General features: G+C 39.0%; 3 protein-coding genes across 8 annotated transcripts; all 3 read right to left on the bottom strand.

Annotated features, from left to right (window-relative positions):
* Positions 1 to 12,207: 12,207 nt before the first annotated feature.
* TINAG (tubulointerstitial nephritis antigen) lies at positions 12,208 to 58,657 on the bottom strand. Of its 6 annotated transcripts, XM_037393082.1 has the most exons (11): positions 58,174 to 58,656; positions 53,615 to 53,678; positions 52,523 to 52,612; positions 50,813 to 50,927; positions 44,231 to 44,354; positions 41,912 to 42,062; positions 31,669 to 31,849; positions 31,164 to 31,209; positions 26,033 to 26,138; positions 13,750 to 13,795; positions 12,208 to 12,683 (listed from the first exon to the last, which is right to left on the bottom strand). In XM_037393082.1, exons 1-11 carry the CDS (start codon positions 58,541 to 58,543, stop codon positions 12,573 to 12,575), a joined length of 1,404 nt encoding a protein of 467 aa, XP_037248979.1. In that variant the 5' UTR covers positions 58,544 to 58,656; the 3' UTR covers positions 12,208 to 12,572. The 6 variants fall into 6 exon arrangements, with proteins under 6 accessions (XP_037248979.1, XP_037248982.1, XP_037248983.1 ...); XM_037393085.1 differs by lacking the exon at positions 26,033 to 26,138; XM_037393086.1 differs by lacking the exons at positions 12,208 to 12,683; positions 13,750 to 13,795 and adding an exon at positions 14,843 to 14,876 and having other exon boundaries at positions 58,174 to 58,657.
* A 5,692-nt stretch (positions 58,658 to 64,349) lies between these two features.
* Positions 64,350 to 127,652, bottom strand: LOC119150106 (muscular LMNA interacting protein). The gene is made up of 10 exons (XM_037392323.1): positions 127,648 to 127,652; positions 113,924 to 113,989; positions 113,759 to 113,842; positions 113,606 to 113,665; positions 111,821 to 111,865; positions 107,498 to 107,542; positions 94,082 to 94,207; positions 74,672 to 74,725; positions 66,578 to 66,612; positions 64,350 to 64,472 (listed from the first exon to the last, which is right to left on the bottom strand). Exons 3-9 carry the CDS (start codon positions 113,840 to 113,842, stop codon positions 66,586 to 66,588), a joined length of 441 nt encoding a protein of 146 aa, XP_037248220.1. The 5' UTR covers positions 113,924 to 113,989; positions 127,648 to 127,652; the 3' UTR covers positions 64,350 to 64,472; positions 66,578 to 66,585.
* A 110-nt stretch (positions 127,653 to 127,762) lies between these two features.
* On the bottom strand, positions 127,763 to 136,323 carry LOC119150429 (muscular LMNA-interacting protein-like). Its single transcript, XM_037392964.1, has 3 exons — positions 136,081 to 136,323; positions 128,586 to 130,202; positions 127,763 to 127,891 (listed from the first exon to the last, which is right to left on the bottom strand). The coding sequence occupies exons 1-3, from the start codon at positions 136,321 to 136,323 to the stop codon at positions 127,763 to 127,765; spliced, it is 1,989 nt and encodes a 662-aa protein (XP_037248861.1).
* Between the last annotated feature and the right edge of the window lie 7,856 nt (positions 136,324 to 144,179).

Below are 144,179 nucleotides of genomic sequence, written 5' to 3'. Positions count from 1 at the left end.
CACACACAAAAAAATGCCCAACCTTTTTAGTTTATTTATAATTACATCAGTCTCTTGATTCTTTGATGTCTGACTTACAATTATTTAGCTGTAGGACTTAGCAAGACACTTTTGCTAAAGAATGCAATGGGTGAATGCTGCTTTTATTTTGAAACACGACATTGATTCTTGTGTTCCCTTTAATACTGGACTGAGTGCAAGCTACAGTCAAGCTAAATAAAGCCCAGCAATCCAGTGCCATATTAAACGATGCACATTTAAAAAAACTAATGAATGAGATTACTTCATTCTTTCAGTTCCATTCAGCTCATACAGAACTACAGCCAGCTTGGAGAAACTGCTAATGAAACTTACTGCCTTTCTAAAAATAGAAATCCCAGCTTGAAATCTAATGCCTGTGCCTCTGTGGAGTCTAAAGAGAATGGAAATGTAGCTATAAGTAATTTTTTGAAAGATCACTGCTTTACAATGTTTGCAGATATTCAATAAGCCTATATCAGCCCTTTTGAAGGACTCTCTATACCTTCCTATGATACGGAGCTTTATCTGTTGAAGAAAAAAAAAGAAAGTTAAGTCCCTATGTCCTGTTACCATTGAGGGAATTGTGTGTGTGGCATTTAACATAAGAAGTGGCAAAGGGAACAAAGTGCTACACTAGGTTCAGAAAATATTAATATTTTTTTTAACTTAATACAATTAATTTTGTAGGAAGTTTCATTTCACCTGGAAAACTAAATCTTCAGTGAAAACATTTTTTTTCCTGAATGGTTATAATCTTAAACAATTTACTTTTGCTTCAGGCTCATGTAATGAATTAGTCCAACCTCTTAGATCTCAATCAGGACTTTATGAATTGTTATGGATTCTGCACACAGGTTCATCCTCTCTCCCAGCCTCATGCAGCTTAGATGAACATACACTTCATGTGTGTTGGAATCCACCCAAGTGCTTCTGAGGACAAGAATTTGTGAAAGCAGGCATGATTCATACTTTCAAGAAGTATGTATCTGGCCAGTAAAGAGCACTAGTAGAGGTGGAAGAATTTAAGACATGCATTTACTATGCCTAGCAAAATCAAAGTAGGAATAAAGAGAAAGTGTGTGCTCTGTGTGCAGCTGGTAAACAGGGATGATATATAAGGGGTTGTAGAAATGCCTCCATGTGTTTCGGTGCACAATACTGTTCAAAGCATTGGTCACATTTCCTGTACTATCCCTCATTTTAACCAGTCCTACACACACACACACCCCTGAACACAAAACACATAGTTACCTGCCATCTTCTGCAGTGACCCCCCTTGATCTGGTGGATCTGGGAGGTCTGGGAAGTGAACTCACCTAGCTGACCTTGGGGCAAACCTGTGTAAGTTTCCACCATTAATACAAGAATCTATTTCTAAGTTCATACACAAAATTGTGTACCTCTAAGTTTAATTCAGGTGCTTAATTATAAGCTGGGAATAATCAATTTGTTCAGACAGAAAGAAAGCACAGTGTAAAGTATGAAGTAAGGAAAATGAGCAGTACCACATGGTAATTCTAGTGGATGAAGGACTGCATGACTTTATCAGACAGAATCTCTTACTTCCTTATTCTAGGCACTATTTTTTGTGCCTTTTAGAAAACAAAGGCTCTCTTTAAGACAAATGAAATATTGATTTTAAGTTCTAGCTAGATCCCATTAAGATGCTCTTTTAAGTCACACTGTGTCTGCAATGAGTGGCGTTTTACGAACATAAATCAGTTTAATACCCATAAGTGGGCTTTTCATAAGCACCCAGAAATAATTCACCCCACTCCCCTGTGCATCAATAGAACTTGACTTGCAGCTTTCTTAAGCACTTTCAAAAAACCTTACCTGCACATGTGGTATTGTGTGTATCAATGATGACTAAGTCACATCACAGACAGCCTGGTTTTGTTTTTGAATACAGCAGCAATAGAAACAGCATTAGAAAATATAGAAAAATAGGAAAAAAAAGACAATTGATAACTCACAGAGCATTTCTCTGTGTGTAGAAAGCAGATGGTTTGAAAGTACATTTGAATAAAGAAAGAACTTCTGACTAGTGTGATACGTTGTCTGGGATGCCTCTGGGTGTGTTAGCTCTGTGTACACCGCCAGATGCACCATCCCTCAAACTCCAGAATGAACTTTTACACAACAGACATGGAGCCTAGCTCATAGAATCATATAATCATGGAATCATAGAATCATAGAGTGGTCTGGGCTGGAAGGGACCTTAAAGATCATCTAGTTCCACCACATACACACACCCTGCCACGATCATTGTAAAACACATAAAATAGGGGGGCAACACCTCAAAGAGGGGCAGGTCATCCTGGCTCTGGCACTGAGCAAAGGCAGCGCTTCATGCTGCTCTGGGTGAATGTCAGCCCTGGAAGCAAAATATCAGACAGAAACCGCTGATTCATTGCGCACCTCACTCTATGAACCGTCCAATGCTTTACTGCATCTCCGGCAATTCTGTCCAGTTACCAAATCCTGGGAAGGGAGGGGGGAGTGAATGAGAGAGAGTTGGGCAGGTCATCCTGGGGCAGGCAGACCAATACCCAGAGAAGCCTACTTAGCTTAACGAGGCGGGGAAACCCATATGGACTGCAGTGGGGCAGAATTTGTTTGGGGAGGATTTCTTTAGAAGTAATTTAACAGACTATATCCGACAGTGTATCAGGTTTTTCCCGTAGACAAAAGTAGTACTCTCTACAGTATTTTTTTACCTGCTACCAGTAAAAAACACATTCAATAGTGACCTTAGGCAAAGATTGTAGATTTCTTACATACAAATAACCACTGATCAGCAGAACTGAAAGGTTAAGCAGACACTAAAGGACGTCTCTTCAGTGAGGAGTCAGGAACAATTTTATTTTTCAGCAATTACAATTTGACATTACTTGTGTCATATTTTTATAGTGGTAGGTACTTTGTTTTCTTAGGAGTTGCATTGTAATTGAAAAATAGTACATACCTATGGAAATTTGCTAAATTTTGGTCTATTAGAAATAAATTATAAAGGCAAAGAAGGTTCTCCCCCCATCCCCAAAAGGCATAAACAAAGGCATTAACTTCCTTGATCATATAAATACTCACACACATCTTTAAAGCATTCCACTGGAGATAGTTTTCACACATGTAGATGTACACAGGCCTACAAAGGCTGTTACACCTGGTTCTGATACAGTTTGACCCCTCTGAATAAAGACAACTACTGTTGCCCAGACTGGCACTGCTCTAAGGCCATGTCTTGGCAGCATCCTGAATGCTTCCACAGGCAATGCAACTGAATCCCTTCAGAACAATGTGAGCATTGAGCAAAAGTGTTTCAAGGGCTTGAAGAAAGAGAGAGACTTTCAAAATAAATAAAAAGAAAAAGCAATGCTTTTTCCCAGTTCAGCTAAGTCTGCAGAGAGGCCATCAGTCAAATTAAAATGTAGGCAGAGAATAATCTTTGTGCACACTCAGTATGCCAACATTGTTCCTCTGGGTTTCTTTGTGCATTTGCAGGGGTGGGAAGAAGCTGGTGAATAAAATAAATCAGTGCAAATCACTCCCGTTGCAACACCACAAGGGTTCAGATCTTTGTATTCAAGAACACACATGAAAAAAGAGTATTGCATGATTTCTTTCCCCTTTGCCTCCTATTCTTCTGTGTGAAAGAGAGCATCACCAGTGATACTGAAGCATGTGGTGCTTTTGCAGATGTGTCCCTGTGGTAAGAAATGGTAAAGTTCTTGGCCTCTGGCTACAGATTAATTCATGTATAATGAGTCTTTTTTAAAAAAAGATATTACAGGAAGAAGTGTTTATACAGTCCTATCTTTTCTAGTCAGTGTTCTCACCAAAGTAAATTCACCTCTTCTCTACAGGTACCTTCATGGTCTTTAGACTAACTGATCAACCTGCCTTTTTTTAAATAATAATAATTGTTTAAAATAATACTAAAATAATAGTTTTATTCTCTTTCCTGAAATTTATCCAGTTCTGAATTACCTGTCATTGGGATTTAGCTCTCATTCAGAACAGCTCCAGACCCAAGACAGTGCTATGAAGAAAAAAGTGCTCACTTTGTTTATCCAGACACAGGGATCCATGCATCCACAGGTGCACATATGTACTGTAGCTATTGTCATGCCAGTTAGTGTAATCCCTGTTTGTTTTCTGCAGCACATCCCAAACAGCCTTTAGCTCTCCCTGGAGCTGAGCTTTTGCATGTGAAAACTTAGTGTTTCTCACACAGAGGAAATTGTAAGTAGCCTTAAAAGCCACACATGCACAATACTGTCCTGGGGCATCAATCTGAACTATACAAGAATTTTGCTTTCCCAACATCAGCATGGACTTTCAGGCTTAAACTGAAGGCTTTTCTTCACATCTTTACCTAAGTGTGCCCAGTTTGTCAAGAATTTATCTTCCAGTGACTAATAGTTACCTTTTTTTTAGGGTGAGTCCCTGCTGGAAAAAAGCCTCAGCTGTTGAAGCCATATATTGAGTGAGCAGAGTACCCCAGCAAGGACTGAGCATGATTGCCATGCACAGAAGGGAAGCTGACAGAGACTCAGGCTAGAAGAAGACTGGAACAAAATCAGACTGATAAGTGATACCAAAACTGCTGTTATGCACGTTTATATTCTTCCCCTATCTGCTCTTTCCACTTGGGTGGTCTGTTCATGAAGAAAATTCAGTACCCAGGAATTACATTAAGTTTCTTGTTCTGCTCTCCTGAAGTAAATTCCAGCAGCCTTTCTGAAACACCATGGAAACTTATGGGAGCACACATTGTTTGAAATTTATTTCTTGAACTGAAACTTATTTCAAGCATACACAGCTGGCTTGTCTGCAACCTTATTTAAATCTCTGTTTCACTGTCCCAAACATTAGCATGTCAGTAATGACAAAGGTAATACAGAAATGCAAACGTATTAAGAGGCAACATACTATGAGGAGGCAGAGAAGCGTCAGAACAGTGAATGAAAATCCACATTAAAACTAACCAATTACTGAAATGCCATCTGTTCATTCAAACTTAATTAAAAAGCAAGAAGTTTTCTTGTTTAAGGGAATAATTAATTCTTCAGGGTTTGGAAAAATGAGTGATTAGTTGTAAGTTTTCTATCTCACCTTTTTTATTGGATGAATCATTATGCAGTTACTTACCTTGAAAATAATGGGTGGGCAGCCTCCCCCATGGTACTCTAGTATTTTTGCCTGTAGCAGTGTTGTATTAAATTTGGAAGGCCCTATTCACTGGACATCAAACACCCTTTTTGGGTTTTGGGGGGTTTTTGTTTGTTTGTTTGGGTTTTAATCCTGATGCCCTCCTTCAGTGCAGCTGTGTTAATCTCCTGCCACAGTTCATTTTGGTTTTGGACAGTTTTTCAATAAGGAAATCAGAGTTAAACGGGTATGAGTTCCAAGCCAGGCTGGGTGAAGTAGCATTATTACAAGATGATGTGCAATACACCTTCCAGTAGAAACCTACTCTGGCTTTGGGCTTTCTCAAAGCTTGGACCAGACTGGCTGAAAAATCTGTATGGCCTTAATTTTTGCTTTAGAGTGAGCTAAAACCTAGCAAAACTTGCTGAGTTTTCTTTCCAAGACAAAAGTACAATTAGTTTTCACTTCCAGCCCTGGTGGAAAACAGAAAGAATTATTAAACCACTTTTCCCCTTCCCTCTCCTTCTACCCTTTTTGCCTTTCTCCTAAAGTGAAAACTTCAGCAATTTGGCTTCTGTTGAGATCGCACACTTTTAATACAGTTTTCCACAGGCTGTGGATCATGCCAGCTAGTAGTACAGAGTACTTTTTAAAAACTGCTTGTGTAGTGTAAACAAGAAGGCATATGTAGGTTCTAAAACCTTGATTGTCCAGTTTCTCTCCTTGCAAGTTTCTTGATGAACAAAAGCCCTGTTGGCAAATGTGTGCCATCTTAATGAGAACAGTGTTACCACTATATTCAATAGCAATATTACAAATTAATTTGGACCATCAGCTGAGCCCTTCACACTATAACAGTACAGCACACTAGGGCTAAATATATGTCTTTTATACATAAGTTTTCTAGAAATTTTTCTTTGATAAAACATTGTGCTGTGTGTCATGATTCGATAGATGTATAACCATACATCTGGTTATAAAACTGGTGGTTTTATGCTGCTTTTGCTGCAGAGAAAAAGAGGATAGTCTTCAGTGTTTCACAATGGAAATGCGGTTATGTTGAGATTAAGGCAGTAGTTTAAATTCATGAGTTCCTATCTATGTGATTATATGGTTGTCACTGTTGGCACAGCTGAGTGAAACCTCCAGATAACCCTAAAATGTTTCATACACAGCCTGAGGCAGTCTATGGCTTCAAGAGCCCCCCAAGACTTTAAAACACTGACGATTTCAGTGGTGAGCAGCGTCTGACCTCCTGCCTCAGGCTTCTCCCTCAGCTGCCTTCTCCAGGAACAGCTTTGCCTGGTGCCACTCCACAATCAAGATTTCCAGACACAGCAATAAAATGTTATAGATAAAGTAATAACATTCACTGATTTAAGTAATATGATATGCATGTTTGACAGCTACACTGTTGTAAAGAACAGTGAAAATTGATTTCTTTCATTGCATTCATTCTGCCTTTAATAAGCCCTAACAGCAAGTTGCTGCTGCACAAAGCAGAGGTTCCTGCTACACAGCCCTCACTCATTGACCTCTCCAACCTCCTCAGCTCTGACTGACTGCTGAACAACACATGGGACCAGAAGTTAAAGACCAAGAAAAATTCAGCAGCTGGGATTCCCCACACTGAGTCTGTCCATACATGGTAACTGGATATGGGCATATCTTGGCTGAAGGGACATAGGAGTGCTTCAGAACAAAGCAGTGTTGCTTACAACTTGCTGTAAACTCAGGCAAAGGCTCAGGCTCTATCCTGCTAAAGGCTTAGTCCTTGTGGCGAGGAATGGGAACAAAGATGTAAACCAGTTTTTGTATAGGAAGCAGTTACCAAATGGTAGGTGCCCCTGTGCAAGCTCCTGTAACGTCTCCAGTAAAACACTGAACTGAAAGGATTTACAAGAAAATCTCCCTCTGTCTCTGGTTGCTAGAAGCATAGCTCCTTTTCTTCAGGCTTGCTTTCAGTCTAGCAGCTTTCCTTGATCCCTGGAACCACAGGAAAATAGTCTTTAGTCACCTTGTCATTCCTCCCAGGCAGGGCTTGTCTAGTCCTTGTTCCAGATGCAAGTTCCTTATGTCCCTTGGATTTCTCTTTCCACTTGCCTTAGGTTGCATTCCCCCAAAACACATTGTTATACTAAGCTACACATAAAGCTGTGCAGCTTTGAGTTCCAGTGCTAGCTGCCAGCTTGAAGCCCAAAAGCCTCCCTAAGGTTAGCATGCCCAGGGGATGCTCTCCTAGAAGGACCTTACTCTGAGCATCTAGGGCAAAGCCACCACCCGAAGAAAAGAAACTTCTTTTTTGCCTAACCACATCCTCCTAGGGAAAGACACAGACAGAAAACAGCAGACAGGCAAAACATGAGCCACGTATTATGTCCTCCAACTAAAGGCAGGGTAGCAGCAACACAGTGTCAGTATAGGGGCTTCTTAGTCCTCTGAAGATGACATGAGGATGTCCATACACCTTCTTCCCCTGAAGTGTTTAAATACCACACTGGCAAAACCCTTCCCTCTGCTCCAACCTCATTTTGCAGCCTGGATCCCTTCAGCTCTTTGTTCTCAAGCAATTGTGCTCGTTAGGTGAGATGTTCAAATGCTTCTCTTTTCTCAATTAATTTTAGCAGGAGTATGCATATGCTGTGCTTTAAGGCTATTATATGGCTGTATAAAAGCATTTTCTTCATGCACAATTCTGAAATAGTGACATAAAATGAGAATCCCTATTACGGTGTCATAGATTTAACCCCAAAGTGCAACTAAGGCCTAACACTGCCACTCACTCACTCCCTTCGCAGTGGGACAGGGGAGAGAATGGGAAGAGTAAAAGTGAGAAAACTCATGGCTTGAGATAAAGACAGTTTAACAGGGAAAGCAAAAGCCACACACGCAAGCAAAGCAAAACAAGGAATTCATTCACCACTTCCCAGGGGCAGGCAGGTGTTCAGCCCTCTCCAGGAAAGCAGGGCTCCAGCTTGCATAACAGTTACTTGGGAAGACAAATTCCTCCCCTTCTTTCTTCTTCCCCCAGCTTAACATGCTGAGCATGACATCACATGGTATGGGATAGCCCTTTGGTCAGCTGGGGTCAGCTGTCCGGCTGTGTCTCATCACAGCTGCTTGTGCACCCCCAGCCTGCTCACTGGTGGGGTGAGAAGCAGAAAAGGCCTCAACTTTGCCGAAGCGCTGCTCAGCAGTAAGTAAAACAGCTCTGTGTTATCAACCCTATTTCCAGCACAAACCCAAACGTAGCCCCATACTAGCTCCTATGAAGAAAATTAACTGTATTTCAGCCAAACCCAGCACATATGCAATTACCGTAAATTTTTCAGATTCACCTAATGATGATGGACAAACTCTAGAGCTGGGGAAACTGGGTCTTGCCAACTTGCGCGCAGTGATTGCCAGTGAGATAGGAAAGTTCTGTGCTTCTCAACCCCACCAAAAATCTCTGACTGGAAGCCTGTGTAAGGGCAGCTCCCTGGTCCTCCCGTCTCTGTATGACTCAGACCCCTCAGCAGAGCAATTGCCTTCAAGAATTCAATGCTTTCTGGGCACCCTTATGCAAACAAAATGATTCACTCACAGAACGTTACCAGGCTTGATAGCAGTTTCTATGGAATAGAAAGCTAATCTTTAGGGTGTGATTTGCTATCATTTAGCAGATGGGTGATGTTTCTATAACAATAGGATGGAAAAAAGGGCAACAATAGTGTGAAAATAGCTGGATTCCTTTATTGGCTTGTTAGCTGTTCTAATTTTAAAATGCATTTCCACTTAAAGCCATCTCAAAGGGCATTAACAGTGTTATCTGTTAGATCAGGTCAGAAACATTTAGGGTTTGATTGTGGGAAAGCCCTGAAAGATGCTCAATTAAATTGGAAAAGGAGCCTGTTCTACTCAGTTAATATTGGGAAAATTCAAACTCTCCCGAAGTCCATAGATATTTCTGTTCAGAGTTCTATCTCAAACTGCTCCTAAATATATAGGAATTTACACAGGGAGTTTTCCATTAGTTATGAATACCATCACGTCCCAGGTCCCAAGACATACAATCTTCTAGACATTTCTACATCCAGTTGTAAAGTTTCACAGTTAGACCAAAAACTAATCAAAACACCACATAATACGTTGTTAACAAGAAATACTGTAATGTGTAATCTGAGAGGGAATTTGTTACCATCCTGGTTTTATGGGAAAGAAAACTTACACCACATCACAAACACAAAGTCTATTCCTGCATCGCCTTCCCTTCCTAGCACCACTCCTTTTTGCAGTTCTCACAGACCAGTAGCAATACTAGTGATTTAAAGTTGACAAGCTCTATTGAATTAACCCGAGCTACATATTGTTCTTTTTTATTCATATGGGGAAAAGGCTCCAGGCTAGATGATATTTTTAGTCCAAGCTAGTAAGCATGGCTGAGCATTAGTGGTGGAGAGGCCAAAAAGAAAGAGAGAAATGAAACAGGTGGCATCTTAATGAAGAGCAAGTTTACTCCTGCTCCCGTGTCCTGGTTTCAGCTGGGACAGAGTTAATTTTCTTCTTAGTACCTGGTGCAGTGCTGTGGTTTGGATTTGGTGTGAGAACAACGTTGATAACACACGGATGGGTTTGGTTGTTGCTAAGTAATGTTCATACTAAGTCAAGGGCTTTTTAGTTTCCCAGGCCTTGCAAACGAGCAGGTGGGAGGGGTACAGGGAAATGGGAGGGGACACAACCGGGTCAGCCAACCTGAATTAGCCACAGAGGTATCCCTTATCATGGGACGTCATGCCTGGTATATAAACTGGGGAGGGATGGCCAGGGAATAGTTGCTTGGGATTGGCTGGGCATTGGCCAGCAGGTAGTGAGCTGTTGTATTTTGCATCACTTGTTTTCTTTTCTCCCTTCCCTCTGGATTTCATTCCTCTCCCCTTCTACTTTCTTTTCATTATAACTGTTATTATTATTATTCTCATTAGGTTTATTTCAGTTATTAAATTGTTATTATGTTAAGCCTTGAGTTTTATGTTCTTTTCCATTTCTTCTCACTCTCCCTCTGGGGGAGGCTCAGTCAGTAGAGCATGAGACTCTTAATCTCGGGGTCATGGATTCAAGCTCTGTGTTGGGCACCAAAAATGGCTGCGTGCTCTAACTCCAGCTGGCCACCAAGCACCATGCAGCTGCTTACTCACTCCCCCCAACCCCACCCCCAAGGGATGTGGCATTTCCAGACAGCAGCTTTATGATACTGAGGGAGTGTGGAGAGTGTGCTGAGCACATAGATTGCTTGGAGCACCAAAGGTCAATCCCGGAAGGTAGGTAGAGCAGTATTACTTTGCAACCCATTGAATTTATTTGACATAGCTGGATTTGTTTCACTTGTATATGGTGTTTTGTTCAAGCCAAGTTGTCAATTCAATTAGGTAAAGTTCTATAAGTGTAGTTTTGATTTTTCTCGTCACTGAAGAAATTTAATGTAACAGCCCAGATACTTGAAAAATCTTGCATGCAAATCAGGAGTAGCAACAACCACTTAGAAAAGTAAGAGCTACAGCAGTGCAAACAATCTTGAAGTTGAATGAGGAAAAAAAAAAAAAAAAACCAACTCAGAGTTGACTAGATATGTTTCTACAGTATCATTCACTTCAGAGGTAAATTTTACTCTTCTGAAATCTTGGTATTTATGGAATCAATAGATATCAAGAGATTGGGAAGTAGCTGTGCAGATGGCTCTGTACGCTTTCATCTCAAGTACTGGTTTAGCTCACTAAACATAGAAAAGTTACTTCTTGTCTCAAAAGCGCTTAGGCATTCTGGAATTGCTTGTGTTACAATTTGCTATAAATTTTAAGTGATAAAGATTTTTTTGTGTCTAAATTCCCTTTATTGTATGATACTACAGGCCACAGAAGAGTTTGTGTGCAGCAGTATGACACTAACATTTTAATAACCCTTTCAGAAGTGATGCAGCATAAATTGTGGCCCGAGTTTAAGAGACATTATTTCAGTAGCAAGGACATCTGTTGCATACCACTGCCATGAGAAGTTCTTGAAGGAAAAGTTATTTTTCCTTTGCTGATGACATTGGAAGTCCTTAATTTTCTAGAAAGAATGAAGCATAGTCTATTAAAGATGTCGAAAGTGTTACTGGAGATTTTTTGTTCACTGGAAATTCATGGTAGCTTTTTATCCCCACCTATTTAACATGCCAGAGTTGGGGTTTTTCGTAGATAATTTTATGACTGATGATTTTTGTTGGTATCTGGCCTTTGGATTAATTCAAACTAAAAGGGTTAGAAAGTAGTTAACTTCTTTTTATACCCATAGTTGCAATATCTGTATTTTAATTAACAAATCAGCCAAACACTCCTCAAGCCTGTCAAAATTTGTAGCAATACTGATAGGAGGAGGTGCATGCTGTGAGCTTTTTCTTCAGACGGAGGCAGCCATGGAAGCATTGGCAGTGAAGGAGTTGCTGGGTGTCTTGTCTGCACTAATGATCCTGCTGGCCAACACTGTGAACTGTGCCTGGACTACAGATATGTCAGTGGAGACAGAGTATCTTTTCCATTTTTATCCATTGAAAAAAGGCTTTTGGGAATGGTCGCACATGACTGTTCCCAGGTTAAACAGTGAGTGGAAGGCAAGTAGTTCAAGAATTGGTCTAGTCTAGACTTAATTGAGAAGAAATCGCATTTTCTTATTTGTTTTCCTTTTATTAAAGTTGTACATTTTTAATTGTGGTTGTGGGAACAGGAGTATGCTGTTTCACTGCAAGTAATTTTTGTATTACTCTAAATGCATCAACTTTCTGGGATCTAGTAGTAAAAAAATAATTTCCTGGAAAAGATAATGATACATAGATACAATTTATCTAAGCTAGGATAGAAAATAATTATTCTGCAACAGTATCAGAAGTCTACTTATATTTCATTTCAATTTTTTATCCAGTATGGCCATGAGCTGTCTCAGCTAGTTCTGTGTGAGAGAACAAAACATTTCTAAAGCAATTTGTGACCACAATATATATTGTAAAGAGATTATTACTAACAATGAACTATGTAACTCCATTTATTTCAGGCATTGTTGAATCAACCTTTAGTAATACAACAAAATAGTGGTGACATGTAAATAACAGAGGAGGGAACTTTCTGCTCTGTGAGACACCAAGGTTTCCAGTAGTCTTGGATAGAAATTGCTACTAGTATAAAGGAGTGTTTGTACCAGGTGAGATGTGAGAGTGTTGTGATAGCTGCAGTGTAATCAAGTCAGGAAGCCCTAATGAGCTGTAACAGAAAGACAGGTAACTTCAGAGAAGACACTTTTATTTCTCTAGAAAGACTCAATATGCAATAATGGAAAGAATAGATGCATAGAGCGTGGTACAATACAATTAGAATAGAAGGCTATGGCTATCCCAAAGTAGCTAAAATCAGCTTCTCAATATCACACTCATTTTGTCCACGTAGAATCCTAAAATAACCATTTTCTCCCCAAGATTTTCCCCAGGAATTTGCAGCAATCTAAAGGGGGGGGGGGGGGAAGGGAAAAAAAATAAAAACAATTTTAATTTTAAAGTGGTATGTAAAAATGCAAGATGTAAAATGCAAAATGAATCTTTTGTGTTAGTTTCCTTTTTAAGAAACAGATTTTCTCAGATTTGGTATCAGAATGCATCTTTTTCTGATCTCTAATAATTTGTTCCTTTTTATTTTGATCAAAAATTCAGTTCCAAAACCAGGGTTACTAAAAATTGAATACCATCTCTACAAGACAGTTTGATAAACTGAAGCAGAAATCATTAGATAATTCAGCTATTGTCTGGAGAAAGTGGTCATTGAAACAACAATGCTCAAAATTCCAATTACAACTAATCTGTTGAAGAGAGACCCAATGTACGAAAAAGCTGACTTTTAATAAATTAGGTTTCATTCAGGTAGCTATTGACATATCGAGCAATTTAGTTTCTAATGAAGTCAGAATTTTTGCCCTAGATGTCAGTGAAACTACCTACCATCAGCTATGTAAACTTCAAATTACCTTCTGCTGAACACAGGAATAATGAGGTGAGCCGTTAATCATAATAAAGGTGATAAAATCTGACTTATTCTAAATGGCTGAAAGCCAGTGTTTAATATTTTTTTTTCCCTGATAGCTAGGTAGCATTTGCCAATGCTGTTTAAACAGATAGCTTGTGTTTTCCAAATGTTTTAACAAATAATATTGATTACTTTTATTGAGTCTCATTTGCAGGCATCAAAAAGAATGGAGTCTTCATGGGAAACCTGAACAACATTTGAGAATTTGAATAAGATTTGAGACAGAAAAGACAGTGTAGGAAAAAACACAGATATAGGTGGGAGATCAGATGAAACAGGCTTTGAAACTGAGGTAGATGGTGCTGTAGTTCAAGGGCCAGTATGATAAATGTTGCTAGAAGGGGAACAGAATTATGCAGGAGACCTTAAGGTGAAGGGAAGAAATAGGAACAGAGAGAGTGAAGGACAGTAAAGATGTTGGTTTTCAATAATCTGTGTTGTAGAGATTTTTTTCTTCTGCCTCAAAATACAGTGCTAAGGATTCACTTACCCAGAACTTCTGTTTCTTCCCTTTTTTGTCAGCCAGTGCTCCCCATCTGTTACAAGAGATGGCACTAGTGAGACCTTTGATGCACACGTTCACATTTTGTGGCTTTAAACAAGCAACCAGAAATGAAAAGATTCTTAGTTGGCCTAACACTAGTATCAGAACAAAGCAAGAGTGACAGACATCTCAATGTTTAAATAACAAACTCTGATGATTAAAATGAAGATAAGTATCCTTCTAGCCACAAGCCAAATTGCCATTAAGGACTACAAAAGCTTATGTCAAATGTAGTTTTAGTTTGTCACTGCAAAAACCTGTTTTCATTGACAAAAGCTCTCCTTTGCAGAGCTTGCCAGCTGAGCTGAACTGTGTAGGAGTATTGAAATTAATGTGAACCTCTTTCTTCAATTCAGCTGAAGATCCCTAGGAACATTTTTTGTTAAAGATCTCATCCAACACCTTTACAAAAATAGCTGGTGCTTTGGGACTGAAAATGTTCCCAGCGTTTCTCAGCTCAAATGAAATTGCTGACAACCTAATCTGTTTTACTGCACAGTGCGGGGGGATGACCTGTAAACTTACTTCACGTTTCTTTAATACCTTTGAGGATGTGCTAAATGTTGTGGTAATATCCATGAACACACATGAGACACTGTCCCCACCTGCCAGGTGATAGGGCTTTCATAATTGTGTAGTTGTAGCTGAACTGTACAGTGCTCCGTGTTGTTAATCCTCACTCTCTCTCTATATATATATACATATACACACACACACATATATATAGGGCAGAAGTTCCAAGGCTGTCATCTGGATGTAGCCCAATGAGCAAAAGCTGCACTGCACACTAGGTATATCACTAGGTATATATGATACTGATTGTTTAAAGAGTTCTGTGTTGTTTTTCATTTATACAATGAAAGCTTGTCTAGTTACTACTCACAGGTTGTGGTGCTCGGGTGTTTATAAAAGGGCACAAATAAGCAGAAAACCAAAGATGTAAACTTCTATAGGTTTTTTTCACAGTATAAAGTTAATCCTAGAATATACATACTGCCATTGAGAGGGCGTTTATTGGTGTGTATCCCACCAATGCCACATGTTTAAGCTGTATTTACAATGTTCCATTCACTCTGAAAGGCAAGCAGCAAAAATATGAGAAGTCCCACACTGCAAATAGGGAAATTAGGATTTTTGTGTCATCTTTGTAAAAAATTTGAAAAGCCACAGTGGCATCAGTCTCATTGGTTAACAGTGGACTCTAATATACATTGAATACCTGCACTTCCAGCCAAAGAAAAGAAAAAGCAAAACAAACTGGTAACTAGCAGAAAGGTGAAGTCTGGTTACAGTCGCAAGCATATAATTGTAGCTACAACTCATTAAATGCAAGGAATCATAAAAAGAATATTGGTCATAATGACCACTGAATGTAATTGTTGTTTTTTTAAAAGGCCCTATAATGCTTTTTCCTTGAATTACCATGTGAAATTTCAGGGACTATTAATAATCTTTGCCTTTTCTTTGCCAGATATATTTCAGATACAATCTGTCATGATTGTAAATTAAAAAAAAAAAAAGATAAAACAGGCTATCTGATTTCATATCAGATTCAGATTTACTTCTTTCCTTGTGATCATTTTACTAAAAAAAATTACATCAGCTGCAGTGTGAAAGTCCAATATTCACATGAGTCTTAGAGACAAAGAAAATTGCCTTGAATTTATATTAATCTATTCCTACATTCAGTACTACACATTATCTCTCCCACTTGTTTGAGCAGGATGATGACCAGTTCCCACAGACTTACATTTCTGTAATTAAATATTTCTCTAACACTTGTTATTTTCTAAAAAAAAGTTAACTTCTAGTTTCATACCTTGATAGGAATTTATGGATTCTCAGACACGTTTCTAAATGGAAGTAAACCTAGAAACCAAAATGGAACTGGATTCTTTTTTATTCTTGACTATAACATATCCATGAATTTGATTTCCCAGGTTTTGTTCCATCCAAGTCACAAAAATAGAGGTGCTTGATGTATGTATTTTATCGTACAGTTTAGAAAGAAAAGCTGCTTACTTAGTAATCCATGCCCCTAGACATTCATTCAAATACTCTGAATTAAAATATATTGAAGTATACAGGGGTGCAGCAAGCAGGTCAAGAAAAGTGACTAATACTTTATATTCAGGACCTGCCATTCTGTGTCCAGAACACTGTGCCCAGTTTAGGGCTTCCTCATACAGGAAAGACATTAACAGGCTGAAACAAAACCAGCAGGAGTCCACTGAGATGCTTGGGATCTGGAGTACGTGATGTACCAGGAAAGGCTGAGGGAGCTGGCTTTGCTCAGCTCTCAGGAGAGGTAGTTCAGGGGAGGTCTGCTTGTTGTCTCGTGCTATACAAAGGGCAGATATAGAGAAGATAGAGCAAATTCCTGATATGTGCGCAGCCAATGGTCAGAGTTTTCAGCACGGGGAATTGCAGCTGGACATAAGGAAAAAAGGGTTTTACAAGAGTGTTTAGGTACTGCTGAACTGAGTGGTTGTGGACTATTTGTCCTCAGAGGTATCTAAAACTCAACCTGAGAAGCTCTATGAACCTTAAATATGAAGATGGCTCTGCTTAGAGCTGGGGAATTAAACTAGATGACCTTCAGAGATCCCTCCTAAGCTAAAGTATTCAATGACCTAATCAACTTGATCTAAAATGGCCCTGCCAATTTAGGGTGAGGAGAGTTGGGCCAAACAACTTCCAGCCTCAAGTAGTCCACAGCTCTATGAATTACTAAATTTTGTATTCAATGTATAGATTTTCTGTAATGGTTAAATTACTGAACAGTTAAAAAGCTAAGTAAAGATTGTGATGGGGCAAGTGATTTTGCCAGGTTTTTTTAATGGCTGCAGTGTAAAGAGCAGATAAGGTTGATTTACTGTTTACTGATCCAAACCAGTCTTGGGGTTGGTGTGTGAATCAGAAGCAGGACAGCAGGAAATGTGGAATGGACTGTCATCTCCATAGGTGCTGATCTTTACTGGCAGCAACTGTGGCACGAGGTCCTAGGTCTATTTACCAAGCCTTTCCTAAAACATGGCATAGTTTGTTCAGGCTTATTCCAAAGACTGGCTGAGATTCACCAGTTCTCATTTCTCCCAGGCTAACACTCTTCTCAGTCTGAAAAAGCGCTCAGCTGTAATGGAAACAGCTGTTGTTTTTTCAACCACATTCTATATACATTGTTCAATGATGCAGTGTTTGTAGCCACATGCCAGTTTGATTTGACATCTTGCCTCTGGGAATAATGAACGCCAGCTCCATCAAGAGCATTTCTGGGATTTTCTTGCCTTATTCATACTAATATACCTTCTAAAGAGGAAGTAATTCTTTCAAAAACTTGTAAGTGAAAGTGTTCTTGCAGTAGTGTTTTTAGAAAAGGAGAACATATTTTTTAAAATAGATTCCTGTTTTGTAAAAGGGATTTCTCAGCATAAGTATTGCATTTGACCTTTGCAATTTCTTTTTCCCTTTTCCTGCCTATAATGAAAACTACTTTAGCCTTACTGATAGAAAAAATTAATTCTGCATTGTATCCCTTAGTTACAACCTATCAAATGTATTATAGCATCCAAGCACAGTTTCTGCTTTAAGCTTAATTTAAGTTTAGATTCCTCAGAGAAAACAAATCTTTAAATATCTTTCCTGTTGCTAAACCAGGCACCTGAGGGTTGTTTTTCTGAGTTATAAAGAAATAAATGATATAAATGAATAATATTAAATTCATCTTGAATTTTAACTACCATTTTGCTTGCTCCTTGAAATATGAACAAAGACTGACTGAGAAGAATTTGTTAAAATGGTCAGATAATAGTAATCTGAAAATAAATTCAGAGGAAATGTTAACCTTCTAAAACTCTTAGTCATCCCCTAGGCTGAATGGAAACTGGATGGCATCTTATTTCAACAATTTAAAAAACAGTCTTGTTCCAATGGAGTTTGTGTCCTGTATGTTTTCCTACATAGACAGGACCCTGTACAAATATCTTTTCCTGAATCTGGGTAATCTTTGAGATGTAACTTCTTTACTTATTTCATATTTAAAATAGACATTAGTTGCAAAAGTTTGTTCATTAATAAATTTAGAAAGAGCCCTCATGGAAGACACAATGGGAGTAAAAAGCAACCTGGTATGTTATTGATAACTGTGGTCAGTGCTAGCATTCCAGATCACATTTTCTCTGCAGAGTAGCAGCTCAGAGAAACTGTTGATGTGTCCCTCAAAATCTTCAGAACCAAAATTGAAAAAAAATTGAGTAATTTCAAATATAATCCTGAAGGAGCTAAATAAGCAATTGGGGTTTAGAAGTGAAGCCCATGCCACCCACTTTTGCCCCATAAAAGTGAAAGATCTGTACAGATTCTGAAAAGTACCAGTAGTACAAGGATATTATCAATCAATGCAAATTTTTGCTTTGGGTATCCTCTGGAAAAATAGATTACATAATAGTTTCTTTACACTATTTTCAAAATGTAGTTAATACATTGTACTACTGTTTTACTGCTTTCTTCTGAGATTTAAGCAGTACATTAACATTAAGGATAATAGTGCCAATGTCAGCATTGGAATCTAGCTTTTTCCTCACAGTAAAACACTGTGGGATTTAGCTCAAGATTAAGAAATCTAAATGTATGTGTCCCACAGTAGCATACAGAGTATTGGGATCCATTCACTTGCCTAAATGCAGGTGTCTAGGGCTATTTCAGATGCCTTAGAGTGCCTGAGACATCCATGTTTCTGGCTGACATGACAGAGGACCTATGAGATATCCACATCCTTTTGGAGACACAGCCAGGTGGGAAGCTCTTCCCACTGCTGGTAGCACCAAATATTTGTGTGGGGACCACTAATGGATCCATGAGCAGTTGTATCTGAGTTGCTCTGCAGTCTCTACTGACTTTACTGACTAGATTATTATTTCTGTGATGACAATTTGGATGTCTAGCACATCACACCTGTCTGAATCTTAAATTGAATCCTAGCGTAATGAATTGCCTACTGAAGCATGAGATAGGCAAAGGAGAAGACTGGAAATTATTAGGAAATACACAGTGAATAAAGTGTCAGAGTAGGAATCAGCAGATAATAGTATCGTTTCCAGAATTACACAACTGTAACACATCACTTCAGAAGAAATGATGAGGAAGATTAAGACATTACTGACTGAAGGACTTGGATTCTGTCCAACTTAAACCATCAGGCATAAAATTAAAGAGTTTAGAGAACAGGGTAAAATTATGGTAATAAGCAACATGGAAATTACAGTTCTGATACATATTGGTTTGTCACAACATAGCACAAAATCATAGATGCTACAGTTTGGTTGAACAAAATTAAACCAGGAATTTATTGCACTGAAAAGGTTGTTAAACTAATCTGGGATGCATTTTATGTCCCCTCATGGCTTGGAGCAAGAGCTGGTCTAGGGACCAACAGATCGGAAGGGTAAATGACACTTCAGTTAATTTTCCCTGTAAAACAGCTGTGGCTTGGAGTCTTCACCATGGAATAGAATCCTTTTGTGCCAGGCATTGTGAGTGAAAATGATTTAGTAGTAGAGCAAATCCTCCTGCCATTATCTGCTTTTACAAAGTAGTCTTTAAAGAAAAGAAATGGAAATCTATTCATGAATCTGAGATGCATCAATATTTTGACTATAAATTAAAATCAATGGGAATTAATAAATGATTGTCACTCCTTCATAAAAGACTATGACACTTCCAGAGCTGTCAGTTGATACCATTCCTTTAATACAGTCAATGTTGTATCTTCTCCTGCAGTTGTTTTTCTTTCTATGACAGTTCTTGTTCCTGAGATCCTGTAGCTCATGCAGCCAAGGTATTAATTACCTAAAGTAGACCTATCAAAACTATGTGTTGCTAACTAATGACATCTCAACCTTGTTGAAAGTAATCAGAGATTTCCAGTGTCTCCAGGGAAGCCGAGGCCTTGGAAGCTAGTAGATGTGATAGTGAGCAGCAAGTCAGGCATGGACTCTGCTTCATGTTAACAGAAAGAAAACCTGAGCAGCTGGGATTAAAAGCAGGCAAGATCGTGCATGTTTTGGGTAAAGAATTATACACTGTATGACTGGAACACTACGCTAAATCCGGTAGGTCACAGCTAGGAATAAAAAAGCAACAGAAAAGGGTATTCGTGTGACAAATTGAGAAAAGTAGTAGTCAATATGTATAGACACTAAAGACCTAAATGTGTGTAGGGCTCAAACGTCAAGCAGAAAGAGAAAATTGTGTCATACCTTTGGCTATAGATAGTATAGGGGGAAGAAGTCCAGGAAAGAAAATACCAAGAAAAAATACCCCAGCAGTGAAGTAGTTTAACTCCCAGTGGAATTAGTTCCCAAGTGGAAATGAGAAAGACTTATAAGTGAGTTGACACATTCTTGGACGACATCCATTCAATATTACATTTTCTGGAAGATGACCAAAATAATCTAATAGCACTCTTTTGTCTCTTGCTTTTGTGATTATTCCAGCTTGATATTTACTCCAAATTAATGACATTTCAAAAGCAAACAGATGCTAGACCTCATTACTCACAGAGACAGGGAATCTATTAGCATTATTTTTACAACTCTTTAGACCACTAATGTCCCCGCATTTGCTATTTTTAGTAAAAGCTTTCAACCTTACCCTCTCCAAAATTTCCATTTTTATTAAGAGAAAAAGAAAAGATTTTAAGTAATCATTAAGGAGAAGGTCTACCTATTAATTAGCAAAACATACTTTTAAAAAGGGAGGTTTCTTCTGTCTGAAAAAATATTCTGTTAGAAATACAACACTTAGTTTCTCCCAAAGAAACCATCATGACCTTCAATCAAAAATAAACTTGAATAAAAAGAAGTAATTTCTCCAAATTGCATTCAGTCCCCTTCAGGAGAAAAAGTAAGCAAGGTATTTCCATTTAGTCAACGGAAACCACCTCCAGCTGACTCTGCAACAAGAATTCTGCTGCTCCTTCAGATAAACGGATGAGTACTTGAGTGCTTCCATAAAAGGATTTTTGTAATTTTGTGTCCAGTTTTGTATAGTAGAGGCACCTGAGCTGTCCTTTTCAATAATAACTTTCCCTTAATATTAACTCTGTAGGAGTAAGCCCTGAATGCACAACACTTCCCGACAGTTAAAAAACTAGAATATGCAGATTGCTTCAGTATTCTTCCACAGAATGGAAATTGGTTCTGTTTGAACATTTCCTAGTTTCTTTTTTGCTGTAACAGTACAATGAAGGTGAACTTTACAAGTCTGAAGAAAATTTTCAGAAAAAAACATAGATGTCAGTAATGAAATATCATTAAATAAAACCATAAACCAGCTAGAAATACAACTTAACACAATAAAAAGGGTTATCAGCAGTGGCTTCAAAACTGAGGTGTTTTGTAGGAGAACAAAAACTAGATTCCAGCATGCTTACATTTGGCTTTGTAGGTAAAATGCTTTTGACAGCAAATACAACAAAGACATCTGAAGAGTGTGCTAAATAATATTATACAAACTGACTCCTTAAGACTGAAGAAATCAACTAAAAAGTAAGGCTTTAAAAGTAAAGAAGAATGACGGGTGTCAGATCTCAAGCTATTAATTCCTGCAGATCTGTTGATGTTAGTGGAAGTCAGTGCTTTGCTTTAACCGGGCAGTTAAACTGTTTACTGAACACCATTCTCTAGGAATCAGCATTCTCCATCATATCTCCAACTTCTGCCATTTGAAAATTTGTATCTAGAACAGACTCCTTACATACATACTGACAGTCCTCATCTACCAATAAAATATACACAAACAGAAAAACAATATTAAATAATTCTTGCCAATTTTTTGCCAATCATTTCAACTCACAGTTGCGTTTTCTGATTTATAGTTTGTAGGTTGAATGTTGGATTCACTGACATCACTGGCAAAACTCCCAGATTTACAGGAATAAAGCTAAGTTTTGTCTCTGGTTGGTTGGTTGGTTGGTTTGCAATAGCTGCTCCCTGTCTTTCTAGAGTGGGGGTGCATTCAAGATAGGATTGTGTCACATCCTATCCTCACAAACAGAAACAATGAATTTGTTAAAAAGCAGCAAGCATAGAGGATGCACAAAAGAAATATACATATTCTGGTTTTAAGGTTTTGGTCTTCACTCATAGTGTGCTTTGTCCATTTTTTTCCTAAATTTCTTGGGTTTTTAAATATTTTCATTTCTGTTAATTTCTGCATTCACAAGGATCTTAAGGTCAAATAAGATAACCAGAAAACCTTATATAACCTCCAATACAACCACAACATAAACTTAGAATTGAATATTGCAGTTGGAAGGGGCCTACAATGATCAGCTAGTCCAGCTGCCTGACCAATTCAGGGCTGAACAAAAGGTAAAGCATATTGTTAAGGGCATTGTCCAAATGCCTCTTAAACACTGACAGGCTTGGGGCATCAACCACCTCTCTAGGAAGCCTGTTCCAGTGTCTGACCAACTTCTCGGTAAAGTGATGCTTCCTGATGTCCAGTGTAAATGTCCTCTGGTGCAGCTTTGAACTATTCCCATGCATCCTTCTAGATGCCAGGGAGAAGAGCTCTGTACCTCCCTCTCTACATCCCCTTGTCAAGAAGCTGCAGAGAGCAATGAGAGTCACCCTTCACCCTCATTTTCTCCAAACTAGACAAACCCAGAGCTCTTAGTCACTCCTCACAGGACATTCCTTCCAGCTCTGTCACCAGCTTTGTTGCCCTCCTGTGGATGCATTCGAGGACCTTCACATCCTTCTGATGTGAAGGGCCCAGAACTGCACACACTATTCAAGGTGAGACCACACCAATGTTGGACACATCTGGATAAGCACCGTTTGAACAGCTGATCCTATCATGTTAGACACACCCTAGGTATGGCCTCTTGGCTGCCAGGGCACATAAATATTGGGATTTCTGCAGTTATACATTTAATCTGATATTTCTGACCCTTTCCATCCCTGAAAAAAATGCCAGTGATCAAACAAGAGTTGGTGTCCAAATCTATTCAATCCAACTTTAGGGAACCAAGACACATGGATTAGGAAAAGGACCACTCTCTACTATCAAGACAGGAATACCTTCTGAAGATAACACATCCCATCTAAGTACTGACCACAGTCTGTGCTAACAAACTGGACTCATTTCTCTCTCTAATACTATGTTTTCTACATAAGAATTGCGATTTTGTTGTCACCACACTGGCCAAACAAATGATGAAATCTCTCGGGCAAAAATATTGTCTTCCCATATACTATATATACACAGCAACAGGATACAAAGATTACTCAGTCCCTGTCACCTTCACCTCATTTATTTTAATATCAAAGTTCTGTTTTTGTAAAAGGCTCACAGCACATCCTTCTCCAGACAAAAACAGAGGGGGACAGAAATACATGTGATCTGAAACTCTTCATCTCCCTTTCTTCCCTGGACTTGGTCATATAACTGTCATAACGCCACCAGACAAAAAAAACGTGTAACTATTGCAGGTTATGTCCTATTCTTAATGCTGTAACACAAAATCCTAGTACATTTCAAAGACTAGGATTTTCATCTTCTCAGTTAGACAAAAGTTTAGTTTTTCATCCTTTATTAATAAGAAGGTTGTTAGGGTCACTGACCAGTGTTCTCTGCGAGACAAAACTTAGAATATAGGTGCCGGAATTTGCAACTATGGTTTTGTCTGGACTTTTTAGCATGAGAGATGAGTCAAATTATCAGTGATTCAATAGCTAAATCATTCCTACAAATCTACCATAAAAAATTGTATGGGAGACAGTCTCACAGATTTAACTGCATGAACCATCTGACACTGTGTCTCTTTTCCCCGTGATCTTCTAATGTATTTCTCTCTGCTGTAAAATATTTTTGGGTGCTGTTTAACTTTTAAACTATAATATCTGATGCTGATTGTCTGAAAATAATAAAGTAGATTATTTTCCCCCATGAAAGAAAAAATGAACTCAACTCAGGGTTTCTTTAGTCAGGAAGAAAAAAAATTGGGTCATGACTTTTGGCAGTTTAAGATGTTGCTTGGTTGTTGTAATTCTGAGTCCAAGCTTGAGTGATGGCAAGACTTGGAAGGTATTTGAAGACAGTGTCTTCAAAGCCAAAACCTGAAATATCATGAACAGCAGTCACTGGTATCTTTTTTAAGCTTTTGGACTTCACACAGGTGAGTCATTTAATTGTGTATTGCATTTCAGAGTGCTGTTGCTCTGTCTGGCTATCACCTCCACACTAAAACACAAGTTTCTTGCCTCACATGTCAGTTTTGTCCCCATTAGCATGGCTTTTTGTGTTAAGTAACATTTAACCAGTATTTGTTTGGGGCATAGATGTTTCAATGCCATTTAATCTGCTGCACTATCGAATCTGAAGTTTCCACTGAATCATTGATAAAAATAGAGGGAAAATGTGTTTCCAGTTAACATACATCTCTCAAAGTCCTCTTATGAAAACCCTTTGTCATTCTGAGCACCTGCCAAACATCTAAAAATCTATCTTATTCATTAAATAGTATCAAATACTTTTTTAAAAAAACATTCTTGTCCTCTTCAAGCCATAAGATGACAGTCCATAGGTTTGATTGTAGCCAAAGGCTTGGGCTTTTATGGTCTTTCTGAATTTCTCACTGTCAGGGGATCAGCAGATATAGCCTTTTGAGTGAAGGTAGGAATCAGATATTGTAGCTTGTCACTGATACTGAAACAATGCAGAGGAAAGAGTCTGAGAGAAGATTTGTCTGAACAGGCTGCAAACATTAATGAGGGATATTTTACTTCACTATGCCTAACTGTGAAGAGAGATGTATTTGAACTAGAACCATAGCTGTCTAAGCCAATGTACTTCCCCTACACTGAATAAACTTCGGCATCTTTATATTGTTAACAAATCTGCCTCATGTTTTCTTTATGTATGGACACTACATTTCTTTTCTGTCATCTTTTCCTAGGTGGAAATAAGAAAGCCAAAGGAATAGAAGGAAAAGATTAAAAGAAAACATGCACCAATTTTACAGACAATCTGCTATAGAATAGGCTTGACTGTTCAGCAAGTCTAGCTTAAATGTATAGACCTGAGAGATAAATCTGCTACCAAGTTCATGTTTGATGTGAATCCAGTCTACTTTTATTAAGAGATCTCGATATAAAGATGAGTTTCACATGGAAATGATTTTTCAGTCATTTGTGTCCTTAAAATAACAGTGCAGCTGAAAAAGTGAAAATTACCAAACTGACCAATTTGTCTTCCTTAGTCCAACTTGCCATTTGCAGTTTAATTGTGCCTCTTTAGCTTATTTTCATTCAGGTGTCATTAAGAGCTGTAATTGTATGTGCATATACACACAGATCCATGTATAAGTATGTGTACACATACACAAACATACATATGCAAGACATTCTGAAGATACTACCTTACTATAAATATTATGTACCAGTCAGACGGTCATTTTTGTTTTTAAGGTATTTTATGATGACATTACAATTGGGATTCCTCTAGTATAACTCAGACATTTTAATGTTAGCTATGTAAGTCTGATGTTACCCTACCGGTTATATATACCTTGCATATTCCTTCCATGTCAAAGAACAAAGCCCTGTGGTGCATTCTGTAATTTGAGTGTATGTATTATTAGATACTTGCCATCTTAATGTAGTGGCACTGGTCTATGTTTGAAGAGAAATCCACTAGTGTATCATACACACTCTTCTGCAGCAGTTTCAGTTCTGAGTGTGTATTCCTTATGTATCACAAACAAAAGCAGCATCCCAGCAGCAGTTAATTTCTGCTTGGGGCACAGAAAGCCAGACTGCTGTGCCAGTAAGCTGTGCTTCTTAATTAGGAGGCCACTGTCAATTTTTATGTTTTCATTTGCATTCTGTTCATAACATGTTTGAAGGAAATTATGTCAGTTTTGTTCACAACTTGACATGTATTTGTGAATACTCAAAAACCATTTTATTCTATAAACCCGTATATTTTAAGTTTTAGAGCAAATGTTAGAGTAGATTAAAAGATGACAGTTTCTATACCCATTTCGGATGTTCTCTAAGATTCTTAGATAGATATATGAAAACGAAACAACAACCACTTTATGTTGGGAGCTAACAGTGCTCCACTTCTGACACTGAAACCTTTGGGCTCCAAATTGGTCATTGACATTTTACCTCATTCATGACTGGCAGAAGAAAAGGGTAAAAGAATGTGCTTTACTCACCCAAGGATTTTGACTGAATGAGTTTTCCATTTAGATCCTGCTTTCTGGGTACGTCTATAGATTCCCTCTTTGTAAAGGAAAAAATCTTCATACACTTTCATTATAGCTAAAAAACAATAGGAAAAATCAGCACAGTCAGCAAATATTGCTTCTGTTCTTGTTTGCTCCTTGTGTTTTACCAATAATATTTTTGTTGTCTCTTGGACCGTATAAGTGTGCTTCATAATTACACTTGAATTCACTAATTGCTCAGAAGTCCCTGATGTGAGTGAACCAAAGGAAATATTCCAATAGAGTTCTCTCAAAGGTCTCTTGACAAGTTAATTGGGTTTCTCTGTCATAAAAACTCCCTAACATGGACTTCTTCCAATACAGTAAGAAGAAATATTGCCTGGTGTAGGCTTACATAAGTTTTCTCAATTACAATGAAATTCAATTCAATAAATAAATCTCCTCAAGATTCATGTATAAAATGCTCTGTTCTGACAAGCATCTGCATATTCAAGAAAAGCATTTAACAGACAATGTACATCCTGTGAAATATGGTGGAGTGATACATATGCCTTTTTCCAAAACTCAGATAGAGTTCATTAAGTACACAGTCCACTCCTTGTGGAAAACTAGATTGTTTATATTTGTTAATTTTTACTTTCAGCTAAAAGGCGGGGGGTGGGGGGGGTGGGTAGGGGTGGGGAAGGCATTGTGTGAATAAAAAAAAAGGCCAAGGAGATGATGAACTGGAAATTTTGTGCAAGGAAATGAAGACTACAATATGCATTTTATGACTATTCATTATTTCCTGTGAATATAAATCTCTTTAAAAAAAAAAATAAAATGTTTTGGGTTTCTTTTCCACATTTTTTCTACCACCTTAATACCATTTGCTTTACTATATGATAGGCTACCAGATCCAGAGAAATGAAAATACTTTCTAGGTCTACATTACCTTCAGATTCCAGTGAATCAGACGCATTAAATACAAGCTTAACTCCAACTTACTTTTACCCTATGATTTTGATGGTCTTAGACTGCTACACTACTTGGAACATAAGAATTAGTGAAATCCAGTTTCCTAAAGTCTTGCACCTTGGGAGTCCCATAAAATACAAGTTTCAGTGACCACTTGTATGTTGTTGGAGCATTTATAACATATGCGCCTGATATAGATCTGTGGTATCCAGTCAGGTTAGCTCATGTTGCAGTATTTTCTGTCGGGCACACTTTCCAATTTCTTTCTCCTACCTGAATATCTTCATAAACTTGACAGAAATTAACTTTACAACCTCTTGATCTCTACCATACTTGGCTGAAAACAGAAAACATTCACAAATTTTAGGGGATGAAAGAGAACAGCTCAAAACATGGGCAAATGAGCCCATTTGCCCAGGAAATCTGTCTAAAAATATACTTTGCTAATGAGGTCACTCACATAAAAAATGTATGCTGATAGCAGTGCATGGGGAATAAGCAGCCATGATGCTACATAAGGGGCAGGTCTGGGGAGAGCTATATCAGTTAAATCAGAAAAAATGTAAATGTTTTGAATTAATAATGCTACAGCTTCTGCCGAGCTGCCTGCAGAACCAGAGCTCTCACATATTGACAGCAACAGACCAAGTGGAAAATCACATAAACTTTTTTCTTGACTTCTAGCTGCAAGCTCAGGACTCCATTACAGCTCCCTGCATAGGCTGCCTCCCTCCCTCTGCCCCCAGGCTTACCAGTGTACAGAGCCAGGAGTTTAACTCCTGCGGATGTCCCTGTACCACTATGTAAAATACCAGCTGTTGAGGTTTCTGAGCTGCAGAGGAGCCTGTGGAGGGAAAGCTTTAAAGCAGTGCAAAGGAACAGAAAGGGAAAAGAAGACTTCCATTGGCATTAGTCCGGGTGAGAGCGTCAAAGAAGTGAAAGGGATGAGTCATTCCAAAAATTACTGTAGAGGCTTCCCTGGATCTTGTTTTGATACCGTGGCCAAAGGGAGGCAAAGAAACAGGGCTGAGTGTAAGGACTGCAAAATTCACTTCTCCCACTGGAGGGCTGAGTGTAAGGACTGCAAAATTCACTTCTCCCACTGGAGGTCTGAGGTTAGAAGATATCATTCATCATCAGCCTGGGCCAGGAGAAGGTAGTTTCATTTCTAAATCCCATAGTTCTTTGAAATCAAGGTCCATATGTTCAGTTTCAGAAACCTATTCTTTATCAGCAGCTCTAAATCAAACACATGTTCTTGGCTCTGCGAAGAAACATCATACCTAAATTATTGCCACAGAAATTAAATATAAAATTTTGCCATGTAATTCCAGAATAACTTTAGTCTACATTAAAGAATGTTATCCATGATTATGTGTTAGATCTACATTTAGTGTATGTGTGTTTATATGTATGTATATATAGAAGTAAATATATATACTTATGTATATCTGTATGTATATACACTGCAATCAGGAGCTAAGTAATGATACAGTCTTTGGAGCTAAGTGAGCTGGGTGTATGAACTGTAGAGTGGACAAAGAGATGATAATTAAAAATCAAGCACCGAGATATTTTTATTTATTCAGTGACTTTGTCCTAATATGGACGGAGGATGAGATGACCTCAGTCTACTAGCCAACTTTGTTCCCTCCTACGTAGAAGAGACTTTGCATTTTCCAAAATGAATGGATTAATTATTAATTAATCACCAGAGGTAGTGATTTTCATAAAGTTGACTTTAGCGTATGCATGAGCTACTTTGGTCATGCTGAGCTGTCATATCTATGCATATAAATGCAGCGGATTATAAGATTCATTCCAGTATAGATTCCTCTGCATAACATTCCTAAATAAGAAACTGTGTCTCTAAGACATATGAAGATATAAAGTAGTTGCTAGAAAAGGAACTAAGTGTAGCACTGCACATTAATGTAGGGTAGTACTTTCTCCAGATCTTTTTCTTGTGTCAGCAAATCAAATACTTTTTATCCAAGATCATGATAGCTGAAATGTTATGTAGGGTCAAAACTTAGATATATTGCACTAATGTGTTAGCTTTTCTTCTTTTGATTGGGACTGACTAATGTGACAGTAAGGATTATTTTCCTATGTCAGCACTGTAACTATCAGAATATTTCCTAAAGTCCATTTAAAAAAACAAAGATGAATGGGCAATATTAGATTGTCCATTTGAATGTTTTCAAAGCATTAATGAAACCTCACTATGTTTATTTCAAAACTGATTTTTTAAAAAACAAGTGTTTCTTCATTTCCATCTGAAAGTGCTAATTGCTCAGTTCCTGTACCTTAGAAAACAATGACGTATGTCAGAAAGAATTTGTCATTCAGACTCAAAAGCTGTATAACATTTTCTATTACATTTCTACACCTACTGTTTCACAATTGTTCAAAAATATATATTTTTCTTAACTTTAAATACGCCCCAAAATCCAAGCACATTCCTCATCAAACAGGCTGACTTTCTACATCATGATCGTGAAAGGATTTTGAATGTTTTCAGCTATTAAACATTACTTAGTACATTAGATAAGACTGGCCATAAGTGCTTTCTAAGTTCTTGAGGAACGACAATTGAATGAATAATGGATAAATCTCTTTCAGTAGCTGAAGATCATTGGCAGGATTTTTTTGGGGGAAAAAGATAGTATGATATGTTTTTAAAATTAGAATTATGCTCTGTAGCACAGGAAGACAGAAGAATCAGTGACAAATTATTAGGTTGTAACTGTGACTCATTTAAAAATCTCATTATAACAACAGATAAATGGAAAGTGATTTCACTCAGTGATATACGCACTTGGTTATATACTTTTCATTAGATCTTGATTTTTCCACATACAGAATTACCTTAAACTGAGACACATTTTCTCTCAAAAAAGCATTGACACTTCAAAATATTGTATGAATTATTGAGTGGTTAAAACCTAAAAAATAGCTGAATATAGATTATTTTTTGAGGAAGATTTAGTACTGACAGATTAAGCAAGCAAACTGTGTATACATGGACTACAAATACAATATTAGAGAGAGGTCTGAAATTTTATCATGAGCATCTTATTTTTTTTACTTTCTTAAAACCAATGGAAGCTACTGTGTTCACTTCTAGATCAAATGCAGCAAGGGAAAAAATATTTTCCTTGAGCAAATTAACTTGGACAGAGCAAAAAATACTGATAATATTGATCTTGTTAAGTCTGAGCTTCAGCTTAATTGCACTGACCACATAAAGAGCTTTAAGAAATAATTTTAACTCCGTGGTGCACTGAAAAGAATGAAATCTAATAATCAAGACCATTTCAATAATAAATTGGAGGTTATGATAATTAATTATATAATTGAGGGCAGTAGAAATGCAGAAGCCCTCTGAAGTAAAATGCTTTGGTTTTGCATCAGCCATCCATCAAAGAGGGGAGGACATCCTGCACTGTGACCTTGCCCATGACCCCAAACCCCACACCCTTCAACCTCTCCAGTGACACTGGCCTGGGGTATGAGCAGGAACCTGCAATTGCAGGTGCTGCCAGCACCATCCATGACTGCAAACGGACAGTATTCAGGCTAAACCACTCATTTGCAGTTTCTCACTCCCTGCCGAAGTCTCTTAATTTCTCTAAGAGGTCATGGTTCCTCATTGCAGGGCTCAGCAGAAAAATTCAAAACTGATAGCCCTCTGCAACCAACAAGAGCATTTGGGCTCTGAAAGGGGAGATTCTGGGAGTATTGCAGCACTAAACGGTTTGCTAGAGGGCCCATATACTGCAGCGTTCCCTTCAGAGGAGTGAAGGCTTGGTGGGCTGGCTTCAGTCGTTAGGGGAATCAATCCCAGCCCTACAGAGCCGAGCTTTGCCTAGTATTCAACTCCTCCTGCACAGACCCAAATTGCTATTTCATCAATGAGCAAAGAGCTGTTATGGGAAAAAGGCACATTTTCAACAAGTCCAGCTCAAGGTCATTTTACTTACTATGGACTCTGATGCAGTAGCCCACCAAACATCCCAGGATGAATTATAGTGCTTATGTCTGTTTTATTCACTGTGGAATGCAATTTGTGTTCTCTAATATTTTGATACAAGGACATTGCACGCTTTAATTTTTTTAATAAGAATAGTAATATTAACATCTTCCAAACTTACCATACCTTGCACTGGTCCTTTGTCCATGATTTCTTTCATTATGTCAGTTTCCTGAAGGGAGGCGAGAGCAACAGCAGAGAGAGCAAGGGAAGATAATATATTCTATTAAATAAAATTAAACCCCATACTAATTTATTGTTGTGTACATACACACACACACCTACTGTATAAATGTACCGTTGTATTTCTGCCAGAGAATATTTAGATTATTTGGTTCGCCAAGTGAACAAAACCTTCAGAAACATGTTTAAGAAGCATTAATGCCCAGTTATGACTACATACTGTCTTTTTTATCTCTACATTCTATAGGATCACAAAGCAGCACCATTAAAGAGATGATTAAGAAACTATAAAGAGTTTAAACTCTTCTGGAAATACAAGGGCATATCAAGGAAAATGCACAGCTCTAGTCTTCAAGTAAAGTGAACATATTTCCATATGCCAGATAATTTTCAAGCCCCAAAGCAGAAAAGTAGATGAGACAATGGATGAACAACAACATGAACTTACTTTTGAGGAGACCCTGTAGTGAGAGGCACACCGGTATAACCGATTGGATTCTTCTAAAGCATTGGGACATGGTCCATTTGTATAGTTTTTTCCATATTCACTTGACACATAACAGCGATTTGCACCTGATAGCTCCAGGTGATTGTTCCAAAATGATGGATAACAAGCATAGGATACAACCCTGTTCAGATATTAAAAAAAATTAAAAGTTGATAAGAATCATAGAATTATAGAATCATAGAATCATTTAGGTTGGAAGAGACCTTTAAGATCTTCAGGTCCAACCATTAACCCAGGACTGCCAAGCCCATCACCAAACCATGTCTCTAAGCACCACACCTATGTGTTAGCTTGCTTAAACATTTTCGCAGTTCTATTTCAAGCTTTTAAATATTTTACAACTGTCATATTTACAGAGTCCCTCCATCTTCAAAGGTGTGAATGTCTCATGTCTTCAGCTAGAAGGTGTTTGCTTCAATTCGTAGGCACTATGTTTATGATTAAGTTTCAGTTGCAGTAGTCCTCTCCCCACCCTTCTCTAGAGAGGTAGGGTAGAAAATGTTTTAACACTTGTCACCTAGTACATTCATCTCATTAATGATGCATTAAAATTCACATTGAATAAGATCAATAAATTACCAATGTTGTCAACAGGATCCATTTAGCAAAAATGTCCTCTGAAATGGGCATATTTGCAGCAGAAAAAATATAAGGGAAATAAAGCATTTTCTAGTTTTATCTACATTTTCTAAAAGAATGCTGGTGAAAAGCTACAGGTCTTCTTATTTCCTTCAGCTAAAAAGTCTCTGACCTTTCATTTTTCCTGACAATATAAAGAGAATAGTTTCTCCCATTTCTGTGAGCATTTGTTGTGATTAAAAATCCTATACTTGTTTTTAAAGTTTTGGGTACAAATAATTGGTTTCCTGTTTGCATATGAGTAAATGTGGTGCTTCTTCTCAAGACAGGTATAACCCTTATTGATTAATGCCAATAGTACTACCAACAAGCTTCTGGAAGGAGTGTACCCCCTTAACTGAACCTCTACTACTAGAATCCATGGGACATAGCTACAAGTGAGAACATAGCCTCAGAAGATGTTAAGCGCGGAGCTTTTGGTAAGTTAGTGACCAATGCAACCACAGATCAGTACTAGGGAAAGTATTTAGACAGGGGCTGGTGACTGGGTTCCTCCATCTTGATTCACAAAGGGAAATAAAAATAATAAATTATCTGGAGTGATGCTGTCAGGAAAGACTTGGTCCAGATTGAAACACTGACAAAATACATAACATAGAACAGGTAAGGTGAGATCAGGTAAGTACCAGAAAGGTGGGACTCACTGTGATTTTACAGCTCTTCTCTTTTGAAGTAACATTCAGACTATTCTTTCCTTAAAGGAAAGATAGGTTTATGCCTGGAAGTGAATGTGGACCGAAGGACAAACAAAACTTTGTGACTTGTTAAGTGGCATCCAGTGTGTGCAAAAGGCTGGGGACTCTCCCAGGGCGCTCAGGCCCCAAGGATTCTGTCAGGTCCCGGTTATTGATAGTAATGAGACACTCAAGGAAACTAAAATGACAGATTGTGCCATGATATCACATGGGTATGTGTCTGGTCTCTACATCTCCTGAAAACATCCTGGCAATTTTGTAGCAAAGCATCTATCTCAAGGTGTTTCCTAGATGCTAAGAGAGCTTTCACTCACAGATACAGCAGTTACATTTTTCTCACCCCTTATTATAAAATTGCATTAAAACTTTTTACTTCAGGGTTTTGGAATTTATCTAAAAGAAATATGACTCATTTTTCACACTTGTAAATTAAATTCTATATTCTACAAATACGTTAATTTAAAAATACTACGTCAAGTAATCACTGGGCAGCTTCTATTCTAACAGATTTCAAAACCACAAAAATCCATCTATGAAAAGAATCATGGGGGAAATGTGCAATATCAAATATATGAATCATATTTATTGCTTTGAATGAAACAAAGAGAACTCTTGGAATAACAAAAAAAAGCTTCATCTGTCTGACATGTTTCGAGTTGCAGGCTTCAAAGACTCAAAAGCATTTGACACTGATGTGTTCAGAGGAGTGATCGTGGAGGAGCTGTGATAACTTGCCTGAGACTTAAATCCATGTTAATTTTGGATTTGAAAATCTCCAGAGTGCTAAATCAAATAAGCTTTGAAGCACAATTTAAGAGCCCTCGTTGCACCCAAGAATGTGGAGGGACAATGAAAATAAGACATGGTTTCAAGGAAAGGTAAGGAGAGGTTCTAATTCTTTACCCTGGCAATACATCAAATGAACTGCTGCTTCATGCAGTGTTTGTTTCTTTCAAGCAACTTATCCTGAATTGTACAGCCATTTTGACTGTTTGACTAACTGAATCCTTTTTATTTCAATAAAGTGAAGGAAACAAAACATATATTTAAAATGCACTTGCTAACAATCTGAAATACCCAAATAAAGGCACACTGGATCTTCCACTTATTATTTTATCCTTTCTGTGAGATCCTGGGACCTCTTAGTTTTCTACAGTATACTCATAGATGTTTCCGAAGCAATATAAACATTTCTGTGATTATGCCATGGAGGCCTATGAAAGGGTTTCTTTTAAAGAGCATAATTAAATAGTTCAGTGAAGCAGAATATTTTAAAATAGGCAGCCCTATAAATAGGATATGTATTCAAGTAGCTTGCCAATTGTACTGTACTTTCTGAATCTGAAGAACTGAAAACTGTATTTTCCACACAATATTGAGGATAGTTATGTTTGCCTATGTATACTTAGGATTTTTATAAGATAAGCACATACGTGCTTCAACTACTTTGAATAAGACACTAGCATTTAACATGGTAGAAAAATGGACCCTGAGAAGAATGTCTTTTTGCTTACCAAATTCTTTCTGCCCAAGCTACACCAGCACACCCAGAAGCTGCAAAAAGCAATAGTTCTGCCTGCATGAAAAGGGATCCTCCATCCAAGGTTTTTAGGCTGCCATTGCTTAGGTCCTCAGTCTACTCACTGGCAAACCCTTTTAAACCCTTCTGAATGCCTGAAGGTATTCTGGATTCCCAGATTTCCAACGGGGAATGGTAAGTATTTGGTCCAAATATACAGGGGTTGTTGTTACTAATTTTAAAATTTATTATGCTTTGTTTCTATTGCCAGGTGAAGCAAATTTTTTGATTATGTCTGTATACATATATAATGTTTATAAAATGTATCTGTCTTTATATACATAATCATTCTAGTCACCACTGATCACAGATTTCCAAAAGAAATAAAGGATTGCCGCTTAGTGCAATCAGGCCTGCAAGGCAGGAAAGGTGAGCAAATACAGTCCTCAGAGCATGATCTAGCATAAGCAGGCAAGGAGTAAATGATTGAAAGCCAGTGTAAGGAATGGTATGATACCTGTTCCCCAGGTGGACTTAGAAACACCTTGGAGGGATACAACAGAGGAGAAATTCATTCCTGGGGTAGGGATTTTTTTTCCCCGCCTTTCAGTTGGATTGTTCCACTGAAGTTACCACAGGTTCTGAATAGATGGGTCTTACTTCTGTGGCAAAAGAAGTGAAGCACCAAATGCCACACTGGCGCACTGGGAGCTGTGTGGTAACCCAGACGTGTTGACTGATTCTGAACCAACAGTCACTTTTGAATCTTTTCACTAACCACAGTTTCTGCACTCACAATTAACATATTTTAACAGCTTTTTGCTAAACATGAGCTTGTATGTGCTGAAGCATCAGCACAACAGTAAACATTAAAAACATTTGAAGAAGACCTTGCCAGAAGAGTCACAAAAGAAAAAGAGAAATAAATGTGTGTTTACGTGCACATTTACATACAAGTATTCAAAAATACTACTAGAAGCAAGCGGCATCTAGTGAGAAGCAGTGAAATCTGTGACGTGTTCATACGTTCTTGGAAGAATTCATCTGATGTCATGTTTATGTGTTCAATGAAAACTTTTGTGTTTATATTGTATTTATAGGTTTGTGAGATGAGAACATAATCTATTTTTTAGATTATATTATTAGCAAGTTGGTCAAAACTAGTAACAATAATATTTTTTTCATACCCTGCAACTGCTAAGAGCCCAACGTAGAAGTTGGAATAAGCTCTGATTAGAAGCAGTATTTACTTTCAAGTGTTTATAACATTTTTACTACTTGGAAATGAAACGTTTCTTCTTCATTCTTAAAGATTATAAGATTTTAAGTTCCCTCAGCAGATAAAATAAATGTTTTCAAACCACACTGATTCCTCCCAAATTATGGCTTGTAACTGAAATGCCTAAAATTAATAATAATTAGAAATAGAATACAGATTTATTCTTTAATGAATGGAGGAAGAGAGAGAGTCAGTAAGAGTTAAACAGTGATTCAGCTCATAACAGATTTCACTGTTAATTGGGTGCTCAGTGATTCTGAAAAGTCAGGTCTCAGCACTAGTCTAACCTCACTGAGCTTTATGAAAGTCTTCCATTGACTTAATTGGGGATAGTTTAGGCCAGTACTCGATTTTCCTGAAAATCTATCAAAAACCTGAGATAAGCCTACTTCAGAAATCAGAAAACCAGAAGATTTAAAACAGCATTAAACACATGCTGTGAAAATTTACAAGCCCACACAGAAGATCAATATGCTTTCTCCCTATTGCAGAGTGTGGAGATAATGAAAAAAATGATTGCAATATACTGGTTCATAAAATAAAAGTAGTCTGAAAGCATGAGGAGACAAGCACTATAAATAGGTCTCATTCAAAAGACACTTCAGACTCCTATTCCATAAATTTCCAGTTTTTCATTGTCAAAGGTAAAGAGTTTAAGCTAAAAACAGTTATTAAATAATCAGTCCAGTGAATCAAAAATTTTAACTGATTTTTTTATATACTATTTGCTCTTGGCCACTGTCAGAGACCCTTTCTCAGACTCAGCATAGCCATTCCTGTGTTCCTCCAGGATCTGTCCTCACAGATATTTTCCTTAAGGTGTTTCTTTGTGTCTGGAACTGTTGGAACAGAATTTGAAATATTTGAATTTCAGGAAAGAAAATCAGGATTTAGAAATGTTGTTTATAAAAACAAGTATGTAGAGGTATTTTTGTGTGTGGTGCTTTGATGGTGAATCCAATGACGGAGAGTAAGAATGGGTAGCAGGAAAAGGTCTGTGAGAGCATGACGATGTTGTACATGTTGGAGCTGGCTCCATGGGGACCAGAAAGCTTAAAATGACTAAGAAAATAGTGTTGAACTGCAGAGATTTATTGGGGATCTAGCTAGTCTCCAAAAATTTGTGATGGTTCTGACACCTACTCTGCAGGTCCTTTACTCAGTCAGCTGCAAGAGGCTGGTGAATACCATGAGGCATCTCAGGTGACTGAGCAATAATGCAAGTATTTAGGAGTCAACACAAGTTCACAGGTGTGCTCTGGTGAGCTGAGGTGACCTGTCAGTATGCTTCCAGGCTTATACCAGTCAGAAAGACTGCCCTGCACACCACTTTCACACTGGTACTCTGCGGTCAGGCAGGGGGCAATCTTGTCGCTACTGCATTCACACCAGCACGAGGTCCTGGCTGGGTACAGCTAGGGTGAAAATGAAGTGCCTCATACAGCTTCAGTCTGCCTTGCTTTCCTTATAGAAATAAGTTAACTCTTGTATACTGAAACCACCTCTGCAGAACAGGCTGGGTCACTGACTACACTGCTTCAGATAAAAAAAAAATAAATGCAGCTTTCTGGTGCAGGAAGAATCTTATTATTATGGGCTCATGGTGGTGTAGGGAAACCAGCATGAGGAGGGGGAAATAAAGAAAATTGGGTCCTAATAGAAGCATAGTATTAAAGCAATCTTTTTAGGGTAAAATGCAGCTATCACCTTCAGGATGGTTGGCATGCACGGAATCTACATCACCACAGTTCCCTAAGCAACACATCCTGCCAGCTCAGCACATGCTGGTAGGAATGACAGAAGATGGAGCGGAGTGGAAACACAGCAGCCATGCTCTGTTGTGCTCCCTGCAGGAACGGGAACTTGATGGCACCACACAGCGGATAAGCTGCATACCAGCTGTCACATGAAGGATCCACTAGATGTCCGTGGCTGAGTCAACCATTGTGGCAAAATGACTTTCCTCAGATGAAATAATCTCATTGCAATACTGGCACACACCTCTATCTCAGAGTTACCTGCCTCCAAGGTACTACTACACCTCACTGGGCACACTATAACAGTTAATAACAATATGTATGACTAGAGTCACTCAAGCCCCACCTAAACCCGATGGAAATGGGCTAGTCCTGGACTGAAGTAAATCCGGACAGGGGTGGGGGGAATTGTTGTCTAAACTCCCAGATTACCCAAGTCTGACTCAGTCTAAACTCCCAGATTACCCAAGTCTGACTCAGTGTTCACAAAGCTAAGTGAATCTGACCCACTCTAAAGTTGTTATGAATTGAGGGACTTCTAATCAAGGTAGTCAGACTTGGGAAGGATAAGAAACAAAGAACAGACAGTGAAAACACCACCGTTATCTAAGTTACACAGAAAGAAGCCTCCAAACAAGGAAAGTCCTAGCTATGAGAGGAAACAGGATGATAAGATGTTGCCAATCCACTGACATCAACAGAAAATTAGTTGAAAAGAAGATAAAGACAACAGTGGTAGTGGGAGATCACGACCTCCAACTCAAATAACACCCCCAAAAGAGGGCAAATCCTCACTTGAGGAGCATGTGTAGAGAACCTCAGTAGTGCTTTCCGAGGATGCATACTAATTTGCATCAAAAATGAGAAACTTGTAACCAATCCTATGTATGATAAATGAATATGTAACATACTATAAAGTGTAAAAGGCGGACAGATGAGGGGAGAAGTTAGGGAAGACTCCTGGGACAGTCGGCAGGCTGAACCTGCCTGCTTGCCCATAGGAACGCCTAGTGGGTAAGAATCTGTTTTCTATAACTAACATATGTTAGCTGTTCCTAGATATAGCATCTAAAGTGTGCTTTACAGCCAGTGTATTTATCACCAGCAATCTTCAAACATTATTAATATAAAATTGTGGCAGAATAAAGAGTGCTATTCTAGAAACTGTTAGTGTTAATCCTTCGTGAGTGGTTGCAGTGGCTGGCAGTGGGTAACGTATTCAAATGAAGTGAGAAGACCCGCTGAGGAGTCCCCCTTGTGCTGTTGGTGTGTTTCCCTGAACAAGTCAGTCAAATTGCCCTCCAGTCCAGCAGGACTGTTCAGTGAAGGGTCCCTATGGCAGGACACTGACAGACTGGTCAGGCAGAAGGGTCTTGGCTTTCCTGGGGTGCTGATAGATCAAACACTAGTGGTTGAGAAAATCTCCCCTCCTGCCCTTCACATGACAGGTGTGCGTATACAGGGAATACAGTCAGAGGGAACAGAAGACTAGGAAGTTGTCCTATTGCTGCATTCTTTAGGGTTTTTCCTCTAAAAATAACTTGCTTCAGCTGTTGTGGATATTACACATTAAAATGGATCTCTTATCTACACCATTAATTCTTGTGCTCCTGTCCTTAACATAGGTAGGCAAGCAATCAGTTCAGTGAGAAAGAATTGTATTTACTCTCTTAGCAGCATGAGCTACTGATTAAAAGAAGCCTGTTCTTCTAGTTACAGAAAAGTTGCTATAAATGTTAAGCTATAACTTTCATTTTTTTCATGAATGAAGCCTTCGCCTTTACTCCTGTGAGCTGCTGATGGACATTCGCTGGATGGAATCCATTACTGCCCACTAACCACTTACCTAAACGGTGTCCCACTCAAAATCTAGATCAAAACCAGTTTAGTATTTAAACCCTGAGACAGAAAGACAGAGGAACACTTGATATAAACTCTCCCCATAACAATACAAAATCCTTGTCAGATCAGGAATACTTTGATACATGTGAAGAAAGCAGAATGATCACTTTGTATACTGTGTCCATGTGAATGACAGCGCTTTGGTCTTCACCTGTACCCCCAGGCTGCCATGTCAATGACATCTGATGCATCACAACTGACATTCTTTTGTTTTTTCCATGGTTTGGTTGGTCGGTTTTTAACTAAATTTAAATGTTGACAGCCAGCACACCTGAGATCTCTGTCTGTCAGATTTGAGTATATCAAAGACAAAGTAAGGGATGACAGTGTATGAAAGTGAGAGAGGAAATAGATATTGGTATGGAATAGGAAGTATTATTTTTTTCTGATAATATGAGAAATAGCAGAATGTAATTATACCATATATAAAATCTGGTTATTGCAAATTCTCCTGGAAGCTATTTCCAGGCACATGAAGTTCAAGGAGTTGTCTGGGAACAGGCAGCACAGATTTATCATGGCAAATTATGCTTTACCATGATGAGATGATAAGATGAGATGGTGTGACCATGATGAAATGAAGAGAAAGAAAAGCAGTAGATATAATTTACCTTGACTTTAGGAAGGTTTTCAGCATTGTCTCCTGTGGTGTTTTTCTTGTTTATTGGACTAAATAAGTTGCTTACTAGGTCAGTAACTGAACTGGACTGGCATGCTGAAAAGTCGACAGATCAAAGTGACTGGTGTCTGTTTACTAGAGGCATTTCTCAGGAGTCAACACAGCTGCAACACTTTTGCATGTCTATTAGCAATCTGGAAGTGGGACATAAGGGGTCCTTAGTAAATTTGTGGAGGATGCCAGACTGATGGGGAGTGGTTAGTGTGCAGGGCTGCCATTCAGAGCAACTTTAACAGGCTGACAGAAAACTCACGAAAATCAACAAAGGCAGAAGCCAAATCCTGCCTCTCAGCCAGAGCTGCCCATGCAGCAATACTGGCAGGTCACTGCCTGTGTAGAAAGCATTTTCATAGCAAAGGACCTAGGGTCCTGATGAACAGAAAGTTGATTGTGGGCCAGCAGTAGGCCCTCTCAGCAAACACGGACAATGGGTTGTGCGAGCAAGAATATAGCCAAGACATTGCAAAAAGTGATTATTCCCCTTAAATCGTCACTTAGGAGGGTTACTTTTAGAGTACTGTGTTCAGTTATGGGATCCCCAGTAAAGACACTGACAAACAGAGCAAGCCCAGTGGAAGGCACTTATGAGGCTGAAGCAAATGATATGCAAGGAGGGGCTGAGGCAGCTGGATTTGTTCAGCCCAGAGAAGAGAAAGCTAACAGAGGGTCTCATTACTGTCTTCAACTACATAAGGAGAGGTCACAGAGGAGACAGGACAAGACCCTTCTTGGAGACGTACAGTGAAAATTTGAGAAGTACCAGTCACAATATGTACCAAGGAAAGTGCTGACTAGGTATAAGAAAAAAAATATTTGACCACAAGAGTGGTCAGACAAAATAACCTGCCACAAGAAAGGTTGTAGAACTTCCATCCTTGGAGCTATTCAAAATTTGACTGGGAACACGGCCCAGCCAGCCTGGTCTAATTTCAGAGTTATTCATGCTTTGAGCAGAACATTGGACTAGGTGACCTCCAAAAGTTCATTCCAACCTAAATTATTCTGTGATTCTATAAATTACTATGTGTAATTTTTTTAAAAAAAAGCTTCTAGCTATTCACATGGAGTGTGAGAGCTGTTAAGGTTGCTTAGTCTGACCTGAAGGAAGAAGGATCTAGGTATACTCCTTGCTACAGTGTTGAATTCTGGCACAAGTTTGGGATGGGATGTTTACAATTTCCTTTATAGAAAGATAATGTTTGATCCTTTTGAATATTTCAAAATGTTGCCTCATGCAACTGGCTGCTTACTCAAGGCTGTTTAACATGAAGAACCTGTAACCCAAGAACCATAGAAGTTTTGAGTCCACTTACAGTATTCCCTTTGATATAAAAAAAAAAAAAACTTTCTTGTCTTGCTGTTAGAGAGGCTATAATTTCCCTCAGTTGCATTACAGCTAATGACATCTAGATGTAATGAGACTTAAATGGGAGCTAGGTGGTTGCAGAGTTTTCTCACTGAGCCCTCATTCAGAACAGTCTTCATTTATTTCTTTGGGAATACTTCATAGCTCCTCGGCTTCATGAAGGTGATTTAAGAAGGTGTAAATGGGAGAGTGATAGTTTTCATGAAGTAATACAGTTATCTGACCTAGGACAGGGCTAATGCATCTTTTTTGAAAGATCAGAAATCCTCATTGTAACACAAGCAACATTGTAACATGAACAACTGGTTCAAGTTAAAATAATCAAAACAGATAGATAAAATATTTACCCATGTGTTTTCAGATATCTCCAAGCACCATCAATACTTCCACCATTACATCCATACTGATTCCTGGTATCACAAGAGATCAAATTCTGAGCAGAAAGGTTGTCTGTGATCTGACCCTCAGAATGAATTGCTATTCTATCTGCCGCAACACCTGTTTTGAAATAAATTTTCCATTGTCAAAACCAAATAATTTCTCACAATTTCACATTGGTTGTTGTGAAAGAGGGACTGAAATACAACCTCGGTATTTTCTCTCTGTGCAGATGTCTGTCTTTACAAAACAATAAGGATATAAACTGCACAGACTTCTGAGAGAGGACTGTGAAACTGCAAAGCATCATGAGCAACTTCGCTGACATATTATAAATCCATAGATTTACTGTTTATCATAAAGTCCCACATTCCTAAACATCAGATAAAGCATTTACATAATTTAGTCTGATAGTCTCTACTATGTATATAAATGCATATTCATCTCTTCTTGACTTCAGCAGAAGATGCAAATGCTCCCCCACCTCTCTGCAGCCTAATCTCATAATCTCTTTTCTTTCTTTTCTACCTTTGCTTCGTTTATTTGAGAAAAAAAGAAAAGCAAAAATGAACAGTCCTATGAAGAAGAAAATTCAAGACTGAAAATACATATTGTTTTCTGGAACGAATATTTGGAAATGCTCGTATCAATGTGTAAATATGGGATGCATTGGACTCCCTTCCCTTATCACACAAAACTCTTCTTCTGAGATAAACACTTTAGATGTCTGAACTCAATCAGATAGTCGTAATTCTAAGTACTAGTATATTTATGCACTGATTTAAAGGCAGACTAGGTTAACTAAGTTGTAGATGAAATTAAGCGGCTTCTCCTTTCTTTAAAGAATGACAATGAAACAATTCTTAAGCCCCAATCCCAGTCATTACCTGTGCTTAAATTATATTTTCATTATTGTTAGCTCCTCATTTTTGAACCTGAAAATAAATTTTACGAATCCCTTGAAATCTAAAGCCCCATCAAAATCAACATTAACTTCAGTGAACTTCAGAAGATTGAACCTGCTGATGGCAGCCAACAATGACTGTGTTTTGAGCTTTTGTGAGGTGTCACATGATAAAAAAATTATTTTCATATGTGTAAAAGCTTGTTACTGAAGAGTTTTGGAATACTTTTATGAATTACTCATGATAAGAAAAAATTAATCTTACAAAGAAGGACTGAAAATTCAGAGTAAAATGCTAGATGAACCTAAACAACATGGGAATGCACCTCATAATATTTAGCATTGAAAATAATTACGTGAATTAAAAATCAGTAGATTCACTTATGAAAGTGAAAAATTACACTGAATATCTGGAAAGTGTTTCCCTCAGTGAGCTCTGTTCATCTCTCTAGTAATCTGTCAGGAGAGCTGTCAGAAACTCTCTTGGTTTTCTCTTTTAAAACTACACTGGGCAAGACATATTGGTAACAGAGTGTGTTCAGTCTGGCTCTGGCAGGGAGCTGGGGTTAACTGACTTAAACACTCCTTTCCTTCTTTTACTTTTACTGCTGTGATATAAAGAAGCAGAAGACTGCACCCATGAGGATCCACTGGTCAGATCAAGTCATATAAAGATTGATTGCATAATTTTTTTCTCTATCTTTACATAACGCAGTATGTAGTGAGATATATTTCAGCCTAAGAAAAATGAACATTCTGATCTCTGTAGCTTTTTTGGAGAAAATGACACAAACACTTGTGCTCATTTTTCATAAAACCAGAGGCTGTAGCATGAGATTGAACTGCATTACTGACATTTCTTTGCTTACAGAATTTGAAAGTATTTTGTTCAAGAAACACCTGAGCAGTTTCAGAGTTTTCCTCTCAGAAAATTATTGAAAAGATTATGTTTAATTTACTTGAGTAGTAAGGGTGGGACAATGGTAAATGCACAAATAAATAAATACATTAAAAAAAAAAAAAAAGTCTACCTGTTCTAAGCTTTCAAGGCATGCATGTAGCTGTGCAAACAGGGAATGCAGATTTTTGTAAAAGTTACTCTACCAGTTATGATAAATTGTGTTACTCAACACATTCTCTACTTTCTGCCACCAGAAAATCTCCCTACATTACACAAACTTATGAAAAGCAAAGCTTCATAGCTCAGATTGACTTTTTAAGACTGGCATAACTTAGAGAGAAAGCTGTAGCAATTTTAAATGTTCCAATTTGTTGATAAAAAGTGAACAGCAAGCTGAAATTAATTCATTACTAATCTTTACACATTTTCATCACACATCTAACATCAATCGTATTTTTAAAAGGAGAAAAAAAATATTATTACTTGCAGTTGAAAAAGCCCAGGACGCTCCACAGTTTCGTTGATCCAGAGGATCATGGATCCACTCAGGCCATGCATAAGTGGCTGCAAAAAATGCAGGAAATTTTTCTTCTGGAAGTGTGTTTCCCTAAAACAAAATGTAGGACATCTGTGTATGCTTCTATTCCTAATTTTTTCTTAAATTTTACCTTAATTTTGTTCTTAAAATTCTTAATTCTTAAACAGAGGCAACCAAAGGCTTTGGTACCTGTGGCTTCCCAAGCATCCCTGTAGTGGTTACCTTGTGGCTAGGTGCTGTGGGCCCCCCGCGAGCAGGGGCATTCTGGCACTCCACTAGCTGAGCTGGAAAGCTGAGCTCCACAGCTGCCAACCTGAATAACCTGGCCAGTTTCTCTCTGATTTTTATCTCACACAACAATTCCCTATGAAACATGTTAATTATGATCCAGCTGGCATTTTTTGAAAGAACAGCCTTCTGCTACAAATAGCAGCAAAGTTAGGTACCGGTTATCCTATTCTCCTTGACACATGGCTACAGGCAAGAAATTTTAGTTACCATGAGGGAGGCATCAGTACAGTGTATCACTGATTTTTTCACACAGAGGTTTCTCAATCTCCAGCACTTATTCTTGTTCCAGAACAAAAAAATCAGTGATTTTTCTTCTACTGTGCAATCTGATGTTGAGTCAATGAAAATTCATGGTCTGCTCAGCTAAAGCCATTTGGACAGCCTTTTTTGCAGTCTTCATCCCTCAGCCTTAATTTATGTCCTCTAAGCTTTGCAGAAATATCTGCATATGCAAGAACCATCTGGTACAACTGCTAATAATCTGCTCTGTGTTCAACTTATCAAAACCACTGACCCATTTTTTTTTTTTTTTGCTGTTGAGCTTTGGGGAACGGTTGCTTAAGCTGCACAGGGAAATAGGAATAGCTATAGAGAATTGCAGTGTTGGTCCATCCAGTCTATCAGTTTGTCTCAAACAATAAGATCTGTTCCAGACGAAAACACAATATACAAAATATGATAATCTGTTCCTAAGCAAAACATTCCCTGATGATTCTTTTCTACTAGTAGGCTCATACCCTGAAGTACAATGGCCTCTATCCTGTTCACATTCTGTTATTTTACTTTGCTTTACTTAATCTTCTAATTCTGGGTGTCCTTGCTGCACTATATTTCTAAATTGTTTATGTGACTTATAAGACTACATACCTTTTCCTGAAGTGATTTAAACATCTGAGGCCAGTCCTTTCAAACTATTTCAGGGCTCTGGGGAACTGAACTTTACCATTTTGGCTGTATCCAGATCATTTTGTTGCGTACATTGGGAAATAGGGGTGCCTCCACCCAGCTTGTACACCTGGATTTCCCACAGAAAATCCATGGTTGAGAAGTGGGTAAGGAAAAAAGAAGCTTGCACCTCAAATCCGTATTCGACATTAGGCTGGGATACAGCACCAACAGGCAGATTGATGCAGTCTGTCATATGCCCAGACCCGGTAACTCTCAAGTGCTTCCAGGTTTACTACATTAGATGCAGGCAGTAAATCCTAAATACCATTAAGGTATACTGCAAGCCGTTAAGTCACTTAAGTGCTTTTGAAAGTTTTACCTCCACTCATAACAAGCCAGTAATCTTTTCAATCTTGCTAAATTATTAATCTCATTATTTTGATTAATCACTTTCAAGTCTGCTTTTTCAAAAGCTTCTTAGATACATGGGACTTGCAACCTGAAATGACACACAGAAAGCAAGAGCTCCTTTAAAGAATACCTTGCTATGTATCATTATGTTCATTATTAATGAGCAAGCAGAAGCACAAGATTTACTTTGAAGATGGATCATACAGGTGAAATCCCAGGCAAATAGAATTTCTTTCACATGGTAAGACTGCTCACTATCAAGCAGTAAATAAGCAAAATTTGGCAAAGATTGTTTAGTACCCTTAAGTGTGCAATGACCACTTACAATGTTACAAATAAGTCAGCTGAGAAAAGCAACAATGTGTTACTTTATGTATGCCTAAACCGCTGCCAATGTATTTAATAGCCTCATATTGTAAATCCCAGAGCAAATCCCTCATTAAGCCTCAGCCTTGTCATTTAGAAATGCAGGACTGACCTGTAGCCAGAAACATTAGCTTTTTGTCTGAGAAATTGCTAACCTGATATTGAGAAGCACTGCTGTTCTGTGACAAATAGTAAGTCTATTTAACCCTTGGCCCAGCTCCAAGGACCAGCATCAGACAGCACAATGCAATCAGCAAAATTATTTTTAAACCTTCATATGTATTCTCTGCCTTGAAACAAGCAGTCTGGCCAAATCAGAAAGGTAAGTGGACATAAAAGAACACTCATACTTCAGCTATGACTTTTTCAGAAGAGTTAGATGGCCCATCAGAGAAAAAAGGCTGAAGATTACTGAATTTGCAAATGTGAAAATAGTTTTTTCTGAGGGAAAGCAAAAAAAAAAATTTTTCATCTAGGGAAAAGGTTCTGGACATCACTTGCTTTGTGAAGACAAAACAGGTTATGCACGAGCTTCAGTTTGCAAGAGAGAGATCTACAACTGCTGAGCTTTTTTGCTATGAAAAGTCATGTATCAGTGGAACAGCTGGTGTACTTTTTATACCTTCACATTACCTTTACAACTTCTTTGATACTTAATACAAAATGGTCCCTTATTACTAAAGTATGTATTCCATTTTCTTGTAAGATGGCACTTAGGAGAGCTCCTTGTTGCTGGCAGGTGCAGACCCCACCACTGCAGTGTACCTTCTTGCCAGAACACGTACTGACAGAATACCACCAAATATGTATCACAATGTGTTTTAAAGGCCTGGCAGCTAGTTTTGTGCTACACAGAACTTCAGGAATGATTACACTATCTCCTGTAGTGAGTAAACACTTTCTAAACGTCTCCTCAGATAACACATATGACATTATTGGGAGCTTCAGCTTTGTCAGGGGTCACAACAGTTTTAGTGATGTATTTAGCTATAGATCTATGTTCAGGTCTAGCCATACTCTGCAGCAGAGGGTCCTCATTTCAGTAGTTCTTGTTCCATACCATTTTCTTTTAGGTACTTCAATTTGCCATCATGTTAAACTACACTTCCAGGGATGAGTGTCACCTTATGGAGCAGGTATAGCCTTTTGTTAATAGCAGACCTCTTAAAATCTCTGTGAGCAGCTTCAAGAAGTTTGTGTTTTCTCTAAGATGAAATGTAGCTCTGTCACTCAGTTTGATTTGAAGTAATGTTATGAAGCTATGTTTGTAGTTGGATACGTCAGTCAAAGAAACTAAAAAACTAGACTAAAAAGCCTCTGCTCCACCACCATCAGAACAAAGACTATGCCGTAGATGTAAAGAGGTCAATGCAGAAGCATTTGACATCCTTGAATCTTTTTTCCATGCAAATGAGTAAGGAGCCCCTGCTACACAAACTTGCTTGTCCCAAGCATCCCCAAAAGACAGTAGAAAATAATTAGAACAGCAGGCCCTTGGGTACCAGAAACTGTCATTTATTCCCTAAATAGTAGACCAGTAGCATGCTGAAGAAATGATTTTATTTAAAGTTAAAAAAAAAAAAGTTTTATTTAATGAATGGGTAGCTACAGTTTTCTTTCTACATTAGCGAAACTACCAAGTTTTAATCAGGTCAGCACAAGATAAAGCCAAAAACTCCTGGACACTAATTGTAGCATTTTTATCAGCTATATATATATATATATATGTCTTTGGGCAAATGACTTGCAGTTTTCTCACTTGCAAAATGGAAAAGGCAGTAATAGTCTCAGAGAATGCATGAATATTTAATTAGTGCAAATTTATCCACAGTAACTAGTACCTTAGCCTGCAGATGAATTAGTACTCAATAAATTTACTTGAAGGTCAAGCCATTAAGGCTCGAAGAATTTGTCTGAAAAATATTAAAATTATTATTTCTGAATGTCATCATATCTTTTTACTCTCTTCTGAGCCTTCGCCTAGCTACAGCTGAAGCTTAATGGAAACACTGTCATGAAAACTCACTTTTTTAGAACTTTAGGACTTTGTACCTGTGTTAGTGTGCTTCAAAAAAATATCACCAACAGAAAATTATTTATGGAAGGTGAAGCAAGGATAAGTGTGTCTGAAAATACTTATCCTAAAAAGTGCCTGGAAGTTAATTCCATGGCCACTGTTTGTTTGCCAATTGGAAGAATCTGTCAATGTACCCCTTGTGAGCCCAAGTCATGCCATGAAATTGCTGGATCATGCAATGATAGTAGATATGGAGCTGGCTACGAGTGAAAAAAATTTTTTAAATGTTTTTGTGAAGTAATAAATGTGGTAGATGACAGGAAATTTTCTGAGGCAGAACAAGGACACTTAAAGAGGTGACGTTTTTCTACAAAACTATAGAGACAGAATGAGGGAGATTTGGAGCTTCACAGGAAGCTTCAGTGAAAAATATTTTAACATCAAGAATAACTAAGAGAGAAACCACTGGGGTAAAAGCAAGAAAGTTCTAACAATTTTGAAGAGAAGCTATGGGAAGGAGAGAGGCTCATGTATAATTTAGAGCAATTTTTCAAAAGCTCGAAGAATTCTCCAGAAGCTGAGAAAGTCATACAGATATGATTATTTTCTATTTTTAGCTTTTCTAAGTAGAGAGAAAGGTTTTTTTAGAGTCCTGTGCAAAGCTTGTGCTTCCAACAACACATAGGACTTCCTGAGGGCTAAATGCATGAATGTGCAAAGCTGGACTTCAGGAGAAGAATGCATTGAAGCTCCTTGGGTGTCTGGCAAGGCCAGAGATATTTGGGTTGTGGCTCACAGATTTCATAAAAAGATAGTAGATAGAGAAAATATGCCTGAGAAACGTACCAGTGGAACAAAAGCTGTAAATAGTGTAGCAGTTTAAAGAAGCTGCATGAAACTTAATAACAATGCTTCAATAGGCTGGACTTAATGCAGGACTACTGAGCGACCAGCTACCCAAACTGAAAGGAAAAGAGGAAATATTGCAAAGAAATTCTTGTTACCTTCCCTTTCTTGTTTTCCCAGGTGGGATTTGTCTCACCTAGCTAGGTACCTAGTAATGTAGATGTCACCCTCCGAGCCAGGTACATGATACCCACTTTTTGCTTCTGTTATATAAGCATCATACGGTATTCCTCAAGATAAAAAGCCAACAACAAATCAACCCCAAGTCTCTTGAGCCTCAATGCACTTTGCTGGTAATTTGTGGCAGATACTTACTAAAGATTGCACTAAACTCTTTTATGTCATTGTCTTATTTTGACTTGCCATCTTCAACTGAAGCAGATCCTTCTTTGGCTGCAAAAAGTAGTCTAGCGAATTATACAAGGCAAAACTCCAAAGCTTAATTTCTGTCAACTTCTTGCTCTGACAATCCCCCTTAATGTAATTTTGAGCAAGCTGGCCAGTCTGGGCCACAACCCAATGCCTCACCATGCTGGCGCAGGGAACTGACTTTGTGTGAGGCAAAGAACCAGTTTGCATCAAGAAAGTGTTAGGATTGTTAGAATCGTTGTGGAGGCACATGACCCTCCCCCTCTTTCCCAGATTCCCTCAAGTGGTATCTCCTCACTGCTTGTGCTCCCCACAAGGTCTTCCATGATGTGGAAACCCTTCTGCCATAACACACAAAGAACAAGGATTAATTGTTGACTTCAAATAGATAATCAAATGTTAATACTTGCCTGAACTATATAGAAGCCAAAGATAAAAACCCGTTACATTTTATGTCACTTGCAAACCTTGGATCTAGCTATTTATTCTTGCAGTTTTCTTAATTTCATTATGTTGAGGTAGTTAGCTTTTCAGTCCATGATTTCCATAGTTTGGGGTCTTCTAAGAAGCTAAGAAACTGATCCAAAGCATTGGAAAATCTACTCTGTATTCAATAACTATGCATTTCTTCTTTAATTACTCAACCTACCTACCTAAAGTATATTTGCTTTGATGCAGAACTAATCTGAGCATAAATATAAGATAAGAAATTTAATTTAGCTGCCATGAAAATGGCCATGGCCAAGACTTTTAGAAAGCTGGTAGTAGACAACCATCTCATTTTCCAATGCTTTCCATCATTTTTCTTTCCATTTGGCCAAAACCCCAGCCTCCTACCACATCTTTACACTGCTTTATCCTATGGGCTTTCAGAGCTTCTTTCAAAGATTGCTGTTTAGTTTCAGTTGTTATCCTTAATGAACTATCCCCCAATTCATATTTTATGGTTACAGCTGTGTGTGCAATGATTAGCAAATGAAGAGGATCATATGAAACCAGCCTAATGAAGTCAAGATTTCAAACACCGGTGATCTACAACACTAAGTTAATATTGGTGTGTAGCTTCCCAATGGTTAGCATTTGGTTTTTCTCCTCCTTGTTTGATTTCCACCAATAGGACCACATATTCTGTGACTTAGAGAACTATTCTGGGAGCTTCATATTCAACATGGAAACATTTAGTCTTAAATCCCTGAATCATAATCTTACAGTTTTTCACATTTATTTTTCCACGTGATGAAGTTATTTTAAAAAATTAACAATTATACACCACACTTACAGGAGCTTCTCTCATGTTCAGCAAGGAATGAGATGGAGGGAAGGTGCCCAGGCGCTTTTTGAAACCTTCTTCCACTGTCATTCCCCAGAATTGACTGTAGTTGTCAGCTTTCCATCTTCCTCACAGACAGAAAACAAACAAAACCCAAGTTAGAGATACTATTCACATCAATATGTTGCTCCTTTGTAAGAACACCACTAACAAAAACATCCAGAAATAAATCTTTCAAATTACATTTCAAAACCTTTTATTCGATATGCATGAGAAAATATTTAGTACACTCTTCCACTGCAAATGACTGTAGGATGGAGCAATACAGCAGTATATGAAAATAGGTGATTTGAAATCTCCATCATGGCAGCCTGCAGGAGATGAGCATGCAATGCTTCAGAGGAGTACTGGAAAACAAGATGCTCAGTCATAACAATTACTGAGGTTACGCTCAAATTGTGCTTCAGACAAGATGCCCACAGAGAATGAACAGCTTTATGTAGTGACTTACATTGCCTTCAAGCTCTGGTGCACCTGCAGTGAGACACTGTTGAACCCAGCAGAAAGCCCAGCTAACACCTTCTGCCTGAGTTTTACACTAATAGCCAGGTTGAAAGAAAAGGCTCCCCATGGCTCTTTAATTATTTCCTCCCTACTCACAGGTAGAGTAGACTCAGATTGTAGTGTTAACCCTGCAAACTGTATACACAACAGAAAAAGAATACCTTGCAGCAATACACATTTGGAACATGCCAGAACACGTTATTACTGGAAAAGGGTTGAGCCACAGCTTTCAAGAAGCTGAAAGCATTCTCTTTACCCATTTCTTTCTTGCTTGTGTACGAGGAACAAGGAGGTGGGATTCGTGCTGCCCAAATGAGAAGCTTCACTGCTCTTGGCCTTCTTGTAATCAGAGAAGAATACAAGCACCTGCTTGTTGGATCGTATCTTACCTGGGCAAACCTTACCAATTACCACTGATGATAGAGAGGTGAGGGGCACCAGGTGCTTAAATGAAGTGTCTACCCTAACTCAGTTGGTTTAAATGTCTCCAATGAAGTAGAAAATTTTTTGGCACTAAGTCACAGTTTGAAATCTGGGCAGGCTTCACTGGTGAATTTTGCACCTCAGTTCCTAAGGAGGCAGCCCCTCTATCTCTGTCTGTAAACAGCCAGCAGGCTCCCAGGGCTCAGCTGTGGTACTGAGGTGCCCCTAATCCCCTCTGCGCTACCTGGAGGGGATAAGAACTTGTAGTAAGAAAAACACAAAGCCCTACACAGTTCTGATATTTTGGTCCCCATTTGGCCCATCCTTTCCTCTTTCAATGCTACCTAGTCATGTCATGTAGAACAATGCTTTTGAGGGAAGAGAAAAAATTACTTTAAGTATCTATCCCAAGTAATAAATAAAGTGAAGTATAAGGGAAGGTGATCTAAATAGTGTTTTGTGAGAAAAAACTTGTACTAAACTTGGAAAATATTTTAGAGCTATGTTTACAATGTCAACTCCTATCAGCATGAGACTTTATCTTTCCATTTAAAACTCCATCATCTGCCAGAGATTTAGGAAAGTTTCACAGATGTACATTTACCATCAAATTGTTGTAATGTAATTGGGGAAGGAAGGGGTGGGGGTGACTGCATAACTTGTAATTCATACAAACATACAATGAGCAATACAGCGGTTTATAACAAAACCTTAAAATAAAAGCATTCTCACCCATAATCTCCAGAATTGATGTGCTGAATTAAGTCTTGGCGAACAAGGCATACTTCTTTTGAACATTTCCAGAGACTCTGGAAGCATTTGCTGAAAGGGCAAGAATATCACTGAGCAGAAAATTAATTGTCAAAGGAAAAATATGCATTTTAACAGCAGAAGGAAGGTGGGTAGAAAAAAGTATAAAAAATATAAATGTTACATAGTGTTTATAAAAACACAATGCTACTTCACTACCTTATGAATCGTAACTGGAACAAGGTGGGAAGGTTGACAGCTTGTGGGAAAGGTTGTATTTGAAAAATTTTGCTTCCATCTTTGTGAGACCAAAACAGGGAAAAAACCCAATGTCCATTAAATGAGATGCTCTGAGCAACTTTCACTGTGGAAACCCAGAAAGGAGCCATATGGCCATAGACACCTTGCTCCAGGGATGCTGGTCTGAAGTCGGAGCATGGGGGTCAGCCCTGTTTGAGTGCTGCTGGAGCCCCCCGGCTGTTCTGGAGCTGGAGGTGCAGGGCTGGATTTTGGAGAGGCAAAGCTGGGAGGCGGCTTAGGCAGCTGACTGCCAGGGTCAGTAGCAGAGCTCCTGTCTGTGCTGTCTGCTCCTGTCCCAGGGCAGTGAAAGGAATGCGCAAACAGTTCATCTCTTTCCTACATAAATATACATACATATATTCTTCCTCTCACAAAATAATGTAAGGTCTCATCACTCAAGCCAAAGAAACAGAGGAAGACGTTCTATAAATAATCCCCTAAGCTTTAATGATATTTGTTTTGCCAGGGTTCAGGTCAATGCCCAGGTCTAGGCTGAAACCATTTCTACTCAGGTCAGAGCCAGCAGACTGAATGAGCAGGACAGAATCCCCCTGAGGAGGGGTCTTTAATACTTCCATTTTCATATTTTGATTAGAAAGTCCACTGACCTCTTGCAATTCTTCTAAATTGTCTGTAATCTATTTCTACAATATCTTAATACAGCACTATTCCAGCAGACATGTTTAATATGAATTTAAAGATGCTCACTACCTTAATTGTTGTTTCATGACATATGTTAAATAAAATTCAATTTGCTGTTCTCTGAAACATTACCAGGAATTGCAGTTGTCTTTAATTATTGTTCCTTCTCCATAATATCGGCCATCTTTATAACAACCTGCCAACATAACATATAGAGGTGTGAAAAAACAATCATTTTTGCAGTGAATTAACTCAAAACTCGCTCCTATTGAATTAATTGGTTAAATGCAGTATGCGTAAATTATTTAGTTGAAAGCAACATCCATTTCCAGCTTCTTCAGAGTAATGAAGGCAGTTTGATGTATTTTAACTTTTTACCAAACACATGATCACTCATAGCAAATAAAATCAGCAACAGATTCAAAACACCCACTGAAAAATTATATGTAAATAAAAATAATTCTTTAAATAAAGTTATTTTCTAGTAATACACTTAAAAAGAATATATTTCTAATAAAAAAATATTTTCTGATTGGCAATTAAAATATAAATAAGTTTTTCCAGTTATAGAATTCAAAAAACTAGTAGCTATTCTAAACCTATTGTCATATATTATTTTTTCTCAACGGTTTAATTCTTCTTTGAAAAACAGGCGGTTCAACCATGTTTCAAGGTAAATGTATGTTTCATATACTCTCCAACTCCAAAACACAGTATAAAACCTGATTTGAGCGATGGTTTTTCCAAACAAATACAAGACTCCTAATTTTCTTCTTTGATAACGTTTCACTAAGAAAAGACTTTGTGTGTGTTTTAAGATCTTCCACGTAAACTGTTTCTTCAGTCAAAGTTTCAGTGAAAGAAAGACCCAGAATGCCTGTGCAGGGCTTTGGATCCAGGCTCTCACAAACACTGTACATTTCACACATGGGTCCCTGTCTTCCAGCCTGTTCTTACGGTTCCTCCACTGGTAAGCCTACAGGTAGAGGTCACGTTCCTTCTCCCACTGAAAAGGCTGGGAGCCAGCATGCCCAAGTTGTCCTTTCAACTCTGTTTTCGAGAAGCTTAAACCATATTTCATATTGATAAAGGGTGACTTACATTTGTGATCTATCATACTGTTTCCCCACCACAGGTATGAGGAAGGCCATCCTCCTCCCGCAGAAAGGCTGCAGTTCCTCTGCCCAGGCATACAACGTGCGCCTGGGCTGCCTGGGCCACCTTTATTGGCAGGAGTGCTCTTCTGAGCCACAGCTAATTTCACACCCAGGTGCCGAAGCAGACTAGAGCTGATGAGTGAGTTACAGGTGCCTGCCTTTCCCGGTTAATGACACAGCAGGCTGCGTTAGCTAGTGCAGGCGCAGGTGAGATACATCCCACCTAAGCAGTCTGAGGCCCAAAGTGTTTGCCCTAATTCATCTTCCACCAAGATCTGAGACATTTTTCAGAGAATATGCAAAGCAAATTACTCAAGTGTCACAGTTTGTCACAGTCTGCCACAGACAGCATCCGACAGTAGGTGGAATGAGGCATCAAGCATTTCAAATATATTTCAAATATATCGAGGGGAGGCAGTATGGGTGCAGCACCTGAGCAGCAGGCCAGAGCTCTGCTGGTGGGCATCACTGCTCATCCCTGACAAAAAATGCAAACCTGGAGAAGTACGGAAGCTTTCTAATAACATGTGCTTAGGGAACTGAACATTAAAACCGTACAGTTTCGCTGGTCTAGCCTAATTGCAGAGAGAGAGCTGGGAGTGCTGCCTGAGGCATCGGTGGCAGAGAGCAGAGATATCTAAGCTAAAAGACACTGTTTGCGTGGGAACACAGCAAGATCATCTGGCTGTGAATATATTAGGTTGAAATATAAATGTATTAAGTGGGAAATTAATTAATTTAAAGACGTAGCCTGGTGACTTCATGAATGGGATTACATGATGTTAAAAACATGACTGGAAGGAACAGTATTTGGTACACGAGGACTTCCCTCCCAGGCTGACATTCCTATACCCTCACAACACTGACTGCATTTGCCCCCAGTATTGATGTCAGTACTTTTGTCAGTGAAATGTCCCCAGGGTTACTCGCTTGTAGGCCAGATCCTGACTGTGTAGTGTAAAAGCAATTAGAAAACTCTCTACGCGTCACTTTTATATCACCACCAGGTTGGGATCCAGTGTGTTGGCCCTGACAAAGCTTTTGAAACAAAAAGATAAAATGAATAATAAATATAGACAATAAATAAAACTCTAACAATTATTTTAATAACAAAAAAATAGGAATACCAATCAGAACTTCTATTTGGTATCTAAGAGAGGAACATGCACAGTTTCTGCTGAAACATGAAAACCATCAAAACCTACTGAATGCTGGTTTCATAAAGACAAAGTCAAAGCAGGTCTACATAGTTAAATCAAGACTGGCCCTCAGCATGGTGCACACCCATGGAAGAAGTCACAACATTGCTTACTGCTGCTGTGCACCAAGTCAAGTGAATAAACAGGGATCCAGAAATAAAGCACTAAGGAATTTTATTGCTGCTCACTCTGGCCCATATATACTTCAGTTTATTGGTTTATTTAAAGAGCTATGACTCAGGAAGCACTGAGAGCAAAACCACAGGCAACCAAAAGATCAAAAATCTTCCAGGTGAAAAGTACTTTGGTGTATGTGGTCTTCTAGTGCTTAAATAATTCTCAGCCAAAGGCAGAAGCTTAGTCTCAGTTACTAAAAGTCAGCTAATACACTTATGTAATTTCTAAAAATACTTCATAATTTTCAGGCATTCAGTCCTTTTTGCTTCTCTGTTTTTTCCTTCCAATTAGACTCTCTCTTCCCTTTTCCTCAGACATTCCAGTTCCAGGAAGTTCCTTTCAAGTTATTTTTTTTCTGCTGTATTTTGGCTGCTTTTTTATTCTCCATTTACCCTCTAAACTATTTACATAAAAAATATCCAATAAACAGATTTTAAACAGCTGCAGACTTTCCATCAGGGAAGCACTTTAAGGAGCAGAAAAACAGGACTGTGTTTTGAGATGAGATATAAAAAAAAAGATACAAGCTCACCTATAGAACAAGTGAAGGTTCTTGAATAGAGTAAATACAACTGCTATCTCTGGCAGGTATGTACAGTCAAAGAGTTACAAAACAGCGAACACAGATGCAAAAAAAATGGATTAAGAAAGGCAGTAAAAATATTACCCCTTACCTATTCCCTTATCTAAACCTTCTGTTACACTTTTACCTTTAAGACAGGGGTCCTCAAACTATGGCCCACAGGCTGGATACAGCCCCCCAGGGTCCTCAATCCGGCTCCCGGTATTTACAGAACCCGCCCCCCCCGCCGGGGGTTTGGGGGGAAACCAAGCAGCCGCAGATGACTGCCTGCCACTTCATCCGCGTGCCGGCCCCCTGCTTAAAAAGTTTGAGGACCCCTGGTTTAAGAGGTAGGCTTATGGCACTACCCACATGGCAAACTGCTGCAGGTTTTGTAGTGATTCGTTTACATGAAACAGTTTGCCAAGCTAGACCCACAGGCTGCCAGCTCTGGAGCAGAAATGCTGCTGAATGTTTATGCAGAGCTCATGACAACAACCCCTTAATCTGTTGGCAATAAAATACACCGCTGCACAAAATAAATATGAAATAGATGTCTTTCTTCACATAAATCACAGAACATTATTTTAGATGATTAGAAACACTTTGGAAAATCAAATTTGTTTTACAGCATTTCTGTCACTTGCACTTATCAGATTTTGGTTGCATGCCTGGCTTAAGAGCACAGCCTCCTGAAAAGCTTATGGTCTGAGTGCTGGAATGCAAGCAGTAGGGTTACTGCAAAGAAACAGTTAACATTAAAAAATGATAGTAGTATTTTTGTTGATTTTAGGCTTTTGAAAGTTTGTTACGATGTCCATATTTTCAGCCAGATTTGGTCTCCTAATGCTAAGAAGCTACAAAGTCTTAAAATTCACAATTCTAAACTTTTCTCACCAGCAAAGATTTGGTCTATGCAGGAGCCAAGGGAGGACCAGCTGTTTATAGATTTTTTTTTATTATTATTTTTGTTTGCAGTCTCTAGTTCTAAATAAAAATATACTGAGTTTAGAGTAGTCCTGGAGAAAACTTTCACTACAAACTAACTAGTAAAAACTAAAATAGGCCAGAAATCCTTGTTCTAACCACATCCCTCCACCTACTTTGCACCTGAGGAGGAAAGATAGTGTCCCACAGGAAAACTATGATGGATCAAAATCATTGTAGACTATCTCAGAGCAGTATCATTCAGAATACCTCTCAGTCGTCTTAGTGATTTATTTGTACTGATGGATACAAAAATTTAGATCCTGCTGTCCATCTCATGTTAATCTGTGAAGCTCTATTGAAATTGTTGATATTAGACTAATTTTGACTCAATGAGGTTAACTCTGAGAAGTTTCAGGTAAAACAGAGATTCTGTCCAACAGAAATATGATCTAATCAACATTAGAAATACAGCCCTAGAGATAAAGAAATACTTCATCTTTACAAGCATAATACTTACTCTAGTTTCATACTTTTTGTGTTTGTCCACTATGTCTTTAGTCACATTTTTAGGATGTATACACTCTAAAGATTAATTAGTCCTCTTACTTGCAAGATTATTTTTATCATGATGCATTAATGCCAGCTGAGCATTTTCTCTGTACCTACCTGATGCTGGAGGTGGCCAAGGCTCATCTGATCTGGTGGGCTCAACAGGGTGGTCACAGACATCCCAGTAGTCAGCACAACAGTCTACAGGGCCAGGAGAACCTGAGGCACAGAACTGGTCACAGTAACATATAGCTGTTCTAGAGACAATGTTAAAGCTGCAGTCATCATTTCTTCCTGTGCAACAGCCTCGTACCCTGCAGGATCTTCCCTGATACAGATTCCTTTTTAGCCTGTTCCATTTTGCAGAACCGCCGTCTTCAACAGAGTAAAGTCCTCGGGGGAATTTTCTTCTAGAGTCACGCTGCTTTGCCATCCAAACTTCACTTGCAAAGCAATATAAGAGCAATATTTGACTTTTAAGCCACATTCTTCTGCCTCTAATAGCCTTTTCTTGAGGCCCTCTGTACTTCACTTTATCAGTAAATGTTCATTTACTGTAGATGTAATACCTTCAGCTGGTATTCAGAAAGAAATCTGAACAAAGCTGCAGACTACAATTTTCTAGGAAGACTCTGTATGTGTTAATTATTAGTCAGACACTGTAAACTGATTTATTTGCCCAAGATACAGAGATACTGGAAACAGAGCCACAACTATGTATTCATCATTATGAGATATTGGGTACATTCTTTTGGAAATGAGAAAGTTTATAGTAAAGGTTTCAGAATATACAGAATACACATGGTCCAGTATTTTAATTCTATACTTTTAGCTTCTAAGATCAAAACAATGTGAGGAATAAGTACATGGTGTCAATGGAAGCTGTCTTTCTTTCAGGCTTCGTTTACCTGTTGTCCATTTGATTGGAAACTATATAACACTTAGGTTGAATTTCATCTACATTTTCCTTTCTTACATGTAGGACTGTATCACTGCAGCAAACTTACCCTGCATCCCCCATTTCAATCTTGTTTCCAGTGATGTAACTTAGCTTTATATGTTTCATTTTGCAATCTTTTTACTGTTGGCAAATTCAGAAAAAGTCAGGGGATTATTCAGTATAAACTATTACCCAAAGATACTCTTTCCAGGTTTGCATATCTTTTGTCAAAATGAACTTGGCAATAGTGTAATAAATACCCACTGATGAGTGTTGATTCCTATTTTAAAAGGAAATGGCTGTAGTAATAAAATCACAAGGAAAACCAGAGCAGATATCAAAAAGTAAGTCTAACAGCCCTTACTGCTTGATCTATGGTCTCCAGGTTTTTGAGCAGCAGACCTAAAGAAATATGCATGGTACTGTTGCCAAAATTTAAAAGAATCAGAAAAAAGCAGCAAAGAACTTTGAAGTTCCTAGCAGAGGTAACATACAAAGCTACATTGCAAAAAAAAAAAAAAAAAAAAAAAAAAAAAAAAAAATCAATAAAAAAATCATAGTTTCAAATCTGAACTGTAACAAGACAATTTAAGTCTCCAGAGCTGAACAAGCAGAGGTAAAAATGAGTCATCTTTTTGTCTCCATTCTGTAGTAAATGAGATGAAGCTGCAGAAGTTGATGACAGACTGTTTTCTAGGGAATGAAGGGGATATTTCCCTTTGTGACTTCAGTTGGGCTGTTCAGTGCCACAGGAAGTCATAGCATCAAAGGGCAGCTACTTTTGAAAGCACAGCTAGGAACACAGCTGGTTTGGTTGCTTTGCTATGAATGGTAGAGACATTAAGAAGGAAAGTGTGTATGTTTATACATATAAGCTTGTAATTCAAATGCTCAAGTCTTGATATGGTATCTTGTCAGCAGTGCTTTTATTGGACCTTCCTCCCACACTGTCCCCACCACAGCTAAAGAACTGCAGATGAGGGAAAATTGCATCAGACCACAGGGTTTTTACTTTGCTCTGTTGCAAGCAATCTTCTGTATGGAAGTTAACAGAAAGGCCAAGGTCAGCAACATGCAATCACTGTACATCACTAATAGGATATAAATCTTAGCCTTCCAGTTCGCTTTGTGTTTTTTTTACTAAGTATTGTTTATGAGGCAAAAATCTGGACATTTAAAGTCTGTCACTGACTGCTAGAATGCATCAAATATAACATGAGGAAAATAAGAAAAGACATGTTCATGGAAACTCAGATGAAGTGCTCACTAGACATGATGATCCAGTTCTTTTCCTTTTGTCTATGCAGCTCCATCAGTTCCAAGAGAATGACTCCTGATTTTCACTAACATTAGCAAAATGCAAATCCTCTTTGTTATGACAGATCTTTGGAAATATTTTTACAAAGTTATCTCCTTCCCTTGAAAACATAAAAAATAGAAAAGCTATCTTATGTGATATATGTTACTCACCATCAGATTAAGTGAAAAGGCATGCCTGTGTTTTAAACTACAGACCCCTGGTTTCATTTGGTTTTCTTTGGCGGTTTGTTTTGTTGTTGTCTTTTTTAATTTTCAGCTTCAAAGACTTGCTGATGATAAACCAGAGGCAAAAGATTTGCTTGGAAATTATGTGAGCTAGTTTACACAGGAATTAGATTTCTTTTAAAGGGACGTGAAAATGTGCTTCTAAACAGCTTTGATTCGTGACACAAGAAACAGTGTTGAAACTTGATAAAATCTATTTTTCCAAAGTGCTGGCATGTGTGCAAACCTGAAAAAAACCCACAAATCTATTCTATTGTGGTTTGGCAAATGTTTTTATTCCAAGCAAAAGTAGCATGCTTTGTAAGCGAAAGTAGCTCTCCATTCACTGTATGAAAGCACACATTGACTTACCTGTAACTATGTAGAAACAGTTAAACATGATCCTTCTTCTCTATTGAAGATTAACCTTTTCCAAGCATAACAGCTCTGCTAAACATTTGAGTTAGGGTCCAAGTCCTAGTTCCAGTCTGCACAGTTAAGTACATAAATGTCTGACTTTATCTGTTTCAACACCACACATTTGGCAAGAATTCAAATATTAATAACACTGAACACTTTGTGGAGTAACAAATAAAACCCAATGTAAAATATCCAAGAATCTCTTTAAAGCTGGAGCAGGATTATTCCACAGAGTTTCTTTCAAAAGTCTCCCTGATTTGTCTGAATGAGCCTATTGGGCACCAGAAAATTCTCATTTCTAGTCACCTGCAGGGTACAGGTGATTGCAATGGCTGGTGAGGCTCTGTGTGCTGAAGGTAACTGCCAGGACAAACCGCAGAGCCCACCCCATCAGAAGACCATGGCATCTTTCTCCTGGCTGTCACAAGAGGACTGGGGTCCTTTGGGCTGTATGAATTGGCTAGTGTAGAAAAAGCCTAGGATTTCCCAGTGTGTGGCTAGATACCACTCCCTGCAGAAGTGAGAGCAGTCTTACATAGAAATCATCAGCTCATTTTTGTTCAAACGTCTTTTACAATGTACAAAGAGACACTGCAAGAATGATATATACAAATTGTTTACATAAAACAATTATGACTTGGCTAACACTCATATTAGATACTCACTATTAACATGCTCACAAAACCCAGTAAAGCAGCCAGGAGTCTGTGCTGATCCTCAGTGTTGCTGAGTTGCCACCTCTGCATTCTGATTCTCTGGGGTTTTTTTAATACCTTAAGGTATAGATTTTTTCCTTTTGTATCCTTGAGCTGTTACTGTTTGCATTTTAACAAAATGCTTCTGTCTGTGCTTTCACTTTTCTCATTTTGCATAGCTTTAGCTTGTGAACTTCCTGCTATTTAAGCAATTTTCTCATTAAAATTCAGTCAAGACCACAGAGCTGTGCCACACCAAACCAGTCTCTGGATCCCAGACAGCTGAACTTTTGCGCCAAGGGTTACCCTTAGTCTCTCATGCAGCAACCAAATTTTCTCAAGTAATGAATTCTGACCCTCCTTCCCACGGCTTATTCCGTGTCAGTGCCCAGATACATCCCTTGTGCTAGGCACATCTCCCTGCAGTTCACTTGGGCAACTTTAGTAAGTCTTTTTTTGTCAGCTTGAGTTGTAGCACATAGCAACAACAGAAACATCACAAGCAGGCACAGGATGGCGTGAATACTGTATATCAGACTGCAAGAGAAGATGAGGGGGCAAAGGGTACCATTAGCAAGGGCTTAACATAGGCAGTCATTATGATCCTGATGGGAATGTGAAGTTTACTGGAAAAATAATTAATAAAGGCAGGGTAAAGGCATTGGAACTTGGACTAAATTTATTACACTACTGAATAAGGAGCATCCATTAATTTTATAGTGCTACTGAAAAAAGAAATCAATTTTTTGTGTTGAGTTTTGCTTCTTATAATCTCTCCTTAAAGGACTTTTTTTTCCACTTAATACTTTTTCCATTGGTTTCTCAGGATAGACTTCCTAGACTGTAATTGCCAATATGGTCTCATTTTTCATTCATAGACAGAAGCTGTTTAAACAGATAAGGAAACTGTTTTTTGAAATATCCACAGATTAACAAACTCATAAACCCAGAGGTCAATGAAAGGATTCCTCTTTTGCCCTTTCTATAATCCTAGTAGATCTTTCTCTTGCTTCTGTTCCTTCCACCTACAGGCTTCAGTCTATCACCTGGGCTAATTTAAACCTAAACTGTAGCATGTGAGTAATTATCTTGGCTAGAAATGCTAGATGGGATTTGGGCTTTACAAAAATGAAATTCAAGAGGAAAAGAAAGTTGGGTTTGGAATAAATTCAGAGGAAAGGAAAATGCTTTGGAAAAAATAGGCAGGAAAGCTTATAAAGACCTCTGAGAATCACACTGGTTCTCAGCATGAATTTTGCCCACTTCAGCGCTCTACTGTGGGTAGACCTATTACATCTTATACAATATTTATAACTCACTTCTAGTTACAAATGTGTTTATATGTATGAATTTTTACCTATTTTTTTTAAGTTTTCAATATTTTTTTTTGCTATATTTACCTGTATGTGTTGATTTTGGTCCCTAGGAACCATCTCTTGAACTCACCAAAATGTTGGTGTTTTTTTCACCATCTGGTTAATGGGTATGCTGTCCACAAGATATACGCGATTTCTATTATTTTTCCACTGAGAAAAGAAACCAATACGATAACAAACCTCATATGTCTATCAATATGTTCGTGACGTTCTGAAGAATGTGTGTGCTCCTGTATAAAGGGAAAAACATATACTTTACCCGTACGGAGAATCTTACTCATTGCTGAACTTCTGTTTTCACAGCTCCAGCATTCAGCAGTTTAAATGCAGGCTGGATTGAAATTACACCAGGTCCAATAGTGCAAGAGGCTGAGTATTTTAGGGATTATTCCTTTTAAACTGGTTTTAATTTTGATGTTTTAACTGATGACAATATTTTTTAAATTAATTCATCACATTAATTTTAATGAAAGAAGCAGCAATTCTAATTAAAATATTAATCTTAACCACAATACGTAGCACTGTGTCAGGAAGTAAAATGCTCCTGCACAGCCGGACAGGGCTGCGATGCAGAGGTCCTGACATATACATACCTGAGGGGTGATCTGTGGTTCAGGGGATCAAGGGATCAGAGAGAAGGCAGTTGACTCATGCAAGCATAGACAGTTAGCTTCCTTAGAGTTTTATAATGCATTTTGAAAGCAAATTGCTGAAGATCCAGGATCAGACAACATTGTGTGGGAGTAGCACAGGGTCAAAAAAACAGCAGCATCAACTAGAAAGGAAAGCGGTGATTCTTCCATGTACACCAGGAGTGCAGCTAGTAATTCTGCCTGCACTCACCAGCTGGCCCAGACACTGCCAGGCCAGAAGGCCCATGAATATTGCGTGGCAGGTAAGAGTCATTGTGCATTCTGCTTGCTGTGGGTGCTGACACAGTCGTGAATAATTCCTAGAGTATTTTACAAAACATAAGTATCTATGTGGTTGCAAAATGTGACCAAGGTTAAGAGCATGAGAGCATTCCTTCCCCAACAATGCTAGTATTTGCTCTCAGCTATTTGAAATCCATGCAGCTAGATTTACAGCAGTAAAAATAAGAAACACAGCAAACCCTTTGCAACAAAAATACAGCTTTATTTCATTTCAACATTTATATTATTTCTAAAGAAAATACATTGTGTTATATTGGGCATCTCTTAAACCAGCAAGCACTTCAAGAAACAGTATTTCAATATGGCACATTCATGTGCATATCTCTGGGATTAATTATGCTAGTACATAAGATTATCTCTTGAAAGAATATTTGATAGTTATAACTCTTTGCAATCAGCATACTGGAAGCAATTTTTAATTTTTTTAAATGGTGCTTTAAATAATATTTGTGCCATGAATTTCTTCTCAGTGTAGACACAGGCCTCAAAATACTCTACAGTTTTAGCTCGTGATCCTAATTTGGGGCTGCAAAAGAAGAGTTTTCACATGAACACAAGTCAAAAATTATACAGACTAGTAAACTGTATAACATGCACTGAGGTCACTTAGTTTTCCTAATTCATACAACCTGATGGTCTGGCTAACAGATGTAACTCATAGTTTCAAAGAAAAAAAGCCCTAGACAGCCACCTTGGTTTTGCTATAGCTGTAGCAGAAGATGACAGCAGGCAGACCGAACCTACTTTGTGAGATGCTTGCCTGTTTTTGCAGCAGCCTGAGGTAAGCTGTTTTACCACTTAAATTTCCACATAGCTGCAACTCTCCAAATTCTAAACTAAATCTCTCTCCCTGAAATTTAGGTTCATTTCTTTTTTCTCCTACTCTTAGGAAGGATGGAGAAGCAACTAATATCCCTTTTAGAACAGTCCATTATGAAAAGATATAAACTGCTGTGTTTTTACACTATCTTTTCTTCTTTGTCAAAACACTGAAACCTTTGCAACTTTTCTAAATCTCCCATTTGTTTCCCACATCCCATGCAACTGGTTCTTCACTAATACTGAATAGAGACAAGTAATTTCCTTTATCATATTATAAGCACTCCCTTTAACTAATCTCCCTGGAATGGCATTTTTCATAAGAGCATCACCTCTTCAACTCAGATTCAGTTTGTGGTCACCTGTGATCCTCACATTCTTTCTTGCAGTATTATTGTCTTCTTTTTCTGTCTGTGCTTTTCACATTTCCTTGTATTTGTCTTCAATTAATTTTATCATATTGATTTCAAGCCATTCCTCTAATATAAATGACATTTTTTAAATTCTAATCCTGCCTTCCAAGCTGTTTGCCAGGCCTCCCAAATGAGAATTATCCATTAATTTGGTAATTTTACTGTCCATGTGATGGAGCAAGTAATTAATGGCAATGTTTTATAGTGCTAGAGCTAGAAGACAGCATTGCAGAAGCCTATACAAGATGTTCTCCCACTTCAGCAGCAGACAATTGTTCTCAGAGTCCAGGTTTCCAATCAGTTGCACATCTACCTTATGTGAATTTAATATAGTCTGTATCTGCTTTGCTTGTTTATGACCGTCATGTGGGACTGTGTTGAAGATACGCTGTATCAACCACATCCCCTATATCTGCTTAGCTGTCAAAGAAGGAAGTTAGATCAGCTTGATAGGATTTGTTTCTGACGTGTCCCTGTGCAAGTCATCTTATCTCCATACTATTCTCTAGATGCCCACAAATGGATTGTTTAATACTTTATTCCAGTGTCTTGGAAATGCTGTTATGGCTGACGTTTCTGTAATTCTTTAAGATTTTTCCTTTCCTCCTTTGTTAGATATGACATTGTGTTTGCCTTTCTCCAGGTTTCTGGGAACTTACTCATCCTGCTAATCACTAGTGTTTGAGAAACCATTTTAGTTAAGTGTTTTAAGGGTAAGTTTCATTAGGCTGTGCCATCCTGAATACTGCAATTTACCTCAATACACTTTCAGGTGTTCTTTTCCTTTTCTCTCCATAAGCCTACTTCCAAATTCTTAATAATAACAGAAATAAACTTTTAGCTATAATTAACTTATTTTGTGGAGACTGAAACAAAAAATATAAAAGGCATTGAACAATTCAGCCTTTTCTATATCACCTATTTGCTGACCTCCCTTGTTAGGTACTACATTATATCTGCCCTCAAGCAGAGCACATTATTTGCAATATAGTATTGTTTAACCCTAGCTAAACATTCATTTTAATGGCACTATGTGGTTATGCACTCAAATATAAAATAATACTCAATAATATTCATGTTATTTCAATGACATTACTTCACAATCTAATTCCAGTCTGTACCTCAATTTCCTCCAACTGTTTGATTGTATCCCACTTAAAATTAACTCAATTGTGACTTTATTCTGTGATGCTAAGTGGAATTATTTTTAATTTATAATTATTAGTAGAAAATCATTCAACAAACATAGCCAGCTTATTATATAACACTAAAGTGTATAGCTAAAACATCCTATCATCTTTTTAAACAAAACTGTAAAAATTTGTTAAAGTGACACTAAAGAAGTAGTTACATATTTAAAGTGTGACTGTAATCAAGTCAGAAAAATAGTAATACTCACCATCATAGCTATACAGAACCTCTTTCACTGGCAACCTGTAGAACAAAGGGAAATAAAAGGTGGAAACGGTATATTAAGCAGGCATAGTTCTACAAACTAGTGGACAAATTCATACAGCACCTTGTTTTTTAAAAACATTGGTTTCTTGCACAGTTAATTTATAACTATGCTTACTGAACTGGGGATGATTTTCCATGCATATATAACATGTTTGAGGAAGTATACTGCACATTGCAAATTTCAACAAACAAGCATCGGTTTGGCTTAATGTCCATTAGAGGACATCTCAGACTCATGTTGGGTTTCCACTTTTTTTTGCACCACATCCTGGGAGGACAGAGCACGTAGCCAACCTTGCATTCATATGTCATGGATGTTGTTTTCCTCCGCCTTAGCAAGACTTTTGACACAGTCCGCCATGGTAACCTGGTACCCAAACAGAGGAGCAGGGTGGACTACAGAGTGGATGAATAATTGGCTGCACCACTGGTCTAAAAAGATAGTAGTCAACAGTCCAAAGCTGCTGTTCCATGTGGCATTTCAGAGGATGCTAGGGTGACATCTTCACTGGGGACCTGGGTGGTAGGAGATCCTACATGCCCCGGAAGTCTGTGGATGTTTCTGACTTGGAAGGAAGGGAGAGTGATATGCTGAGAGTACAGCTCCCATTCTGAAGGACTTTGCCAGACTGGAAGAATGAACTAGGAGGAGTATTGTGAAGGCAAATGCAAAATCCTGTATCTGACAGGGGAAAAGCAGGCTGGAGGAAGTGAAAAAGCCCACACAGCAGTACAGGCCAGTGACTGACTGGCTGGGTAGCAGCTCTGCAGAGAAGGACCTGAGGACTGGTTGACACCAAACTGAACATGAGTCAGTCCATACTTGTGGTGATGAAGGATAAGCTCATATACAGTTGCATTAATGAGAGTATAGCCAGCAGGTTGCCCTTTGCTGGGCACTAGTGAGGCTGCATCTGGAACATAGTTTCCATTTTTGAGCCCTCCCAATAGGAAAGAGTTGTCAAGCAAACAGAAGAAATCCAGTGAAGGACCATGAAGATGGTTGTGAACGTTCCTTGATTTCTGGGAGAATCATATGACATATGAGGGGATGTTACAGGGCTTGTTTAGCCTGAAGAATAGGCTAAGGGGTAATCTGTTTTCCCTCTCCAGCTATCTAAGTAGGGTTTATAGGCAGCTCAGTTTTGCATGGTGAAAGGAAAGGAGGCAACAAGTGGGGAAGGTTAAAAAAAGTCATAAGGTTAAAAAAAATTATCATGAGTGGTCAAACACTATAACTAATTTTTGTCTGATTCTGATTCTGTGATTCTAATTATTTATGTGTTACTTAATTAGTGAATAATTAAAAAGCCTTCTTTAAACTACAACTGTATTCTGCCTACCTATTCAGGACAAGCTCTTTTCCTCTAAAACCATTACCCAGTACTCCTGCCATTATGCAAAGGGGACCAAATGCAAAGCTGTTTCTTAAAGCCAAACAGAATTAGATTAAAATGGAAGTTTAAATGGCATACTGACATTTTGTACTTTCTCTGTATCACATTTATATTACAACACTCTTAGACTTTTGAATGCAAATTTACCATGTAATACATTTACAGTAATTATTTTTATAGCGATCACAGTAGAAATAAAATCCTATAAATACATAAAATGTTTTTTACTTGCTAATGCATGGTAATCTAATATGCCCTTTCATGTCGGTCGACTGTAACTGAAACTTTTTACTTAAAACAAGGAGATATCATTGAAGCTGGCCAAAAGTACTGCCCAAATACCTGTTGCAAGTATGAATTCCCTGTTGTACATAAAAAGTATCAAAAACGAAAATGTTGAAAGCATTGTTAAAGTATAAATTAAATAGGAAGTATGTCTGCTGATATTTAAAGCTTTTATTTGAGATTTTACAAACGTGTATTGTTTGGACTTATCTTTCTGTTTATAAATATCAGAAGACTACAGTTTACTGTTCCCTGTTAGTAGCCCATCCATTTAGGTGGTTAAAGAATTTGTCACGGCTAACACCTGAAATTCTTATTAATTTAGTAAAAGCAGTAGTTATTCCTACTTTTAATGCTCCTTTACAGGGTCATTAAATTTTCAGTTAAATGAGCTGCTATGATGATATGAAGAGAGCCCAGGGCTGCAGTCCTTGGTTTGGTCAAAATAAAGTAAGAGTGATGGGATTATCGCTTCAGAGACGTATTATTCATTTTGTTCCAAAATACTTCGAAAGATCACAGGTCAAGTCAGAACAGTTCTCATTTTGGAGGTAAATTACATCAAAGGATTTTCTAATTTGCATCATTCAAGAGTGTTTTTTTTCTATGCACTGCTTTTGCTCTTTGCTTTATTATTTGCTGCCTTAATCTCTATGCTTAATCTCTGTCTGTACAGCATTCTTTATGAATTGCCTAATGCCCCCTAGTTCCTTAGATAATTCATAAACTGAGGAAACTCAGCAGTGCTGCAAAGACCACTCTGACTCTGCATCCCAGGTGTGGGAACAGAAGAGATGCTGACTGTGTCACAGTGTAACACACACATGCTCTGCAGCCTGGCTAGCTACGGGGCTGGCAGCGATCCTCTGCCATATTAGTGTATACCAGCTCTGCACTGTCTGGAGAATGGGCTGTAATTTTGTGCAAGACTGAAAGTAAAAATAGTGAATAGTGTCCATAATGGGACAGGTGGAGAGCCCATGTTTGTGTCTCCAAGGAAAGAAAAAGAAGCAAGGCAGCCTTTTGCCTCGATATGTATGCATGCAGAGAAGGATCTGTCCTGGTACCAAATGGAAGAAGGTGCTTGGACAAGGAGCTGACGTATGAGTAGGAGAGGCTTCTGATACAGTTCCTCTAGTTTCATTAGGTATCTACCACCCTGCTCTTGCTTCAACAGGGATCTTCTTTAGGGGTTGAAAAGGTATAGAACGGTATGTGAGAGCTGGATCGTTATGGAAAAGCACCAGCAGCAGCCTCCCTCAGGCTGTCAGGACAACCCAGAGAAGATGGCAGACTGTACCCTGCCCTCATACCTTCCCACCACAGACAGAGAAGGGCAGGCCTCTGCTATGGGCACAGCCAACGCTGATCCATCCCCACTTCACAGTGATCATAATGTCAGGCAACTCGAGGGGGGTGGGTGGTTGTAAGCTCTGGGATTTTCTTTGCAAATTCAGGGTACAATTACAGGGGTTTTTTAGTGGAAGAACAACACTCTGCTCTGATAATGCTTTGGGTTGGAGCTTTGGTCTTATTTAAAACCCCTTACATAAATTCTTTGCTACAAGAACTCTCATAAAATGGGTGCATTTTCTTCTTATATGTAAAATCTATCAATGATTAATACTAACGTTGACCTCTACCCAGAAACACTCCTTAAGTAAATAAAGATTAAGAGCAATGTATAACAGAACTTTGGACCTTATTGACATTTCCATAGAATTTCAAATTTCAAGAACTTTTGCTATTAGAATTCTTTAAAGTGGAGCAGGACAGATTAATTGCTTCCGCTTGTGGGGGGGTGGGGGGGTGGGAAAGGAGCTACTTGTACTAAAACTGTCACAAATTTGCACAAAAGACAACTAGTGAAATCCTGTCACCACTGTAGTCAATCAGCTTTTTTCCATGGGGTCTTTTTATGAACATTGACCTTCCAGACTCTATTATCATTCTAAATTATTATTGCAGATCTTTCAGGAATAACAACTGGGTAAGGCAGAGTAACAGGAGCAACAGCTCCAGCAAAAGATTACATGAACCTAAAGTAATTGTATAATAGACTTGGAATTTTGCAAGACGCGTGAATAAGGGTAATGAGTATATACTTTTAGCACTTGCATATGATGTCTTTACAGGTATATATGTGCCATGTTCTCTCTAAAGATTCTGACTCGGTACAATTCTGAGAATGGTTATAACATCACTCACATGTCATAACCTAGGCAAACACTAGGGTTTACTTGTAAAGAAGACAGTAGATATCAGAAATCACTGGTATAAGTCTTTGTTAGGTTTTAAAGGAGTATCCTTCAGATCTCCTCTAATTAAAAAGCACTGATTGTAGAGAAGGATTCTGCAAGGAGAATGTCCTTTATTTGTTTTCCTGCTTTCGCATGGAAGTGACAGATCTGATTTGTTTCATGCTGTTGCAGAACGAAGCTGAAGTTGCATGAAGGTTAGAATGCTGTTCTTCTGAATACAGAGGTAACTCCTTCCCCACCCCCCACCCCCTGGGAATACTTTGCTTTGAGGAACACAATATGAATTACTAAGCTGAAACTAGCAGCACCTTCCTTCCCTTCTTCACCACTCTCACTCCTTCCTAAAGGTCAAGGAGGTGCTTATGTTTCACAGAGCATCTGCCCACACATTCTTTTTTGGAATTGCATAAATCACACTGACTTTCTCTCACTGTGTTTTTAGCTCTGAGGGAGGAACATTGCAGCAGCAGAAGTTAAGTATGAGCCTATATGTAATTTTAGATCAAGAGGAGTATCTATTTTTGGTGAGAGCAGAGACATAGGACAGAGATCTAAGGTTCTTATTACAGCAGTAAGAGTAATGTTGGGCTTATAACTGGACAGACTTTTTCCTAAATCAATTCAGCATCCAAAGAGAACTTCACTGATAAAAGGGACATTTTAAATCAGGTGGAGATTTCTCAGTATGTAAACTCAAAAAGTATAAATTCAGCATGAACAGTTTCTAGAGTCAAGATAGGTTCCTAACTTGGAAGGAACAATACAAGTGACTGAAAGATGTGATTTTCAAACAGAGCCTACCTTGTTTTTTTCACTGCACTGAAAAGGGAAAGCAGTGTAACAAAGTTTTGAAGAACTAGCCACATAGAAGAGGAAATGGTGAAGGTTTGGCGGTTCTTCAGAGACAGCTTAGCAACAATGTGTCTCAAAGGAGCCACCATAAGGGCAGTTCAGAAGAGTGGCCCAAACATTTTGAGCTGTTCCTGGCTCTGTGTTGCTCTCCTGTCTGTATCCAAAACAGCACAAATGTTGATCTCCTGTGTATTAGTGCTGTATACTCTCATCTCCAGCAACAGATCTCAGTCCTTGACTGAGAATAAGCAAAGGGTCAGCTCTAGATAAATTAGTGTCTTCTCTGCCACTCCCTAAACATGGAAAGACATTGCTCAGTCTCAACATGGTCAGCATGGTGTCCCCTGCTCACCTCTTCCTGCTAAAAATGATATTAAAAGTTGGGGGGTGGGGGTGGGGGAAATTAGATAACATGCTCCGTACAAATACTTCGGAAAGTTCATTGGAGAAGGCTTTCTTTGATTTGTAATATAGAAAACAGAAAATGTGTCATCTATTGATGTTATTTTCTGACCAGCTGGAGGTAAGCCTAACATAATTCTTCCTGCCATATCTACATGTGGGCTGGAGTCCACCTGTACAGGCATAGACAGTTAAAAAATACACATTAGTGACAGGGCCCAAGAAACCAACACAAATACTCAGCTTGCTCAGCTGTACCAAATAGTATCTGACACATTTTTTTTTAACTTTAAAGCAGACTATTTGCCTCCAGCTAACATTATTGTAAGTGGTGCGTGACCATCACCCAATAAGATGTTTATCAAGACAAATACAGAGTACTGAAAACAGCCCAGATAAATCCTTTTATTGCCAATTGATCGGTTTTGGTCTTTATAAATGCAACCACAATTTAATCAGAGATCTTTATCCTACAGCTTTTTAATAATTCTGTTGATAGACAGTCTTAAAGTGTTTGTTTAAAATACAAGGAAACTTTTAGAAGATGGGTTATATATTTTATCTGACTTGGAACAGATCAAGCTGGCATCTCAACAAAGGAATTTTGCACTTTTGTTGTGCTAAAACCTCACATTTTCAAGAATATCTCAGTCATGGTAGCCTGATTTCACTATGTCAGTGTGAGATGCTTCACTTTCTGAACAGATCTTAATAAAACATCAGTTAACTTATGTGTCTCATTCTCCTTGAAAAGATCTGTCTTTCCATTAGATCTCCAAAGTTCTCCTTTAATGTGTATTTGTAAAGAAGAAGGATGAGAGATGGGGATCTAGCTGTTTGCTTTCCTCTATCTTATTTTCAAATACAGGAAAATCAGCTGCATCGTCAGAAGCTGCATACAAATGTATATATACACACACACACTTACACAAATAAACATGTATACATATATGTATATATACACACATTTTAGAGTGACTGATGTCACTCTAAAGCATACCCTGACGTAGTACAAATCTGCTTCATCTCAACAACAGATCTGTCCTCAGAACTATTCAGTCCCTTTCACTCTCACCACTGTCTAATGAAATACCTTTCAGAAACTTTACAGATGAGATGGGAAAAAATCAACATATGTGAGAAGCTCAGCAAGGTATTTTTGTTGTCTAACTTCACTTTGTGATGGCATCTTGGATAGATCCAAGCATTCCTTTGGATAGATCCCCAGCTGAAACCATAACAACTGCTTTCGAAAGATCCAGGAAGTGGCTCCTGGGAGGCAGAGGAAAGGGGATTGATGGTGTAGAAACAAGAAACAAGCATAAAGGTAAAAGGCAAGGAGAAAGGGAGGAGGCTGGAAGGCTTCAATGAAGTTTCAAACAAAAAGATATAAAGTAGGTCTAAGTCCTTGACACCCTGCACAAGGTGGCTGGGGATGCAAATAAGTAGGGGCTACCTTCGTGTCTCCTATACTCCAAGTGCAGAATAGCAGTCTGTTGATCCACCCAACAAATGAGATGTCTACCTTTCTTTATTTCTTTCTTTCACTTTTTTAAAAACTTATTTTTCAGTGGAAACTGAGATATACTGTGAGGATATATTGACAGGCTGTCAACAGAATTCAAGCAAACCCTCTGCTTCCAACATGTGAAAGGCCTGACCTCAAAACTCCCTCAATATTTTTCAAAACAACAAAAAAAGTTACTCATTTGGTAAAAAGTATTGGCAAATATCCATTTCCCTTATTTAAGTGCTCATTTGGCTTCTTTTAGCAAGACTAGAATCTAATTTTAAAATAATAAATTTAAAACAAAATGTTTTATGAAAATGTAATTTTCATTCCTATCTATACTGTTAAACTCATCAAAAAAATTTGTGAAATAAGTGAAATTAACATGCACCTGGTAACCAAAAGAGATCTCAGTAGTAAAAAATTCATTCTTGCGTCATAAATGTACTCATACTGCTATTATTGGTAGTAAGTTATGCCTTCTTATGTGAATTTCTAGAATAATATTGAAAATGTTCTTTAATTAAAGATGTTCTATTACATTCCAAAGGCTACAGTAAAAATATGATAGTTAATTAGATTACATATGTTTGTTTCAACATTGAGGCTATAATTCAGTTTCATGCTCATGACCTTGTTTGAAAAAAGACCTGCTTGTGCCAGCAGAACCTTTTTAATTTTTGTATGGTCTGTCTCAAGAAAAAAATTATGATGTGTAGCAGATTGCTTCAGCTTTCACTGAATGAATTATCCAGGGTGTTAACAACTATGGTCCTAGAGTTTAGATACGTGAAAGTAGTAGGTAACTGGCCACTAAATTTAGACTTCAGGAAGATCTGTGTCCTTCAGTCAAACAAAATTGGCACTGAATTTTGATACTGGGCAAACTTGTACTGCATGTTGTTTTATGTTTTCTTGACAGTCCTTTATGAAATTCTCAGTAACTAATCCTAAGTGCTTCTGGTAGTTGTTGTATCTAGTATTTAAAACAGAAGTGACTACAAATTGTGGAATGCATGATTTAAATGGAGCTAACTGAATTATTTAGCAAATCCTGTTTGCTAATATCCCAACAGCACATATCAGGAACCTGAAGTGAAAATGTTAATGTTATTCCAAATCACATAAACAACACAGTCTGCAAAACAAATCTCATTTTTTTCTTCATTAATCATTAAGAATAATTAATGCTTATCTAGTCTATGCACCGGACAAAAGCATATTTGGTAGTTCAGCCCATTTTTACTCATCAACTCCACACAAGATACATAAATAAAAGATAAAGCTATAATGCAAATGCTTAAACCCATTAAATGTCAACTGATTACCTCCTTAGAGCTGAGTGTTTCATTTTCTGGAATAGGCACTATGGGATGACTGGGCTGTCGAGCCAAGATGTCACATGTTGGAGAGAGCATGAGGTTAAAAACAGGAAAAATAAATGTTATAAGTTCAATTTCTTGTTTAATAATGAAAACCAATACTCTCAGTCATGCAAAGGATAGCAAAGCAAGAGATCCCATTTGTCTTCAACAGGCTCCCTGTTGAACAGGCTCTCTCTTAGTACTCCTTGTCTGTATGAAAATCTATTTCAATGTATGGCCTAGTTTCTGTTATATTCTCATAATTAAAAAGGTGGGGAAGGATAAATCACTTTCCAATTTGAAAGAGACATCTCAAGTAAAAATCACTGCAAGGGCACCTGCCTTAAAATACAGTCACTATGAGATAATGCACATAAAGGTATTTAAAACTGTAACCATATTTCTGTCACTGAATATCTGTCTTCTTAAATCTCCTCCAAAAGAGCTCTCCTTAATCTTGAATTTCATAGACATAAATCATACAAAATTTTAACTAAGAAATGCTGTGTAACAGTGTCCTGGTTTCATCTGGGTTGAAGTTATTTTACTCCTAGTAACTGGTACAGTGCTGTGGTTTTGGGTTTAGTATGAGAAGAATGTTGATAACACACCAATGTTTTAGTTGTTGCTACGTAGTACTTACTCTTAAAGTAAGGACTTTTTAAGTTTCCCATGCTCTGCCAGCCAGGAGGTGCACAAGAAGCCAGCAGGGAGCCTAGACAGGACAGTGACCCAGCTAACGAAAGGGATGTTCCATACCATAGAAAGTCATGCTGAGTATATAAACTGGGGGGAGTTGTCTGGGAGCTGCCAATCACTGCTGAGGGACTGGCTGGGCATCAGTCAGTGGGTAGTGAGCAATTGTATTGTGCACCACTTGTCTTTCTTGGGGTTTACATCTCTCTCTTTTTGTTGTCTCCTTTTAAATTACATTATTATTATTATTAATTTCAATTATTAAACTGTTCTTACCTCAACCCATGGATTTTACCTTTTTTCTGATTCTCCTCCCCATCCTACTGGGGAGGTAGTGGAGTGAGCAAGCAGCTGCACGGTACTTAGTGGCCAGCTGGGGTTAAACAGCAATTAGTATGTGCAGAAAGGAGTTTAGATCTCAGTAATTTTCCAGTGTTTTGAGTATTAAATGACTTGCATCTGACTAATGAAGTTCTATGGATGTGGCTCAAGTGAAAAAACATACCAATTTCAGTAAGATTTTAATTAGAATACAGGTAAATAAATAAGCTGGACCTCATAAAGACAATGTTAAGACCATAAGCTTGTGAGGTTTTCCTATACAGTGACACAAAGACATTCTCTTTAGAGCAGAGCTTGCTGAAAGTGTTAGGGTTTGGGTGTTTGAGAATTCTACAAAAAGAAGGTTTGAAGCAGCCTGCTATTTTCAATGTATCAAATGCATTACTTTGTTTTGGTATTTAGATCAAATAGTCAATTAACAAATGATGTGTTGCTTAAAAAAAATATTGCTCTTGTCCTAAGAAAGTTAAAACCATACTTTTGGAGAAGAAAAACTGATCTGCTAAACCAGCCCTATACACAAAGAATACTGAAGTGGAATACACTCTAATTTTCTGCAATTATGTTATGGATCCACTTATTGCTCTCTCCCTTTGTAAATTTGCCCTGATTCATTTTCAGGGAAGCAGGAATCAACTTTAGCAACAACAGCAGCAGTTACAGAAGCTTTGAACCATTTAAGTTTTTTTTTCTTCTGAAAATGAAAAGGCACGTGAATAACTTTAGGCCATAAGTGTATTTATTTTTTCAGTTAGTTTAGACAAGGGAATAGTTTTAGGTAAAGGAAAGGTAAGGAAGGGGTAAGGAGCCTAGATCCTCTCAATAGCGACATCCCTTCCTCTGCTGCATACGTAGCTCCCACTTTCAGCCAGCACAGCCACTGAGGCAGCCCCCAGACCTTATGCCACCCCGCTGCTGCAGCATGACTCTTCACAACAGACACAGGAGGTGGGTGTTTAATGGCCTACATGGAGGACAGAAGTCCCATTTCCAAACACAGCATTCTGCAGCTACCAAGGGCGGGCAGTCCTTGGTGATGCACAGGTACAAAGCTCTAGCAACTTGCAGTACCTTGGCAAGCTTATTTCATTGAAATAAACCCTGGCATTGAATCACCTATTGCCTCACCAGAATATAGCATCTCTATATTCCAGGCAAAGTATGAAAAGCCAATCACAAAGAGAAGAGCGAAAGTATTGATCATTTTCTCCTTACTTTCCAATGTGCAGCTAAACTCTCTGAGAAGAACTGTCCACGCTTGCAAGAAAGAAAAGCTCCCTAGTCAGGTAGTGATCTGAGAATGCAACAGCTCTTTTTTATCAAATTGCACAGAGCACCAATCAATGAAAAATGCACTTTCATTGTTATCTTGCCCTGGCCTTTCTTGCTGGTATTCATTGCCTACCATGTTAACCTGAAATGCCTCTGTGAGTCATGATTCTGCCTTACCTTGTTACTTGAGTATGAGGTCTCAAGTCCCTCCTTAGACCTAACAAAAGTAATGATCTTTTTTTGTCCAATAAATAGATTTGCTTCCTTTATTTTGATAGCACCCTCTCTTCAAACTAAAGAACCAACATGTATAGCAGTCTCCATAGAGAGGGAAAATTATCTGTATTTTCTGAACAGACACTCTTAACATTGATTATTTTAGAGAGGCTTAATTGAAAGAAGACAAGTGAGAGGCAAACAAGGACTTCAGTGAATAATAATGGGGGAAAAGTTTGTACAGGCTTAAGACTGGGAGAAAAACTGAACAATGTACAGTTCTGCCTATGTTCACAAGGCTTATCTGACATAAACACCCTGAAGTTATCTTAGAAGACTCTACACGTTCTACTAGTCAGGTTTCTGGACACCTGATTTTGCCATGACAGGGGGTCTAGTCTTAAGGAAGTCATGTATGGATACATTTATAAAGAAATCTAAGTAGTACTTTAGGGAATATGGAGCACATAAGTCAAGCGATGCATACTTTCTGCTAAAATAATGCTTAGTCTTGCAGGTCCCTGAAAGGAGGGTGTTGGGTTTTTCCCTGGAGTCAGACACATCTGCCAGCTACAAAGGAGCTGAGTGCCTTGGTGTGGGTGACTTCATCTTGCTGAGCCAGAGGCCTGTTCTCTGTATTATTTCCATCAAATGTCAGTGTCATCTGAAACGTGGAAAAGGTGCCTTGCTGTGGAAAAGGTCCCGTGCCTGTTCTCCCAGAGTTTCACCAAGAGGCTACAGAATCTTCTGATTTCCTTCCTGATTTTTCCTTACAAATATGATTTTTGTGTTCTTGAATGCACACCACAGCAGTCCCATGAGCAGGATGGAACTTGCTGTCCTAGCGCACTTGCTTTCTGCAGCTCGGTGGGTAAGGACCAAGCTCTTTTGGACGAGAGGGAAGTTTGAATCTCTGCAGGGTGAGATAAGCACTGTAATCAGGTCTCTTACTGTCTAGGCAAGTACTAAAGGAGGACATTGGTGTCTCTGCATTGCTTTCTTTGCATGGTGGTCAGCCCTGGGTGTTAGGAGAAGACTTAACAGGACAGATAGCCTACCTGACCAAACTCAGCCTTGTACCTGAATCATAGTACAACTTACAGCCCTAAGCACGGGGGAAAGATCCTCACAGAGCATGATCATCTCTCTGCAGAGCTAAGCTGTCAATATTAGAGTACCAGATAGTCAATTTAAAAGCACCAGAATGCAAAGTAGGCAGAATGAGGTGGAATTAACCCTTCCTTACAAGACATTGTGTGACTATCGTTCCTCAGAATCATATAAGAATGTGCCAATGTCCACAAGACCTTGTGTGAATGCAGCTTGGACTATGTACTTTTTATGGGTGCGTTGTCTTAGTAAGACCTCATCAAGCTCTGTCATAGGCAGTCCTCCATCTCCAGGTCAAAGTAGCTGGCAAGAAGCCCTGTTTTCTTCTACAAATATAAAATGATTGCATCTGTTGATGGTGGAATATGACAATGTTGCTTTTATAATTTCTATTTTTTCCTTTGCCAGTTACAAAATTTTGCACTACTCTTACAAGGTTAATTAATAATTCTTAACTTTTGCAGACATCGCCCTGTTTTCTGGTAATGTGACATTTTCTTTGTTATTTCTAAGAACAGTGAAAGAGCAAACTAGACAAATCTGCATTTGTGGCTGCAAAAATTGTACCAAGGAGAGCAGAATATCCTGGCAATATGTAAGTATTTGCAGCATGCAAGTTCAAAGGGAAATTATATACCTCACCAAAATAACCTCTAACAGACTCAGTCAAGGCTTAGAAAAGAGGTGGTTATATAACATGTTAGTTAGACCTTTGTTCATTTAGCTCTGTAATCAGCAAGATGTATTTGACTTTAAAAGGTCAGTTTATCTTTATTGTGCTGTGAATCACAGCTGCCTCTGGACTAATATAAAGCTTTCTGAGGTATTCCCAGTGTAAGACCTTTTTCATAAAACTAAGTCACTCTCTAGAGTGTCTGCAACCTTTGCTAATTGAGACACAGGTTTAAAACTCTTTGGAACCACTGAGAGATAATGTACATAAGAAATAAGAATGTTTCCGCTATAGTAACCAGGGAATATTCAAGTATACACTATACTTTCAAACTACTCTGTTAAATCTTTAATCCACTTTGAAAATAAATTAGCTACTCTATACTCTTACAAAACATAGAGTCATTCCTCACCAATAGGAAGAATTACTAATTTCTCAAAGACTAAAAATGTTTATTTATACATGCATGACAAGCAAACTTTTTTTATAAAACAATATTATAAATAAACATCTTTTTCTGAGTACAAGAACATGAAATCTAGGGTAACAATAAATGGTAAAACACCCATAGTACCCGAGCAAGGACTACCTTCAACTATGGGTAGGGAAAATATGTATGGTAAAGGGACAATTTATAATTATGATGTCTATAGTCTCTCTGAAATGGCACAGTATAAAATCAATTTCAAAGACTCAGTTAAGCACCCAATTGTTTTACAGCTTTCACCTTTCTATAAAAGCAAATGAAAAGTAGAAATGGTGATCAGAACAAAGATTTATAATGTGCCTTCAGCCATCTATGCAATAGAACATCATGACTGACTTGCAAACCATTATTATACACTACTGTACATGCGCATTTTTAACCTGAAGATTTCAAAACTTACTCCAGATACTGATAAGTACCTGCACAAGAAGTACAACTCACAGGCAGACATGGTCCCCTGACAGGTTCTCACAGGACACAGGCCTGGAGGGCACCAGAGTGGAGTCTGAAAGATTTGTGTAAGATAAGATCTGAATAGCAGAGGCTGGAGGAGTTACAGCGCTTTGCATTAGGGATTCCTTATCTCTAAGTGGTGCTGGAGGAGGGACATGCATGCAAGCCCAGCATTTCAACGATTTTCCTTGAGCTGCCTTTCCCAGGACATAAAGCGCTAGTCTGTGATGGAATTGGCTGGGGGGTTTCTGCCAAATGATTTTTCAATGAAAAATACTAGCAACAAAGAAGCGAAGCTTTCTGCAAAACATGTTGATCTCCCTTGCAAACTCTCACTAACCGTTTATAAAATTGTAATGAAGTACTTAATTGTAAGAAATCCTGTCCATAACTGGAATATTGTGTTTTCTGACCGGGATGTTTCATCTTGGATCACTTCCATAATATATTAAAGTGTATTTCACTGTCAGTGCACTTTGTGGCAACCGTGATAAGAGCCTCTATTTTCTGCTGTGGGCTAATCAAGTTCTGCAGTTCCTCACAGGACTAATTTCACTATATGAGAGCCAGTAGCCAGTAGCCAGCAAGAATACCAGGCCCATAATGAAGACTTGAGGCATCAGAACCACAACTTACACACCCACAGAGTAAGGCAGCAGAAACAAACATCTTCTAATTGCATGGACTAGAACTATCTGCTTTGAGTTAATTCATATAACCCAAATGATGCGTATTGATTTCTGGAGTATTTACATTTTTTTCAAATTTTCATTTGTATCAGAAAGACAATTTCAGAATTTCCAACACCACAAGAGTTTGAAATTTCCCTCAGCATATTGACTATCTGTGGACTCACAGAAAGTGAGTCATTCCTTAGAAGAGACCGTTTCTCTGCCCCAGGAAGGGGCTCATTGCTCATTAACGGAACACAGCTGAAGAACTTTAACAGCTTTCCAGATGAAAGTGTGAAATGAAATAGTTTTAACTTTCAGACCTGACCTCCCCCCCATGTATTTTCTTCCCAAATTAGCTGAAAAACTGAATAAACCCTGTTTTCTGAGTAAGCTTCTCATGTAACAGAGATGTTTGACCTTCACTACTTTAAACCCAAACCACAAACTTTGACTGAATTTTCAAGGGTATACATGTGTAACTGTCACCTACAATATTAATATTTGTATTAAGATAATATTCTGCCTATCATATAGCCACTAAAATGATAGCCATTGTTTAATTAAGAAAAAGAGAAAACTAGTACTATAATTTAGTTTATTGGACATGACCTCTTCATCAAAGTTCAGAGTACTTTGCCAAAAAGAAAAAAACCAAAACATTAATGCCTTGAACTTCATAACATCTCTGCAACATATATAAATACTAACTTATCTAATTCAAACTTTAAGTACATACTTGGAATTTTACCATAACTAATTGATATTTGTATATTTTTCTAACATAACTGGATATGGAGTTAATTAAGGCCATAATCCAGAATATTCATTATATCAATACCTGCAATAAAGGTTAAGTGAATTCTAATTGTGCCAATTTGTCCATTAAAATGTAGAGTTTCCAAAGATTCATCAGCTCACTGTTTATTTTTCCTTGATACCTTGGGAGATTCTTTTACAATCTAAAAAAGCAGCATGAAATTGTCTAGAAACATCTGTGTTTAGTGAGGTATAAGATATAAATTTATCTTTAGCTCTGGGTGTTTTGGAGTAGTTGCCATTAATTATGAATCTTTTTCCTTCAGACTTTGTTTTCTCACTGTCTTCAGTAAAAAACCATAAAAGTATCATTTTTGTTTCACATACACATCACATCTTGTTTGATATTTTTCACTCAATAGAATATTTCTGCTTTTGCTGTTAATAACAAACTTTACCTCTGAGTGGCTCCTGTTCTTTGTAATTTTGTCTTTTTTTTTTTTTTTGTGTGTGTGTGTATTACTATATTACAAGCAAAGACATGACCCCAGGCTGCAGTCCCCATTTGCCAAATCACTAACAGACATCATTTTTTAACATTCCCGTTTTCTATAGTTTCAAATACCTCTATAAATGGAGTTCTAGCCAATCCAAATCTAGTCATGGATCAGGATCCTAGCATCAGAAACAGCCTCCAAGCTATGGCAAGCTTGCCCCCATCACCGTGGGACACGTCATAGAATCCTTTCATAAACCAACAGAGAGATTAGAAGCAGACACTAGGAGTGCTGTAGTATTTGGGCTGTTGTGTTTCCTTTGGTTGTTCCCCTAGGAAGTGTGTTCACATAACAATCTGAAATTACAGAAGGCTAAGATAAAGACATTTCAGAAATTAGTTCTCAGCTAGGGCCAGAATTTCTATTATACTGATTATTGATTTATGTATTAAAAATGTCTGCCTGAAATCTACTATGTAGAAGACTAGACACAAGCGTCCTAGAAAGCCAGGCATAAGACTGAACTCAAGTTTTACATTATAAGAGACTGCTAAGAATGAAGATGAAGCATTTTAAGGCACTTTTTGGTGCTTGAGATTGGTTTAAGCTACCCTAGCAGAGACAGCCTGTATAAATGAGAAGGCAGGAAGCAACAGAACTGGCTGTGTGTTCCAAGAAGAAATCGGGACACTTCTGAGCAGTATTCACTGGAAAGCACGTTCAGTTTCTGAGTATGGAAAGTGCCTGCTGGAGTTTGATTCTACCATATGCAAGAAAACAAGATTTTATGTGCATGTTTTCTAAATGAACAGTACAACAAAAAAATACCAGGGTCCTACCACCAACAGCTTCTCCTAGTGGAAATAGGACAGCAAGGATCTCAAAATGGTCTAAATACCCTGGCCAAAAGGAAAGACACAGTAATCAATTCTTTTTTTATTCCTTTGGAAAAGCTGTCTCTGCAGGAGTGCGTAGGAGAGTCCTTTCCAGGCAGTGTCAGACTTAAGACATCTCCGCGTCAAGTGCATGCTGCTGTGTCTCCTGTTGAGCCTAAGCTACCTTCGTGTTTTCCTGCTAATTTGATGTCTTCAAAGAAACCAATTGATTACCATGTTATGAACCTTCTAAAGTGCTTTATGAGAAATGCCTTTCTTTAAACATGAGCTGAGCAAGTACTCTAGAGGCATTTTCTGCAGGCATTATCAAACCAACTCCAAAGTGGTAGATATGTCATCTATATATGATACAATTAAAATAGGTCCTTAAGCCCAAGCAACACCATAGAAGAATATACAAAGACGACACAACAATATTAAGCATTAATATTTTCTGAACAAGGAAGTCCAATTTGTAGCACAACACTAATGAAGGCTTGTTTGCCTCTGATTTCTTTTTCCACACTAAAGCAATTCTTCTGGATCACGGATAGAAGGTTGATCAAGCACAATACACCTACACAAGACCAGCATTTAAATACCAAAGTTCAAAAGAGAGAAAGAAACTCTCTTCTAGAAATAAAAGCTGCTGGGATGATGTCTGGGAGAGAAGTGCTTTTCCATGGCAACCCTGAAAGGCTGCCGCATTCACAGAATGTCAATTCCCACTATGCTACTATTAATCAAATACAAACTCCAATGAGTAGGAGATTGGATGGTGAGATAAACACCACTGATTTCATTTAAAAAATAATAAAAATCCCCTTTAAATATCCTGCTTACCTATGAGCTTCCAGACTTGCAAGTGATTATGGAAGGCTGACACTTCCAACAGCAACATGTAGTCATTTCAAGAAAACTCCATTTAGGTCCAGGAAAAAAAATTAAATTAGCTTAAGCTCAAAGTTGGACATTAAAGAAAATCTGTCCTCTGCAAGCTTGGACATTTACTCTTATAAGTAATGTCTGGTCAGATGCAGAAATGGTAATTTTTTTAACATTTCTCATACCTCTTGTAAAAAGGCAGTTCCTTCCAATCCATTCCCAAGGCTAAATATTTAACCGACAGAGAGATTTTCACAGGGATGTATATGAATTGCATGCTCAGCCCTTGCTGACAGAAAGAAAAGGCAGTCTGAAAGTCAGTAAGAACTGAAAGGTGGTCCCCAGCTGAGGGAGCTACACCTGCTTATCTGCTAGCTCTTCACTTGGGCAGGTCATTCCTTTCTCCTTCAAAATGACAGCTGGTTTCCCAAAAGCTAATGCTCTCTGCCCTGACATAAATTTCTATGGATTATATCTCCACATGAATCACAGAATCATAGAAGGGTCCAACCTTTTGTGGGAAAGGGAGCCTAAATGAGGTTACCTAGCACCCTGTCCAAATACATCTTGAAAACCTCCACCGCATCCCTGAGGCGGTTGTTCCAATGATTGGCTGTTCTCACTGTAAAAAAAAATAATAATTATATAACAAGATGAAACATCTCCCAGTGCAAATTGTACCCATTATCCCTTGTCTTCTTCATGAGGCTCCCTGTGAAGAGAGAAGAGAGCCTCTGTCACTTTTGTAGCCACCCTTTAAGTGCTGAAATACTGTGATGAGGTCCCCCCCGAGCCTTCACTTCTCCAGGGAGAAAAGACCTAACTCCTTCAGTCTTTCCTCATAAGCAGCTTCTCCAGCCCTTTGATCATCCTCATGGCCCTCCTTGGGACTCCTTTTTTAAACTGCAGAGACTGGAACTGAACACAGTACTCGAGAGCAGAGTTGTGCTCTTCCACCCTACACAGTCCTCCATTAAAGACTGCCAGCAGAGGCATGCTTTGGAGTTAACCACAGAGATAAATGTTACCTCAGGCTTTCTATCACTGCAATAGTTGTGCCCAAGTCCACCTTCCTGAGTCGTTTTATTCCAATCAAAAGGAGTGTTCAAGTCATATAATTATTCAAGACCAATGAGTGTAAATAAGAGCAGCAGAACCTGGTGCATGGTGGGCAGAGTGGGGAAGGAGACTACAAGGGAGATGACAAGGGTGATAAGAACAGTCAGCTCACTTGAATGGGCAACATTTTTATTTCAGAAGCAGCATGCGCATAGATGAGAGAAGAGGGCCTTCTCTGCTCTTCTCCAGTCACAAGGACAGACACAATACTTTGGGTCCTGCTGCCTTCTCCCATCAAAGCTCAAACCACATTGTGGAATGATTTAGGCCACAGCTTATGGATATCATCGCTCCGAACAGTTATCATCTACAAAACCTGCCAGGTCTATCTTTCAGCTTCATCTGTGTAATTCCACCAGCTATGAAGATTCAGGTACTTTGTGGAGCTTCAAACAAAACCAGCCTGGCATTGAGTCCGGTCTGCCTAAACACCACCACAGTGTCCTTTCAATAAAGTATTTCAAAGAGAGACAGCTGTTATGTTCTTATACCCTGAGCCAACAAATGAGATGATACTGGTTTTAGGAGCCCACCTCACTAATATGACACAAGTGATCATTCTGTTTTTTCCCATATCCTATTTCCCATTTCTGAGGGAACACTCATTTAATGTATTTTTTTATAGAAGTGCGAGATCATTCACTGGCACATCCTGTCCATTCTCAATTGTGTATTTACAACATATTTTAAATGATTGTGAGAATTTATGGCAGCTGGTTTTGCCCTCTAGTGGAAGATGAAGTACAACATATAGCTAGAAAGGTAACAGGTATCTATAGATTGACCATGTGGAGACTGACCATGTGTTTACTGGATGGCAGGAGAGACAGCAAGCAAGTCATGGCACATATTATTCCTTATCCCAAGGGATGATGAGTGGAGAAGGAGATCTCCAGGGAATTTACAGAGATGACAGTCCAGGTTTAGTAAAGCGTGGAAAGAAATTCCCATCTTGTCAGGATGTTGTTTACAGAGCAGGTCTAACACTCTGAAATTTCAACACCTGATCCTGTGTCTACTGTACTCTATTTTCTGTTACTTCACTGTATTTTCTGTTACTTCAATTATTTATGACAATAAAATAAATAATTTCATTTTAAAAACATGAATAGCTCAAACTGTAGTTGGGTGGTACAGAGGACAGGGTTATTACAAGAAAAAATATGAAAATATCATCAGGGGTTTTAATCAATGAGTATTGACTCAAAAGTTAAATATTAATCATGTGAATAAGACAGAATTTAATCTTCTTTTGGTTATCAAAGAATGTTAATACTATAGACCAAAAAAGAAACATTTTAAAAAAAATTAAGTGTTGAATATTTACTTCCTGTGTAAATAAACCTCTGTTTGTATTAAACTAGGCTAACATTGATATCTGATTATTTTGTTTCCCGAAGTATTGGGCCACACCTGAGAGTGACATCAGTTCAGAAATACAATGTATTTTACTAAAGTTATTTACTATCACTGCCAGTAATGCATAAAAATTTTACCACACTCTGATAATTGAGTTGTCTCATTTTATATCAGTTAACCTTATCTTCATTGGCTGAGACTTTAAAATTATTGTAAATAACTAAAAAAATTAAATTATTTTAAACACTTAAAACCGATCAATGGTAAATTCAGTTCTACTGAAAATTCTCCAAAGAAGTCTCAAAAAATATATTCGTATCAAAAAATCTTTGTCATTCTCACCAGTCCTGCTTCAGAAGACCTAATTATTGAATTGTTTTGTACTAATCATAGTTAACATCATAGATTCCCTTGGATTTTCACTAAAACTTATGGGATGGAAGAAAGAATTTGCTACATTAACTAAATTCAGGGATCCATCTGGAAAAACACAAGCATTGTCATGACATGTGGACTTGACCAAAGTCAGGAGCCTATTTACATGACAAGAGGCATGGCATAGGGAAGTCAAGCAAAAGCCCAAATGTGTGGGCTTTTTTCCTTAAATTGTCACAGCAGGTCAGTAGTAGGGCCTCATCTAAAACACAGCCCTCCCAATTAGCTCGCTCATGACATAACCATTTAAAGTGCTGCTGCAAAAGTATTTGAAGTAAAATTAAATGATCCTCTGATCATTTCTTTGACAGAATACAGCACTCTTTGGTGAGCTCTGGGCTATGGATGATGCTACTCCACCCTAGAAAATTGAAACTTAAATAGAAAGCCAGAGTTCAATACAGAAAAGAGACTATATCAAATATACATTATATATTGAAAAATATATATAAAATATAAAAATAAAATGAAAGCTGTTTACAGATGTATGAAGTTTAGCAAAGGTATTTCACGTACTTCTGTAACAGCAGACAGTAGAAAATGACCCAAGTAAGAGAGCAATTTTATGTTATAGAGGGAAATTAAAGAAATCAAAGAGATGATGTTGCTCTTGTATTTACATTGCACAGGAAGAACCTGTTAACATCAGAGAGGTGTGACTGCATTTATCAGTTTGCAAAGCTCACAAAGGTTGCTTGGAATGGCAAGTTTCTTGAGATAAAGAATTGCAGATGAAGAGGTCTCGTAATCATCACCATAGGGGTGGAATGCAAATACACAGGCTGGGCTGTCCTATGACCTCTGCATTCAAGAGAAAAGTTTTGGGTGCACAGTGCTGTGGGAAATCAGTGGCAGCAAAAATCCCTTCTTTCAACAATTATTCAGCAAGTATATCCCTGTTTGAGAAAATAGTTAACATGTTATACTGAAAAATTACACTATCTTAATTATCTTCAGAAAACTTTTCCATGCCTTATTCACCTTCCTATACAAATTTTTGAGTTTCTAGCAGTGTTTTCATTAGCAACAGCACATACCCATTTTTGCTATAAAAACTGGCTTCAACAATCATAGGAACTATTTGTTTGTTCATGTAAACGCCCTGCAATGAACCAGGAAAACTGTTGAAAAATACTTGATCATAAAATCATTGCTGCTTAAATAAGCATGTCAGTCCAGCTTAGTATAAATTAAAACAGAACAAAAACACAGTGCAGCAGATGTGCAAAGGTGCTTTTGTTCAGCAGGATGCCTCAAAGATGGAATGGAAGGTTGTTTTTTGTTTTAGTCCATCCTAGCAAGTGGGTAAAATGGTAAATTCTATAAATCTCACAGAACAGAGGGGCCAACTTCAGACACTATTGACAGTGACTACTAACCTAAATTATGTTTTTCGTCAATGGGGAGAGAAGGGCATTTCCAGGCATTTCTTTAGAGTCTGAGAGCTGACCAACATACATTCTCTGCAGAGGTGATACCTCTTTCCAAAGCAGTCTCAGCTCCCAGTGTGCCTAAAAGTAGTAACGCATACTTCACACTGGTGCTTCCCCTGATGAGAAAACCACGACATGGCCCGAAGAAACAGCACCTAATACCTGTCTTTTAACCTCTTGCATCCCTAATAAAGCACACTGTACCTCTCCAAGTGGGATTATCTTTCCTGGCATCAAGATCTGAGCATTTGCAGCCAAATTCCGCGTTAGAAAAAGAGGACTTGGGAAGGATGCATCTGAGGGATCCAAACAACATCTTCTATGGACTTGCAGAAGTAATGGCTTTCTAACACCAGACAAGAGCTCTTTTGAGGTACTGTAAACACCTTGTGTCAGCTGCTCCTCGACAAAACTTCAGTTAAGACAGAGGGCACTGTTTTCACCTTACAAAGCTGGTTAGCCAGCCCTGTCACCCACAGGCCTTAGACTACAGAGATTTTGTCTAACTTCTTCACTGCTGTTTCGAAGAAGACACAGATGCCAGCAAGGGTGTGATTCCCCTTGTATTGGCAAGACACAACTGCTTGTCAGGATGCCAGATAGAGCCACTGGAAAAGCCTGTATTTCTCTCAGGTTACCCTCCCTTCCCTCAGTTCCCAAGAAAAAAAGAAATAGCCCGTGACTTTAGTATGGGTAAATGTTAAACATAATCTGAGCATGAGGGATGAAATAAATGATTCCTCCTTTAGAGGACAAATAGTTTAAATGAAGAGTGGTGGGAGTCCTATCCTAGCTAGTCTGCAGAAAGCAAGCCCCGACATAAGCTGTGCTGAGGGAAGGAAAAGCAGCAATATCTCCAGGGACACTGGAGAGACAGGCTTATCTGAGACATCTCCCAGAGCACCTGCCAGCACTGAATCCTAATTCAGAAACTCAGCTGAATTCTGCCTAGAACTAAAAGGATAAAAGTCTGACAAAGCTCTTGAATCACACCACACTTGACGCTCACCTTAATGTACAAAGAGTTGTGACTGTAAGGGTTATAAGGATTCCCATGAATGTCACACATGATGGAAGACAAGTGGCTGAAAGGTCCAAAGTTTAGAGTCAGCAAGGGAGATGGATGCAAAGGGGAGTTAGGCGGAGGGATCAGTTTAGTTGGATACAGAGGGTGTAGGAGAGCAGTCTCAAGAAGGAAGCTTTGGACAGAAAGAAAAGTGCTTGTCTTTCACCTTATTTAGATGTCATAGGGCTTGATGAACAACTAGGAAAGATACTCTACCTTTATGCCAATGCAATTGCTCTACATCAGCACGAAAGTACACACACAAATACCTACTTGTAGATGTCCCATTAAACCAGTTATGCTTTGACTGGGGTCCAGTTCATCTCCTTCCTACAGCTCAACTGATGCTCAAGTGACAGAAAAAGAAAGCCCAGAAGGATCTTGTGCCAAGATAAAATGGCCACATTTGGGGACATTTTCTGAGAGGATGGATTGGAAGTAAAACCAATCTGAAAACAAGTTCTGAGAGGTACAAAAGAAATTCTGCCCTATCTATGTACTATCAGGAGCACATCAGGCTTTTTAACAAGATTCTAAAAGCCTTTTCAGCTATTTAAGATGTGAAGATGCATGAACGATGTATTTCACTACTGCAAGATTCAGCAGTTAACAGTTTCTGGTTAAAAAAACCAAATACACATGTGTTTTTTGCACCTAAAGGATAAAATCCTTAAAAAAAAAAAAAAAGACTAAATGATCTGGGATAGAATCAAGGAGGCACACAGCTTTTGGCACAAATCTCATGCTTAGGTTTTGTCAAAGCCATTGATACAACACATCCTGTATTCTCACCCATTTGGCTGGCTGAGTCTATACCAGAAACTCCCCTGCATGCTGTGCCTTTGAGCTCAAGACCCAGAAAATTTGTGACAAGAGCTGCGATTAGTTCCAACAGAAGCTAATGTGGCACCTGCTGAAAGAGTGAGCATAAGCAAACAAGCAGATCAGACCCTGGTAGTGGCAAGAGTGGAAGGGGACCAGGCAGCAGCCACTTCACACCGACCTTGCCTCCTACCAGTCCTCCTCAGAGGCACCAGCCCTGCTTCTGTTAAAGATAAACCTTGGCAAACTGGACTTAACACTGCATGCCAAGTGTAACTGATATCCCTTTAGTTCATTCTTATCTTGCTCTTCCATTGCCCAAAGTGGTTTATTTTTTAATGACAAAGGAGCCTATGTACACTCTTGTTAATAAATATTTGCAAGCACATGAATGCTCTAACATTTATTGTAAATTGTTTTCATATAACTATGTAAAAAATCCCCTATTTTTTCCCAAAAAAAGATTCTTTTTCCCAAGTTTCAAATTAAATTTTTCATGAAGCCATCACATCAGTGCTGCTCACGAGTTACATATACTTCTGGTATATTTTATGGTGCTTTTTTGAACAAATTGAAGCATACTTGCAAAAATCCTGAAACATTGATGAAATGTGCTAAGCAAGAGGAAAAATATTCTTTCTCATGATGAGGACATTACAATCTCCAGCAAGGGCATCTAAAAACGTGGGACACAATACTGTCAGATTGGAACCTCAAAAATACTACACTCTGTCTGTAACAACTGTTTGACAAGTAGATATCCACTGAATGGCCACAGCAAATTGTATATGTCCTCAGGGGGAAAAAAAAAAAAAAAAAAAAAAAAAAAAAAAGAAGAAGAAGAAGAAGGCAGCATAAGATAATATGATAAAAAGCCAAAATGAAATGGGATTTTCCCTGGTTTATAAAATTTACTGGCACACCAGTGTCAATCTATATACAGTGTACCCAGAACACAGATAAAAAGAGCTATCTGTGAGCTGAGCTACATTCTTTCCAGACAATCTTTACTAATTTAGAAATCTCTTTTTGCCTCCATCCATTACTTTGGTTGTTCTTACTGTTCTGCATAAGAACAGCTGCCTAAAACAAAAATTACTGATTTTTTTTTAAAAGGGAAATGGCCTTTTCCACGTGGGGATGTTTCTTAATGAAATGAAAAGCAAACAGGCTACTCGGTTGTGCAAAAAACTGTGTGTTCAATACAGGGATGTGAAGCTGAAGGTCAGCAGTTACAGCTGGCTGCATCATTATGTCTCAAAGTGAATGTCACCCACATAGTCACCAGCACTTAGTGTCACACTGGGAGGTTTGGCAGGGTGAGGAGGTACTACTGAGGTCTAAGAAAAATCAAAAGAGAAAAGTTAATAAAGCTGGTGTCATCTGGAACCTCATCTAGTCTGTATCATCCTCAAAGATGCAGCCTGAAAGGGTCTGTCTTTTCAAGGTGGGCTGGGTGAAGGAGGGGCAGCAGTCACCTAGGGAGGATGTTGTTGGCAGTGGTAATAGAAAAAAAAAAAAAAAAAAAGGAAAGAAAACACAGAACGAGGGAGAGAACAGAAATGCAACACCTGAACCTCCCGGAAGGACTGGGAAAATGTCCAAAGTAAACCAGGGAAAATCAGTAACAGTATGAGCAGTTTTGCCTTCAGCCATAGTACATGCCTGCTAAATTCTTATTCGAGGACTGGAAGAGCTGGACAAGCATCAGCTCTTCCACAGGAAGCAGGAAGCCTAGCTGCTAGTCTCCTAGTTTAAATCCACAGCTCTCATACGCCATGTAGGCAGTCAATTTACCTGATTTTGGGGGTCATATTGGTAACACTTCCCACTTTTTGGAAGCCAGCTGCTGTGCAGCCAAAAACGCTAACTACTATGAACAGGTGAAGAGGGAGAACGAGTGTCCTTACAGGGTAACAGCCCTGTGGTTAGAGACAGCCACTGCAATTTTCAAGCTGTTGTCTGGGCAGGGAGCCCAGTTCCACAAGCAGTGCTGCAGCCCTCTTAGAGCCAGTGAAAACCCTCAGGAGAGTTTCACAGATGCTGTAAGATTATGAACGTCCTCATGTGGGCACCCAAGTCTCCTCCAGTCACAAGGAACTTGTATCAGTACCATAAACCTACTCTGAGAGGCAAGAGCTGAAATCATCAGCATATGCTGTCATGTTCAGCACTTTAGTGTTTTCCCCAGATCTGACTATTATTGTACTAACTGTTCTGTTAGACTACCACTAGAATCATATAGCCATTTCTCAAACAAACAAAACCAGTTTCTCTTAAGTCAGTGAATTCATCCGAATACAGATCTACATACTTCCTTTTTCAGAACAAAGATGTGTTAATAGAGATGTCCCAAAATAATAAGTATTTTACAGCAACCTGTAATATTTCTTAGGATAAAAATACCAATTTATCAGTACTTTAAAGCATATGACATTGTTCTATTAAATAAAGGAAGCAAACCTGAACATATTCATTGTGAAATTAACTTTTCCATCTATCAAAGTCAGTGCACTATTTGTTTAGTTCATTTTAATGGATAGCTTTTATATAAAATAGTTTTGGCCCTTGTTATAACAAACACATTTATTCACGAACTTATTATGTCCTCAGTACTTCAGTAATACGTACCAAAAGTAATTTATAATGCGTAATTTGATTGATTTTCACAAATAGCTTCAGAAGTTAGAAAGCTTCAGAGTATGGCAATAACCCCAGGTTTGTATTTGTCCAAAAATACAGTTTCATGAGTGCATCATTCCTTCATCAGCAAAACTATAGCCAGCATAATCAGTGCCCAGCCCTGATGAAAAGGAGGTATAAGCTGCCCCTGCCTTTGCAGAGAGGCCCTACTGAGGTGCCCTAGACCAGGAGTTTTCTAGCAGCAGCTTCATGTCAGCCCTCCTCCTCTTTCATCCCAGGTGAATGGCAGCGCAGTGCCTTGGCATCAGAAAGTTTTCAGTAAGTTAAAGCGTGAAAAACTCATTATGAACTCACCTGTAGTCTACGAAGTCAAATATTCACCATCAACCACAAAAGTTCAAAGACATTCTATAGAAACCTATAGAATGAGAAACCATCTGATGCTACCCATATGTGTTGCTGGAGCCCACTAATGCTACAAATAGTCTTGCTCTGTTTGTAATGCTGCACTATTGAGAAATGCCAGGTTCATCCTACCGCAAGTCAGAGCTATGGGAAAGAATGGAAAGAACTAAAATGAACATCTTTTTAAAAAATCAGTTATAAAAGGAAGACGAGTGGACTGCCATTGCTACAGTCTCTCTACGATGTGACTAGAGAGGCATAGAAGCAAGATAAATTCAGTTAATAAGGTATTCTATTCACATTGTGTCTGACAAGAGGACTATTGACTTCATTTTACTACCCTCCAGATGGAAGATTCTGAATATACGGGATAGGTTGATAGTAAGTTTCTACAAGAATAGATTATGTGGCACAGTCAAGTTATTCACAATAACGCACACAAACACAAATGTACAAGGCCGACAGAACCATTTATCTGCCTTTTCCTGAAATAATGCCCCATACGTAACATACAAGGTCAGCAAAGTTCAAGATGTGTTTTTGCAAAACGATCCTATTGTTTTATGCTGTGTTTTGTGGGAGAAGACAGCACTTTTGCTGCCCCATGGGCTGCCCACTGATGTCCCTTCCATGTGGTAGAAGAGCTGTCCCCTCCAGCTGTGGAGGGACATGAATATGGACCTGGGGAAGCTATGCACTAGGGAGACACATGGAAACTCTTTGGGGCTTTCTACAGTCTCCCTTGGAGAGGAAAGTCTGAACCTTGCCAGGCTCTTGCTGTACTCATTTCTCTTTAGAGAGGATTCAGGTCTGGATCCCAAATGGAGGAACTGCTTTCTAGTAGATCTGATCCAGACACCTGCTTGACAGGGGAGCACAGGATTTCCACTTCCTTTCGTACAGTGTTTCCTACAGACATCATAAAAAGGTCCTCTCCTCAACGTACAGATTTTTAGATCACTAAAAAAGTCCCTATAGAAAGCCCAGCTGACCATCTCCAGCCTGCAGACTCTCCTCCAGGAGCCAGGTGCCCCTTGGGGTATCATCTAACTTTGCAAGAAAAGAGACCAGGACAAAATAAGGATTTAAGATTATTCTGTCATCTTTAAGGAAACTAGCTGAGGGTACAAAATCCTTCAGCCTGAGAGTTACTCACCTGCTCATTATCTTGATCACGGATTTCTTCAAGGTACTTTTTAAAAGGATTGGGTTGATAGGGTTCCTCCTTTTGCTGTGCAGTCTTTCCTTTCACCAGCATGGGACGAATGACACCAGGTTTTGTCTTGACCCATAGCACACCCAGGAGAAAAGAGATGTAAGGAAAATGAAATAAAATAAATAATTCAAAATTTACAGAATGTATGTTAGACAAGTAAATTCCAGTAGGACTAAACTGACCAGATTTGTAAAAAATTTTCTTTCACCACCAAAATTATTCAGGTGTCACGTTGCATGACCTACTTTTAATACAGATTGTGGAAAAAAAAGGCAAGAGCTGTTTTTACACAGAATTTCATCACTGACATCTGTTTATTACAGACAGAAAAATAGATGCTGGGCTGTCAGACTATGGTTTGTGGGCTTTGCTGGCTGGTTTTGCTAGCTGTTCAGCTGCATCTTGATCAGTTCATCAAGTCACACTTTATGCACAGCCGCATGTCTGCTTTCACACTGCAAATTCCTTTCTGATCTTCTCAAAACAGTAACTGTGAAACAAGGGCAGAATGTGATGCTGTTAACTTACACCCAGGCAGCAACATATTAGTGGAAAGCCTTTCTGGGATATATCAGTGATTAAATGCTGGATTTTATAAAGTCATAGAATCATAGAATCGTTTAGATTGGGAAAGACCTTTAAGATCATCGAGCCCAACCATTAACTTAGCAGTGCCAAGTCCACCACTAAACCATGTGTAGATGTGGCATTTAAGGACATACATCTTTTAAATACCTGAGGGATGATGATTCAACTACTTCCATGGGCAACCTGTTCCAATGCTTGACAACCCCTTCAGGGAAGAAATTTTTCCTAACATCCAATCTAAATCTCCCCTGGTGCAACTTGAAGCAATTCCCTCTTGTCCTATTGCTTGTTATTTGGGTGAAGAGACTGACACCTACCTCACTACGACCACCTTTCAGGTAGTGTAGAGAGTGACAAGGTCTCCCCTGAGCCTCCTTTTCTCCAGGCTAAACAACCCCAGTTCCCTCAGCCGCTCCTCCTAAAACTTGTGCTCAAGACCCTTCACCAGCTTTGCTGCCCTTCTCTGGACACAGTCTAGCACCAAAAAATCTTTGTCATAGTGAGACGTCCAAAACTGAACACAGGATTCAAGGTGAGGCCTTACCAGTGCCGAGTACAGGGGGACAATCACTTTCCTTGTCCTGCTGGACATACTATTTCTGATACAAGCCAGGGTGCTATTGACTGCCTTGGGCCACCTGGGCACACTGGTGGCTCATGTTCAGCTGCCTGCCAACCAACACCTCCAAGCCCTTTTCCGCCAGGCAGCTTTCCAGCCACTCTTCCCCAAGCCTGCGGTGTTGCAAGGGGTTGCTGTGACCCAGGTGCAGGACCCAGTACTTCTGCTTGTTCGACCTCGTAAAATTGGCCTCAGTCCATCAACGCAGCCATCCAGATCCCTCTGCAGACCCTTCCTACCCTCAAGCAGATCAACACTCCCCCACAACTTGGTGTCAGCTGCAAACTTACTGAGGGTGCACTCCATGCCCTCATCCAGATCACTGATAAAGATATTAAACAGAACTGGCCCCAGTACCAAGCCCTGGGGAACACCACTTGTGACCGGCCACCAAGCAGACTGAACTCCATTCACCACCACTCTGTTCATGGGCTCAGCCATCCAGCCAGTTTTTCACACAGTAAACATTACGTCCATCCAAACCATAAGCAGCCAGTTTCTCCAGGAGAACGCCGTGGGAAACTGTGTCAAAGGCTTTACTAAAGTCTAGGTAGGCAACATCCACAGTCTTTCCCTCATCTGCTAAGTGGATCACCTTGAAATAGAAGGAGATCAGGTTAGTCAAGCAAGAACTGTTTTTCTTAAGCCATGCTGACTGGGCCTTATCCCCTAGTTGTCCTGTACGTGCCACATGACGGCACTCAGGATGATCTGCTCCGTAACCTTCCCCAGCACTGAGCTCAGGCCGACGGGCCTGTAGTTCCCTGGATCCCCCTTCTGGCCCCTCTTGTCAATGGGCATCACGCTGGCTAACTGCCACTCAGCTGGGACCTCCCCGGTCAGCCAGGACGGCTGATGTATGATCACAAGTGGCTCGGTGAACACATCTGCCAGCTCCCTCAGTACCCTTGGGTGGATCCCATCCAGCCCCACGGACTTGTCCACGTTCAAGTGGTGAAGCAGGTCACTTGGATTACGGGGACCTCATTCTGCTCCTCATCCCTGTGTTCCAGCTCAGGGGGCTGGGTACCTGGAGGACAAGTGGTCTTACTATTAAAGACTAAGGCAAAGAAGGCATTAAGTACCTCAGCCTTTTCCTCATCCGTTGTCTCTATGTTTCCCCCTGCATCCAATAAAGGATGGAGATTCTCATTAGCGCTCCTTCTGTAGCTAATGTATTTATAGAATCATCTTTTATTGTCTCTTATGACAGTAGCCGGATTAAGTTCTAGTTGGGCTTTGGCCCTTCTAATTTTTTCCCCTGTGTAACTTCGTGACATCCTTGTAGTCCTCCTAAGTGGACTGCCCCTTCTTCCCAAGGTCATCAACTCTCCTATATTTTCCTTGATTTCGAGCAGAGTCTCTCCACTCAGCCAGGCCAGTCTTCTTCCCTACCAGCTTATCTTTCCGCACATGGGGACAGACTGCTCCTGTGCCTCTAAGATTTTTTTCTTAAAGGTTGTCCAGCCTTCCTGGACTCCTTTGTCCTCTAGGAGTGCCTCCCAAGGGACTCTGTCAACCAGGCTCCTAAACAGGCCTATGTCAACCCTCCAGAAGTCCAAGGTAGTCGACCCTCCTCTTTACTTCTCCAAGAATTGAAAACTCTATCATTTTGCAATTGCCCTGTCCAAAACAACCTCCAAGCAGCACATCACCCACAGGTCCTTCTCTGCTCGCCTACAGCAGGTCTAGCTGGGTGCCTTCCCCAGTTTTCTCATGTTGCAGCACAAACAAACTAGTAGACCACTACAAGGCTTTGCCATTGGTCAGATTCTACTGTCTGTGCTGTATCTCCTTCCTCCAGAGGCCAGACCACACTGCTCCTCCTTTGTCTAACCCCCTTTCTCACAATCCTCAGGGCTATTTAACCACTTAGCAGGAACGAGCTACACCTGCACATCATCCATGTCTATCAACTCACTGCTTTTGTGGCAAGGCCACAGCTGCATGTTATCAATGCTAATCAACCCACTGCCTTCATTCCTCTACAGTCTCATACACCAGCTGTGTGAGGAAGCTCTCTTCCACACACTCCAGGCACCTCTTAAACTGTTTCCTCTCTGCTGAATTGTATTTCCAGCAGACATCTGGTAAGTTGAAATCCCCCATGACAACAAGGGCTAGCAACTGTGAGACTTCTCCCAGCTGGTTATAGAATATTTTATCTGCATTTTCATCCACCTTTTCATCCTGGTTGGGTGGTCTGTAACAGACTCCCACCATGACATCTACCTTGTTAGCCTTCCCCCTGATTCTTACCCATAAACACTGAACCCATCATCACCATCATTAACAATCAAAATGCTGCCTAACATACAGGGCTATCTCATTTCCTTTCCTTCCTTGCCTATACCTTCTGAGGAGTTTATAGCCATCCACTGCAGCACTTCAGTTGTGTGAGACATCCTACCATGTTTCCATGATGGCAACTGTGTCATAATGTTCCTGTTGCGCAACGGCTTCCAGCTTCTCCTGTTTGCTGCCCATGCTGTGTGCATTGGTGTAGACACACTCCAGTTGAGCTATTGATCATGCTACCTTTTTGAGAGGAGAAGCCCTAATTCTTACCTGGCCATTCTTGGGTGCTTCATAGTTTTTAGCACATCAATAACACTTGGGACTTTGCTGCTGCATAGATCTCCATCCCAGATCTTGCTGGCATGCTGTCCCTCAAACATCAGCATGCTGCCCCCAAGCTTCTCTCTAGCAAGCCTGGATTTTTCCCCTTTACCCTTTCAAATCTAGTTTAAAGGTTTTTCAGTGAGCCCTGCTAACTCCTGTGCAAAGATCCTTTTCTCACTTTGAGACAGGAGTACCTCACCTGTTGCCAGCAGGCCTGGTATCATGTAAACTAACCCATGACCAAAACACCCAAAATTCTGCCAGTGGCACCAGGCTCAGAGCCAGGTATCGATCTGCTGGCTCTTCCTGTTTCCTCCCTTATCATTCCCTGCAACTGGAAGGATAGAGGAGAACATCACTTGCGCTCCTGATCCTTTAACCAACTGTCCCAATGCCCTGAAGTCTCTCTTGAGTGCCTGCAGACTTCTTGTGACAACTTCATCACTGCCTGCCTGAAAAATCAATGATGGACAATAACCTGAGGGCTGTAGGATGGTAGGAAGCCCCAGGGAGGCAGCAGACTGCCCTACGAAGTGGGTCCAGCCTGCACACGGGGCCTTCTGTTCCCTTCAGCAGGGAGTCTCCGATGGCAATGACCCGTCTTTTTTACCTCACGGAAGCAGTTTTGACCCAGGGCATTGGCCAACTTAGCCTGGGCGACACCTCCATGCTAGATGAACCACCCTCCTCGTTACTGCTCAGTGCCGCCTGTTGAGCCTCACACCAGCTGTGCGAGGGGACCTGGGGTGGTGCGGTGGCCACAGAGGGGACACACTTGCTGTGCCAGGCAGGAACTTGTCCCCATTGCCCCCTGTCCCCTACGTCACTGCATTCAGCCAGGCAGAGAGAGGATAGGGAATCCCCCCCGTCACGCATCTGTCTGCCCATTGGGGCTGTCTCAGGAAGGCAGGGTGTGATCCCAGTAGTGTCTCTCTCTCTCTGGCTCCCTGACCCTGGTGCTCCCCAGCCCCCTCCCCCCTCCCCAGAGCGCTGCCACTGAGCAGAGCATCCCCTCTGCCCGGGTGCAGCTCCCATGGGAGCGCTCGCTGCCGCCGGTCGGCACTGGGGTCAGAGCAGGGCACCGCCTGCGGCCCTGCACCTGGGTGGCAGCGGGTTCCCACCGGAGCTCTGTCTGGCACCTGTGTCAGTCGTGGTGGGCACTGAGCTGAGAGAGGCCATGGCTTTCTGCCAGGTGGGTACCAATGCTCCCTGGGTGTAAGAGGCAAGGCTCTGGCACCCTTCCTGCATGCCCTGCCATGCAAACTGCTGCATCATGCCCTGATTGTCTGCCCTTTTTGCAGCACTCCTGGTTGCTTGCACCCCCGAAGGGCTTGTTTTACAGGTGTGGGGGGCTTGGCCGCCATTGCCCCGGCCCCACCCAGGTCCTGTCAGAGGCTGCCGTTCAAGCTGGGGGTCCTGGGGGCTCCCTTGGCTCCCCCTGAGGCTTCCCAGGTTGGGGAAACCCCCTTGTGCACCACACTGGAGTGTTCTTCTGCTGATGGTGCCAGCACCAGAGCTGCTCACCTCAGCGACTAAGTAACAGTATCTTTAAGACTTCACTCCGAAAAGTACAATTTTAGAGAATTTAATCAGCATGGATGTGTGATTCCCCTCATTTCAGACAAATCTCATTATCTAATCAAGAAAAAAATCTTCATTAGCTACCAACCAACCAAAAAATTGACAATTAACTTGTCAATTTAGCACATCTGTGATTTTCAGAATTCTTACAGTAAAGTCTGACATGATGAATTGTGACATAAACTCTGAACAGAGGCTAAGGGATATTTTTAAAATAGACAACTCATTTGGTAAGCAAAGAAAAGGAAGAAAAAAAGTGTACATTTTCACTGGAATTTGGTAATTACCAAAGTCCTGAAGGGGGCTGTAATTTAATTTAAACTTTTAAATTAGTCATTTATATTCTCCTCTTTTACGATGACCCCATAAGAAATGGGCAGTCTTTGTCACAACTGATACAGATGACAGCAGGACTGCTGCTGAGGTCCTTCAATAGTTACAGCCCAGAGGGGCAGCTTGCCCAACTGGGACTGAGAAATAGGTGCTGTCACAACTTTCCATCCTCAGTACCCAGCAGGGTAGCAAAATGTAAAGAAGAAACTTGATCTGCTATGAGATTTATTTACAAGATTTAGACTATGTACATTTAATAACACCATGCTGCCTATTTACAAGAGCAATACGCTTAAGCAGTCTGGAAAAAAATAGAAGCTTACAGTGAAAGTAAGCTTACAATGATGCAGCTGAGATTGCTGAATGTATCCTATAAACCGAGTTATAGATCACCTTAAAACAGGACCTGCAGGCATCCAGCAAGGATAGGGCAAGAGGGGTGCCCATCAGAGGGAAGTGTCCAGGAAGCAGATGTCCCTATTTCTTGTGCTTCCGCCTCTGCACTTCGAATGGACAGAGGCTGAGGTGAAGGTGGCAGAGGTGGGGAGAAGCACAACACACCTGGGAAGAGCAAGACCCAGGCAGCAAAATATCTTCACTTAGGTTTGTGTTTTGTCCTCTTTCCTTTTCACAGGTTGACACCCTTTCATCTGCTTTGTCAAATAAGAAACATATTCAACCAAAAGCAAAACCTCAGCTATGAGGTGATACTAATTTTTTTTTAAAAAAAGAGTAATAACTGCCAAATTGCATTAAAAACTTTTCCATTGAGGTCAACTTAGTGAAAGATGCACTGCTCATTTAATGAATTTATACTCTATAGTTCATGACTGTTTCTTTGTAGGATTCACCATAAAATACTTATTTTCCTCTCCAAGGAAGAGTTTGCAAAAGTGAAAGACTCCTCGCTTTCAACAGAAAGATAAATTAAAAAAAACAACAAGAAAGCTACAGTTGTTATCAAGTCATCATTACACAGACAAAGGACCTGTGGCCTTCTGGCACTCCTCCACACCATGTAACCATTCAATTAAAAGCCCACTGAGGTACCTGAAATCATCAAGGATAAGCTACTCTGCTTGTATAGGAAACCTCTTCCAGAAACATGCTGTAGGAATGCTTTTAAAGGAAGCATTTTCTAAACAAAATTGTGCACTCAAGTGCTGACTGAGTCATCTGTTTATGTCTGACTGCTAACAGAGTGGCAGATATCAGCCAGCAACCAGAATTTGAAATACTTCATCAACTCCCTGACAGGATATATAAAATTTTTGGTCCAAAACTAAAAACTTAAACTCTTTCTTTGATAGTGGGTGGCACAGCTGACACTGCTGAGAAACAAGCTAAGACTTAGTTTTGCAAAGGGAAGTGTGGGTCTTCTACAACAGCACTGAAAAATGGTAAAGGCTGTTACGGTAGCAATATGCTGCTGTCACATGGCTATAGCTCTATTAGCAAATTACACAGGGCCAAGACACAAGCTCCAGAGCTGGCCCCTAATCAGTTGTAGTGATTCAGTAACAGGGTGCTCCCTGGCATGGTTTTGGCCCAGGTCAGCAAGTGCACAGTCAGAAATAGGAGGATAGGCTGGGCCTACTATCAATAGGTAGGATGGAAATGGCCACCCTTCTTCAGGGACAGAAGGTATTTTGGCTGTATGAAAATGAGCCTTGCATATTTGCCTCAAAGCTTCAGAAGACTGAACTTCTCATCAGCATGCGTATGGGGATGTTCATCTCTAATTTTTTCTGCTGTTATTATGACACTGGTTGTCCCTGAGATCTTGCCGAAACTGATAGCTAAGTTACCAGTCGCAATCCTATTCCTCTCAGCAGAGGTCTAAAATCCTGAGTCCCGTGTTTCTCCTATCCAAGTCACTGTCACTTGCACTCATACAGAGTATTCAGAGATCCCCAAAGTATGTAGGACCAGATCCCTCTTCAACAGCTAGCAACGACTGCAGTCACTCTTTATGGTGCTGTGTCACTACAGACATTAAGTTGTTCTGGGTATCTGAACAACTTTCCTGTAAATGAGAAAATTGACTCTTACTGTTTAACAAGGAATTGGCTTTTTTAATATGTTTTCGATGCAGTGCTGTTTTGAGGCAGCCTACCTCTGAGACAATTAGACAAATGGTCAAGAAAAATATCAGATAAATTTATCAATTTAAAATGATAAAAATATTATATAAAAAATAAGATAAAAATGTATTATAAAACAGGTGAGCTAGCCTTGGGATAAAAGTTAGCTGCCCTCTTCCTTTCCTTTCTGCTCTGAGTCCATCAGACCTCACTTGACAAACAGCAAGCACTGAGTCTATCTGTTTGCTTGCATAACCTTTAAACCCAACTTTCCTGTACAAATAGTCTCTTGAAATCTTTGAAGCCTTCTGATTCAAATGGGAAAATCAAAGAATTCCCTCATGGAAAGGAACTATTCCCAGTCCTTTCCAACAAATGCATTAGTTTTGGGGAAATGAACCCTGAAGCTGACAGGGCAAGTATGCATCGCAGTACGCCCCAGCCAATGCAGTCATCTTCTGTCAGCACTGAGAAGCCAGAGTCACCTGAGCCTCTAAACTGTTGAGAGCACCTGCTTTCAAACAGTGAGAAACTGGCTCCCTTGTCAAGGATCATTGCAGGTTCCACAGTCAGCAAAAAGATGCTTTTTGCCCTAACAAGATAGATATAGATGTTTATCTAGTTGAACTGTGAAACTCCTTAAAATACTCCTCTTCTAGTTCTTTTCTGCCACAAATCAGTCTTCATAAAGGGAAATATGTTATTGAACATATTAGGGCATTTTTATTTTCCCCTTGTGCTGGCTTTACACTGGCAAAAATGCAATACAATATTCCAGTCAGTGTGTCAGCCCACAATGAAGTTCTCCTTTGTACATTTGAAAGTGTGAAGGCATATAATTGTGGTTAGAAGGATTTCTTCTTCCTCCAGCTAAATAGTAAATAATTCACATCACTGAAAAGCCTAGGAGTAGGATAATTATTTTCTCCATCTCCATGCTGAAGCAGCAGCAGGTCATGCACCAGAGCACAGACAACAAGGACAGCCATCCGTTTGAAATTCAACTTGTCTATTTTTGTTCATACCGAAATACTCGCATTTCAAGAAACAGCTGAATTTCCAACATGATGTCTGATACTATACTGTGTTATGATTTCCACTGACTCTGTGCTAAACTAAGCCAAAACTAAAATCAATGGATTTAGTCCTTTTCCATTCTACTTGCAGTAAGGGGATGATCCTTTTCCTCAATAGCTGGAAAAAAGGGACAGACACAAAGTAAGAGTAGTGTGGAGGAGGCACTCACCTCTGCTGCAGATCTGGGACCAGCAGAGGAGCAAGTATGCAAGTCTGGAACCAGAAAAGGGAGCTCACTGCCCAGGCTGAAGGCAGGGAGGGGGATAAGGGCAAGTCCTTAGCACTGATGTTGCTCTCTGCTTCCCCCTCTGCTTCCTTTTCTTTCTTTTAAAAGGAAACCCTTTTAGCACATTTAAGTTCCTTTCACTCACATTTTCCTTTGGTACATAATGAATCTCATTTCTTACTTTATTGTGTGATGGCACTGTATGGACCACTTTTCTGTATAACTGACACATTTCACTTCAGCAGTGACTGAAATTTGGTGCTTGAGAAAGTATGGCAAAGACTGCCTTCCAGAAGTCATTCACCAGTGCTTAAAGGCCATGCAATTATTTTAGGTGGACAGATGGGCACATGATGCCTGGTTTTATGTTGGACCTGACAACTACGCTATATTTGATGCCATTCTGACCTGAAGTGGCTCTTAAAAGATGCTGAATTTAATACTGTTTTACTTTAAAGCAAACATGCTATAATTCCTAAGGTGTCATATTCTCAACCGTGGTTTAATTCGTTTCACGGAGCTTTGGGCTTAACAGCTTTAAATGCAGGAAATACAGGAATCTCAGTAATACGTGGGCTTTAAAATTAATTAATTAGAGAAAAAATACTTCTTCCTTCAAATGCTTGAACTCATCTTCTGTCCACCCTCGAGTCATTACAACACCTACCCACAACCCTCCTCATTGCAAGAAACTGCACTGTGTTCTTTTTGTTACTGTCATTTAAGCCTGCTTACAAAATACAGAAATATAATTCTTTATTTGCTATAAATATGTATGACTTCTCTCCCACTATTTATGTATTTAAATACATTTTGATAAATCCTTCCACTGCACACTCAAAAACCATGAATGACTGGTGCATTAAAATGTCTGAACCAAAAAAACCTTAGGAAAATAGTACCAAGGTATGCAAGACTGGTCTCACGTGAATTTTGTCTTATTTGCTTAATATAAAAAAAAATAATTTATAGTTCATGGCAGTGGCAATATTTTTTGTAGTGTTGGTGTGCAGGGTATGGCTTTACACTTTTTTATCATGAGTCATTCATAGTCATCTTCTAAAAGAATAGAAAATCTGTCGATAAGTCATAGTGGCATGCCCAATGCTTCTCCTGTCCATTGGGTAAAAGTCACATATTTGACAGGTATAGATACATTTCTAGTCACCATAAATAATTAGTCCCTGGTGTAGCTAGTCAGAGATTCCACAAGAGGAGAAGTAATTAGCTGAATCATAAATACTGCAAAATTTCTCAGTCAAAATGTTACTACTGAAGAATCATTCATAAACAGTCACAATGCACTCAGAGACAGTATTGCTGTCTGAACAAAAAAAACACACAAGAATTCTACTGTAGTGATTTCAATTTGAAACACATGACATAAAATATATAGTTAAATAATTAAAATAGTTATTTTAAAAAGAGGCAAAAAGTATCAAAGGAGCTACCAAAAGGATGCAATGATTATAAGTGACCAGAATACTGCTTAAGACAATAGTTTCAGAGAAGCTGTGCATCAGCCTATAAGAAGACTTTAAGAGATCTAGTAATACTGGGATGTTCAAAGAGCAGTGCAAAGAAGTGAAAGAAGGAATAAGGAGGAAAGGGCTTTTAAGACAGAAAGCTGTATTCAAATACAGTTTAGAGGAAAAAAAGAGAAAGAAAAAAAAAAAGAAATAAAATCTAGCCCATGATATAAAAATGTCATATATTAGGCCAAGGAAGACTTTGAGGAAAAAGGTTGCTAAATTTCCTTACAACTAAAAGTCTATAGGGCCAGTAGATACAATTAAGACATAAAGAAGATGCATGAAGAAGAGGAGACCAAGGCTGAAAATTGATTCCTCTCTTCAGCTTTCCTCACAGGAAGACTTAAGGAGGTTCTCACACCATCAAAGAAACAATTTGGAGGAACTGTCTGGACTACAGTGTACAGACTGTCAATAAGATGGATTTGAGAACAAATTATTAAAATGAACAAATAAAGTGCAAGCAATAGAGAAAGTTGTAAAGCAGTTCAAGTGTGAAATTGCCACATTATGAATTGCGGTATTTAAGTTACTCCTTCAGACATAATCGGTACCAAGAGAATGAGAAGTGGCAACAACGGGGCAGGTTTTACTACGGGATCCTGAAGAGGACCAGGAATCACAAATCACTATGTGACTTTTCAAGCTGTGCAAAGTAGTAGGAACAAATTACACTACAGAACAGATTTAGTATTTGAACAAATAATAGGGAATGGTTTTTGAAAGGGCACTCGTCTGATAAATCTCTTAAAGTTAATTTAGTCAGAGACAAGAAAGCTGGCTGTTGCAGCAGATGTAGGTTATGTTTAAACTAGAATACGAGGATCTTTTGACATCTAGGAACACACATTAGATGAAATAAAGTGAGAATCAACAGACCGTCTTATGTGAGGCTCAGTATTAATTTTTTTTTCCCCACCTGGTGCCAAAATGCATGACCAGAGACGACAAAATAAGGCTGCACAGATTATAAAGTTCAGTGGATGCACAGCCATGCTGCATGTGGATTTCCAAAGGCTTTGGTGAAGGGCTTTCAGCAGAGTCTACTAAGGAAATGAAGCTACTACAGAGCAAAATCAAATAGTTCCTATGGACCTGTTAAAAGATAGGATGGAAAAGGTTGGAATAAATGTTCACATTTCATAGTGCAGGGAAGTAAGGAACAGAGTTCCTCAGAGACTTTCTCTGGAACCTGGTCTTTGAATTATGGATGTAGATTGGCTAGAAAACTGCAGCTAGTAAGGTGACAAAGTTTGCTGGTAATACAGAATCATTCAGGGGAGTAAAGACAAAATATCAGTGCAAAGACTTGCAGAGAGATCTTATGATACTGAGTGAATGAATGATAAAAAGGCAGGTGAAACTTAGTTGAATTCAACATTGATACATTTCACAGGGAAAAACTAAATTACATCCTGAATTTACACATGCAGTGATGAACCAGTTAGCTCAGAAACTAGCTCTCACTACTCAGGAAATGTATCTTGGATTTATTGTATACAGTTCTACACAAACATTGGCTTACTGCTCAATACAAGTAAGAACTAAATAAATTACTAGGAATTGCTAGGAAAGGAATAGAAAAAAATAAAGAAGAATCTTATCACATCATCTTGTAAATACAAAGCGTTGTGTTCAGAGCTAGACAAGACTAGTTTATGGTTTTAATCTCCCAGTCTCAAAAACAAAAACCTGAAAAAGATATAGAAAAGAGCAATACAAATCATCAAAGATATTGGACAGTATTCAAACCTCTCAAAGACTGACTAAATAATTTTGACTTTTCTGTATGAAAAAGAGGTGACTGGTAAAGTATTATGGTCAATACATAGAAAATGATTATTTAGAAAGTGAAGGAAGAACAATTATTTACTGTTTCGGTACAAGAACTGTCAAAGTCAAGTAGTAAGTTTAAAACAAAGAAATAAAGTAGTATTTCACATAATTCATAATTAAGAAGTAAACCCTATTGCTACAGAATGTTGTGGAGACCTAAGTAGACAAGATTCAAAGAGTAACTGGAAAAAAATCATGAAAGAAGTGGTAAAGATTACTACATGGTAGAAATTGATTCAGGAAGTCCTTACAATTCCATTAGCTGAAATACAATGGGAAATATTTCTCATCCACATCTCTTTTTTTCCCCAAGAATTCATTAGTGGTTTACCATCGTTTGGACAGGCTCCATGACCTGTCTTCTGACCTTTGTTCAAAAAGTTTGGCTCCAACAGAACTAAATTATGATCAGAGCTAAAATGAACATCTGATGCATAATCCCTTTCTTTATTTGATTTTACCCTTGCTTTTCACTAGTTTTGCCAACTTTGCTTTAAACCAGTATGTTTTAAGAAAATAGATGCCAGAACATATACAAAAAAATTGTAAAAGTGGAATACTAAAAGAGTCCAAGAACCAGCAGTAGATTCTACAGAATGTTACACACATCAAGATTCAGCAAGACTCTACTTTGTCATTTGGTCCATAGCTTTACAAGGAGCTTCAGGATTTACAGGTATTTAAAATAGATGTGTATTCAGTACAGAAAAAGGCAATTAGCTCTGTAGAAGCAATGCCGTTTGTTAGAAGGATATTGACTGCAGCTTCTTTCAATGGACTAAGAAAGTAAATAGTAATTCAGATTTTTTGCAAGTGCAAATTTTGAAAAACAGCTTATCACAGCTGTGTAATACATACCAGCTGGCTCTCTGCTACCATAGATGCTGATTTGTAAAGGTTAGCCTGCAAAAGAGGCAAATATATACAGTATTACATAAAGTAGCATAGTGATATAGTAACGACAGAAGAAAAATCCATGGACAGCAATATGCTTAGGTACAGAAGCTTTTACCACTGATACAGTGACATGCAATTGGTAAGAGAAGTTAAAATACTGACATTTCCAGTTTATTTCTAGGTATAATCAAATATAAATGCCTATTGTTAAGATTTCAGGGATACTTTTTTCCAAGTGCAACAAAATTTCACTTTTTCATCTCCATTTAATCTCAAAACATAAATCCTGATATTTCTGAGCCTGTCACTGTCTATTAATTTGCAGCATCAAAGTTATTAACACTATCAATTTTTCTGGGAGCTCAACCCAACCTTCTCCTCCTTCTGAATTTACATTATGAAAACCAGAACAATCCTACTCAAGTATTACTTTTTTTTTTCCTAAGTTTACATTGAACAGCAGAAGCCCTATTTTCCAGATCAAGTTTAAATGTGATGAATGCAAAGTATTTGTGTGTGTATGTTAAATAGCCATGCGCCACATGTTTACTTGCCCACACAGTGGTGAGATTCAGAATTTCTGGTGCATTGATCCTTCCAATCAGCTCCTTCAAGCTCTGTAAGAGTTCCACTGGATAACCCAATGTGTTTCTGTACAGATAATGTGCCTTTCTTTGATGTGTGATTTGAAGGCCTTGAGACTCTAAAATGTGAATATTCTTCAGTACGGTGGTAAAAAAGGTACTAGATGCAATGGTTAGATGTAGTAGAAGACAAGTTGGTGCCATTACAGCCTGCACCCTCTGCAGAAGGACCACTACAGTTGGATTTGTATCAACTCAGCTGTAAGTTCCTCTCACCATTTCAAGCAGAAAAGCAATTCCAGCACATTCGGAAAGGGAAGAATATATTCTTCCCTTCTTCCCCTGTGACAAAGACCTTGCAGAGATTTGGCCACAGAACTCTGGATGTGGTCTTCCAAGTGCTAAACAAAGATGTTTAATGACTACCTGGACCTGTTGGCCTGCACTGACAGTGAGAACAGCGTCACCACAAGCCATGGTGGAGGACTGTGCTCCTTGTTGAGAGCACTCACATCTCTAAACACAGCCACTGGCAGAGGAAACCTTCCCACCAACACAGGGGTAGCTCTGATTTAGCACTAAACCTACAAAAAGTACATTTTCTGCCCTTGACAGCATAAACTAGAGGTTTTACTGATGTTTGCTTTCGTACTAGGGATTCTTTTTCATACCATTAACCATGTGTGATGACCAATCTCATTGTGAGTTTAAAGATGTCAACGTGCTTCAGAATGATCTACAAATACTAGCAGGCTGGAATTAAATTCTCTCACTTCAGTGGTGCCTGAAATGTATATAAGCACAGCAGACCACAGATAAAGACAAACCACTCATTTCTGTATGTCTGAAGCATTTTTAGCTGCTTCACATTCTCATTTTTTCATTTGTGTCATGTCTATAACACTTTAAAAAGACTTTTTTAAAACTGTCAAGAAGAGTGTCAATGACAATAATACACAAATTAATTATTCCAATTAATCATGAGAAATTATTTTTAAAATAGTTGTAAGTAGGCTAAATAACAAAACTATAAATTGCTAGAATTTGAAACTTGAAATTAAAGTTAAGAAACCTTTTGCTGGTGACAGTAATTATATGGAAACAAAATGACTAAATACATGTATTAGGTCACTCAATAGCCATAAAATAAATATATTTAGAGAATGATTATATTATTATATCATTTTTACAAATCAGCAGTATCATCCCTAAAGCCAACAGAGACGCACTATTATAAAATGGTGAATGGGATCAATCAAAGACCATACAGTTTAAAAAGTTGCTAAATGACAACTGTAGTACTTAGTTGTCAGATGGTACAAACTGCTGTAATTTCACTGAAGTCAGACATTTTCCCATGCTTTTTATACAGTCCCTTGCTATTTGTACAATCATTTACATCCTTAAAGGGTTCTGAAATGCAAGTCAAAAAGGAATTGAGCCCAAGCTAAATCTATTCCATTTTAATTGTTAAATGGCAGGCTATTTCAACATAATTTTATAGTCTACTACTCCACGTAACCTATTGAAGTAATTATCACGTGTGCATACATATACATTTATATGTGTATGTTTATAAATAATACTTCAGCATGACTCATAAACAAATTAAAGCTTTCCTTTTAACCAAAAACATCTCAATATCAGACACCATGAATACAAAAAAATTAAGAAAATTATATTACTAAATTAGCATTTTAATTCTTTCTAGTAAAATTAATTAAGCTGAATAAACTAAAAGCCTACTTCTGAAAGGAAAAAAAGATTTGTGAAAAAAGATGGCTGAAATCTTTATTCGGAGACACCACAGACCTCTTAATGGAACTCACTATTTGATATTATGATAAGTGTCCATACATTACCCAGTTACCAGTTTATGCCAGAGACACCATTAGATTGTCTCAAAATAAGCATCTTGTTTTAAAACAGACAACTCGTACCTATTAAGAAGAAACGTTGGCCCTTGGACTATATCTCCTTTCGTGAACAAGCCAGCAAACACAGAGGCTCAGGAACAGGTCCTTCCCAGTTAATGGCTAGCACATCCCTTGCACGCATTGGTCCACACCAACTACCGCTCTTCCAGACAGTTCTCAGTCATGGTCTGCATGGTAGCATGGAGCACTCAGTGAGCTGAAGGGGTGAGGCCACCCTTGTGCTGGGCTGGGGGGCTCACTTTGAGGGGAGGGAAGTGGAAGGGGAAGAGGAGAAGACAATTCTATGGAAAATCCCATCAGTGTGCCCTCACCCTAAGGGCCAGAGGACAAGCCACCATATGGTTTATTAGCTGTGACAGAAATATCCTTTTTATGTCCTACCAAGGAAGCAGAGCAAGAGAGGGTGAAAGAACTGTATGACATATGGGAGCTGTTAGGGACATCTGTCTTGTCCCTCAGAAGACTCTGCTGCAGACTGCAGCAATGCAGAGTCCAGGAGAGCCTGGATCCACCAAATTCAGCCACCACAGCACAGCCTGGACACCATGGTCTGGTTTTGACACACAAAAAATTCAACATGCTTGTACAATTTATAGGAAATGTTAGCCTATCAATAATCCCCTGCATTATCCCCAAATGTATTTTTAAATATTAGTTTGTTTCACTTATCTAGAAAGTTCCATGGAAGACTGGGAAGGGAGAGTTTGTAAGGGTGATTTTCTATGCCAGCAAAGAAAACCTAACTGTATCCCTAGGCATATAAGTTGGATGCCTGAATTTATTATATGTCAGCCACAGTTTTGGGAGCTGGACATCTGCTCTGGAGTGGTATTTAATATATTCTGTTCTCACAGACTTCCTCTGAAACACACTCTTTCATTTCATTAAAAAGCTCCCTTCTGATGTCTTGTCTCGTTAGTATGAGCCAGCACATTCTGTCAAGTAAAAATCACAGTATGCAATAACATATGAATACCACCACATCCAAGAAGCAAAATTGAATTGATCAGTCAAGCATTGTGCTGGCGTAAAACTAGAAGGCCTCCACCGCTTTGCCAGCACTGCTTTGATTTGAGGTCCAATAGAAATGTTGAATGATGAATAGTAAACGGAGATTTCTCACCACATGACTAGATCACTTGTAAGTAAAATATGAAACCTGCAGTAACTGTGTGTGAGAAATGAAGTGTTAATTTGGTTTAATGTTTCGGTAGTTGAAGACTCAATACAGAGATTTTCATGTTGAAATGTGTGTATATGTGACACAACAGCTTCTATTCATCTAAGGATAAATGATGGAGGTTTAGCCAGCTCTACACCTTGGAGAGAAAAGTTTGGGTTAACCCCAAATTCAGATGGATCGGAAAGAACTAAAAGACTTCTACCAAAGCAAGCCCCCTACAGTGCAGGCTGAGTCCAAACAAATACACCCTTCAGCATCCACAACAGATAGCTGAGGTGTTGCCTCATGCTTGATGCAAACAATAACAGAGAAGTGTGTGAAGAAAGTAAATTTAACATCATATTCACACAGGTAAAATTATCAATAGACACCACACCGAAGAGATTCCGGCTATGATGGATTTACAGCAGTGGGAAGACATCTCAAGTCTCAATTGCCAGTGCTCTAATGTACTCGCTTCTCTCTACTAGTCAATATGTCATGTCACGAGTAGATGCCTGTGCAGACCTACCCAGTACTGTAGCAAGAGCAGATAAATTAGACATTTCTGCATGCAAAACGTAATTATAAAAGTACTTACATATCTGGTTTCACGCCCAGCTGCTCTCTGCGGCATTGTTGACACCTTGCACAAAAAAAATAGATATATTAGGGGCACACACCTACTCCTCAGAGTAACTCAAGATTTTCATCATTGCGACAAATTATTAATTGCTCAAATTCAACAAAACTTCAATTTTCCAGAAAGATTCATGTGATACATGAGAATAAGGTATATTAAAGTTTTGCTTGATAGGTTTATTGTAGAAAATACTGTTTCATTTTTACTGCTCGAAAACATTGATTCCACTCTCTTGAGGATGGTGTTTAAATTACCCCTCAGAACTCCCATAACAAAACACTTATTAGTAGATAGCCATAGGTGTGGTGGCCCCATAAAATATAAGTTACATTTGCTCACAAGATAACTTGAAATGGCATCTCTTCATGTTCTTATTTGCAAGAACTTGCTTTCATCTGACTAGTCCATGTTATTTCTGAGACATTTATTTAAAACAGACACTCTTTTTTCCTTCCTGTCTATGATTCTCTTTTACCCTCAGTTTAAGAATTTTGCTCTCTCAGCCTGAGGTCCTCACAACCTTTAGCTTGGTCCCTATGCTGCATCCGGTTAAACTCTCCATTTGCCCCTTTATTTGGTTTCATGACTGCTATCAGATGCTTCTATTTGATCAAGGCTCAATTCTCAGTTGCCCAAGGAAGTAGGTTTTGTATGCTATCGCTTAACTTAATAGCAGTATTTTAACCACTTTGGATTCAGCGCAGGCATTGGAATCCCCGCAATAACAGTCTCTGCTTCTTTGGCTACTGTCATGTTTCCATCTTTCAGGTGACTGAAGCCTGATTCACTACTGCATGCTGGTTGACAGAAGTAATTTCAAAAATGAAAAATAGATTTGAAGTGTATATTGAATATAGACACTCAGGAATGCTGGTTTTGTGCCCTGTTTTGGCATGGTGGACTGGACATTGTGCAGGATGTTCTGAATGCATCAATTTTTGATGTGCTTCTCTGCCAAAAATCCCTTTCTTCCCATTTCCAGCTGGATTTCTGTCATTGTCATTTTCCTGTAGCTACCACAACCAACTTAAGTTTACCTGGGGCAAACTGACTATAAGACCCTCTTTCCCTGAATAGTCATCCTTCTGAATCCCTAAGGCACATCAATATAACTTAATGAAACCAGAAGTTCAACACCAGTATAGAAAGTTATCTGTGCCTCTCACTACCTGTTTCTGAGTTATCCAGGGTAAATGGATGTAGCAGACATCCCCCTTCTGTTAGGTGCAGAGTTAAAACAACATCAGCACTTAATAGCAATCTACTTATTAATTTAATTATCCCACTATTGAAAACCAATAATGAACATGGAAAGAAAAATATTCTGAAATAAGTTTCCAAACAATGAAGCTAGAAACACTGCCTCCTCCGTAGTAAGGACACATGGATGAGGTGAAATCTGGGACATGGCCAGAGACCCTGCAATATGGAAGGCAAAGTATGTAGAATTTCTTCCTTGTGGATCCTAGCCTCTGAAGCCTTAATAAAGTTTTTCTTTCATAATATAACTCCTTCTGACTTCAGCAAAACATCCTGCAACAAAGACTGCACTGCCTCCAGGGTTACAGTTCTGTCCTTCCATGTCTTTTAAACCACCAGACACTTCTACTGTTGCTGCATGTCTCAGCTGCAGCTTTCTGGTGAGACAGGCTTTAATGTTGCCATAGGCTTTATTGTGCGTTTGCTTGCGTCAGTGTCTATCTGCAAAGAGCCCTTGGTCTGTGGGTGGGCTTATTGACCTACCTTGCCAACACCTGATTCCATGTTCATCTGCAGAAAACTTGGAGAAGACTCACATCGGCGCTGGAAAATTATTTTCAACAGAGAACAGACTTATTAATGATGAGACAAAAGGAAAGGAAGAGAAACAGTCAGTTCCACATACTGGTGGGTTACCATAGTCAATGGGTCCTGTAGGACTTCATCAATGACAGCGCACAGCTCTTCTGTTTGTTGTCTGAGCTGGGCAGGGGAGCACATCTGGAAAAGGAGGATAGTTCACTCATTTAACCTTTGTCTTTGTTTTCAAATAGAGATTTGGAAGACATATAGCAGCACTACCTCTGAATGAGTGTCCAAAGCAGTGTCGTCAGTCACATTAGCAGTCTTGATTGACTCTTCTAATGCCTGTAATTCAAAAGATTTTGGTGTGATACTGAGTTCAAAATTTTTAAACTCAATCAAATATACAATTTTGCAACACCGTGTTTCCAAAGGTGGCACTTTTTGTTTCACCATGAAAAGAAGGAAAATAGGAAATTACCTAGTAAGAACAAGAGTCTAATAAGGTTTTTTAGGTTACCAACTTCTGATTCTACCTTAGAGGGGGGGTGCAGAGAGGGAGAGAGAGCATGCAAGTGAGGTGAATTGCCTCGACTTTTAGAGATCAGAAACTACCAGTTTAAATTGCTGCCTTCTTCAACAATGCCCCCCTCCTTTGCATTAAATGTAACGCAGTGAATGTGCGCCGTATGCCACAGAGGGGTTGGAGGGCTGCCAACCACACACCACCAGAGGAAAGCCACCAGCTGTAAGCAGGTGGACAAGGCAGGGGTCCAAGTACGCATGAGGCTTTCTTTTCCTCCGGTAGATGTTTTCTTTAAGAAGTACCTCCTGTTCAAAGAGGATTGTGATTCTACATTGTAACAAAAACAGTGCTCAGCATTTTGGGGTTTTAGCCTGAAATCAGAAATGTGTAAAGTGAAATATGTGCTATATATACATGATATCACACTAAGCAGATATGCAGTCTCTCCAAAACAAAGAACTAGCTTCTTATGCTTGGATATACCTTCCACTTTCCTACACCCGTACTTGGAGCAGGTTTGAGAACAGTGGGAATCAGTTTGCTGATCCCTCCACTTTATCAGGCAACTCACAAAACACCCTCAGAAGCCAAAATCCAGTGCTCAGTTCCCTTTTCATCTTCATCCAGAGTCTGCAAGGCACATTCTGACTACCATCACCCATTTTTGCTTTGAAGTGATTTTCAAATTGACTACTTGCTGAGACCAGAAATAACTCTGGAAGCCTGCTGATGTATGAAGCTGGACTAGAGGGGAAGGACCCACAGGGTTTGGGGACTTTGTATTTAACACATTATGTTTTTCTGAAGTTTCATTTTGCTAGTTATTTGAAAAAAAAATATAATAAGAAAAAAAGAGAGCATTCCAGTAAAGCACTTTTTCATGCATGTGGGATTCTGTGGAAATGGGCTGATCCCAGTGAAGTGGTTATGAGGGCTGCCGGTTACAAAAGACATGCATGGAGCTGGGAGGAAAATGGCAGAATCTTGAATAAAAAGAAAATAAGAATATACTTAAGTAATTATTTCTGAGTTTAATTTTGCTGAGTACAATTTTTTTACTCTTTCCTTGTCCAGCTACTGGCAGCATACATTTACGTATGCGCAACAGAAAAGTTAATGACAATTTACCTTTAATATTATCTTAATACCATCCAAGAATGATCTTGCACAGAAGCACATTTATGGAACACCATATCTTCTATCAGAGAGTACAGTAAGAATAAGTGAAAGGCAGTTTGTTTCCAAACACATTTCTTCCCTCCCTTCCAGCTCTAGACAAACCTGTTGGTGTTAAGAGTAGTTGTAGTTCCAGAGGGAAAAAATAAAAGAATTATTCATTTTGACATACAGAAATGAATATAATCTTATCCCAAGACAGAAGATTAAAAGATAAATAGTCTCTCTCATCTCTATTGTCTCATCACTAATACCCAGCCAAATTCTCAGACCAACAGACAGTCCTGTAGAAGAGGAGGGCTCAGCCAAAAAGGGCTCAGAGCTACATTAAAGTACTGTTTCCCCAGTTCAGCTTCACTTGAGATTACATCCTCCTGGTAAACAGAAAATGAAGTGATAAAACGAAGTAGAAGAGTCATTCCAGTACCTATTAGGATTGCCAAAGCAGACTGTTGTAGAGAGCTGATGAATCTGAATGTGAGTTAGGAAAAACAGCACATTTTAATCAGTCATGGGTTCAGAATGGAGAAACTGCTAAGCTTCTCAAAACCCCCAAGAAACCAGTAGAGTCATGAACAAAATAAAGTAATTGTTAAGAAAAAATACATGTTTCTATGTCATATTCACTTCACCAGAGCAGTGGGAGAGGGTTAACACAATCAAGGGTAAGAAACAGCTACCCAGAAGATACTGAGAAATCTTTCTAGAGGAACCACAGCCACATCCACACATGGCTGTTCAGAACCAAAACTCTGGATAAGTACCAAATATACATCAGTTTCAGTAGAAATTTGGTATGCAAATATTTTTGTATTTTGGAGTCTTCATTGACTAAAGAACTCAGGTGAGTGCAGCACCAAGGCCTGTGCACTCCACGGTCCTGTGAGATATGGCCATCATGCAGGAGCCATGCTAAAGAAAGCTGCAGTGTCCTCCTGCCTTTTTGAACCTTTGGGGAAGAAAATTTTTAATCTTCAAACTGATCCATCTAATTTATTTCATTGTTTTATCTCTTGTTTTTTTCTTTGGGTTTTGTGGGGTTTTTTTTCTATTTGAAAAACCTGAGTCCTCCAAAGAAAAAGAAGAAACAGAGAGAACTAGATCTTAGGTATGACTATCACCTCTAAAAAGATAAAAAAATGTTCTGCTTAATCTGTTGCTAGCTTCTCAAAATACAATTCTTTTTTTTTTTCCAGCAATGCCTTTTTTTTCCCCCTCACATTTCTACATAGAGAAAAATCTGAGATTAAAAAAGTATGACTACTGTTTCTGAACTCATTACTGGAGTTATCATGCAATAATGTTATGATTAATTTAAAGCATTAGTGCTATCTACAGTGGTGCTGATTAGCGCTATAACAATATTCAAGCTTCGCTTCCTATGCTGATGGTCTAACAATATTAATATTGGAACATAGTTACTTAGGCATTCAAATTTTTTTATTATATATAAAAAACAATAGTGAGACCGTAATTTAAAAGAGGAGTGCAATTTGGAGAATGAAAATGTATTTGTGACAGAATTTAAATGTTCAGATGAAATAACTGTTTGCTGAAAAACTAATTTTTTCCTTGAAAGGACAAATTGATACATACACACCATTGACATCAATAATGACTACAATCTTCCCCTCCTCTTTTCCCCAAGCTATTCCATTGCTAAAGCTGTATCAGAGCTGAAAGGATACTGGTAAATGATCTAAACAGGATCTCCAACATTTTGCTAAAAGAATGAAAGCTCTTGGCAACATATAGGAAATATAAAACATTGTTTCATCCACCAATGGATCACATCAACAGTAAGAAAAAATGAATATTGTAACCTGGATCTGACACAGCTTCCTTCTTACTGAACTGTGAAAACCCTGGGCTGAGCAAAACCCAAGAAGTTTCCTTTTCTTTTATTTCTCTTCATATTTTTCCCATCACTATCTTTTCATAAGCCCTCAGCACATGCCAAAAAATCCCTCTATACAATGGAACTTCATATCCCATGAGTTCCTTTAACTTATTCCTTGAAGATCCTGGGAGATGATACTGAAAAGACCTGACTACTTTTCCTCTTATAAAATAATTAATATTAAAAGCTGCAAGGCCTTTGAAAGAAAGAGGGAGCTCATAGCCTGCTCTTACGTTGGCACGCTTTGTTATTACAGACAAACTAGGTCCTTTATCACTCTATGACTGCATAAATTATTTCCTTTCTTTCTTATCACTATGTATTTATCTATAGCCTTGAGAAGCATTTTGAACGCATAATCTGGATGCAAGAAATTCACTTAGCAAGTGCACACCAGAAGTACTTGAAGAAAAAATGAAATACTCCTTTAACAAAGTATTCTCAACAAAATGCTTCCAGAAATAATTTCCAGGTCCAGAAACATCCTTGATAGTAGTTAATTGTCTATCAGTTAGGTCTACCATCTGAGAGTGGGCAAAATTGGCTTCCAAGTTCCTGATTTCAAGGAGTGACTTGAATCTCTATTTACCATGATCAGTGCCTATACCAATGGATGTTTGATAATACAAGAGGTAAAGAGTTCCCTCTAAGCAAGAACCTAAAGATGGGTCTCCAATGTAGCAAATCCCTACCATATTTCCTCAGTTGCATTTCTTTCTTTTCATGAAAAAAAAAAAACAAACAAGCAAAACAAAACAAACAAAAAATAATCCACCAAAACTCTGTTTCCTTCTGCATGAGAAGGAAAATGCTTCACTTTTTTTTTTGCCTTTTCTTTTTTCTCAACAAAGAGAATATTCTGCACTGCTGGCAGTCTGTTGTATAGGTGATGGAATGCAATTACTAGGTCTTTGGAGTTTTCTTAAAAGTGTAACATCGTATGGAAACACTGTTTTAAACTCTCTTGAAATTAGCCAAATTGCATCGTGACCAGAGAAAACGTGAAGAACAGCCATAAACAGACAAAATCGATAACCTACAATATTTATTCTTTAAGATAGATTTTTTTCTACATTTATTTAAAATGGAAATTATAGTTCTCCACTTGTAATTAGTTGATAAACACAAACCAGATAAGTCAATGGTGCTTTCATTTGCACCTCTTCCATATATAGCCAGTTACTCCTAGTGCTTTTCAGAAGACTTGGTTAACGTGGGATAAACCTCAACTGTGAAGTAGATGTGCTTCATGGCACACTCCATCTTCCCAGTTTCACCACAGTTCAGACTGGGGGAACTCTCAGCAGAACATTTGCAGCACCTGTCTCCCCCAAGTCTGTATGTCCAGCTTTCCTTCCTATCAAAGCGACGCCCAGATAAGGGAAGTTCACCCCAATCAGCATGCAGAGGGGGTGTATATCTGGACAAACACAACAAACCCAGTTTCCCCTGCATACACCTTGCTGTAGACCAAAGACCACTGAGTTGTTAAAAGACTTTTCAGTTTGCAGTTCCAAGGCATCCAACAGTCTTTGAATTACATCTCAAATTCGACATAATTCTGAAGATGAAGTAGGATCTAATTAAACAGACTGACTACTTAAAAATTTTTCTGTAGCTCCCTGAAATAAACTCTTCATCACTATCTATTTTGACTGCAAGATATTTTTATAGCTATTTAATAAATACAATCTCTAAATAATAGACACACTACTTTTTAAATACTACCTGATTAGGAATGGGATTTTGAATTAGACTGTGAGCATGTCTGTGTAACTATAGAAGCTATACAAGAGTGAGTGTCAGTAGAGGGATGACTCACTGACTCAATGTTAATTAGGCTATAAGGAACAACAGTGATCATCTAGTCTGACCTCTTCCTCAAACCACAGAACTGCCTGGAATTACCGTATGAAGTGCTAGAAAAGTGTCCTGTCTTGATTTTTCGATTTCTGTGACAGAGCCCATTTTAGTCTCCAGAAATTTCTTCTAATGGATATTTCCTTCTTTCTGTTAAAATTTTGCCTTATACCTGCATTAAATTTGTCCAGCTTCCTCTTCTAGCTAGTGGATCCTACCATCTGCTGGACTAAAGAGTTCATTATCACGGTCTGTGGACCTACCTCATCGCAATGAATCTGTATGGCTGTGGTGGCACTGCTGACTGACCATGGTTACCGCCATCCCATTATCACCATCACTGCCCTCCTTGCTCAGACATTGTGGAACTGTGCCCTTGCTGGTGAGGAGACTGTCCTGCCAGCTTGCTGCCCGCTTCTGGTTCACCTTTCCTGTGGAGCAGTCCACTCTTGCTGCTCCCCTGACCACACTGAGAATCCCTTAAAAACAAGTTTTTGCTCTTCTGACTATGAAGGAAGTTACAGCACAACCTTCCAAGACCTATCCTGGATTGGGCTTTTTCTGAGTGGAACACAAGCGATGTGAGGAACATCATACAAACTCAAACAGCTGGAAAGCATTCCAGTTACAAGATCTGATGAGATCAAGCTACTTCTGGGGTTGCCAAAGTATACACATATATTGTCAACAAGCCTTTTCTTCTCTGTCAATGAGCACAGATTTGAACAATTCATTTTTAGTAAGAGTACTGGAAGATAAGAAGAATATGTCCTAGAAAAACCATTAATATGATAGTTTCATAAAAGAAGTGGGGAAATGTTGGCTGAAATTAAACCATCTACACACATAAAAGAAAAAAGTTACTTGAGAAAGTTAGACACAAGGAGTCAGTTTGGAGGAAGACAAACCATTGTACCTTATATGACATGTCAATGGCGGGTTTCTATCATGGGATCTAATTAATACTGTATATGAATTGTCACTAGGATCACCCACATCACAGCTCTGACTAATCTTATTTCTCACAACCACTCAAATTAAGTAATAATTACTCACACTGTGGATAAAGTTGACTTCTGAGAATGTGCATTTACAGTTCAACTGCACTGCAAAACACATTTTTAGCACTTTAGGCAGGTGATGTATTCCTAATGCATTCAGCTCAGTAATATCTGTGCTTTTCAGATTTTACGTGCCTCCCTTGCTGAAAAAAAACACAAACCCACTTGAAAACTTCTTCTCCGTATAACTATGATTTTAATGTTAATACAACATTGCTTATGCTGTTAAAATCTTATTGTCTTGAATCCCTCTTTTTAATTGAGTGCATAAAATGCATTGCATAAAATGGGAGCAACATAATTACTGTCATTGAGCTACAATGTAGCATGGGTTCCTTCCCAGTTCCCTTCCCAACATTTCTGAGGAGAATACTTGGATATTAGGGTTTGTACAATGGCGCCCATGTGTGCGATGTGACTCCTCCATGCTTCCTTCAAGAGCCATACTCTAAATGCATGTCAGCTAACACAGCTAGCTTAGGACCACTATAATTAGCTGCCAGTACAAATCAACGACAGATTATTATCCATAGTTCCCAAAACAAGAGAAAGCATGTAGCCAGGCCATGCTGAAACATACAGTTTACAAATTAGTCAAGACCCTCTCCTGAAGGCAAATCCTGTAGCAGAAAAATTTTATTAGTTTTACATGACACTGCTTCCACTATTGAAGGATACACCAAGGTTCACATTTTCAATAAAGTGGTGGATAACCAAAAGTTTATCTAAACACAAATATCTTTTGAGGTATTACTTTTTCTACAGATCCTGGCATTAGATTGTACAATTAACTTTTATGTACTGGGGATAAGTAACATACAGGTTGAGAGTCAATGCCCTGGTGAGCATCAGTGAGACCATCAAAAGGAATCCCCTTTCTTCTGAAAAGGTGCAATCAGATGGCTGACATTAATCCACTAGTTCACATCAGGAGTGTTCTCACAGAGCGAATAACCTGCTCGAAGTCACCTACCTGGCTTGGTTTTCAGAGCGGTGCAGTCTTGCAGTGCACAAACTGGATGCCTTTCAGATTAAGTCAACCATGAAGTGGCACTTTAGTAGTCCACCAAATGCTTCCAGCCACTAACGGGCACTCTTCCCAATCAACCCCCCCCAAAAAAAATCCATTCTGTAGGGATGTAGGATCAGCTGCATCAGCTATTTTCCTCTACAGAGCCATTTCTATTGGACCACATTGCATGCTGAAGCAGACATAACCTTCATTAGTGCATTTAAGATTTAAGTAAGAGAAGGATCAGGCTTTATGCAAAAGATTAAAGAAATCATTCAAGATTAAAAGACCATTGGGAAAGAAAGGAATGTCTCTTTTTTGGAGAAAAAAAAAATCTTATTTATAGCAGTTAACTGATAACTACTAGATCACAATCAGCAATATTTCAAGCACAAAATTAAGTTCATCCTTTCCCATGTCTTTAGGATCTGCAAACTTCTAGTGAAATCAGCTGAGCTGTGTATGTGAATATATATTTAATGTGTAGTTAGGAATGCTTAATCTTACAGAAATTAATCAGAGGCTAAGTTCCTGACCTAGGTCCTGAACAGAAAGATTTTTCTGATAAAGCTATAAACTGGATGTCAGAGTGATTAGACATGTCTTTAAACATATATAAGACCTTTAAACGTATAACACATTTGGCTCATTGCTAATCATAGAAAATTTTTGTTAAACTTAGTGGGCTATTCTTTTGTACAAAAATAATTTGGGGAAAGATTTTAGAAAAGACACTGGTGGGTACTTTGAACCCTTCACATAGATTTTAATTTTCAATTGACGTCTGAATTTGCATTATCTAAATAAGGACTATACAACCCAGCCTTTGTTGGCTGTTTCTTTGCTAGTAAATAAATGCACTAAAGGCTGTTCTTTGGATCTATCATCCTACCCTACAGAAAAGGATTGTTACACCAAACTATGTACTGGGAACAGGCACCTGGCCCATGCTAACTGTTGAAGTGCTCAGGGAAATTGTTCAGGAGTAAACAGCGGTAAGTGGCCAGTGCAATGATCAGGACTGGTCTCACTGTTCAGCAATACAGCTGGTTAAATTTGCATATCTTGGGATGTTAAATTTACTAGTATAAGCACAGCCATTAAATAATTCTTAACTGACCAACACCTACTGATTGGTAGTTCCCAGAACAGCAGTGCTCCAGAAACCTTCCAATAACAAAATGGACTTTGAGATGTTGCCATAAATAGCAATTCCTTTAGGACACCTTTTTGTTTTACAGTAAATTTATTTGCAGAAATTCAGATTAGTGAAGGCTTTGGTCTTCAGTGGGAAGTGGTTAACCCTGAAAAATGGTAGGAGCAGTTAGTTCCCAGAGTTTACATTCTGCAATATCCCCCACAGAAATGTCAGAATACGTACATGAAATTGAATGGTCTCAAATATACAATGCAATTCCCATGTCTTTGAGCAAACACTAACCTTCTGTTCCATAAGTAATGTGTTTGTAGGGATTGCTGCAAATGCCTTGTAGCTTGTCTTGATCTTGTACTGCTAAAAGGGTAAACCAGAAAGCAGGAAGAGAAGTAAAACAGGGTAGAAGAGAGAGAGAGAGAGAGAGAGAGAGGGAAGAGAGGGGAAAGGTACGACAGAATGAAAGACCATTCCAACTATCTTGCAGATAGGTTGAAACAATACAATTATTATGTAGTACCTAGGAAAGCTATTTCTTAAAATCTAGTGTTGCTGTTAAGATTCTAAAGGACTGTAATGCACATCTTTTGCTTTTAGGAATGAAGCAGGACAAAGTGAATTCCCTGTATCATCTTATAACTTCCAAAGTGATTTTGACCACTTTCTGCTACTATCGTTAAATTAGTACCAGGAGAGGCTGTGAGTTTTTTCCAAGTTTTCTTGTAATTTTATATGATAATGCACACAGCTATTTCTGCCAGTATGTGCACCCCAATAACTGCTGCTGTGTGGCATGACCCTGGACCGCTAATTCAGAAGGATTTCTTTGATTGGCTTTAATGAGACTGATCAGGTTGCTTAAAGGCTGAATTACTTGTGTGAGTGGATAGATCATTTAAGTCACGTCCCAGCTTTCAATCTCCTGAATTCTACCACCCAAATAAATATTTCAAAATAAGGAAAGGAACTTTCACACTCTAACCACGCATACAGAATGAACAATCTAAACCATATAAAACGCATGGGTTTGGGTACAAAAATGTTAAGTCAGCTTTAAAGATTACTCTTTCTAAACAATTTATATTTTAGACTGTATTAGCTTGCCCAGTTAGAAAACATATTTTCCACATTGTCTTTGTAATTATGGAAGTTTAATTCAGTAATTTTTAAATAATTTATGAGATTCTTCTATACTTCCATGAGTTCAAGAGCTAGGATTCTTAGTCACATGACTGCTAGAATGTATCTTTTAAACAATTAAATAGGGATTCACTACATTGTCCCTTTTTCAGCAACATTCTAATAAAAATCATAAAATCACACAATAGTAGAGTTTGAAGTTGTTGATTGATTATTTCTGTGATAGTCACCCAGAAATAAAGCTACTTGTTAATCAGTTCAGGTATTTCAATGCACTGCTGTCTGCAACAATGAATACCGGTGATTATGAGATGACAGGCTGAACTGTATGCTGTACTTTGGGTCATACTATTGTCACTTTTTTCTTTATATCTAATAAAAGTCTCAATCAGAGACATCAGAGGGGTAAAAATTTTAATTCAGGTAAGAGAAACTTATATCATCCTCGCACCTCTCTTGAAATATTGTAGGACACCACTTATAATTCTTTCTATACATAATATTATGTTTGCTTTTGGCTTCACTCATATTTCTTAGTGAGCAGCTGGGGACTGACAGACATTCAAGAAGTCAATATTCACAATAATCATACTGAATGAACAGTCTGACAAAGCAGATGAATACAAATGCTGGAACTGCACTTTTTTTCTTTTTTTGAGGGCAGGGGAGTAGTAATTTATATGAGCTGGTGATTCTAACTTGGATTTCTACCATTTAGGTCCTTCAGTCAATATCATATGCCTTTTATATTCACATGCATTTCTACAGAATAATTCATCTTTTCCCAAAATAGGCATCTAGAAAGGTAAAATAAAATCATCCTGTAAATACACCATGTTCTCTCCATTAGCTATAATGGAATTGCCCAAGTTGTGCTTGGATATCTAACTTCCAAATGTCATAAGTCATGTGAGTTGAATCCTGCCCTTTGAACGTTTAATAAGCAACAGCTGGCTGTAAATGTGTGTAGGTTTTTATATATATTTATGTATGTACAAAATCTATATGCAGATAAGACATAAAATACTGCTCACTGAAGTAAGATGGAAGACCAAAATTCAAAATATTAAAATTGGCATATCTAAAAAATGCATGCTTGTTTACCTGTAATTGATGTACAATGAAGAAAATCATAAAATTGAACATGTAAAAGCAATGCCACCTCTTTGCTAGCCCATAGGTTTCTACATATGATGAGATGGGCATCATATACAATGAAAATACCATGACCACTTTGAAGTTAGTTGTACTGTTATGTGAACTAAACAAAGACATATCAGACTGTTAAAATGTAAAAGTTTCTATACTGCTTTAATGTGCTTTATCACTTTCAGATACTGCAGAACCTGTGAGCAATGTGCTATTGTCACAGTGTGTGAGATGAGTGGAAAGTCTTTAGTTCACTTTCCCATCTATATGAATAAGTTTCTTGACATATTAGTTCACAGAACCACAGAATCACATGGTCAGGGTTGGGAGGGACCTCTGGAGACCATCTAGCCCAATCCCCTGCTAAAGCAGGGTCACACAGAGCAGGTCACACAGGATCACATCCAGGAGGGTTTTGAATGTCTCCAGCGAAGGAGACTCCACAGCCTCTCTGAGCAGCCTGTTCCAGTGCTCTGTCACTCTCAAAGGAAAGAAGTTTCTCCTCATATTCAAATGGAACTTCTTGTGTTGCAGTTTGTGCCCATTGCTCTTGTTCTTGACACTCGCCCTTAGGATATTTGTAGACATTGGTAAGGTCCCCTCTCAGTCTTCTCCAGGCTAAACAGGCCCAGTTCTCTCAGCCTTCCCTCATAAGAGAGATGCTCCAGCCCCCTCATCATCTTCACAGCCCTCCGCTGGACCCCCTCCAGCAGTTCCCTGTCTCTCTTGAACTGGGGAGCCCAGCACTGGACACAGCACCCCAGATGCAGCCTCACCAGGGCAGAGCAGAGGGGCAGGATCACCTCCCTCCACCTGCTGGCCACGCTTCTCCTAATGCACCCCAGGGTCCCATTGGCCTTCTGGGCCACCAGGGCACACTGCTGGCTCACAGTCACCTTGCTGTCCACCAGAACTCTGCAAAGCTGCCTTCCAGCAGGTCAGCCCCATCCTGTACTGGTGCGGTTGTTCCTTCCTAGGTGCAAGACTTTACACTCAGCTTTGTTGAACTTCAATAGGTTCACATTACTTAAAATTATTCTTTGATTCCTAAATACATTTAGTAATCTCGTTCAGGGGAATCTAGCAGTATTTTTAAACTGTCATAAAGAGTTAGGTCTGCTGGCCTCCACCATAGTCCAAGCAGAAGCAAACCAACTCAAATATCAGACCTCAGGCAAGTATAAGCCTGGGGAGTGTGAGGGGAAATGTCCTACTTTTCTTGCTCAAATGATCACCTAAGTAATCTAGACACATACCTATAAAGGTTTAAAATCAGCAGCTAACCATAGTAACGTAGAGCTCCTCATGAGTAATCCTTTCTGCTTTGTGATAGGTTTTGCAGCTGTGCTGAGGTCCATGTTGTTACAGCTAGTTTGTTCCATAGCTGCCTTGGGTAGATCTACATGCATTCCTGTGCTACATTCCAATAGGAAAATTTAAAGAGTATGTAGGAGTGATACCCCATGAAACCAGTGCAAAGAGTTTTCAAACAACAGCCAGAAGGTTTTATTCTAATCTGTTCCTGCAGAATCACCAATTTTATCTGTTTCCCCTACATCCTACTGTTCATTTTGCTGTATTAGGTTCATGAGGACAATATTAAAGTGTCTTCAGAGTCCAGGGAAGGATTGTTTATTGTCTGTGGTGATGCAAAGTTCACACTTCACACTGTTCTGTGGATTTATGTTTATATTCACTTTGCAAAACAGTCATATTTTTAAATCATTGGCAAACAAAGATAAATTTATAAAGCATGGGAAAGCACATGTGTTTGTATATACAAATGGAAACAGTTAAGTAAGTTCATAGGTTACTCTTGGATTTGCATGAATTGGTGCATGCATAGACATAGACATATAAAAGCTCTCCATTGAAGAATCCTTTATGCATAATGGCTTTGCTATCATGTTAATGGAACAGTTTGATGTGAATACTGAAATGTATATCTAATGTCAAAATCCTGGTTTAATAGGTGTTGGTTTAATACGTGTCTTAACATCAACCACTGTTGAAGCAGCATTAAGGTTGAAAAATTACACATATCAAAGTCAAGCACTTCTAGACGTTGCGCTTTCCCCTTGATATTCACTTAGCATATTCATACATGCAAAATTTCTGTCATGCATCAACAGTCATCAAATGGAGCAACCTACTTTTTGTCTAGTTCTAAAGTTTTGCCGATAAAGACCCTTAAGTGCTGCTTAGGATGTTAATGTTGTCTCCCCTCCATCTTTTCCTTTTTTCTCTGGAAATATACTGAGAGCTGAGGCTGGAGTGTCATCAGAGATCCTGGTACCATGGGGTGGTGGGGCAGTTTCCAAAGTGTCAGTATACAACACAGTAAAGCAGAATTAGAAGGAAAAGGGACAGTAGGGAAGACAGAAAGGGTGTAATAACCTCTGCAAATATAAACTCAGGCAATAGCTCTGTGTCACAAGTAGGCAATTTCCTTACTGCCAGAGACTCTCACAGGGCTCATTGCACTGACTCGCAGAAACCGCAACTGCTTTGCGATCTGCAGGCTCAGTCATGCCTTCAAATTTTGTCTCAGGGGCTTTTTTTCTTGGAATTTCTACAATTTCATTTCTCTTTTTGTTTCATTAAGTAATACTGACAGGGTGTAATGACACTGTACAGCTGTGATTGGCACAATGGTTCCTCTTGGATCATTCAGTTTTTAAAAGAATGATTCATGACAATTGCTACTTTGTGCTGATTTAAACCTCTCATTTTCAATTAACAATTTTCAAAGCAGTTCCAGTCATCCCTGCCATGGCCAAGCTGTTAGGAACATATCTGACACAACTTAATCTGGCAGACTAGGCTGTAACTTTGTGCTGCGAACAAATAAATCAACAAACTATGATAGCCTTTTTCTGATGGGCAGAGCTCAGACATCAGCAAGAGGAGGCACAAAGGAAGCAAGAGTGCAGACATGAAAGAGGCTGGAAAGCCTTCTGCAGCTCTGATGTCTTCTGCTACCAGCTCTTCCTTTTTGCATAGCAGTTCCTTTTATTTTCACCTACCTGTTGTTTTTTTTGTTTTTTGGGGTTTTTTTATCAACTTTCCTTTCCCGTTCTTGATATTTGTCTTAAGGTATAAAGTACGACTGTTTCCCAAGACCTCCTGCAGCAATTGCCATCATTGCTTATTCTCACTCTGCTGGGGCTCCCCGTTTGGGTGGATGGCAAACAGCAGGAGTGTGGCTGATCCCTCGAGTGTAAGACTTTCATATTTGCTGTAACTCATGTTGTAGGAAGCATCCTCTGTCTAGCACAAGAGCAGAGAAATACCAAAGGAAGGGAAGAAGCAGGAGACTGTCTGTCTTCCATCTCTGACTTTTGGCCCCAAAGTCCGTGTTCAGGCTGAGTTCAGCCATGCCTCTGGGCTGGTCCCAGTGTGGCTGGGCTGAGTACAGTGTCCCAGGGAGTGGGGAGGACAGGTGGAACGAGGTGCTTGGGAATCAGTTGTCACTGGAACAGCCAGTTCACATCAAAGATTAAGTTGCTTCTAGCTCAGCCCTGCACCCAAGATCACCATACTTCTGTTACTTTTGGTGGGCATACGTGTGGATTTACATGAGCTTGGGGTGTATAGAACATGTTTTATGGTTTATTTTTGACACACTGGTGTTTTAGGTGAGCTTCAAAAAAAAGTGCATCAAATGTATATCAGAACCACTGGGCACAAATGCATCTTCAGTAGTATCTCCTCCCACTCATGAATAAAGCATTTTGGTTTTATGCTAAAGGATTCCTACATCCTCCCCATAGTTCAGAACACATTCCTAGCAATGTGATATGGCAGGATTTAGTCTTTGCTATCTTCACTATCAATACAAAATCTTTCCTTTTTAAACATTTTTTTCCACAGGTCATTTATTTTATTAGCATTGTGCAATTTGGGTGTGATTTTTGCTACAGGGACAAAGAACTATTAGAAAATAGGCATGCACCAAGAGTACCTTGGGTTTGATGTTTTCATGGTCAGGAGGCAACGAAAAAGACTGTGGTGAAGTCAGCTCTCTGGGTCTTGATGGCAGTGTGCCTGGTGACTTGTCTGAGACAGGAGACCTGTACTTTAATACCGGTGAGGTGGTAGACTGCTCAGGTCTTGGAGAGGAGGAATTAGACCTATAATTTGTGTTCACCAATGAAGGATTAAGCTTCAGTGGATGGGAATTAATATTACCAGTTTGTGGAACTGGTGGAGTAGAACAAGGCCATGAGAGAGACCACTGCTCTGAGACACTTGAAGGGTTAGGGGAAGAGGGACTCAACTCCCGAACAGAGGTTTGGGGTGATTCTGATTTAGACCTAGAAGCTGAATGCAAAAGACTTGGGGAAGGAGATGAGTGTTTTTCTAGTGTGGGGGAGAATAGGCCACTAAGACTGGTAGAAGAAAGCAAAGGATATGACCGGCAGGTGAAGATGGGTGAGTAAGTGTGTACTCTCTGAGACTTCTGAGGTGCCCAGGACCTGGAGCCAGCATATCGCAGCCCTTCTGGAGAAGGAGAGGGAGGGGTTGCAAGGGAAGAGTGTGATGGGGAACAAGGAGGAGGCATTGCAGACTGCAAACCTGGAGAGACAATGGATTTTCTATGAGAGGAGATGGGGGATAATGGAGGACTTCGGGGGTCTGGAGGAAGCGCTCTGACTGGAAGGTGCTTTTTAGGAGAAAGGGACCTCGACTGAGGGGTGGAATGAGGCTTGGAGGGTAAAGGCAGGTGCTGAGCCCATCCTGAAAGCCAACATTTCTCTCTGCTAGGAGAATCTGGCCTTATAGGAAGGCTTGAAACAGATTTCTTGGGGGTTGGGGGAGTTGTTTTGGACTTTTGATCTATTGCTAGTGTGGAGGAACCAAGGGAGCTAGGAGAAAATGTGGGACAAGATGCAGGTGAAAGCGGTCTCCGCTGAGAAGAGCCTGATCTCAGAATAGCAGTTAAGAGGGTCAGTCTGCTTGGCAGAGGGGATACGACTCCTGCCTTCACTAAATTTCCTCTAGATGACATTTGTGTGCAAGGCTCGTTTATACTACATATGGTTGAAGAGGAACCATAAAGAGAGGGTGGAGACAAAGGTTTAGGGCTAGGAGATAATGAATGTGTTGTTATATGTACAGGGACAAGAGATAAAGCATTCAATCTTTTGGAAGAACTGAGGGATGAAGACTGAGATGAAGATCCTTGAATTTCAGTTGAATGTGAAGGATTAGGGGAAAGGCTTGGGCTCTTTGCTGGAACAGAGGATGTGGTGAAGTGTCCCATTTTGCAAACACAGCCAGGGGTATAGACACTTGGTGTAACTTGTAGGTTATCATACAGCTGAGGAGTGGAGTAAAAACTGGATGCTTTAGACATGGAGGGAGGTGAACTATGGAAAGCAGACTGAAAGTAGAGAGAGGAATCTTGCTTAGAAAACCCAGTTGCTGACTGCCAGTTGTTACAGGAGTCTTCCAGCGAAGAGGCTTGATTCAGGTTAACCATGGCACCACACGCTACTTTCTGATTAATTGGAGAAATTAAGTGGACAGCAGGTGGTTTAGAGGAAAGATGATCAGAGATGGAAAGAGTGGAAATTAACTGGAGAAAAAAGAAAAACAAAAACATTAATACAGGTGGAACCTGTGGAACTGTCAAGCACCCCACATTTCAGTCCTGTGGTCATGCATATAGTGCTTCCATTAGTTCTGCTCTGTTGGTTAAAAGCACAGGGCTGTCTTAAACTCAGGGATAAGGGAGGGGACTGAGTGCAGATAAGTTAGATGATACTTCATTTATATTAGACCTCAATTTTGTTGACATAACAAGGTTCAAGGCTACTGTATTTTTCATTTTAGTTAAACCCCAAGACAGTTGTGTCATCAGTATCCAGAATCATGTGATGCTATTCACATTGTATAAACACAACAGAAAGTGAGAAAATTGCGATATTGTCCCATCTCACTTTACCAGTTCAGTGGAAAGTAGCCTTTCTGTAAATGAAATTCAAGTACTCGTTTTCCCATTCAGTAAACACCTTCTGCAGCACTGTGATATCAGAACAAGAAATTTGCTCACAACTACTTAAATCAGGCATCCAGTTTGTTTTTCACTTTTCTTGTAATTCAGAGAGCAGTGCATTTTACAGTTTGTAGGCGTGTAAAAGTCCTTATCCCCATCTCCATAGTCTTACAATACACTAATAAAACAGTAATGAGTTATTTCTCGAGTACCTTTTTTCTTAGGTCTATTCAAATTAGGATTTCTCAAAACTAATTAGAGCATACAAGTATATTATCAACTTTTTATACAGTTTTATGCTTCTAAAGAAAGAAATTATCTCAAAGTCTTCCAAGTTATTATAATGCTGACATTAAAAACTGGGGTGTACACAGTATGAATAAAACATATCAGTATGAAATAGTGATCTAAGTCAACTGTAAAAAAAAGGCTATAAATTATCACCTAACTTTTGACTGAGCAATTTGAAAGCAGGGAAACTGACTTATCCCTACAAACTTCATACAAATATAAGAACACTTATTTATCTACTTATGTTTGATACCCTGAAAAGATTATGCAATTCTATAAAAGACAATTATACCATCCAATTTCTACATACATGCCTTGTGCATGACTGTGGCTCAGCTTGCGAATTATATCTTTAAATACAAATTTATTCCCCATAAGAGAGAATAATTATAATTATTGTTATTAATATTATTGTTTTTATTATTATTATATCATATAGTATTGATACATCACAAAACAAAAAAAAAGAACAAATGAAATAACTTTCAAGTGAGAGCACATGCTGAAAGAAGCTTGACAGAAGAGGGTTTTTAGGGCTAAACTACACCTTAAAGGCTAAATATGCACATCAGACCCCTATTAGGCCTTATAACTTAAAATCAGTGAGCTCTTCCTGCTAAATGATACCATGTAAATTGCAAGCCTTGTAAACTGAAGATACTTTCTGTATAACTGCAGAAAAATCAAGGCAATGCCTTGATTTATAGAAATAAACACCAAATATCTTCCCCTTATTTTATATACCTCAACACATAGAAAGCCAACGGATGTATACAGGGCAAATATTAGAATATAAAGATGTATATCTGTAATATCATTGTAGCATATGTTTTATTGTATCAAGAAATTATGACTCCTGTTGGAAAAGCTGCTAATTAAGAATAAGAAAAATAATGGAAATTAATAATAACTTATTAATATTTTAAAATTATGGAAAATATTATTAAATGTGTCATGAAACATAAAATTATTTTACAAGTTAAAAAGCAGCATGGTGATACATCTGATAATTTGGAGCAGCCTGCTGAAATTAATAATGAGTTCCGGAAGTTGATCAACTACCAAAAGAGAACTGGGGAATGAAACCTCTATATTTAAAAACAGAATAGATAAATTTCCCTTACAAAGACAATAGATTAAAAGAAAATGAGGAACAAATATGAAACTCCATAATGAAAGAGCAGGATGTGCAATGACTTCTAATTAGTTAAAACTTCATAAGAAAGATTTATAAGCAGCTAGGAAATTGTTCATAGTAGCAGATGATAAATATGCTCATGTAAGTTTAATAAAGACATGTTGCAGTAGTCATCTTCCAGTTTGAACAGCACTGAACATTAAGTGCTGAGCTAATTGAGCCATTATTCAAGTTTTCTGGAAAAGATTTTGCTATTGTGTTACAGTATTAACCACAACTATAGATGATTACTCTCTTATTTACAGGATGGAAGAATCATAATCAAAGTTGGTTGGAAGTAATTTTTCGAGGTCATCTAGTCCAGCCTCCTACTCAAAGCAGGGCTCTCACCAACACCAGCAGGTCAGGTCAGCTGTGGCCTGCCTCACCAAGTCTCTAAAGCCCTAATGGAAGCAGCTCCAGCATCCCCTGGGCGGCCTGTGTCAGTGCAGCACCACCTCCCAGTTGAGGAAGCTTCTCCAGATGTCCAGGTGGGACCTCCCATGCTTCAATTTGTGGCCATTGCTGTCTTGCCTGCCACTGCAGAGAAGAGTTTGGCTCTGTCATCCCTGTAACTGCCCTTCAAGTAGTTGTGGGCTGTTCCTAGATGCTTCCGTGTCTGCTGCTTTGCTGGAGTCAGCAAAGCCAGCGCTCTCAGCCTCAGCTCACATGTGCCCTAGCCACATTTACAGTGGCTGGACCCCCATTCCCTTCTTCACATCTCGCTTGAATTTGGGCATGAGTAACCATCAAACTGAGCGTGGTTTTACAGGTGCAGCCTCACCAGGGCCAGTAGATGAGATATAACAACTTTCTTTGATCAGTGGAATTTGTTTTGCCTTTTTTTCCTGTTCAGTTTCTCCACTGGTTTAAAATGCTTCTGTAGTAGTACTGGATCAGTGCAGAGGAAGCGAGTGACTGAAGTAGATCTGTGTTTCTGTAGGAACACAGTAGGTCTCTGATTCAACTACAAGCCTTTTTCTCTTCTCAGGACCTCAGATAGATGCACATTTCCCAAAAACATATAAAGAAAGTTGAAACAGGTGGCAAGGTTACCTTAGCACAAAGCAATCAAGGAACTTGAAGATGATCTTAATGCCTTGTAGATGATGATCCCAGAAATATCAAAGAGGTCATAGACTTAGTACTGGGCCTTAACCAGTTAACCTTCAGCACATTTGAAATGGCAGAGCTGAGCTGGACACAAGGCACGTGGTCTTCCTGGTGAGAGTACATTGTTTCGGAAGGGCACAAACACTGTGGTTACTTATAGCAGCAATGCCCTGAGAGGTGTGCTGGGCAAACAGAAAAAGGGAGAGTGTGACCAGCTGAGAGCCCGAATGGCAAAAATCATGTCTGAGAGAAAGTATGGTTTGATGTAGACCTGGTCCTGGGACCAGTTAACCATGCTTTGATCTCAGGAGAATTTGGTTATAGATAGGAAAAAGTAAATCCCCTACCAAGCCTGCAACCTGAGAACCAGAATGTTAGAAAAAAGCACTGAAGACTGTGGAAAACTTGACAAACTCTCTGGAGACAGCACAGTAAATCAGACTGTGAGCTGAGACCCTATTCGTATAGGTGCCATTTAGAACACTCTGGTTTCTCCGAACAGGGAAGGTGCATTCTTCCTGGCAATCGCAGGAGTTTGTAGGGACTTTTGACTGATTTGTCTGGAAAAGCCAAGCCAGATGACACGCACTGGACAGAGGAATATCAAGTGAACTAGCTAAAAAAGCCTTCTGGCTACTGATCCACTGGAGTGAGCCGGGAAGTGTCTCCAAGGTGAGTTCATTCAGGGAAGCAGACATCCCCTTCATCCCAAAGGGTAAACTCCCAAGGGCAGGAGCCACTCTGCCTCTCTCTTGCATAACTAGATGCTCTTTAACATTAAAAAAAAAAAAGGGGGCACAATACCTAAACAGCAAATTATCACCAAAAAGTTCCAAATATGACCAGAATAACTGGTGATGTTTTTTTAACTGATTATTTTTTCAGACTTTGAATATAGTATGGCATTTTCCAACATCAGTCAGGATGTTTATGCTTCAAAGAACAACAGAAGCTTCCATTTTTAAGAAAATACTTTCTTTTTTTCTTTCATTAAAATGAAGTTAGAAATTAATGAAGCTGTAGGAGCCCTCTGGTACAGTTAGAGTGATCCCCTGTACATCACAATGGTCCCCAATACCAGTCTTTGTTTTTTCCACCTCTGACAGGAAACCCATAGTCTAGTTATACTTTTAAATTAACATAATGTTGTATGTAATAATTCTTAGGTGTTACATGATACTGCCATTATAATCCAAGAACTGACATGGTAGCCCCTATACAGAATCCTTTGTACAAAGGAAATCTACCAAGAGATAAATAATACATCTATCTAATGTTTTCATAATTTTCCTTCATTTCTGAGCTGATGATACTTCATTAGATAGTAAACCAGAAAGAGCAAAGCCTAAGGCAACACTGAAGAAGAATCAGAACATCAGTGAAAAATAGCCTGGTAAAAACAACCTTTTCTTATGAAGCGACAGAGATAGCTGGAGAGATTCAGATTATGAAGACTGTGGAAGTACTTACAGTCTTGAAAACTTGTGACCTAAGAATATTGAAGAGATATGCATTGCCCATATTACACACTACCTCTCCTCACATTCAGGTGAATTGTTAGTAAAGTTAGGCTTTGATTCCTTGTTCTGTGCAATCTGCATTTTCTGTTACTTTGCCAGACAAATCCCTGTTTACTTGTCATCAAAAGCTTAAGAAAACCACAGCATATGATTTTTTCTGTAGTCTTACAAAAATTCTGCCCCATTTCTGTAGTAGCTTTTAAAGACACCACCCAAGTAAGCCCGGCAGAGTATTGCTGAACTAAATTTGTTTTTTTCCTGAGACAATTATTCTTTTACAGGCTGCTTCCTCTGCAAAGATTTACCTATGACTTTACACCTTCCTCAGGTAGAGTTCTCACCAGCTTCACTGAGAGTTTCTCAGAAAAAAATGAGTGTTTCTTAATGCTGTGAATCCCAAAGCAGAGTGGATTTCTTATTCATAATTTTCTCAATCAAAAACTGACTCTGAATATGATGAAAAATTGAGTAGCACAAGCATTTCAACACAAGATAGGAAGTTCTATTCATTTTCAGAGACCAAGTAGCCACACTTAACTTTTTTTTAGAAGTATTGATGAAGAACTGCTTTTTCAACTGATAGGAACACTGTCGCAGTCAAAGAAAATTTGATTTATTCCATGTGAGAAGTATGTTGCTATTGTACTAAAGGTAAAGCTTCCCACTTTATGTACACCCTTGAAAACTATCAGTGCTCTTTCCAAGATAGGAGGCATTAATATTTCGTGCAGTAAATCAGATTGATGGATTTTTAAAATGAAACTTATCAAAGAACCTTTTTTGAATTGTCGCAATGACAATTTAAAATTTTAATAAATCAATAAATTATTTGATCTATATACATATCAACATAAAATAGGCCTTCTATCTTCATTACTTTGTTACATCTGTGCAAAATCAGTGCTAACTAACAATCAGAAGAGTAGGATTTTTACAGCATCTTTCTCTTGCATAAAAAGCTGCAGAGGGTGCTTAGAAAAAAACCCTAGGCCTGGGAAGTCAGATGTTAATAATTCAAATGATCTACAGGCTTTATTGATTTCAACGACCTTAGCCAATTTAGGTTAGCTAGGAATCTAACACCTTCTGATTAACTTGCTGTCATGATGAGTTGCTCTTAATGGAAAGAACAATAGATCTGCTTTACCTGCTCCATGTGTACACCAGAGCCACAGGGAGAGGCAGCAAGTCAGAAGAGATGGGACAGCTCCTTAAAGTCCAAACATTACAGGCATAGCCAAAAAAAATGCTAATGAAAGAATAAATTGGCCAAGCTGCTTTACAAACAGGCTCAACGTCCATGTCCTGAAAGCTTCAGAAAGCAAAGGCTAGTTCCAAAGTTTAAAGAGCACATTACCTGATGTTTTTGCAGATCAGCAGTGCTGTGGGAAAGTGTAGCACCTGGAACTTGACCATCGCCAGGAGGTTTCCCTGCCCCGATGCCAGGGGAAATGTGGGACGTGGCCAGCAGCTGAGCACTGATGGGACCATAGCCATTGGAAGGCCGATGAACGTTGTTCGAAGCAGCAGCTACTTCATCTTCATCACCAGAGTCCGTAATCAGGATAAACTCAGCCTTAAAAAGGTCATTCTCCTGCATTTCTCGTTTGCTTGAGTTACACCCTGGGGACTGGAAAGCCGTTTGGGTGCTGTTTGTGGAGATGGTGGGGACACAGTCTTGTCTGGCTCCACGCTTTAAGGCCAGCTCATCAGATACTACGTTAGACTGCAAAAGATACAAGGACAAAGACCCGAGTTAGCTGCATTTTATTTGTGTTCCCCAAAATGCAAAGAAACTTTGGCTCGCAGCGGAGGCTGGCACTGCACTACCAAAAGCATAGAGGGTAAATGAAGAATTTGGGCATGAGCACCAAGCAGAAACCAGCTCCCCAGGGAGCCCCCGCTTCCAGTCCCCAGCAGATGCTGTGGGGGCTGCCTTCCCGGTGGCTCGCAGAGCAACAGGGGACTCTGAGCATAATGATGACCCGAGCCCAGAGCTGGCACAGGAACCAAAAAGGAGGGTGCAGTCAAGCCGAATGAGCTGTCAGACCAGACTATGCCAGACATGATGGGAAGGCACCCCAACTGCGGCATCCATGTGAGCAGACAATGCTCCTCAGAGCAGTCTGACAGACAAATCTGGGACAAAACCTATACATATTAATGAAGAAACAAAGGCCTTTAAGCCAGGACATTCTCTGAAGAGAGCAGACAAAGGATCTGAGGTCAGAGAGCTTTACTGTATGTTCACGCTTCTCGGCACAAACCACAATTGTTCTTCATATTTTCTGCAGCTTCTACTTCCAGTATGTGACTTCTCAAGCATGCTTTGGATGACAGCAGGAGCAGTTCAAGCTGAGCATACGACATGCACATCACCAAATGATTCAATATTGAAACTGCTATGGTAAATCATATTTCTCTTAAGGAAGAATCAAGTAAAAAAACCAGAAATACTGCATACTGCAAGAGAAGGCCTGTAGATGGGGCTCATACTTGAATCCTGCATGAGGAATACAGTAATTACAAATTTCCACTTCCCCTGTAGCTCTATGAGTCCCTAGAGCTCAGTTCTTTAAAAAAAAATTTGGACCATAAAGGGGGAACACCAGCAGCATGACTTTGGAAGTGTTATTTTCATTATCTGATGTTGGTCATTTTTTTTAAATATTGTTCAGGTTCTAGACATTTTAGAAAAGAGAATAATCAGTGCTATGAAGGCCTCAGAACTGCATCACCTGCCAAAAAAGTTTTGTCTGCCTACAAAGAAACAAAGTGAGACAGACATCAGGAAGACATGATTCTGCTTTACTCATGTTACAGAAAACCCAATACTGAGTGGCTGGAAATGTAACTTATGAGTTAAACATCCTGAGGATAATATTCCAGTGCATGTCTCTTCAAACACATCCATTCTTTGCCCAGATCTAACCCCTTTTTAGACAGATAGGACATTGAAAATGCTAGAGCTCATTCAGGTCAGAAGGCAGTGAACTACTGTGAAAAGTTTATTAGTGGAGGAGCACCCAGAACTGCATCCCCAGCAATGTCCCAGGGAAGGAGCTGTTACACAACAGCAGAATCACCATAATCACTAATATTAACCTGAGGGTTGCTGTTGCCTTTCAAGCAGCATAAAATAAAATAAAAGGCCGTTAAGTGCTGTGAGGCAGGAAAGGAATAACAAACACTGTGGGCTGGCTAAACAAAGGAGAACCAGGAATGTTGTGCTGCTGGCTTCACCGTCATAGATCACGGGGGCAAGCTTTCAAAAACAAAAAGCAAGCTTCCACTTTGATGCATTATTACAGCTATGAAAGGGATTGGCAGCTTTGCTGGAAGCCACAGCACTGGCATTTGCTGGAACCAGGATACAGTGACCAGCTCTCGGTCGATCCCAGTGTGGTAACACTCCTCGCACACCACCCTTGCTCCCACGAAGATAAGGAAGGAATCTCCCCTTGTTTGCCAAGAATATAGTCTTGCATGACTGACAGAGGACAGTATCAAGATGGGCAAGGGTTTCCTTCCAATGTAAACTCTGCCAAAGGCAAAACAAGCTGTTGAGCAGATACCAGCCTTCTCTTGTGCAACAATTCTGCTTCTCTGGTAAGCTCGGTAATTAAAACCAAGCACAAGCCAAGAAACAGTTCAAGGGAAAGAGCTTCAGTTCAGCGATGCTCAGGATAAAATTTTATGTATCTTTTGAAAAAGTGGGAAAATTAGTGCAAACAAAAATCTACCTTATTTATAATTTCTTGATTGCTCAGTTCCTTTGGTTCCTCTGGAATTGTCACAAGGAACTTAGAGACATCCCCAACCTCAAAATGAGTTGGAAGTCGTCCAATAGATGGTACAAATGTGAAGGTCAATGGTTTGGTGCCAGGTTCTTGAGAAGTAACCTACAAAAACACATAATTAGTTCAACTTTTTTCTCCAAATAAAATTATTTTTGTCAGAGTTGAAATAGCGTGAATTAATTAATCTATATTACTTACAAACCTATTATTAATTAATTTAATTACCATGTATAATTAATTAAAAATGATCGGTTATTTTTATTGAGTCATTGTATATGAAGGACTTCTTTAACAGACAGAATATTGCCTTGATTATACCCATCAACATCCTATACATTCTAGTGGTGTGGCAACAGTAGACAGGAGAAAATTTGTTCAATAATGCTGTTATTCTTTCAATTTTCCATACTAGAATAAGAAAACCATATTCAATTCATTTCAAGGTTGTATTTATCTTTGTTTAACTCCGCTTTAGTAGAACAACAATGTAATTATACCACTGCATCTGGACATATTATTCACTTAACCACTAGAGTATTCACTTAACCACTGAAATCAGAAAAACCTTCACTCTGCAAAAGGAAAGCAAAACATGTTTACATTTTCTAATGCAAATGCAGATAATTCTGAATATCTGGGATGAATTCTGATACAAGGAAAGGATCTTCTCCCATTTTCTTTGGGCCATTCAGCCACATACACCATTTAATTTTGTGTCTGTCTGCTTATGTCTCCCTCCCCACCTTGCATTCTCTCTAGGACTCTGTACATAGGGCCTGAAGACACTGACGAGAAGAGAGACTAACAGAAGGCAATTTCACCTGAGCATTCAGTTTTATCACAGTGCTCTCCTATCACTTCCATCTCCTTCACAGGGGATACTGGACAGGAAAAAGAAGTCTACACCATGGTAAAACTCTCAGTTGCTTTTCCAGATACCAGGCAGAGGAACTGCGGAGGCCTTGACAAGGTAAATGGAGGGAACCACATCCTAAACCAGCGAACCTGACATGCTGACTTTCCCACTACTAGTTGGTGTAGAAACCCGTTCTTTCTGATTCAAAACTGTGGAATGTATAGATTTTCCCCTTGTTTTACCATTGGATTTAAAGTTTATGACAGTTAATTGTGTTTTCAATGAGCTCTAATATGCAGAACCTTGAACTATATTGAATCATACAGAAAAACAGGACTGCTGCTTTGGCTCTTTTTTTTGGTTTGCTTGTTTAAAGTGAAACAAATTGGAAAGCTATGGCTCTCATTATGCTTCCTTGTAATTTGCATCCATAAGTAAATAGCAATTACAGAACAGAGTGGAACTATGGAATACATTCACAGGACTCGAACGTCTCATAGCTGGAATATTAAAAACGATAGACACAGGTTTCCAGTTTTAAAAAAATCTAAGCAAATATTAATTACTTCCACTAAAAGAAGACTTCTGGAGGGCTTGGGCAAAACAGAAGCAGTTTATTTATACAAACATTGCCAACTGCTCTTTTCTCTATAATTTAGAACTCTGCTCTCTCGGACACACCCACAATAATCTTCCATGTGCCTGCCTCCAATTCTGAAAGAACAAGGTGTTTTGGTGTTTGAAAGTGAAAAATCTGAATAAATGGCAGGCATCTCAGTTCTGAAATCAGGCCTTTATATTCACAAACTCACAAGAGTAGGTTATGTTACACCGCAGGCTTGCTACCCGGTTAGAGGTGTGCATTGCAAGGATACAGGGACAAGGTGGTCTCCTACTTTCCCCCCTCCACTTCACATGAGTGGCCAAGCACCAGAGTACATGATGCATGGCCTGAATCAGTAGCAAAAGAGTGACTGCTAAATGCTCCACCACAGCAGGAGCTCTGGATGTTATTTTATGTGAGGGAGAAACAACATAGCTCTGTCCTTGCAGCCACCATGCCTGAATCCAATCATTGCTTTTCATAAATCAGGAACAAATTTTTTAAATATCAATAGCTGGCACATTAGGTGCTTAGTCCTTGTTCCTGATGTAAGTCAGCAGAGTAACACCTGTACTCAAGGACATACTAATGAGAAGCCACCAGTCCCTGCAACACAGCCAGGGATGCAGCCTCCACCCAAGCACCTGCTGTACCCAAAGGTGCTCCTCAAGAAGCAGAATTACCTGCACACAGGCAGGAGCACCCATCATATCAGCAGTAGTGATTTCTGTACAGCTGGCACTAGCCGTTACAGCCTTAAACAGCACCTGGGGTCTCCACTGAAATCAGCTTGAGATGGCCTTTGCTTTCCTGCAGATCTGTAGCTATGCTTTCATCTTCTATCTCCAATGAGAAAAATGCAGCTAGTCACTCTGGCTGCTTCAGTCATCTTTACTAACATTTCCCCCCTCTAACTCAGTTCTTGTCATGCTCTTGTTTGACACCCGACAGCAGTTGTTTCTATCAGTGGGTATTCTTGTGTCAGAGCACAACATACTTCTTATGAAAGGAGAAGAAGTGTGCAAATAGGAAACCCACACACAAACAGATTTATAGAAAATTCCTATCAAATGTAGTAGCATTGCTCAACTCCCAGTACTTTTTCTGCATATTTGTAACAAGGAAACACAAACAAAAAGCCAAGTTATGAGGCTCCAGATGATTGCATAGTAATGGGGACATCTTGCCAGCACCTAAGTCTGTACTGCGTCTTACCCTGTGCTTCCAATTTTATTGCTTTGGTGGGAAAATTAAAGAATACATGAAGAAAACCTTGCTATATTTAGCCTAAACACATTCTGGAAATAACCATCAAAATCACTTGCAAGCTAAAACTAAGACTGGAAAACACATACAAGGACGTGTAAGCTAGAATATTCTTTCAGGTGGAGGAAGCCATTAAAGCGTGGCCTTACTTCTATTCCCCTGGTACATTTTCTTTTTCCTAGAGTTCAGGAAGTATAAACCAGCAAATAGAATTACTGTATTTCAGAAAGATTTAAGTTGCCAGCTACTGTGTGAGGCAGCGTGCAGGAATGCACTCCTCTTAGATTCACTCATAGCAAGTTCAAAACAGGAATTTCTAGCAGGTAAAACTGGTCATGCAACCTAGGCTGCCCCCACCCCCCCCAACCCTGAAACCTAGACAATGAGCAAATATCACAAGACTGGTCAGAAAATGCAAATGTATCTACTAGGGAAAACAAAAGAGGAAAAACTCTTGCTTAAAAATACATTTCAAGTGGTTGGTTTTATTTTACAATTTTCAAAAAATATGTAAAAATACTTTGACATGTTAAAATTCAAATTTTAATTGGACAATGTGAAGCAGATGGGACAATTACTTTATTTTTTTAAGGTAGAGAAAGGATATTTGCACCTTTTCTCATATACTTATCTCATTTACTGTATATCTCTGGCTGAGTTTTCTATCTTTGAAGAACTGAAAGAAATTAACAGGATGGACTTTCGGTATTTAATTGCATCTATTAATAGACACTCTGACTTGTAGAGGTAAATAATAGAGAAATAACTTTAACATTCATATATATATATATTTATATATTTGTGAAGCTTTCTTGCAGATTATCATATTTTCCCCATAACCAATAGCAACAGCAGAAGACATTAAATGCTATGTATTCTCTGCTGCTGTAATCCACTTGAATGAATAGTTATGGTGGCAGAAAAATACCTTATGCGACGTCTATGCAAGTAAATACTAATGAATTCTGGTTTATATTATAAAAGCAACTTCACACACAATCAATAATAGATTGTTTTTAATTATATCCATTCATGTTACTTAGTTCTTTGAAGAATATAAATTATAGAATTTAATATAAATAATCTTTGAATATCCATTGGGGGTGATAGGCTTCAAAGTTGTGTCCATTGGGGGCCAAATTGCTTCAAAAGGAGAAACTTGTTCTAGATGACGTCCATGACTTCCTATGTCATCAATTTACAAACAGGTTTGTTGCATAATTAATACCATCAATTTACAACTGCCCCAGGGACAGTAATGTAAATTATATTAATTATTGTTTTCATTACCACAGCTTCCACAGTCCTTACTTGTAGAGCACATTTTTATTGTCTTGGTTACCTTATGAAGACAAATGAACACTTCCATTTAATCCCTCGCATTCTCTATATGCATTCAGCATACTGTCTATTTTGTAATTTAAATTGAGGTCCCATTGTCAGTGATTGCTTCTCAGGATTTCCTTCTGGAATACAGATCACTAAAGTGAAATTGAATCGGTTGGTTCGCATTACCACTTCTTCCACTGATTTGCTAATGTAAGTAATTTTGCTAATAAAATGACATCCTGAGAAAACCTCACTCTCAAAATACCAAGTACTTTCTTTTGAGGCTGTTTGCTTATTTGTTTAAAGGACAGAAAAGGAAATACATGAATAAATAACAGCAAAATAACAAGCATGTGTGTCATGACATAGAACCGTGTTGACTGAAGCGCTGTTTTGGTCAGAGCACAAATTCACATGCCCACAATTCCTGCATGATAAATATAGCTCTAACAGACAGAGAGCACAGTTAACACTGCCCACTCCACCAGGGAGAGGGGCCATCCAAACACCCAGCCCGGGTTGTGTCACCTCTCCTTAAACTCCTTTTCTGTGTTGATACTAAAGTTAAACCACAAAGAGACGTTGTCTCCTCCTCGAGACAGAGAAAAAGGGTAGTCTAGTACAGATTAAATTATCAGTCAATGAGATGTAAGAGTTTTCAGCATGTCTTCATATCATGGCTTATTATAGCTATCACAGTAACCTAATATGGATTAGCTGATTATTATGTAATATGAGCTCCAGCTTATCTAAAAACTTTTACATAGAGCAGCACATGATCATCTGAACACCAACTTTATATCTGTGAAACTTCAGGGGGAAAAGCTAAATCCACTCCAAAAGCCCCAGATGAAATTACAGCCCAGCTGAAGTTTGTGCTAAAATTCCCACTGACGGCCATGGTCCAGACACTTCCCCAAGCCCTGCGATGTGCCCAGTGTATCACCTTCAGCAAACCACTTTTCCTTCTCTCAGTACAGCAGCACACACTAAAATGCACATGCAGACAAATACCTTTTGAAAATTAATGTGTCAAGCACTAGAAGGAGCAAATGAATAATAGTATAAATTTGTAATCCATTATTCAAAATGCAAGAGCTCATTCAGCTGAAGTGTTTCTTTTCAACAATAATTTTAATTAGCTCTTCAGCCCAGCAGACTTTATACAACTGTAATTGCTCTTTCATACTGGTCTACACATATGCAGCTAGACATGGTGAAAAGTAAGTAAAGAACATTTCATTTCCTCCTTTGCAAAGGGAGAGTAAAATACCTTGCCTGTTCTGTATAATATATGTCATTATAAATATATGTCTGTATAAAATATGTCATTAAATGCAGTTTGACTAACTGATCAGAAAACATTAGAACCTAAGGTGACCCAGGTTGCTAAATCATATCTTAGGATCACTGACACCCTTAAAGCCCTTATTTGCTCCAGTCTCCTAAACCTCCTAGGAAACAACATTTTCCAAGCTAAAAACACCTCTGGTGTAACATCTGCTGTAACAGACTGCCTCCAGCTACTGCCTCAGCAGGTAATCACCATTTTCTTCTGTCTGTTCTGCATGCATTTTACTGTGTGGATTGATCAGAAATGA

The sequence above is a fragment of the Falco rusticolus genome, chromosome 6 (genome assembly GCF_015220075.1).
Source record: "Falco rusticolus isolate bFalRus1 chromosome 6, bFalRus1.pri, whole genome shotgun sequence".
NCBI classification, from domain to species: domain Eukaryota; kingdom Metazoa; phylum Chordata; class Aves; order Falconiformes; family Falconidae; genus Falco; species Falco rusticolus.
This window is presented reverse-complemented; position numbering and strand designations above follow the sequence as displayed.

Excerpts from the sequence above, each read along its gene's own strand:
- TINAG (XM_037393082.1), bottom strand. The coding sequence starts at position 58,543 with ATGTGGCTTAAAAGTCAAATATTGCTCTTATATTGCTTTGCAAGTGAA. Across the intron at positions 52,613-53,614 it reads AAAGACAACTGCAATTCCTG|CAAATGCTTCCAGAGTCTCT; the intron begins GTAATGTTTCAG and ends TTGCCCTTTCAG. Across the intron at positions 13,796-26,032 it reads CATTCAGTCAAAATCCTTGG|ATGGGGAGCACTGGCTGACA; the intron begins GTGAGTAAAGCA and ends CTCTTGTAACAG.
- LOC119150106 (XM_037392323.1), bottom strand. The coding sequence starts at position 113,842 with ATGTGCTCCCCTGCCCAGCTCAGACAACAAACAGAAGAGCTGTGCGCT. Across the intron at positions 107,543-111,820 it reads CTGGGCGTGAAACCAGATAT|GCTAACCTTTACAAATCAGC; the intron begins GTAAGTACTTTT and ends CCTCTTTTGCAG. Across the intron at positions 74,726-94,081 it reads GTGATCAAGATAATGAGCAG|CCCAGTCATCCCATAGTGCC; the intron begins GTGAGTAACTCT and ends TTGGCTCGACAG.
- LOC119150429 (XM_037392964.1), bottom strand. The coding sequence starts at position 136,323 with ATGCAGGAGAATGACCTTTTTAAGGCTGAGTTTATCCTGATTACGGAC. Across the intron at positions 130,203-136,080 it reads CTGATCTGCAAAAACATCAG|TTAATTTCCACTCTTTCCAT; the intron begins GTAATGTGCTCT and ends TTTTTTCTCCAG. Across the intron at positions 127,892-128,585 it reads ATGAAAACATCAAACCCAAG|ACAGAGGATGCTTCCTACAA; the intron begins GTACTCTTGGTG and ends CTCTTGTGCTAG.